General features: G+C 36.1%; 1 long non-coding RNA gene across 1 annotated transcript; it reads right to left on the bottom strand.

Moving 5' to 3' along the window:
• Positions 1-14,149: 14,149 nt before the first annotated feature.
• LOC141393097 (uncharacterized) lies at positions 14,150-69,423 on the bottom strand. Its single transcript, XR_012409996.1, has 2 exons — positions 69,092-69,423; positions 14,150-15,287 (listed from the first exon to the last, which is right to left on the bottom strand). It is a non-coding gene; the product is annotated as an uncharacterized lncRNA (long non-coding RNA).
• Between the last annotated feature and the right edge of the window lie 63,341 nt (positions 69,424-132,764).

The following is a 132,764-nucleotide window of genomic DNA, read 5'->3' as shown; positions in this document are numbered from 1 at the left end:
AAATTGTGTAGTCAGGGAGTTTCAGAACTTCGTTGTCTTTTTGGGTATAAAACTTAACGATTGTGAGAGTTGCGAATAAATGTTTATGTTGTGATCATAAATTTGACTTCGATAAGAGCGCAAAAGTTTTACTTTTGTGGAGAAGATACCTGCAAGAATGGTCCATTTTGGAAGTGGACCAAACTTTGGAAGTCATTCTTTGGATAGTTATCGTGTCAATCCGTCATTTTAGTTGGTCATGGTAAGATTTAGAGCTTTTGAACCGTTACGTCAGGAAGCATCGACTTACCCACGAAAAATAGAATATCGCTGTAAACAAGGCCGCAAGGACTAGCATTGGCAAACATGTCCAATGGATTCTTGAACAGCCCTTATATTGCACTTATTTTGAAATTTTGTGAAGGAAGTATCCGAATGATGTTGTCCCATATAGACTCTATTGGTACTTGATATACATGTGTACGTCCGGAAGTAATTTTAGGATGTTCAAAGTTTCGGTGAAATCGGATATTGAAATTTTGTATGGTAGGTAACGGAAAGAGTGAACCGATATAATCCATATTCGAACATAATCCATGTCTCGAAGAAATCGATTTGGACCTTCGACAAAGGTAGACTTGTGAGAAAAAAGGAGTGGACCGATATGACTTAAAGTTTGGTTGATCCGTTCGAAAGTTATTGTGCGCTCGAGCCAGACAGACGAAAGAATTGGGCTAAATCGACACCAAATTATTTGAAGCGGATTTTGTCGAAACATATGAGAAGTCAAAGGCCATTATTTCGATGAGGTATACTTTTATCGTTAGCCTAAAGCCCGAAATTACAGTAGATTTTAATACCATTTAACCAATGTTTGAGCATTAATTTTGTTTGGGGTTGTTTTCAGCTACAACTTTGTTAATGATAGGAAAAAATGCAGGTTGGTATGCTACTTATAGCAGATATTAGCACTTTATGACGAACAGTAAATTTTCTCTCCATTAAAATAAATAAAAATTAAGGTAGTAAAACTAATTTTAATTGGTTTTAGAGATATGCTCCACGGAAAACTCTTGATATATCGTACATTTGTCCAGTAAACATGTCATTTCATGCACTTCCAATACGCACAATACTAAACACGTAATTTTTTCAATACAGAATGAGTTTAAAGCCTCAAGACCTTTATATTTATTATAGAATTCCTGAGCCCTTTATTATTTGATAATGAATTACATGAGAAAAAGAAGTAATGCAGATTTCACTGGAAGTTTTCTCAAAAAGAGTATTCAAACAAAAAATTTTAAATATTTCTTAGACAACTTGTTCATAAATAGAGATGGGAAATGGGTAAATACCCAAATGGTAAATACCCATTAAAATGGGTAAATTGGGTACAAATGGGTAAATATCCAGGTATTTACCTAATATGTGGGTAAATATTACAGAAACTAAAATCATCCAATTGGACGCGAAAACGCAGTATTTTAACAAATTTTAGCTGACTATGAATAAAATTACCTTTTTCGGAAATGTGACTTGTTAATATTTTACCAGTTTTGGTCCATATTTTCGGTAAATCTCTCGTATATAGTTACAGCGTAATTTTTGACATATGAGGGCTTTTAGAACGGTTTGTTAAATCCCTTTCTTGCGGAAAAACGTAAATGCTGGACCGATATTCTAATTTTTTCATATATCTGATGGCTTAGCTTTTGATTTCAGCTGCTAATCTTGCGATTTTGGTCCTCTTCGACAAAGCTATATTTGCTGCGGTCTGCATTGATTTTCTTCCTACATACAACTCCAACGTTCGATTTTACATATAAAAAGTATAGTCCTCGAGGTTAAACAGCTTTTTTGTTTTCTTTTGATTTTCTGTCTGACAGAAAAACAAAATTTTCATTTCTAAATAAATTTTTAAATACCCAAATAAACACCCGAAAGAGGTATTTATCGGGAATTTACCAGGTATTTACCCAAGTTTTGGGTAAATACCGGGTAGAATCCCATCTATTATTCATAAAGTAAATTTTTAGTACATGACATTCAGAACAATCTAAGTTTTCATTAGAAAATTCCAAAAGTAAAAAATTATTTTAGTGAAAAAACGTAATAATTTCTAAAGTAGCTCAAAAAATTTTGGTCGACCAAACATTTCGGGTGGGGCCCGGGCCCCCAGGCGTTTTCGCGGTTTTAGTTCATTACATACTCGCATTCGTGATGGTTGATAATACTCCAAATACTCGCCCTTATAAGATTGATATTCTATAAAACTGTTTTTCATTTAATACGGTTTTTTGCTTCTCCTGTAAAGTTTTGCTTTTGTGGGTTACTTCTTTGGGCATTTAAAAATCCTCTAAAATAGAACAAATTTGAATCAAAATGCAATATAAAGCATACAGAACTGTTGCAGTTCATTGTTATTACACGTTTACAATGAAAAGAAGTATTTTTTAGTAGCAAATTTCGATGTTTCCAATTTCATGAGTAGACCCTATTATACTATGTTTATATTTACGAAATCTACTCGATTTCAACTGTCAATTCCATTGCTCAAACGTCAAATGGATCCAGTCGTTCTCAGATGAGTTTTCATTTGACGTATACGCAAAGGTATTGGCAGTTGAAATCGAGTGGAGTTCAACAAAAACCAGTTCAGTACTGTGAAATGTCAAAAATGTTTTCCAAAAATAAAGCGATTCACATAATTTTTGTCTACAAATTTTTTTAGGCAGATATTATTAAACGCATTATTACCAAATCCACCAAAAATTCACAATTTTTCGTTTAAATTTTTGTTTTTTAATTTTGTGTTTTCAATTACGCCAACTTTTTTGACAGCTTGCAGTACATCAGCTGGTCTGATGCGGGTACCTGTATGACTGTGCCATGATCAAACCTTAAAAAGTTACCAAACCAAAACGAATTTACAAAGTTACCAACCCTATAAAAAGTTACCAAATTTGGTAATATTCTACCAACTGTGGCAACCGTGATTGTCCAATAGACATTTAATGTCATATACTTTTAATCCGCACAATACTGTAATCGTTTTGAATTAGGTTTAAAGCCTCAAGACCTTTATATTCATTAAAGAATTCGAAAACCCTGGCATGAAGAAGGAATTCAGTTGTAATGGAAGTTTCTCTCAAAAAGAGTATTCAAAGAATAAATGTTTAAATATTTATTAAACAACTTATTAATAAAGTACATTTTCAGTACAGAACCTTCAGAACAATATAAGTTTTCATTTGAAATTTCAAAAACAAAAAATATATTAGAGAAAAAAACGCTGTAAAAAACTTAATAATTTGTTAAAGTAGCTCAAAAATTTTGTTGGAACAAATCATTTCGGGGAGGGGGGTGGTCCCTGCCTAGGAGATGTTAAACTTTTGTGGGGGAGGAAACCTAAGGTGAAGACCGATATGCACCATTTTTAAAGATAAATAAAGTTAAATAATTCGTAAAATTTTTGTGATTTTTTCGCACTTTTGAGTGGAAAGTACCGAAAGGAGTGGGCCGAGATGGCTCATCTTTAAACTTAAACTAAGTTTGGTCAAAATATTACGAAAACCAAATTTTGGACCCATTCGGCTGATCCGTTCGTGTGCTCCAGCCACTGGCATTGTTCCATAGGGATGTGTTACACCTTTCGGGCCACTTTCTGAGGAAGTATGGGCTTGCCCCTGAAAAAAACTTGTACCGTGTGACTTTTCCCTGAAAGAGCTTGTACCTTCTTTAAGAAGGCAGTGAATAGAAGTTGTTGCAAAACATGTTTAATTTATTTTTGTGGATGTATATGAGAAAAAGCTAAATGCGATGGATCAACAAACGTGGAAATTAAAGGCCATTAAAATCGTTGATAGGGGTAAATCATTCCCCTACATCGGCTCACTTAGGCTGCAAATATATCGCTATTTTTTCCCCCATCCCCTTAATTCTTTATCAAATGTTTCACACTGCACCATTTTTAAAGTTAAATAAAGTTAAATAATTCGTAAAATTTTTGTGATTTTTTCGCACTTTTGAGTGGAAAGTACCGAAAGGAGTGGGCCGAGATGGCTCATCTTTAAACTTAAACTAAGTTTGGTCAAAATATTACGAAAACCAAATTTTGGACCCATTCGGCTGATCCGTTCGTGCGCTGCAGCCACTGGCATTGTTCCATAGGGATGTGTTACACCTTTCGGGCCACTTTCTGAGGAAGTATGGGCTTGCCCCTGAAAAAAACTTGTACCGTGGACTTTTCCCTGAAAGAGCTTGTACCTTCTTTAAGAAGGCAGTGAATAGAAGTTGTTGCAAAACATGTTTAATTTATTTTTGTGGATGTATATGAGAAAAAGCTAAATGCGATGGTCAACAAACGTGGAAATTAAAGGCCATTCAAAATCGTTGATAGGGGTAAATCATTCCCCTACATCGGCTCACTTAGGCTGCAAATATATCGCTATTTTTTTTTCCATCCCCTTAATTCTTTATCAAATGTTTCACACTGGTATAACGGAAAAACTGTATTGACACATTTTAAACAAATTGGAAATAAAAAATAATAGAATTAAATTTCAGTGTTTTATTTGGGAGGTTCCATCATGAGGAAGAATCTACTTATTGAGGCTTAGCGACAAATTATTTTCTAGTTCTAAGTGCATTTATAAATAAAACACTGAAACTTATTTTTTTTAAATTATTTTGTTATTTTTAACTTTTTAGCAAATAAATTTTTTCACCACAGTCAATTTAGGCCGAAAATGTGGATAAAAACTTTAAATTGCCTGAAATCGAGTGGTACCGTTATATGAGAGCTTCACCAAAATCTGACCCATGTCCACAATTTATGGTGGGGTATTTTCTGTACAATTGGGAACTCCAAATGCCAAACTGTGTGAAGAGTACAATAATTTATAAAAATTGATTTTAATTATTAAATCGCGAAAATTGCTTCCAAGCCCACTGTGCAAAAAATGTTTCTAGTTTTTATTAGACAGCTTATAAAAACACAAAAAATACAAAAAGGCGCTATATCTCTGGAACAGTTAGTCAAAAATCTGAAAATATGCTAAAATGTTTCGCTGAGGAGCGGCATCAACACGACAAAAAATACGGAAAATCAAAAACCGCTTTTTGAAAAAGTGTCCGATTTCACTCAGAAATCCCCATATATATATGTACATGGCATGTATGGGTCACTAAAGTCAAGCTGAAGTGAGATAGGTCTCTTCTGCGCAGACTGCTATATAATGAATTCAAGTCCTCCTCATCGGTTTCGTATATGATCTTTTCGCAAAACGTCGTAATCATCGCAACGTTCAAGCTACATATCAGCACTGTTTCTGTATCGTGGCGACCATAATGTTTTTCTGACTCATAAAGCCTACAATTTCACTGTAGAATCAAGCTCAAGTAGATAGGTCTCTTCTGCGCAGACTGGTGTATAAGGAATTCAAGTCCTCCTCATCGATTTCGAATATGATCCTAAGGAATTCAAGTCCTCCTCATCGGCTTCGAATATGATCCTTTCGCAGAACGTCGTAACCATCGCAACATTTCAAGCTACATGTCAGCATTGTTTCTGGATCGTTGTGCCATAATGTTTTTCTGACTCATAAAGCCTACAATTTCACTGTCTTTGTTTCGGAGATCGTTGCAATTGAATTACAGGAACTATGTGTTCCCAGAACGTGTGAAGTGCTGCGTTTGTTGTCGTTGAGGAGACTGCGGCCGTCTCGTATTCCGACAACGCCGAAGTTAGAGACACGTTGGGAGATGTTCTGGAGCAGCAAGCAACAATATAACGTCTATCGTAGTAGTCCCATCTTCGGAAGCTCACATTCCGTACATACTATACATCTCAGTGATGTTGACATGCGGATGATGCGGATCTGGCGATCGGAACATATCCATGGCTCGGGGTTCTGTTCTAACCCGGCACGGACCAAAAGAGCTCGGACATTCCAGGATGTATTACCGTTCCTATGATGGAAATTTATTCGATTTGTAATTGGATAGTTTCTAGTTCTCGGTTGGAGACCAAAAGCACAATAGGAATGCCATGATGAAGCAGAGGGTATTTTGTGTTTTTCATATGCGGAAAATTCGGGTAGGGCAGACTACATGTTGCCAACACTATTTCAATATAACTTGGCTCAATTTTTTACAACATATATCGTCACATTTTCCAAATTTCTTCAAAATGTCTGTCCAATTTTGATTTGCGTGAATCAAATATATAAAAAAAAATAATTTAAAAAAAAAATTAGTTGCAGTGTTTTCTTTAAAAATGCACTTAAACCTAAAAAATAATTTTTCATGATGGAATCTCTCAAATAAAACGATTTCCTTTTAATATTGTCACAATTTTTAATTCAAATGCGTTTTATTTGAGAGATTCCATCATGAAAAATTATTTCTAGTTTTAAGTGCATTTATAAATAAAACACTGTAAGTTAATTATACCCTATACCACAATGTGGAAAAGGGTATTATAAGTTTGTTTTGGTAAAAATTCATGTAACACCGCGAAATATTCGTCGGAGACCCCCAATGTGGTATACCAATCTTCATATCTCGACGAGATAAAGCGATTTTGAGATATGTGTCCGTCCGTCTGTCCATTATAAATTGTAAACACGCTCCAGGCCGCAATTATGGACCGATCGTCACGAAATTTTGTATGGAGGTCGGGTTCAGATCAGAATAGATCCTTATTCTTATTGGTGATGATCGTGAAATATTTAGCGGGTGAAATGGACCGAAAACATAATATTTATCCAATTTTCTAGCGGCTCTGTAGGTCTCAATAATAGTCCGATCAACGCGTAATTTTAAATAAGGTAAGAGTATATCACATTGGAGAAGCTTGCAATTTGAGATGGCGATCGGATAATATTTAGAGGGTTAAATGGACCAAAACTTTTGTGTGAAAATTGTGAAAATTTTTAATATACAGCTTATATCTTAAGTCCTGGAAGTGACATTCCAGACAAGTGAGATATACTTGAAAGTGGAACGCTTGACCTTTCAATTGATGCCAATTACGTTGGTGTGCATGATCAGATAACAGAGTTACAGCCTAATATATTCCGTTATTTGTTTGTAGTGTAATAATAAACTCGCTAGATGTCGCAATTATACATCAATAGTCACGAAATTTTGCACCGGGTAAGAGTATAGGTCGAAAAAGATGCCTACAATTTTGAATGATGATTTGATATTATTTAGCGGGTGACATAGACCATTGCTTTTGTATGAAAAATATACAAATTTTATTTTTGGTCCATATTTTAATTCCTTGAGGACATACATATTTCGCAAAGTAGCCTATATATGGAAAAAAAACTACTGACCTTTCCTCTGATGTAAATTGCAATAAAGTGTTTGCTAGATAACGGGCCTACTGCCTAATATATAATGCGTTCTGTGTAGAGAACCACATTTTTATCCCATGCTACTTATAGTCTCTCCAAAAGTTTATGTAACACCACGAAATATTCGTCCTAGACCCCTTTTTTGGTATGCCGAAATTCATATCTCGACGAGATAAAGCGATTTAGCGATGTGTGTCCGTCCATTAAAAATTGTAAACAAGCTTAAGGCCGCAATTATGGGCCGATTGTAACGAATTTTTTAAGGAGGTTGGGTTCGGGCCAGAGTAGAAATGATTAGTTTTTGGTGATGATCGTGAAATGTTCAGGGGTTGAAATGGACCAAAAACAAAATTTTAACCAATTTTTTAGCGGCTCTGTAGGTCAAAATAATAACCCGCAAAATTTTAAACAAAGTTTGAGTTTATGATGAAGAAGAAGCGTACAAACCAATGTGAAGATCAGATAGTACTTAGCGGGTTAAATGGACTAAAACTTTTGTGTGAAATTGGTAAAAATTTCAATAACGTAGCGGTTAAACAACGGAAGTAGTAGTACAACATAAGTGGGTTTCATTACGTTTTACGTGAACCAAATTTTCCTTTCCTGCTACAAAAATGTCTTTGTCATGCTAGATAACTTTTTGGTCTTGGTCATAAGTATTATAAATTACATCTCTGATATTTGATAATTAAATTTTCACAATCATTGAAAAGAAGTTCCGTGGAAAACGATTGTCCAGGCTATACCAAAACCTTGACCTATGTCCAACATTTTTGGCGAGGAAGTTTCTGTACCATTGGGAACCCCAAATGACAAGTTACAGCCAATTCGGCCTAAAAATAAAGAGAAAATCCTTAAAATACTTTAAATCGGGTGGTACCGCTATATGGAGGCTATAAGAAAAAATGGGCCCATATTTGTTTTGGTTTCATATTCGTGTATTGTTATCCAATTCTGAAAAGTGTGCAAAGTTTTAGTTCGATTGGTCAACTGCAACTGTGTGGGAAATGAGTTACTAAATTTGAACTAAACGGACACCAAAGCAAGTTAAATAAAACACTGTAAAAATTAGGCTGAAATATATATTCAAGTCAAGGCGTTTTCAAGAAAAAAAGGCGAATTTATTTTTTGTGAAAATGGGATCGGATTTTGATATGGGGGTCCAAAATACCCAAAATCGGCCAAACATGGATATCTGAGCTGTATAAAATCCGATCCGTTTTTCACAAATTTTTGTAGAATTCTTTTTTTAGCCACAACAATGAACTGGTAAAGTTTTTTTCACCGATAATAATTGTCTGCCACGAATTTCGTCCAAACATACTTGGGGTCTAATAGAAAATGTTCGGCAAATTTGTGAGCACGATAACTCTTGAAAGGAGTGACCAACCATACTTTGCAAATCGTGATATTTCTACCAGATATAGATGAGATTCCAATATGAACTCAGCCCACTCCTTCCTTCCACACAACATTTCAAAAAAAAAGTTCAGTTTAGGACCTGCTCTCGAATCGCTTTGGTTTTTGTTGTAACAACTTGTATTCGCTGCCCCCACTACGACGGTACCAGTTTCATCAGGGGCAAGGCCATACCTCCTGAGAAAATAACCCGAAAGCGTACGATAACTCTCGAACGGATCTGCCGACAGGGTCCAAAAATTGACCATCGTAATATTTTGTTCGAACGTAGCTTAAGTCCGAAGATCAGTCATAGCAGTCCTTTCCTTTAGGTAGCTCCCTTACAAAAGGTCGAAGCTATTCATAAAAATATTGCACACGATAACTCTCGAGGGCAGTTACCGATGGTCATATTTCTACGAGACATAGATCAGGTTCGAATATGGACTATATATGTCAACTCTTTAATGTATGTACCTACCACACAAAATTTCGGAATAATGCACTTTAAGACCTGCTTACGAATCACTTTGTTCTTTGTTCTAACAGCATGTATCGCTTCCTGAGAAAATAGCTCGAAAGCTGTAAAAACCCCTATTGCATAATGGGGATGGAGCGCACTATAACCCTCGAACGGATGAGCCGCCCCGATCCAAATTTGTGCCTTCGAATATTTGTCCAAACTTTGTTTTAGTTTGAAGATGGGCACTGTCGGTGCGCACCTTCTGGTACATACCCACCAAAAGTTAAAAATGCCACTAAAATAGTACGAGCCAAATCTCTTGGTTGCTCCGTTCAACTTTGGATCTCTTAATAATTTGTCCGAAAGTTCAACATTTTTGTTTAAGTGCAGTTTACGATCTATTCGAAGAGCTCTTTGAAAATTATATCGATGCTACTCCTTGTTTAAACGACATGTTTTTCGTGGGCAAGTCCATGCTTCCTAACATAGTGATCCAAATCATCTATGTTATACGGCGACCAACTGAAATGACTGGTAGGCAAAATATCTATCGATAAGAATGACTCCCAAAGTAAGATCCACTTCTAAAGTGGACTATTTCGGTCCATTCCTTCAAGTACATCCTCTGCAACCCTTTTGACCTTCAAACCAAATATATTTTTTTATCGCCAAGTTCATACTTCCAAAAAGGGCCTCAAAATCTGCGAAGCCGGTATTAGAATCGCCAGTGTCAGTATATAAAAGTTTCAATTCACACAGCCTAAGGGTATATCTCTACTTTTTTACTTGTTCTTGCCTAAAAGACCCGTCGGGTGTTCGTTAGAGTCATGGTCTCACCACGAGTTCCTTGAGGGAGGCTTCCCGTTACCCAAGCACGGACTTTTCAGCTGAAATGTATACGCCCAGTGTGTTCTCTCATATTAAAATAATTATAAAATGTTTTGCATTTAATAAAATAGAGATTATGTCATATGAACGAACTTTTTCATCATCTGAACATTGGCAATCAGATGTGTGATAATGTCAACCAAAACCGAAATCAGCAACAACGACAACAACAGCAGTAAAAATCGCTTCAACTATCTGCTGCTGTATGGACTTATTAAAAGGCATTACAACATCAATTAAAAAACTCATCAATTTTAATTGAATTACAACCATAGAGACAACTCAAATTAACAAAATGATGAAGACAACAAAAACAACATCAGCGATAGTGATTGGTGGACGTAGGGAACAACAACAACATAAAACTTAATATGACAGAATATTACAATGTTTTATAATTTAAAATTTTATGGGATTTTTCGCAATGTTGTTTTTTTACTTTTTTTGTTGCAATCTGTGTTCACCGCATCATTCCACAGCTTGTCATAAAAAATTCAGATTTGTTGGAAAAAGCTGAACAAAATTGTTGGAGAAAAGCAGAAAAAACAGAACCATATCATCATCGATGTGAAATGATTATAATATTGATGAAACACAATTTAAATTGAATATATTGACAATATTTAGTATTGAACAAGTTAAAAAAGTGTTATGATTGGTGGGAGCGGATTTTTGATACCCTAAACCACTGTCGGTTATTGGTACGTTTCAAATAAGCTTCCGGCGACTTATATAGACTTACATATGTAGCTTATGAAAAATGTAGAAAATGTAATTTCCTGATTGTCCATAGCGAATGCAACAAAATTCCTAAAATTTTGAGTTAGCTTTCCTTCCGGACAGAAGTTGTCACGGTTTCTTAAGAAAACTCGGACAAGATCTACAATAATGTTTACTTAGAGACCAGAAGAGGAGTAATAAGGTATCAGGAGCTAATGATTTTCCAGCTAATTAGCAGGAGACAAGACTGTGTTTCTCCTCTCCATTGCCTATAAGATCGTATACGGTATACAGTGTGTACGACTAAAATCTATGACCAATGAAGCAATTGGGCCATATGAATGGGGCTTTATAACATCACCTTTTTTTCGAACGCTCCCACGCCTCATTAAGGGAGTCGAAGGAGGAGTATCCTTCTGTTTTTTTGGTTCTTTTTCAGAATTAGCCGAAAGTTCTCAACGTTAGTTGGGTGGAAACAACTAACGTTGAGAACTTTCGGCTAATTCTGAAAAAGAACCAAAAAAACAGAAGGATACTCCTCCTTCGACTCCCTTAATGTCCGCTATGCTACTGACCCTTACGAAGTCTCATATTTGAACTTTATTGGGTAGATTTAAATATCGAATGTATTTTTTCCTGCCCATGGACCTTCACAGTATATTTGATGTTATATGCAAGGTACCTAAAAATCATAAACTGTCATAATTACCACTTTTTTCCTGCGTAGAGTACATCAAACGAAATAAAAATCCCTGAGATTACAGCTGAATAAGCAAATAAAAAACAAAAATTACATACAAATGGGTATATGTGCATGTATGTGTTTGTGTGCACATGTGAGTGAGTGTTTTGCATTCATATATTGTATAAAAAGCTTAAAATAATTATAAACAATTATACTCTTTATAATGGCATTGACATGATTTAATTAATTATGACAACAAAATGCCACATACACACAGACACACGAACACACAACATTTGCACACAAAAAAAGGTTTTAATTGTCAGCTTTATCAGCAATAAAAATAAAGTGAATTCTTTTCGCTTTATTACTCCCTGTGCTCTGCAATCACAATTATTAATCTTTCTGTGCTATGCTTTTTTATTTTTTTGTATGTATTAATTTTAATATCATCAATTAACTGGAGTACACCTTAATCATTGATATTTTCGATGGGCAAATGTAAACTTGTATATGAGTTTTTATTGAACCAAATATATATGTTTGGTTCATTTCACTTGGGTGTTGCTAAAATTGCACTAGAAGTGGTACGTAGGTGGTAAATCCAGGATTAAATCAGATCTCTGAAATCTTTAATTGACATTTTCGCAGATAAACTTACCTAAAATCATCAAAGTATCTACGGTTTATGAGCATGACAATTTTTGGACATTAGAAACATAAAAATTCCTTGAAATAATTAAAATATCCCTGCTATTAATTTTCAAATCACTATTTAATATAACATTTGTAATTCGATTTGTTCAATTATATAAGCAGTCAGTAATAAGCAGTCTTGCTGTTATAAGACATAAGTTCACGCAGAAAAATATATGTTAGATATATGTTTGGATCCAAACAATATATGTTTGGGACTGGTTGCAAACAAATACATGTTTAGATCCAAATATATTATGTTTGGGCACACATATATATATATTTGCAACATTTTGTAACATATGTCGATTTTATTTGTTTGGGTACCAACATATTTTTTATGTTAGAACATATTTTTTATGGGTGGAGGGAAGATTTTTGTCAAAAAGGGTAACAACAGGGCTCTCGTTTGTTTCATAATAAAGAGCTGTGTGTGTGGTGAAATAGAAGGCGTAGAAGCGACGACGGGAGGGTGAAAAAGTTTGTTTTTGCTTTTGTGGTGTGAATGCGATATGCGGCCAAACACGTGTGTTTTGTTCTTTGTTATTGTTGTTGCGATTTTTCATCACGAGCAGTCATTCTTTCAGTAGCAGTTAAAAAAACCAAAACGAAGAGGAAAAGAAAAAAATTTATTAATTATTTTTGTTATTTTTGCGAGAAAGACATTTTTCTTCAGTTTCCCCAAGGTAATCGTTGAATAAAGACGGTAAATTACGAGAATAAATCAGTTGTTTGTGTTTTGTTAAAGAAACTGTGGTTTTTAGAAAATTAAATGCCCAATACATTTTATAATTGGACATTTTATAATTGAATCAAAAAGGTGAATGGAAATTTTTAATTGCACAAGGAAGAAATCGCATTTACAATTGATAATAACATTATTACATTTTTCATATACATGCATATACTTGAAGTATGCCGATTTCCCGTTGATGATTACAATTATTATTGCTTTTGAGTTTGTCATTTCTATACATTTCAATAAAAGAAAAACCACTACTAGTTATAAATGTGTGGATGTCAGAGTAAGGCAATGGGTATCCCGTGAGCGTAAATTTACTCTGGGTCACCACCAGTTAGAGTCTACACGCTCACGGGATACCCATTGGCTTATACTGATGTATATGTATGTTTTTGTAGATTTTGGGTTTGTACATATATTTCACCTACGTAAACAAATATTTGTTTGCAACCAAACAAATATTTGTTTTGCAGGACCCAAACATGTTTAGTTTGGGACTGTTGCAAGCATATATGGAGAATATTGCAAATTGTTTCATATTTTATTTTCAAAAAAAAATTGAATTTTTCTTTTCTCGCTACATCAACGATTTTTGATACAAAGGTTAAATTCCCCAGTACAAATCCGCTCGCGAGCAAATTTTTGGTTGTTGCGGAAAAAAGTTATCGCGGTTTTACTTCTGCTTTTAAGAAAAAATTCTTATAAAAATGATGTACATAATTTTTTGAAAAACCTGTTTGCGGAACGAAATTAGAAGAACATTTCAAAAAAAACGCTTAAAATCTGGCTTCAAAATGTCAGCATCATTTAATGGTACACAGATCAATTTTTAATAATTATACATTTGTGAGATGGTTTTTATCAGGGATGGAAAATTAGCTATTTCAAAAAGTACTAAAATGGTACTTTTTTATATGAAAAAGTACTTTTTTTATTCTATTTTTTAAGAATAGAATAGAGTAAATAGAGTAAATAAACAGTAAGAATAGAGTAAATAAACAGTACAGTTAATAAAACATATAGGTAAAAGTATAAATGTACAGCCCTGCTCAAAGAGAAAAAGATGTCATTAAGAGAAATTTGGAAAAAAAAAATAATTTTTGACGAATTTTCGATATTTTATTTATTACTGAACTAAAATTCCATATGATTCCATATGGGTGTTTTTTAAGCCCGATAGAACTTGAAATTGTAAAAAATAACACAAAAAATTAAATTGTAATCAAATTTTTTTTTTTATTCGAAAGATCAATACGTGACATTAACATTTGAAAATGATTTCGGGCATATGGGCACCGCGGCTGTTCTTGACGAAGTGCATTCTGGACGTCCAATTTTTGGCCACTTTTTCGAGCACTGCTGGCCGTATGTCACGAATAACACGAACAATGCTGGCCTCCAAGGCATCAATTGTTGCTCATTTATCAGCACAAACCAGTAACTTCACGTAGCCCCACAGGAAATAATCGAGAGGTGTCAAATCGCACGAAATCAACTTATCGCCAAATCAACTTATCGCCAAATTTTGATTTCAATAAGTCGATGGTTGCGTTCGACGTATGGCACGTAGCGCCATCCTGTTGAAACCTCTCCTCCTCCGGATCAATGTCATCCATATTTTCAAACAAAAAATTATTGATCATGGTGCGGTAACGATCTCCATTGACCGTAACGCGAGCTCCGGCCTCATTCTTGAAGAAATAAGGTCCGATGATGCCACCAGCGTAAAAACCGCACCATACGGTGCATTTTTCTGGATGTAATGGAGTCTGTAGGGTCTCTTGTGGATTGGTCTCACTCCATATGCGGCAATTTTGCTTATTAACAAACCCGTTAAGCCAAAAATGCGCCTCATCGCTGAACACAATTTTGCGATAAAACAACGGGTCATTTGCCAACTGCTCTAGAGCCCAATCGGCGAAAGAACGACGCATATAATGGTCTCGTGGCTTCAATTCCTGCACCAGCTGGATCTTATACGGGTGTAGGCCGAGATCTTTGCGCAAAATTTTCCACGTAGTGGACGGACAGAGCCCCAATTCCTGCGACCGACGACGAATCGATAAATTTGGATTTTCTTTCACCCTTTCGTTTACAGCGGCGATTTTGTCTTCAGTACGCACATTCCTTCGACGTGCTGGTGTTATTGCATCCTCTAGAGAGTATGTGGTACGAAATCTATCCACAGTTCGACGAATGGCTTGTTCAGATGGACGATTATGTACGCCATACAAATGACGAAGTCGTCTATAAGTTGCGCGAATCGACGACTGATTTTCAAAGTAAATTTGGATAATTTCGTAGCGTTGTTCAAGCGTGAGTCTATTCATGATGATTTGTCAGAGTATACTGAAACAAATAAAAAAAGTTTCATCAAAATTTAATTTTTTGTGTTACTTTTTACAATTTAAAGTTCTATCTAGCTTAAAAAAACACCCTTTATTAGATAACTAAAAAAACATAAATTTTAATACATAAATTTTGGTATCAACAAAAACTGAAAGAGGACTGAAGTCGGTAAAATGTACCGTTCTGAGCAGAGTTGTTTTAGGAATTTAAAATATGGCAATTTCATCACAATTTTATAAACTTTTGTACACTTCAAGTCATCAAAACTTAAATTTTTGAAAAGAAATGCAGATATTCTGTAGGGGCCGTCATATTCTACAGTGGTAAATATTCTCTAAAATGTATGGAAATGGCTTATGCGTAAAATATACGACTAAAGGAGACAGTTGGCTTCTAAAAATAAACTTGGAAGAAGAAAGCAAGCTTTGTTAGGCATTATTTAAAGAATTCTTGCCAAAGCAGGATATACGGGTGTATCCTTCATCAGGAGGGATATACTTTTACTGAATATTAATATTTCAATACGAGTATAGAGTGCATCGATATTCCAATACAATCTTTCTGTATTCCCAAGTTTTAAATGGGGGTTCTCTTCAAATGAGCCAACTTTTTTACTTCAATTTTTGACTTTATTTTGTTTCCTTGTATAATTCTTATACCCTAGACAGACGGCAGAGTTAATTTGCATTAAAAATTCCTTAATTTGAATTAACTTTTTACCCTGACAGACGATAGTTTCTGCATTTATGAAACAGCTGTTTGTGTTGTTTGTTTGTACCCAGCAGACCATTTCATAAAGTTTTACAAAAGTTCGCCAAAATATGCGAAACAAATATACTTTCTACCATTGACTTTTTCACCACGATAATGCAAAAATAAATTTAATTTATTCGCGATATTTTCGAGTCTTTTTAATATTAAAAAATGTCGCAAAACTCTAAAGGAACATTTGAAGAAGATATTATTTTTGATAGAATTGGTATACTGGGTAATGAAATGCTTGTGAAAATAACAATTTTAAAAATAGATTTGACAGAAGGCGCGAAAAACGATTAGCTGCTATTCTATTCGAGAAAGACCACTACTTATTTGAAAGAAACGCGAAAATTTCTGATTTGTTTTCCTTTTTATACCTTTAGGCTAAGGAAGGTATATGAGGAAAAGTCAAAATTTTTTAGTTTCCATGAAGCCAAGGTTTGCACTATTATAATACGCGAACTATTGTAGTTTACCAGTAACTATGACTATTGCTGGATTAATTTAGATGTTTTTGTACAAAGCTCAAAAATTTAGCAAAAAAAATTAATTTACGTGGTAGTTACGACCGCGTAAAGGAAAAAACATAGGTAAAAACACGTTGAAGCTAAACAGGTTTTTTTACATTGCTATTCGATTTCTGATTAAACCATTCAAATGACGGACATCTGTCCAAAGTAAAAGTAGGAGAATACAAAATGAAGATTACACTTCTAATGTATCACTTTCCAAAATTTCCACTGTATTCACCTTTTATGGATGCTGACATTTTGAAGCCGGATTTCAGGTGTTTTTTGTATTTTTTATGTAACTGGGACGCGCATTCGGATATTTCGAAAAACCAATTATATGATTAAAGAACTCGCGATTTCGCATAATCTGATATGTATATTGAGTATGTAGCCCACACAGCAGCAGAGTAATCTACTGCCAAAGGCCAAAATTTAGTGCGATATTTTTTCTAAAAATTCTATTTTTTGGGTACAGTATTTACAATATCGTTTTGAGTGTGCTGGTACCCCGCGATATTTTAGTTTTTCGACGATCCGGATCATATGAATCACAGATCGTAAAAATCCATCTACTAGAACGGCAGAAATGGCTACTGCAAAAATTGAAAAATTTGCGAAAAATGTTTTTCAAAATATCGCTGACTAATTCGCGTTTTATGTGGATCGTTTCCATTTCAATGAAGAAAGTGAATCATCACTCGCGTTTGTGCGAAAACAGCGGTTTGAAAAATTTAGTGGCATGGGAGCTGTATCCGATTTATCCCAAAAATATTGTGTGATGCTACATCCACGGTTCTTGATGGATTTTATTGAAATATGTTTAGATCGATGTATTTTTTCGCGGTTGATAGTGAAATCGGATGCGCATAAAAAGTGTATGCACTTTGTGCAAAATATAAGCGTTATACAGTTTGTTGCACACTAAACTGCAGACGAAGCTACATCTTAGCGGCCAAAGTAAATCCTGGCAAATGTGTACAAATTAAAAGAGAAGAATTCGCTGTGTTGGTAAACCGCATGCGCATCAAGTGATTTTGGTGATTTCGCGATTTACACGCATTTCAAAATGAACATTACCCGATACAGTTTTATTTCAAGAGTATACCCCATTTAAAGGAACCCAACATTTATTTGAAAGACACCCATATTTTCCGCTAGATGTTAGCGTGTATTCGAGAAGTGATTAGAATAAAAAATGTGATTCTTTGCGTGAAAATTAACTAAAATAGAAAAATAACTCTAACCTATTTTTCCTACATTTTCTTCAACTAACTCACAAAATAAATTTTAATAAATATTTTCTCTTACAAAAATTTTATAAATTTCCTCAATATATTTTTTTGTTTTTGCTATAATATGAAAACCACTAAACGGATTTGTATAGTTTTGGTTTCATTTGAATCTTCGCGATGTATAGATTACGTACATATTTTTTATATATTTTTCAGATGCATAAACAGTTTGAATTTTATTAAAACAAGTTGCAAAGTACCAATTTTTTTAACTCTTTCTCAATTTCCGCGAAAACTTAAAACTTTTTCTCTAATGTTATGGTGCCTCAGTAATCATATATTACGTAGGAAGCCCCTAATTAAGAGAGTTTCTCAAAATAATGATTAGAGTCTTTTAAAGATTTTTTTCTTTTTATCAGAATTGAAACCGCCATAACTTTTGCGCGCAACAACCAAAATTAGTATCTCGAACAGATTTAAGAATGGGATTTTTTTCCCAATCTATGTACCAAAAATCTTTCATGTAGCTTAAAAAAAATTTTTAATATTTTTTCTTCTTATGGAAAACTAAAAAATTTTGTCTTTTCTTCATATACACTTTGATACGATGAAAATGTGCCTCATCGAAATAATGGTTTTAGACCCCAAGTATGTTTGGACGAAATGTGTTTCAGGCAATTTGGAGTCGGTCTGTCTGTCCGTCTGTCTGTCTGTCCTGCTGGCTGGAGCGCACGATAACTCTCGAACGGATGAACCGATTCAGTTCAAATTTTGGCTTTCGTAATATTTTGCCCAAACTTAGTTTATGTTCGAAGATGAGCTACATCGGTCCACTCCTTCCGGTACCTCCCCCACAAAAGTTTGAAAATGTTCGGAAAGTTTGTGCGCACGATAACTCTCGAAGAAAGTAACCGATTTGGTCCATACTTAGCACGTCGTGAAAATTCTATCAGACTTAGATGAGGTTCCAATATGGACTCAATCGGTCCACTCTTTCGGGTACCTCCCACACAAAATTTCGGAAAAGTTCAGTTTAGGACCTGTTCACAAATCGCTTTGATTTTTGCTGTAGTAACTTCTATTCACTGTCCTCTATACGACAGTACAAGTTTCATCAGGGGCAAGTCCATACTTGCTGAGAAAATAGCCTGAAAGTTACGAAAAACTCCTATGACACCGTTTGTAGTGGTTGGAGCGCAAGATAACTCTTGAACGGATCTGCCGATTCGGTACAAAATTTGGCCTTCGTAATATTTTGTCCAAACTTAGTTTAAGTTCGAAGATAAGCCATATCAGTCTACTCCTTCAGGTACCTCACCCCCAAGAGTTCAAAAATGTTCGGAAAAATTCTGCGCATGATAACTCTTGATGGTAGAGATAGATTTGGTCCATGCTTTACTCACCCCAGTATATCTACAAAATATATATCAGGTTCGAATATGGACTACATTTGTCCACTCCATCCGGTACCTCCCACACAAAATTTCGGATAAGTTCACTTTAAGACCTGATATCGAATCACTTTAATTTTTGTTGAAGCAATTTGCATTCGCTGCCTCAATTACGATGGTAAAAGTTTCTTTAGGGGTAAGTCCATACTTCTTGAGCAAACCGCCCGAAGAGTGTAAAAACCCCCTATGGCACCATATGTTGTGGCTGGAGATCCACTTCCATAACGGTCAATGTCGATCCATTCCTTTTAGTATCTCCTCCGCAAAACTTTTGATATTTAATCCTAATCAACATTTTTGTCGGTTTAAACGCCCAAAATTTTTAAACCCACCTAAATACATACGTATTTTGGGAAAAAATTGTTTCAATATTCACAGGCTGAGGGTATAACTCTGTCGGCAAAGCCGACTGATACTTTTTTACTTGTTTATTTTCTTAAACATGGAAATTTGACAAAAGACAATTGATTTTCAATGCAAATTGTGTCTCAGAGCATGAATATGCTCTCTCTCCTACATGAATATGGGCTCTCTTTTACAGCATTGCCATATTGAAATACCTAAATTCAGTTCAAATTTCCTTTGATTTTGTGCATTAAGAATGTGGATAATGCACGAATTAATTTGAATTAAGGCAGTTAATGCAAATTAACACTGCCGTCTGTCTAGGGCAGCGACGACCACAGAAATACAGCCAAAGCGAAACATGTATGAACGTATGAGTGAAAAAAGCAACAACCACATTATGTTTTTGTTTGTTTTCATTCATTTACACTGTACGTGAGAAAGAGAAGCAAATGCAAAAACAACTCAGTGGGCGCCCTCACTATACGGTCTAAGCAAAGAAGCTCGACCCTGGTCTAGGGTATTATACACATTGGATTTTTATGCAAATGAATGACTAAGTTTACTCCAAACACATGAAGCAATATAATACAAAATATGAAAACAATTTTGCGGGGTGTTCTATTTGTACAAGTATATTCCAATTTTGGTCCATATCGGTTCAGTATATGTATATCTTTCACCGATTGTGTTATAATTCGGACAGTTATAATTAAATAGCCTTAAAATTAAATACACGATATTTTCTTAGGCCTCTGATCAATTTAACCGATTTCGAGAAAATTCGATTCAGATTTGGATATAGCCCCCATATATACATATTTTCGTTCGATTTCGTGAATTTGATGCACTAAACACGCAGTGTATGTCAAATATTGATAGAAATTTGGAAAATGTGGCAGAATTCTGATCAGAAATAAATTTGCAAAATTATATAGAAATCGGTTGAAATTTGAATATAGCTCCAATACATATATTTTCGCCCGATTTGAGGCAAAGTATGTCCAATTTGGATGCAATTTAGAATGTGAGACTGAATTCATTCTAAAAATAAAAAATAATATCGATATCGGTTCAGATTTGGATATAACTCTTATGTATGTATATATATTTCGCCGATTTTGCTATAATTCACGCAATTTTAATCCAATCGCTTTTAAAATTGGCTTGTAATGGATTCTCGGCTTGCTGATTTTCTGTGCTCATTGTGAAAGAATCGGTTGAGATTTATACTATACATTCCCAAGAAAAAACTTGACGGTGTTGCCATATTTTCGGGAAATGTCCCAATTCTAATAAAAAATGTCCAAAAATGTATCCAATTTTTGCGATCATCAGAATAGGTTTGAATCAAATAAAATTGAAAAATTGTACTACCCATGCAAATATTGCGCAATTTTTTGGTTTAGTTTAGTAAAATGGAACATTCTGATAAATCCTACAACAAATTTGACCCGCTTTATTAGGAACGTGGGTTCAATTCTTAACATGGAAAAGTTACCAAGAACTTTCAGATAAAATCTAGAAATATTCAAACAAAAATGTTTTATAAACTTGCTTTAAATGACTTTTTGATTTCGTTAGATCTCTTCTGAGCTTCGAAAATTGTCTGAAAGCAAATACCAAGCTCAGATTTAATTTTTAACTATCCTTGCAGTACAAATTTACGTATTATCATGCTTTAAATGACTTTTTGATTTCGTTAGATCTTCTCTGAGCTTCGAAAATTGTCTGAAAGCAAATACCAAGTGTTAGCCATATTATTAGGATGGATAAATTAGGAAGGTCATTGAAAATAGTTGGTATTTTAGCTCAAGTTTCATTTTTTAACTATCCTTGCAGTACAAATTTAAGTATTATCATGCTCACAAATCCACCCTAGTTGACCACATGTATCATAAATATTTGAAAATTGGTCTGGAAGAATGTCTCTTCGACGACAATAAAGTAGAAAATTGTAACTGAACCATTGTAACTGTGGTGGATTTGTGAGCATGATAATACTTAAATTTGTACTGCAAGGATAGTTAAAAAATGAAACTTGAGCTAAAATACCAACTATTTTCAATGACCTTCCTAATAATATGTCTAACACTTGGTATTTGCTTTCAGACAATTTTCGAAGCTCAGAGAAGATCTAACGAAATCAAAATGTCATTTAATGCAGGTTTATAAAACGGTTTTGTTGGAATATTTCTTGATTTTATCTGAAAGTTCTTGGTAACTTTTCCATGTTGAGAATTGAACCCACGTTCCTAATAAAGCGAGTCAAATTTGTTGTAGATTGCGCAATATTTGCATGGGTAGTACAATTTTTCAATTTTATTTGATTCAAACCTATTCTGATGATCGCAAAAATTGGACACTTTTTTCTAAATTTTTTGTTATAATTGGGATATTTTCCGAAAATATGGCAACACCGTCAAGTTTTTTCTTGGGAATGTTGGCATTGTATAGGACTCTCAAAAAGTAAATAGTATGTATCTGCAATACGAACACATCAGAAGAAACCTTAACATATAAAAAGAAAAAAATTCGAACCTATTCTGATGATCGCTAGTGTATATGGGGTCGGTGTGCGTATTTCACCGATATAGTTATAAATCATGCATTTTAATTTCAATCCCTGAATGAATTTGGCTGTCTGTGTGCATGAAATCTGCTAAGATTTGGATATAAGTTACACATGTTCACGAAAGTTTAAGAAACTCACACAACGAATGTTCTACCAATTGCGAAACACTAAACACGGAATGTATGTCAAATGTTGATAAAATTTAGAAAATGTTTTCCTCTAAAATAATTTTTAGTTTTGAAATTTTCAAATGAAAACGTATGTATATTTTTGTGAAATTCAGAATGTGAACCATATCAGGAGGTTTCATTTGTGATCTCTCTCTATTAAATGTATGTACCTTGTGTCAATATTGAATATACATAAAATCAACTAAAAAACCTTTAAAATAGCTTTACGTAACGATAAACAACATTTTTAATTTTCATGATTTTTGGTCATATGTAGTATCTGTTGGTATCTGTAGTATTTGAATAATATCTTTAGTACATCAGATACTTGAGAACAAAAAAACAAATAAAGTTCTCACTCATTCATATGGAACACAGAACTGTTTCTATCAGTCATGTTATTGTAAGTATACACAACCCAAACAATATCATAACTGTTACACTCATTGCCACGTTTATATCATATTATGTATATCTGTTATGTATATGATATATCTGTTTTGTGGATACAAACAGTTATAATATTGCACATGTATAATAAATACTACGGTGACCAACAAAAATGGTTAGCGGGCACACCGTAATATTTCTTTCAAATTTTAATTAAGTTTGAAGATAGACTATTTCAAAAATTTAAAATTTTCGCTAAAATGCAGTTTAAGGGCTGTTCGATGGTTGTTTTAAATTTAAGAGAGTTGATTCTGATTACAACGATATATTTCTGTCGCGTGAAAGTCCATGCTTTCGGTCACGCTCAAAAAAAAATCCCACAGCGACCAAATAAAATGGTTGATTGGCACGATAACGCCTAAAATTAGATCCATGACCGACTATTTCAGCTGCCTTTCTCCCAAATATTTAAACATCTTTTGAAGGCCCGTGGTCATAGGTTTAAATTTCTTCATATTTTTTAAACAGATTTGGCTCTCAGCAACAATAGCCAAGTATTGTATTTGTACTGTATTATATTTCTTTTCGAGAGAATTAGAGAATATTCTTTTCAAATATAACTTTTTTACTCTAATATAAACTTGTTAATTTCATTAGGAAATTCCCATTTCATGGCAACAATAAATAAATTCTTATCATTTTGTTAATCTATTGAAACTATTATATTCATAAATATCAAAAGTGCTCAGAATTATGCATAAATATTATTTTGCCATAAATATTGTATATTTCTTTGATATTATCCGTACGATAAGATGCCGGCGATTCATAACACTTGTCTTCGTGAACAAATGTTATGTTATTCCAAAATATTATCTCACGGAACAAGTTTCTCAGACACAATTAAGTTGACAGCGTAGTGTGATGATCCCATCCCATCATCACGCTCAATGTTCGTCTGCCAAATCAATAACAAATTTGCATAAAAAATTAGTCGCAAACTGCCAATAAATCGGCGTATTCACTAACCGAAAACTATAGGCGTTATTAATATTCGCTTTAAATCCAAATAAAAAGTGAAACAAAAGCAATTTAGAGTTATTTTTTATTGAAATTTATATGAGAAAATGTCACCAGAAAACTGCTACGATAAACATCTGATAAATTTAATTATAAATATTCTCACGATTAAAATCATGGTTTCAGGTTCATCGAGAAAAGAAATAATAAATAAATAAGCAATATGCAAAATAGCCCAAACCACAAGCAAAAAGAATGCTTACCGAAAAAGAAATCAATATGAACGCATGTTATTTGCTGGTGGACGTCAGAGTGATCTATGGACGGTAGTTGTTTTCCTCAAATATTCATAATTTTAAGATTCGATTATTTTGTTCCGTTACTTTTGACTTTTTTAGATGACATTTAACAAATGTTTTCGATAGAAAATAAATTTGCTGGGTACGCTATCAGTACTATGAGTATGTGGATACAAATACACGTTAAAAAACTTGATAAATTAAATGTGGGATTTATATAATGGAAATAGTAACACAAGAGACTTATCGGGTTCTCTGTTTCATTTTGTACTTTCCACCATAGTATGGAGGGTATACTAAGTTTGTTGTTTTTTTTTGTAACGCACTGAAATAATCATTTGCGACCCTATAAGGTATATATAGTCTTGATCACGGTAAAATTCTGAGTCGATCAATGTATGTCCGTCCGTATGTTGTGATCAGTCTAGCATCCATAAACGCTAAAATCTTGGAAAGATGTGTCTTTTGTTTGCAGGCAACTCAAATTCGATGATGGGCTATATCAGTCCATGTTTTGGAATAGCCTTCATATAACGGTACCGCCCGATTTCAAATTTATTGATGTTTTTAGTCAAGACCGAACTAGCTATAATTTGACATTTAGGCTCCTAGTGACTAAACAACGCATATTCCAAAAGTTTCGGACACACGTCCATGTTTCGGTATAGCCCCAATATAGATTTTCGGTATTTTAAGAATTTTAGCTACAATTTGGGTGCCACCGTGGTGGAATGGTATGCACGCAGAAGGTCGGGGGTTCGATTCCCCTGCCAAGCAACATCAACCATTTTTCAACGGTGGCAAAATACCCCTCAGTAATGTTGGCGACATTTCCTGAGTATTTCAGCTTTGATAAACTTCTCCACAAGTGGTGTCTTAAGACACGCCGTTCGGACTCGGCGATAAACAGTAGGTCCCATATCATTGAGCTAAATATGAATCGGGGTGCACTCATTGATATGAGAGAAGTCTCCCTTGTCCCGTATGGGATGTTGTGGAACAATGTTGTTTGTTGTTTTACAATTTTAAACCGAAAAGGCTTTAATTTGACATTTGCGGTTCTTCATTAAAATAGGTCCATGTTTTGGTATAGCCCCATATAACGGTATCAGAGTCTAGCTACTGCAGCTGTTGTTTGACGGAACTACCCGTAATTTAACATTTGAGGTTCGCAGAGGTTCAAAACTTTTCCAACAAAATTGTCAAGATAGGTCCATACTTTGATATAGGTCCCATATAAAGGAACCACCTTGTTGAACACATTTTTTAGATTAGATAATTTAGGCATTTGGGGCATCCGTGGTCGAAAAATTTTGCACTTAAAATTGTGAACAGGAAACTAATTATTCATGTTTAGTTAAGAATATTTTACATAGAAAAAATATTTCAAGAATTTTTACATATTTTCGTTCGTGATGTAGCTTTTTCATACTATACAGGTACCTCACATAAGATACATGTGCAGTTTCTTATATCCATACGAAAGCCACTATTTTTTCAAAAATATGTAAGATTTTCATGATATGCCAAATTACTTTCCTATTTTTCCCCTATATTCATATTATTTCCTCTCTTGTTTGGTAAATTCTCTAAACCAGAGCTAAGCAAAATCGAGAGAGAAGCAAATTTAAGGGAGAATTAATATTTAATTTTTCTTGATGTTTCATTACTTGTTTCAACATTTTTTAAACATTAATGTTGTCTAAAATCGTCCACAAAGCAAATTATTAAAAAATATGAATAAAAATTGCATTAACTTTTAATTGTTTATGGTTCACAAAAAACTTAGAGTACTTTTTCACAATTTGCCTGTGTCCTAGCACACAGGCGTGTTCACCCCTACTCTAAACTTTGTTCTCGTGTTGTTTTGAATGGTCTCACCATCACATTGACACTGTAACAACCCAGCAAACCAAATGTCGGATGTCCGACATATCGGAACAATTTCGGAATCAAAATCGTTCAGATTTCGTATCGATTTCTATACGATTTTTCGTAAGGGAATTCGTTCAGATTTCGTTACGATTTCGGAGAAAATGTCGGAAGTAAATTTCCCTTCGAATATGCCAAGGTTTTTCTTCCGATTTCGTTACGAATTCGGATCGATATGTCGGAAACAAATTTCCCTTCGCACAACAACCACCTTTTGTATATATCTAACAAGCAACATTTTAGTTTGTTGTCGAAAAAGAAAATGGTTGGTTATAAAATTCGCATATAAATTTTTTTAATATTTTAAATATAAATGCAACATATAATAATTCAAGCTAGTGCTGATAGACTCAACATATTCGTACACAAAGTTTACATTGTTCTACTATACAAAATGATAACAACAGTGAAAATCATTAGATGTCTTTGAAATTATAATCTTCCAATAAAAAACACAACAACAAAAAATTATCAATAAAAAAGAGGCATCAGAGAAATTTTTTTTCCTTCGATAATCATACGAAATTATTCCAAAATCCTTCAGAAATCTTTACGAAAGTTCGGAAGGTACGCCAGATTTTCATACGACATTATTCCGAAATCGTTCAGAAATCTGTACGAAAATTCGGAGGAAAAAAAATCGCATTCCGAATTTCCCAAGGATTTTCTTCCGATTTCGTTACGAATTCTGACCGAAATCGATCCGATTTCGCTCCGACATTTCGTTCCGAAATTATGTCAACCACTTCATACAACTTTCGTTAAGATATCGTTACGATTTCGGATCAGATATCGGACGTAACGTCCGAATTTTGTTCCGATTTCGTTACGATATCGGTACGATTGGTTTGCTGGGAAGAAACCACAACACACACAAACAACAACTACCACCTGGTAAAAATTAAAGGAACTTTATTTTTCATTATTCTTTGTTTTTTGTTTCTTTCATTTGTTGTCTTTGATTTTTATACTTTTTGTTTTCTTTTCTGATTTGTTATAATTTTTAATTATTCCTTATGTTGTAGTGGTTTATACTGGTTCTCGGGCATTTTCTTAATTTCACTTGGCTAAACCAGACATGTGTTGTGTTTGTCAATACTCACAATATTATACGTGCCATTTATAACAAAGTTATGTAGAATGTGTATATGAGAATTATAAGCAACCAAATCAAAAATTTTAGTAACAATCGCGTGATCAGGGTTCGGAAGAATAACATATTATTCGCCTGCTCTAACGATAGCGGAACATAATACAAATTCACGGAAAGATCGCCCAGAAGCATAGCAGAAGATTTGTCGTAGCGTTTGATTATAAACAATGATTTTTGAGAATTGTCTACGAATGGCAAATTATTCGCGTGGGTGAATTTTATCTAAAAATTCGCTAAACGATCGCTGGAAAGAAGCGCAGAAGAACAATCTGATCAAAAAATCGTCCAAAAAACCTCCAATGGTTTGCAGAAACTGTCGCAACAATTGTTGTTAGTTAGTTCTATCGCGAAAGAATAATTAGCGATTCTTCTGGAAGACCAATTAATTGCAGGCGAACTCGCCTACAAATCTACCGCGAATAACCAACCTAATGTAAGTGTTTATGGAAAGCGAATCGCGACCAAGATTCGCTAACGAATCTTACGGAAGATCTTAAGTAGAAGCAAATATAAAGAAAAAATTAAAGTAAATTTAATTTTCATTCTTCTTTGTTTTTTGTTTCTTTCATTTGTTGTCTTTTTTTAACCCCTTTTGTTTTCTTTTCCGATTCGTTATGAATTTTAATTATTCCTTATGTTGTAGTGGTTGCATACTGGTACTCATTCACTTTCTTCATTTCACATGGCAAAATCTGGACAAACAACTTCTAGTATGCATTTTTTGAAAGTACATACATATTTAGACTACAAAACCCCTAGTAGGGGTTTGTCCTGTCAGATCCAGTTCGGATTTTATGGCCTCATCTAAACCGGGCTAAATCTACACTTTTTTACATTTATCAGGCCTTTATCTCAGGAACGAATAGGAATTTGGCCTTGCTATCTTTAGCAATATTGTAGCCCTAAACTAGTAAAACTTATATTTTGAAAAAAACCACATAAGAAAAACTCCATCTAGGGCATCAAAATCTATAAAATATAGAAAATTTTACATAATTGCTGAAATTCTGGTCAGTATCGGCTAAACTATTGGGAGTTGAACCAAGTAACCTTTTGCAAAAATCTTCCAAATAAAGTTCTCAACAATTCTTTAGAACAGTCTGAAACTCTGAAATGCTTACTTCATGTTGTTTCAGCGGTATTTTGCATCATATCTTTTACAACACGTATTTCAAACACAGTTCACACCAACAGTTTATTCTCGCATTTCGGATTTCACTACATTATTGACATTTTTATTAAATCGTCTTTGAAAAATATACTGAAAACAACGGCATAGACATTTTACAACAATGACATGTTCTGAAGAGTTGTGTATTACATTCCAGGAAATATTTTTCGGTATTTTGAAGATTTGACATAAGTTTCTCGACAAAATTGGCTGAATTTTTGCATTGAGGGTTCCTAATTGACAAAAACATTTTCTGATATAAATTATGAACATAGGTCCACGTTTTAAGATAGCCCCCCATAGAAAGGTACCGCCCGATTTTCGGTGTTTTGAAGATTATAGCCACATTATCCAACCGAATTAGCTGATATTTGGTATTTACTCTTCGCCAGGGGTGCGAAATATTCCTACAGAGAATTGTGACTATTGTCCACATTTTTATATAGCCCCCATGGAACGGTACCTCCCGATTTTCGGTGTGGGTTTGTTAAGATCATGATTTCTTATAGGCAAGTGGGGGTATCTCCTTTCGGATGTGCTCTGATCTTATGTCCGATATTTCTCACAGTGTACACGTGTTGTTGTAGTGCAGTTTTTGTGAATCATTTGAAAATTTATTCATTTCAGGAAAAAAAATGATTTTTATCTTCTGTTTTTATCGTGAAATGACGTTTTGTACGATAAACAAATCAATAGCAATGGCTGGCCAAGTTTCTTCGTCATCATGTCTTGCAGTGGTCACACAGACACAATTCATTAACCATTTAGGTATTTTATGTCTGTCTGTCTGTCTTTACTCCAACGAAGATCTTACTGGACTAATAAAAACCAGAACTAACTACCAAAAGCAAAATAATGAATCAAAGATTTGAATTCGAATCGATTTGTGGTATTCAAATCGCATGACATGCAAATATTGTTGCATGTACAGCAAAAGTTTTCTGCAAATTTTTGTTCCACAGACATAGTTATTGGTCTGTCTGTGTGTCTCTCTATATGTCTGTTTGTTTTTTTAGTTAAGAATTTCGTTGTCTTTATTGGAGAGAAAAAAACTTGAACTTGAAAATATAATTCCAACATATTGCCTCTATGTGTTCACTCGCTTTTTGGCTTTGTAGGTTAAATGCATTACAATGGATTTACTCATAAGGTATGAATATGTCTACAAGAGATATGCCAATAAATCTGCCAACGTCCTTGCTGTTTTACATTTCCAACAATCGCTACTGTTGTGCAAGAGCTATGAAGAATTTAGAAAGTAGATCAAAACGGTGGGTTTAGAATTTTAAGCTGAACGTTTATTATACCCTCCACCATAGTATGGAGGGTATATTAAGTTTGTTTTTCCGTTTGTAACGCATTGAAATACTCATTTGCGACCCTATAAAGTATATATATTCTTGATCAGGGTAAAATTCTAAGTCGATCTGAGCACGTCCGTCCGTCCGTCCGTCCGTCCGTCCGTCCGTCTGTGGTAATCACTCTAGCATCCACAAAAATAGAGATAGGACGCTGAAATTTTGGGAAAATGCGTCTTTTGTTTGCAGGCAGGTCAAGTTCGATGATGGGCTATATCGGTCCACGTTTTGGTATAGCCCCCATATAACGGTACCCCCCGATTTACGCTATTTTGACGTTTTTAGCTACATTTTCAGACCGATTTGGCTATAATTTGACATTTATGGTTCTTAAGTGTCAACAAATATATATAACAAAACTTGTGGACATAGGTCCACGTTTTGGTATAGCCCCCATATAACGGTACCCCCCGATTTGCGGTATTTTGACGTTTTTAGCTACATTTTTAGACCGATTTAGCTATATTTTGAAATTTAGGGTTCTTAAGTATAAATAAACTTATATAACAAAAGTTGTGGACATAGGTCCACGTTTTGGTATAGCCCCCATATAACGGTACCCCCCGATATGCGGTATTTTGACGTTTTTAGCTACATTATCAGACCGATGTAGCTATAATTTGACATTAAGGGTTCTTAAGTGTTAATAAACTTATAAATTAGAAGTTGTGAACATAGGTCCACGTTTTGGTATAGCCCCCATATAACGGTACCCCCGATTTGCGGTATTTTGACGTTTTTAGCTACATTTTCAGACCGATGTAGCTATAATTTGACATTTGGGGTTCTTAAAAGTCAATAAACTTATATAACAAAAGTTGTGGACATAGGTCCACGTATTGGTATAGCCCCCATATAACGGTACCCCCCGATTTGCGGTATTTTGACGTTTTTAGCTACATTTTTAGACCGATTTAGCTATATTTTGAAATTTAGGGTTCTTAAGTATAAATAAACTTATATAACAAAAGTTGTGGACATAGGTCCACGTTTTGGTATAGCCCCCATATAACGGTACCCCCGATTTGCGGTATTTTGACGTTTTTAGCTACATTTTTAGACCGATTTAGCTATAATTTGAAATTTAGGGTTCTTAAGTATCAATAAACTTATATAACAAAAGTTGTGGACATAGGTCCACGTTTTGGTATAGCCCCCATATAACGGTACCCCCGATTTGCGGTATTTTGACGTTTTTAACTACATTTTCAGACCGATGTAGCCATAATTTGACATTTGGGGTTCTTAAAAGTCAATAAACTTATATAACAAAAGTTGTGGACATAGGTCCACGTATTGGTATAGCCCCCATATAACAGTACCCCCCGATTTACGGTATTTTGACGGGTTTAGCTACATTTTCAGACCGATTTAGCTATAATTTGACATTTAGGGTTCTTGAAAGTCAATAAACTTATATAACAAAAGTTGTGGACATAGGTCCACGTATTGGTATAGCCCCCATATAACGGTACCCCCCGATTTACGCTATTTTGACGGGTTTAGCTACATTTTCAGACCGATTTAGCTATAATTTGACATTTGAAGTTCTTAAATGTCAATAAACTTATGTGGCAAAACTTGTGGACATAGGTCCACGTTTTGGTATAGCCCCCATATAACGGTACCCCCGATTTACGGTATTTTGACGTTTTTAGCTATATTTTCAGACCGATATAGCTATAATTTGACATTTAGGGTTCTTAAGTGTAACTAAACTTATATAACAAAAGTTGTGCACCTAGGTCCAAGTTTTGGTATAGGCCCCATATAACGGTACCCCCGATTTACGGCATTTTGACCTTTTTATCTACATTTTCAGACCGATTTAGCTATTAATTGACATTTAGGGTTCTTAAATGTCAATAAACTTATATAACTAGTGGACATAGGTCCATGTTTTGGAATAGCCCCCATATAACGTTACCGCCCGATTTCAGGTATTTTGAGAATTTTACCAACAAGTTTTAACCGAATTATCTGTAATTTGAACATTTGACATTTGAAATTCTTAGTGGTCACCACACCTCTCCACCAAAAATTGTCAAGAAAGCCCCCATATAACGGTAACTCCCGATTTTCAGTAATTTGATGATTTAAGCTACAATATTAAACCGAACAAGCAGTAATTTGACATTTGAAGTTCTTAGTGGTCACAACACCTCTCCATCAAAAATTGTCAACATAGGTCCATGTTCGGATATAGCTCCCATCTAACGGTACCTCCCAATTTTCAGTAATTTAGCAATTTTAGCTACAATTTTTAACAGAACTAACTGTAATTTGACATTTGAAGGTTGTAGTGGTCACCACACATCTGCATCAACAATTTTCAACATAGCCCCAATATAACGATACTTCCCTATTTTCGGTACTTTGAGAGTTTTACTTAAAATGTTTAACCGAACGTAGGTCCATGTTTTTGTATAGCCCCAAAACAAACCTCCCGATTTTCCGTACCTTAGCTTTATTTTTTGGACGAAATTTCTGTAATTTGAAATTTAAAAGTCAACAAAAATTCTGCAACAAAAATTGTTCATTTAAGTTCATATTTTCGTATAGCCCAGATACCTCCGAACTAGCTGTTAATGACATTTGAAGTTCCCACGTTATGTACCGATTTTCGATATTTTAAGGATTCTAGCTAAATTTTTTAACCAAATTAGGAGTTATTTGACATTAGAGGCTCCCATCAAAAATTGTCAACATAGGCCCATGTTTTATTATAACCCCTATATAACAGTACCTCCCAATTTCTAGCCCACCGAAAATTGTCAACAGTTAGATATAGGCACCATAAAAAAGGGCCTCCCGAATGAAGCATTTTATGTACATTATCGACATTTTAACGTACTCACTTAAAGTTGGGGACAGGAATGAATATTTTATGGTGGAGGGTATGAAAAGTTCGGCCCGGCCGAACTTAATGCTTTTTTACTTGTTTTTATGTTCTCTTCGTAAAAAATGGATATGTCGCCAAATTTATTAACACCACGATAAAACAATGTAATAATGATGGTATTACATTCGAGGGGAACTAGAAAACTTTCTGGCCTATACAACACGCAGTGTCGCCAGGCGTCATTTGACATTTTTTTGGAAAGTTTGACTGTTTCACAACTTTCGACCTCGATAATCACCGCAAGAGTGCATTGATCAAATTAAACCTTTGTATGTCAATAAGGGGACATCCTATATTAATATGAAAAACTGGTTTAATGAATGCAATCGTGTCCGACATTCGCAAAAAACGAAGGTCGTGAGGGTCGCCCAAAATCCGCCCTTGTGCCAGAAAAAAATAAGCCGTGTGCGAACGGATACTGCAAGATCGCCATGTTATATACCGTGAGATAGGACATTTCTTCCACCAACTAACATTTGATATTGCATGAACACCGGGCCGCAAAACTGGATTTTTCTCGCTGGATCCAGCAAAATTGGTCAATCGCTCAAGAAGGTTCTTGTGGATTTGTGCAAAGAAATTGTGAATAAAAGCAACACGGTCCTTCAAACGACATTTATGAAATAGTCACAGACGACTCCTGGATCTATGCCTAGGAGCCCGAAACAAACCAGGAATCAATCGTGACAGTGTGGCGACTATACGGCTTGAGACATGTAGAATGGTTAATTGAAGTCTGCTGAAAAATTCGAAAACGAACAAGAGAAGACGAATCGTTCTGCATCATGACAATGCGAGCTCTCACACATCGATTCAAACCAGCGCACAGTGCGAAATTTGGGAAGTTTAGTGGAACTTTATGGGGTTTTTAAAGTACATGAAATTAATTAAACTTTTATTGAATTCGTTAGCTAAGTACTCCACTGCAAATGGTCCATACTCAGTTTGCCGATATACTCCACGAAACGACTTAAAAATGCACTTAAAGTTGCAGTTCTGTTTAATAATTTTTGTTTTTGTAAGAAATGTATTTTTGATTCATTAAAAACATGGAGTGGCGCGGACAAATGGTAAGTCAGTGTACCATGATTTATTTTCCTTAATATTTTACAAAACAATTATGATATTTTACACTTTAAAAAATGCAAAAAACCCTATTGTTTTCGTACAATTATAGTCGGAAAGAAGTGATTTTTTGAAGTTTTCAAAATTATAATTTTTTATTTTCGGTGGACATTTCAAAAATGAGTTATACCCCGTTTATATATAACCGGATTTAACAAACCGACTGGGTTTTAAATGTCAATTCCATTGCTTATATTTCAAACAAATCCTTATAAAGAAGGTTAACCCTGCAAAAAGCTCTAATATAAACAGCATATTACGTACATTCACGTGTTAAGATATATATAATATGAAAGATTGGATTCTCCTCTGTTCGCAAAGCTATAAAACTGCTGCGGTATCGCGCGCCGAAAATCCCTTACAAAACCCATGATTTTGGGAGGACTTTTTTTGCTGGGATTTGTCAATGGAAGTATTTGTTTGCACAACTTCTAATTTCGGAAATAAAACCCTTTCAACCCGATGAATTTTGTTTATTTTCGAAGTAATCAAAAAACAAAATTTGAAAACAAGTAACAGAGGGCTATAATTGGACGGGACGACCATGTGATACCCTACACCACTACCTCTGGCCACTAATGTTCCACTAAATTTCTTTTTATAACTGCGACATATTTAAGCCATTAGGTCATACATACATACATATAGACGGTTCACATACAGTAACAGCCAAAACAAAAGCACCTCCTCGTTTCGGGAAAAACACATTTTATGTTTCTATGCTACATACAAATCATAATGCATTTTTCCCTTCCAACACTCATATCTCAGTCACTTTTGTTCCGATCAATTTGAAAGTTTTACCACATATTCCATGCTAATTATTTTTTAAAATAGGCCAATAACAATTTTTTCGGTTTTATGATAGCAAATCGTTATTAATTATAATAATACAAAAAGTATCATTCAGAAAAAACTATTTCCCATAAAAACTTCTTCTTATCAATGGCACACACTAAAACACTAATAGAGGCGGTAAAATATTTGTTAATAGGTGTGGTATTTTGTTAGATTAAAAAATACGCTCTATTAAACATTTTCTGTTTTGATTTCAAAAACAAAGTATTGAAATAGCTACTCATTTTTTTCAATGAATTTCCCTGGACCCGAACCATTTTTGCAAGAATTCTACTTTCTGCGCGAAATTATATTTCAATCAAATGTAAAAAATATTAGTTTTTTTTAATTCCAATAATTTATAGACATTTCCTTGTTTTGGTTACATATACCGGTGACACTAACATTACAAACAAAAATTATTTTCTATGTGGTTGATGTTTAGTTGTATTTGTTGTAGCATTTACTTTACCTTATATTGTTCTGTCATGTGGTGTGGTATTTATACCCTACACCACAATGTGGTGTAACACCGCGAAATATTAGTCGTATGCCCTCAATGTGGCATACCAAAATTCATATCTCGACGAGATAAAGCGATTTTGATATGTGTGTCCGTCTGTCCGTCCGTCCAGTGAAAATTGTACGCACGCAATTAGGGACCAATCTCCACGAAATTTTATATGGAGGTCGGGTTCATACCACAATAGACCCCTATAGTTTTTGGCGATAATCATGAAAAATTTAGGGGGTGGAATGGACCAAAAATTAAATTTGTATCCAACTCGGAGCGAAATTTTATAAAGGTTATGGGTTTACGACTAAAAAGTAGCTTGAAATTTAACGTGATGGTCAGATAATATTCAGAAGGTTTGTGTAAAAATTGGTAAAGTTTTTAGTTTATCTTTATTCCTGGCAACTATGTTAAACCAATGTAAGTTATATTTAGAAGAGGAACGCTTGACCTTTCCATTGATGCTAATTATGTTGATTAACGTGGTCAGATAACAGAGTTGCATCCTAGTATTCACAGGGATCCCTCAGTTTTAATTGTGGGCAGTATAACCTTAATCACGCTAGAGATCGCAGTTATAGTTCAATACTGACACATGTTTGCACGAGGTAAAAGTTTTGGTAAAGGATAGTGCCAATTGTTGATAATGATCGGATAGTATACATATAGCATGTTAAAATTACCATAACTTTTGTGGGAAAAATATAAAAATTTAATTTTTAATCATTAATTTAAATTCTGAGGACATATTCGGACAACTTACGAAAACTAAACTTGAAAACTAACTCTAGACATCTCACTTGATGCAAATTATATCAATGTAGCAGGTAGATAAAGGAACTACTCTTTAACATCCCAGTGTGCTTTAACTAACTTTAAATGGAAGGCGATTACACCTGGATGCGGATTCTTAAACTACAATGTTTACTCTAAATTATTTGTTGAAAATTGGAATGAAAATCACCCCAATTTTTTTTTGATTTTTTAGGATGTGCATAATAATAAACAAATTATATTGCAATTTATGGAAATGCGTAATTTTAAACACAAACTATTGCAAAAATAGTAGTTTCAACAGAATACTGTTTAATTTCAAACATAAAGTGTTGCAAAAACTGTTATTCCAACAGAAAGTGCTTGAAATTAAACACAAACAATAGCAAATTCATTTTCGCACAACAAAAAAATGTTTATTATTCAAGCAGAAGAACAAAAACACGATTACTTTTCCAAATCGGGTAATAATACTGTAATACTGAATTTTTCATAATTTTCAAAATAAATATTGAACAAAACGAAAATTAGTATAAAGTAATTGTATTGGTATGAATCAACCACTATAACTTTGTTAACGGATTTGAAAAAAAGGTTATTCGAAAGATATTATTCAGCCATTTAAAAGGAAGCGCCCGTTAAGGTTTTTTCCTTCCATATAAATCGCCCCGCCCTAATGTATCTATATATGTATATAAAAAAGGATGATGTTAGTTACTACGCTTATAACTCAAGAACGGCTGAACAGATTTTGACAATTCGCACCAATTCGGAATGGTCTCATGGCAGAAAAGGATAAAACCTAAACAAAATCGCGAAAATTTGCGAAAAATTTGCAAATATATTTTTTCATGAAAGTTAGTTTTCCACAAATTTCTATCGAGATTCGCGTTTGGAGTATTCCTTGACACTTATTTGGACAGTTTTTTGTAAGCCTCTGTTTTGTCAATTTTCGAAAGTTGTATAGAATTTTTTATTTACAATCAAATCGATTTTCAGCGAAAAATTGTTAAAAGGAGAGGGCTTAGCTTAGAGTTTGTAAAGATTAGTAGTGGTTTCCACAGTTTTGAGGAAAAAAGTACAAATCCACAAAATTGGTGGGTTATTTGAAAAATCAAGAGCTCCGAGGTAATTTCATTGGAAGTGAGGTTGTGGCATATATTTATGTATACTTTTAAACTGTAAGTAAAAAGATCAACTTCCGATTTATGCGGTATAAAATTTACGCTGTACCAGATATATATTGATACTGTCATGATACTAAAAAATCATATCCGCACTGAAAAGGTGTATGAATTGAATCAGTTTAGTTCCCGCAGAGCTGGAAGGCAATTACAAATGACCAACTACATACATACTATGTACACTGGTACTGTTGATACACTGTATGTATGTACATCAAGGATGATATTCAAAATTGGAAAGAAAAAAAACAAGAAATCGGAGGTACTGGAGATTTTTTTGGTCGAATTATCTGACAAATATTCTTTATCGGGCGACATAAGTAGGTTAATACTTATTAAACGTTAATAAGTTAATTTGATATTATAAGTTAATGATATTAATTTGACTATGTTATTTACGTCGAAATTAAATATAGGGTGACCAAGTAATCGACAACAGTCACGAGTTATTGTGACAAGACTTCAAGCATCCGAAACACACAGAGAACGGCAACTAATAGAATAGCTCTGCTAACAAGGATCAATGTACCAAGTACTGGATAGTACAGTCTCAGTCAAAATTCAAGTACTGCATTTGTCCGTGTTACCAGAGCCATTGCATCTAATTCCGAACTTGCAATGCAAGCAGAATTCGGGAGATCACGTTAAACAGAGAAGTCAGAAAAAAGCTGACGAAGGTGGTTACCTGATAACGATCGGATCTTTCTGCTCAAAATAGGGTAATTGATTAAAACGCAAATTTAAATAAGCACTATATTCAGCATTAAATTCAAATTCCTACGATCGCATTCCTACCTACGAATTCAATTACTTGAGTGAAATATCGTGTTCGGTGGTGAAAACAAAAATTGTAGAAAACCATCGATTATCGAAGGAATAGGGGCGTTATGATATTATTTTGCTTCAACTATGCTACCGAATATTTTTATTTAAATCGCAAAATGTGTTATTTGCTTAAAAAAATATATCTTTGTCCCGATTTACAGTTGCTAATTTTCTCGCAGCTATTGTCAGTTTACGAGTATAGGAGAGAGAGTCGAAGAAAACAGAAACACTTTGCCTCTCAGTACCTTCTCTCTTCGTCAAACTGACAATTGTCGAAAGTACAATTATCTAATGTGCTTCAAAGATCATCCTAAACAGCTCAAAACAAAGAAATATTTGCCACTGAACAAGGTGATAGCAATAATAGTGTTATAGGTTTGAATCAAAGCCATCAAGTTCTGTACAAACTGCGAGACGAAGTTCGCCGGGTCTCCTAGTATGTAATAAAAATAATATATAACGTGTCGCAATTATACATACAAACATATATACCCACAACATCTACGAAGGAAGAAGAGAGACTTCACAATCATATAAATAAATTCCGCGGAAAGCTAGTGCCCAGGGGAAGTGTTTTTTTTTATTGCCCTAACATACATACATGTTTCTTCAAAAATTAAATTTGCTTTAAAAAATATCAACATACCCTTAGAAACAGTTTTCGGTGATTTTTACCGAATGTGCCAATGAAAAAAGGCCAATATTTCAAGGCATTACATTACTGTTGACCAAGTACCTCAATGTAATTTTAATCAATTTAAAAACTGGCAATTTCTCTATAATGATTTGAAAACTTTTCTATCATGATTGCGACATTTTGTAGCATAGAAGGTAAATGTAGTTCTTTCCAAAAAACCAACAAACTAAAGGAATCAACTTCTAACATATAAGTAGTTCCATTATCTTACTTCTGCACTGATGTAATTTGCACTTTACAAGAGTTGGTTTTCGTAATTTGCAGCAATATGTCTCAAAGAATTTAAAATATGGACCAAAAATTAAATTTGGAAATTTCTTCCACCAATGTTATGGTCAATCTCACCAGCTAACCAATAACCGATCATTTTTCAGAATTATTGGCATTTTCCTCGGCTAAACCTCTCAGCATTAAAATATAACTGTGACCTCTAGCTTGATTATGGTTAAACTACACACAATTAAAACTATGGGATCCCTGTATACATATATGTATGTACTAGAATGTAACAATGTTATCTGACCACCTACACCAACATAATTGACATCAATGGAAAGGCCAAGCGCTCTTCTTCTAAGTATAACACATCTTACAGGAATAAAGATATAGTTGTAGGAGTGTACTTTAGCTATAAATATACCTTAGCCAAAACGTACTTTACTGTTTACACATAAAAATAATACAGTATGCTTAGATTTTATAATACATATATGTTTCAAGAATACATATGAAAAATAAAGTCAATTCAAATGCAGTTTTTCAAATTATCGGTTGTGTGTTAATTCTATCGACCGACAAATCGGTGACCCTCGACGCTGAATAGTTTGTGCCTCAAATCAACAATCACAAAGAAATGCAATCTGTTAGTTCAATGTGGAAGGTTTGTTCAGGTGGAAGCGCAATTTGCTTGGAATGGAATTGATTCCGACCAGAAAAAGTATTACATAATAATTGCCGAATTGTATACAGAATAGCTGACTCATGTAAGTGACATCGTTTTGAATCCGCCTGCCGATGTATGTATATGCACAATTGAAAAAACGTTTGATAGAACATTTTTCCGTGTCTGAGGAAAAGCGCATTAAGCAAATTCTCAACAATTTGGAAATTGGCGATAAGTAACCAAGTATCCTGCTACGGGAAATGAAGAATCCCAGCAAACCAAATGTCGGATGTCCGACATATCGGAACAATTTCGGAAGCAAAATCGTTCAGATTTCGTATCGATTTCTATACGATTTTTCGTAGGGGAATTCGTACAGATTTCGTTCCGATTTCGGAGAAAATGTCGGAAGTAAATTTCCCTTCGAATTTGCTAATGTTTTTCTTCCGATTTCGTTACGAATTCGGATCGATATGTCGGAAACAAATTTCCCTTCGCACAACAACCACCTTTTGTATATATCTAACAAGCAACATTTTAGTTTGTTGTCGAAAAACAAAATGGTTGGTTATAAAATTCGTATATACATTTTTTAAATATTTTAAATATAAATGCAACATATAATAATTCAAGCTAGAACTGATATACTCAACATATTCGTATACAAAGTTTACATTGTTCTACTATAACTACAAAATGATAACAACAGTGAAAATCATTAGATATCTTTAAAATTATAATCTTCCAATAAAAAATATAACAAAGAAAATGTATCAATAAAAAAGAGGCATCAGAGAAAATTGTTTTCCTTCGATAATCATACGAAATTATTCCAAAATCGTACAGAAATCTTTACGAAAGATCGGAAGGTACCTCAGATTTTCATACGACATTATTCCGAAATCGTTCAGAAATCTGTTCGAAAATTCGGAGGAAAAAATTCGAATTCCGAATTTCCCAAGGATTTTCTTCCGATTTCGTTGCGAATTCTGACCGAAATCGATACGATATCGCTCCGACATTTCGTTCCGAAATTATGTCAACCACTTCATACAACTTTCGTTAAGATATCGTTACGATTTCGGATCAGATATCGGACGTAACGTCCGAAATTTGTTCCGATTTCGTTACGATATCGGTACGATTGGTTTGCTGGGATCTTGCAAATGGTGGTGTCAACGACGATTTCCTGCGTAGAATGTGGATGCAGCGACTACCAACATACACACAAGCAAGCCTGTCTACATCATCGGAATCTCTTGAAGCGATTGCAAAGATGGCAGACAAAATCGCAGACGTATCAACGCCTACCGGTATTTCAAGTGTTGCAGGCGGAAGCACATCGTTTTATCTCTCAGTGATGTCTAAACAGATTGAAACCCTTACTGCACCGGTCCAGCAGTTGCACGATACCCGTTCAAAACAAACTTCTGGAAGTAGGTCTCGAAGCAACAGACGTACCAACTTAAGCACTTCAGGTATATGTTATTATCACCGTCGTCCCGACGAATATTCTCTTTTTGATGCAAATGGTATAAAAACCTACGGAACAACGATATTTCCTGCACTGGGTTATCATTTTCATGGAAATTTGTGTACGCTCATGTGTCTCATCCTATTATCGGATCAGATTTTTTGACGCATTATGATTTACTCGTCGACATGAAACAATGCAAACTCATAGATCATGCAACTGGCTTCAATATTAAGGAAGAAGTGAAATCAATACCTGGCTACGTGGAAATTAAAACTATGGTAAATAAATGCAACTATAATGATTTACTATCTCAATTTCTAGACATAACGATCATATCGAGAAAAGTGAAAAAGGTTCCGCTTGGCGTATATCATTTCATCGGGACCAAAGGCGCTCCTGTTTTGACAAAGCCTCGTCGACTTTCTCCTGATAAACTAGGCCTTGCAAAGCAAGAATTCCAGTATATGATGGACTAAGGAATTTTCTACCCTTCAAACAGCTGCTGGGTAAGTCCGCTATATATGGCCCCAAAAAAGAATGACGGCCCTATGGCGACTACCGTATTTTGAACGCACAAACAGTCCCGGAAAATACCCTCTACCCCATATTCACGATTTTGCGCACGGTCTTCGAGAAAAGAACATATTTTAATTTCATATTTTACGCGATCTGGAGTTTTGCTTTCCATACCTCGATGACATTTTGGTTACATCCGAAGAACAGCATTTACTACACCTCAAACAATTATTCACTCGACTGGAAAAATACGGCCTTGTAATTAATCTGTCAAAGTGCAAGTTTGGTCAACAATCTGTTTCATTTCATGGACACCTTGTCGAACCAGAAGGTATACGTCCATTACCGGAAAAAGTTGAAGCAGTAGCCAACTATCCCCAGCAGAAAACCGGCAGAAAACTCCGTCGATTTGTTGCTATGGTAAACTTTTATGGTAGATTTATTCCTGGAGCTGCAGCCAATCAACTTCCACCAATAGCGTGCCAAAAGGGAAACAAGAAAAACGGCAAAACACCCATAGACTGGACCGAAGATATCAAAACCAGTTTTGAAAAATGTAAATCTTATATATCCAATGCTACAATTTTATCACATCCTTGTAAAGACTTGGCGATCTGCGTGATGGCCGACGCTTCTGATGTGGCCATTGGTGGAGTTCTGCAGCAGTAGAGAGCTAATGGCTGGATGCCTCTAAGTTTTTATTCAAAGAAACTTTCGGATGAGGAGAAGAAATACAGCACATAGTGTTAATTCTATCGACCGATATAGTCATTATACTGAAAATCACACAAAAGTTTTGGCTCATTTCATCCACTAAATAATATCTGATCATCGTGTTAAATTGCAAGATTTATCCTTGTTGTAAGCCCAAACCTAACTTAAAATTCCGATTCGATCCGATCATTATTGAGGCCTAGAGAGCCGCTACAAAAACGGATAAAAATTTATTTTTGGTCCATGTTAGTGGTGTTAGTGAAAATTATAGAGGGTGACTATATATTTCACGATCACCACCAAAAACTAATCGCTTCCATTATGGCGAAACCCCGACCTACATACAAAATGTCCATAATGGCGGTCTGGAGTTTCATTACAATGGACGGACGGACACAAATTTCCAAATCGCTTTATCTCGTCAAGATATGAATATTGGTATACCACATGAGGGGTCTACGACAAATATTTCGCAGTGTTACATGAATTTTCGGGAAAACAAACTTATAACAACCTTTCCACATTATGGTGTAGGGTATAATAAAAAGTATTATTTGGGAGAAAATTTAAAAAAAGTTTGAAAACTTCAATTAAATGCCGTGTTTGGAGCAAAATTTATCATTTTTGAAATATGGATTGAAGGAATGCCAAACAGTATTCAATCACAACTGTACACAAGGGTTCATCGGCAGCAGCAGTTTGGCAGTAAATGTATGGACCGCATTATGTAATAGGTTAGTAGGTTGATTTACAAGTAGTTACGAATACGAACATTTTGTTTATGCTATATCTTTTGGAACCGCCTCGTTTGGATAGGTGGCAATTGATCAATATATTGGAGTTACTTAATGTGACCTTGACAATAGATGATCTCATATATTTAGTACTATCCACTTCCGCACACTTTGACTTCATTCAAAAATATCTACATTTCTGTACTCATCTATTAGACATTTACTCAGGTGTATGACAAAACAGATCTCAGGAACTCACAGTGTCACAATACAAACACCAAAAACGAACAATACAGACAAAAAATCTATACGAGCGTGCAGTTTAGCAATAGCGACACCGGCAGCAGCAGCGACAACAGTAGTCAATGTCAATACGGGGTGATTTAGAATTGTCGAATTTTATTTAAATTGGATGCAAACATGCAAAACTTATTGTACAAAATCAATAAATAACAAAAATAAATAAATAACGCAACCGAACGTCAGGCTGGCAAGCAGGCAGCAAACAGCATTGGGTGACAGCAACACAGCTACAATGAACACCAACAACAAGAGAAAGAAATTCAGAGCAAATATAACGACAGTTTGCTAACTTGACCAACAGTTTGCCATCAATTCACCTTAATGCAAACGCATATGGTTATTCAAGATCCAGGAAAAATATAACCTACAAATCTTCTACTATTTGCACTCCCGCCTTAAAGGTAAATTCTCGCCTGCGATCAGCGAAACAGGCAGGCAGCAAACAAATACCACAATGACCAACAGATCACATTATGTTTATGGTGGTTGGTGCAGGGTATAATTTGCATGTGAATATTTGCCATGCTATATGGTGGTTTAGAGATGAGAGACAAAATGTAGCATTTTACGCAACATTTCGTTATAGAAATCAGGGTTGCTGATTTAAATTGAATTTCCTTAAAATCGACCAAAAGGTCAAAAGTCGACATTCTCAGGAAGTCAAATCATCATTGGTTGATAGTTTTACAAATATCAGAAACTAAGAGAAGAGATTTAGGAAATATATATGTACAAGTAAAATTGGCCCAGAAGATTTATAGATCGTGTTTCTTACAAGATAATAGGTAAAAAACTCTTAACAAGCTATCCCTCTATTTTAGACGCATGGTTCTTATTTTAACCCTTTTAAACCTGAAAAGTAGATCGTGAAAGTGGTAACTCTAAAACCTTTTCACATCAACATTAAAAAATTCTGTTGTTGGTGTTGTTATTATTTTTCTTGTGAGATTTCATTCATTCTCGAATAACTCAAACCTCCCTCTCGCATCCAGACTCAAAACCATAAATGACCAAACTTAAGTTAATCCATAGATATGGATTGTTGTTGTCTTCTACCTTTCATCCAGTGTCTGTCGTACTTTGTTCCAAACATTTGGCTTTGTGTCACACGGACAACAGTAACAGATTTTGCATCGGAAGTCTAGATTATTGACCGGCTGGTTGGATGAATGTTTTATATTTGCTGTTTTTGTTTTCAACTTGTCTTGTGTGATCGCGTGGTGGTTAAATGCCACCAACACGAAAAATGATAATAATTTTATTTTGCTCAATGTTGTTGATATGCCGTTGTCATTGTTGTTGCTTCAATGTTTATTAGTGCAGTCATTTTAGGATTTACTCCAATTTTGTTCGAGGTTTACACTCAAGGAAATGAGTTTTGGAAAGGGAGGATCTCTTTGGCCCCACAATCGGCAATATTTTGGAGTTGCGGGTATGAAAACATGAAAACCACACAACACACGTTTTCCGGCCAGTGGCTGATACCTCATTGTATATGTGTTTGCATTTTTAACGTTTTCTAGTGTTGGGAGCAGCATATCCCGGAATTTCTGTTCCGGATTCTTATGCTCCATGCCGGGTCGGAGGATACCTCAGGACCAATTTTGATGTGCGATTTGTCATATTTTGCTCTGGACTCGCCCATGTGAGGGAATACGATAGAGACTATGTTGCTGCATGCTGCTTGAATACAGCCCCAGTGATTCGTCGTGGCCATCAGAATACACACACAGCACTTAACACCAGCCATCGGGTAGCGGAGATGACGTTCCGAGAAATCATCACTGCTGCAGCCGCTCGCTATATGTCTGCTGCTCGAATTCCCAAAGTAAGACCAAATTTTCCCAGCAGAGGCGACAGGATTAGCAAATAAGCATGATGAGCTTCGTCGAGCCAACACCAGTGACTCAGAGTCAAGGAGCTAACACTAGAAGTTAAAGTCGGTGAGCATAAGCGGAACAAGTGGCTTGATCATCAAAAAAGTTCGTACATTGGAGCCGGATTTATTGAATTTTAAGTAAAGTCACCCTCGAAACCCTGGAAAGAAGGAAGAAAGGACCTCAGTCATGGTTGTCGACGTTACGCTGATCGGTCCGAAGAGCTGCGAAAGTTATTTCAATCGACAGTTTGTCGAGCAGTGTCATATTCGTCGACGTTTCGCTGACTGGTCCGAAGAGGTGCGCAAGTTATTTGAATTGACAGTTTGTCGAGCACCCCGGCAGTGACAGGTCGAAGAAAATAATACTAGGTAGCATTATATCTCTTCCTGTCGATGATGAACCACCACAATTCACAATGGACGATGTTGCAAATATCATCAGGAACGCTAAATCATCCAAAAGCTGGATGAGCCAGGAGTCGAGTATATCACCAAATTTCATGATCTGTCGCTAGGAGTCGAGTATCTCACCAAAGTTCACGACCTTTCGCTAGCCACCCACATCGTTCCAGAGGTCTGCAAATTTTTCAGCGTTGTCCTGCTACTAATGCCAAGCAAGGATCCCTGCAAAGATAAATTGTACAGAGCGTTTTCGCTTTTGTCGCTCGTTGCAAAGACTCTTGAGGCTTTACTCCTCCCCTGCGTCGGATATGGCTATCCAGTTGCCGATCGCACACAAGATTACCTTAAATATGTTGCACAGTGTTATTTACCGAAAGAGATAGATTCGGATACCAGGATTATTTTTACTTTTAATATTATGTTACAAAAGAAGCGTTATAATTTGTTTTCTTAATTGTACGGTTAGAAGTTTTTGGACTCGATGACAAACACTTTGATGGACTTAGTTCTATATAGTTTTGACAAATAACAATCGATCCTTATTGAACCCCACATAATTATTCACTAATAATTATTTGAGAGACACTCCTCTCGATAGTTACCGCGCCCATAAGCTTTTTAGTTGGCCACCGTAGTGTTTAGGGCTTTGTCAGGAAGCATAAACTTGTCCACGAAAAGTAGGATATCGCTGTAAACAAGACTACAAAATGTCCAAAGAATCATCGAACAGTCTTTAAACTGCAGTTATGTTAGACTTGTATAAGAGACCTGAAGATGTTGTCCAAACATATTCTCTTGGACCTTGATGTACTTTTGGAAGTAATCTTGCGAACCATATTAGGTTCGATTTTATACCGAATCGGTTAGTCCCTTCGACCATTTTAGTGAACATTTTTGAACTTTTATTTTTAAAACATTTTCTTACAAAACTTGTTAATGATGTACATTTTCTGTTCAGAAACTTAAGAAAATATAAGTTTTAATTTGAAATCTTCAAATATACAAATATTTTTATGAGAAAAAAAAATACAATAACTAGTTACAGTAGGTTAAAAAATTTTGTTCGACCAAACTATTTCGGAGGGGGGCGCGGAACCACCGTACCTGGGGGAAGGTTTTATACCCCCGGCGAAGACTAACTACCAAATTTCTGCCATTTCGGTGTGATAATGAGGCTAAAACCTTCAAAATACCGAAAATCGTGTGATACCGTTCTATATCAAAACATGTACCGATCGATATATCCCGTTTGCAACACCAAATATCCTAGGACTAATAGAAACTCCTATACCAAATTACAAAGCTATATCTTAAAAATTGCGAGCTGTATAGTGATTTCAACAGACGGACGGACAGACAAACATGGTTATATCGACTTAGAATTTTACCCTGATCAAGAATATATATGGGCAATATCTTTGAAAATTTAACATAGTTGAAGCCAAGGTTTAGCCTTTAATAACTCGCGAAATGTGGTTGAATATTATACAAATTAAATGCTTTCGGATAAAAGTAAATGTTTTTAGACTTGGCAAAAAATATTGGCCTTAAAAGTTAATTTGCGTGGAAGCTGTGGCTACATTTATGTTAAATAATAGGTAAGAATGGGTTGAAGCCAACGTGTCCTTTTTTTTTGTTTTCTCTCGATTTGCGATTAAACCACACTTTGCACGATAATATTGTCAAAGTAAATGTAGAAGCCAACTAAATAAGGATCTCACTTATTTATAACTTTTCAAAATTTGATCTGCGTCTACCATTAAATGATACTGATATTTTGAAGCCAGATTTTAAGTGTTTTTTGGAATTTTTTTCTAATTTCGTTCCGCAAACACGTTTTCCAATAAATCATAAATAGGATTGTAGAAATGGCGATTCTGAGTTATTTCATATATGTGTCGTGAATGTAGCCTACGTAGCTTCACAGAAATCTGCATCCAAATACGAAAATTTTGTGCGAACTTTTTTCTAAAAATCGTATTTTTCGGGCCTAATTTTTACAATAGTCATTCGATTGCAAATTTTTAGATTTTTACGTTGCGGATCTAATAAATCTTTACTCGTAAAATTCCATCTACTAAAACGCGAGATACGAGAAATTCCAAGGTAGGAAAATCACCCAAAATTGTTTTTGAAAATATCGCGCTTTTTATCGCGTATTCTGGGAGCCGTTTCCACTGCAATGAAAAAGCTAGTGCAGCATCTTCGTTTTTGCGGAAACAGAGATTTAAAAACTTCACTGGCAGGGAGGTACATTAATTTTATCCCAAAAAATAGTGTGTGATGCTACATCCACGGTTCCTGATTGATCACCTTGAAATATATATATGTATATCGATGTTGACTTTCGTAATGACACTGAAACCGGATGCCTAATAAAATTTGTTGTACTTTGCCCAAATTAAAGATGTTTTATAGGTTTTTTAAGGCTTAGATGCAGCCGATGCTACATCTAAGCGTCCAAATTATATTTCGAAAAATATATTCAAATTAAAAGATATGGTCTTGCTGTACATGAAAATCACATGCGGACAAAACAATTTTGATAATCACGCGATTTACACATATTTTAATAAAGCATATAAGTTAAACGGTTTATTTGAACTCTATTTCCGTTTAAAAAGTCTAATGATTTATTTCAACAACCCGATAACTTTCCTCAATGGTAAACCTTTTATGTGAATGTAGATAAAGCAAAATCCGCCCATTTTCTAGGAAGTTTCAAGAAAAATAAAAGAAGTACTCCTATAGATTTTTTCCAATATTTTCAACTCTAGAATGCATTTGAAAACTACACAGTGCTACAGTGAAAATTTGCAGTGGTTCTAATGCATAAATTCGGATTTATGGGAGTCCACAGAAGACGAAAATACCTTTGGTTTCTTTCGGTCACTTCGGTTTTTCAATTTATAACGGTAAATGTAGTGAAAAATGTGCTTTCTTGGATTTTCAACTTTAAACGGACATTACTTCTTTTTTCCACAACCGATTTGCACACACTGTTTTTCATTATAAAGGGGAGAGTAATGCCTTTCGAACAAGACATAGATTTTTAAAATTGGTTAACAAATGGCTAATTAATAGTGGTTTAAGTGTGACAAAAACACATTAAAAACCAGTAAAATGTTTTTCCTTGTGCTCTAGGCTGCATAAACGTCACCTAACGGTACAATTATTTACTGTTAGCAAGTAGGAAATTTAGTTGGCTTTCCAAAATGGGAAAAACTAACAAAATCCGTTGAAAAATGAATGCGTTATGGCATTTTTTGTGTTTCAACTTTTTCGTTTTTTTTCATATTTTCCTTTATAAAACATTGATACCTTGTGCGTAATTGTTAAGCACGATAATCACAATTAGAATCATACATGCTAAGATACCCATCTTTTATAAAGGAAAATATGAAAAAAACCAAAAAGCTGAAACACAAAAAATGCCATAACGCATTCATTTTTCAACCGATTTCGTTGGTTTTTCCCATTTTGGAAAGCCAACTAAATTTCCTACTTGCTAACAGTAAATAATTGTACCGTTAGGTGACGTTTATGCAGCCTAGAGCACAAGGAAAAACGTTTGACTGTTTTTTAATGCGTTTTTGTCACACTTAAACCATTATTACTTAGCCATTTGTTAACCGATTTTAAAAATCTATGGCTTGTTCGAAAGGCATTACTCTCCCCTTTATAATGAAAAACAGTGTGTGCAAATCGGTTATGGAAAAAAGAAGTAATGTCCGTTTAAATTTGAAAATCCAAGAAAGCCCATTTTTCACTACATTTACCGTTATAAAATCAAAACCCGAAGTGACCCAAAGAAACCAAAGGTATTTTTGTCTTCTATGAACTCCCACAAAACCGAATTTCTGCACCAGAAATCCTGCAAAAAAATTTTGTCCACTTTTGTATCACAGTGCTATTATTCCAAACCAAAATATGTTTTTGTAACACAAATATGTGCTTATTTTGGCTATAATATTTTAGCTAATATCCCGATGATTATAAGTTTGGTCTCATTTGATTCCCCGTGGTGTCTTGATTTAAATCTGTTTTTTTTTGTAATTTTTGAAGGGTAAATGGACCTATATTTTCAAAAAAATTCGGATTACATTTAAAATTTTGTAAATTTTTTGTAAATTCCGCGAATGCTGAGTAACATTTTACAAATATTATGCAATCTACTTAATGACGTCACTTCGTGATAACTTTTTAGTGACAATTGTGCTCAATAACATAATTAGCGTTTTTATAATATTTTTTTCTTAAAAGCAGAAGTAAAATCGCGATAACTTTTGTCCGCAACAACCAAAAATTTGCTCGCGAGCGGATTTGTACTGGGGGATTTTTTCTTAACCTATGTACCAAAAATCGTTGATGTAGCGCGAAAAGAAAAAATTCAATTTTTTGGAAATGGAATATGAAATAATTGGCAACATTTCCCATATACTTTATAGGGTCTCCGATGAATATTTCGATGTGTTACAAACGGAATGACAAATTTAATTGTTATGGTGGAGGGTATAATTACTAAATGGTACTCAGTTTGTCATTGAGTGTAGGAACAGAGGTGGCGTGTAACGTTGGTATATGGGGGTGGTTTAACAAATACGTACCATAAATTTAGGGGAAGTACTAAATCGGTCTAAATTTGGTATCGGGTGTAGGAACAGAGCTGGAGATCTAAAATTTATTGTTGATGTCTTTGGAAACGCATACTATGAAAAGTACTAGACTTTGGTACAGTTCTTTTATTCTGTAAAGGGGTTAGCAGGAATTTTGATATATTGGGAAGAGGTTTCGGAAATTCGTACTTATGTGTTTATATGTAAAGTACTATAATTGGTTTTTGGGGGAACTAATAGAGTTGGAAATGAGAATCGCGGCTGGTATATTGAGTTGATATTAGAAGGTAAGTTCAGAAGGTTATACCCAAGTCTACGTAAAATACTGAGTCTGCTACCACTTTTGTATTACATGAACAATAATATAAGGAGTTTTTTTTTTTTTTGAAATGATTCAAATTCTTAAATTTGGCATGAAGGTCAGTCACTGAGGGCTGAAAACGAATTGGAAGTACCCACTATAAAGGTACGGAAAAGTACTAAATGGTGCTAAAACTGGTCTTAGGTGTAATTGTTACAAGAATGTTACCATCTGAGGACAGAAATCCAATACCATCTGAGGACAGAAATAATTAAATAAAAATAAATATTAATTAAAATTGGTATTAGTACAACAAACTTTTTAGTGTTCACCACTTCCATATTAAATATTGTGAATTGGTTGTTATACCCTTACGCATACGAAGTAGCGGTAGTAGGCAATTTGCTAATAATCGTATAAGAATACAAATATATAAAAAAGCTGAACACTTGAATATTTAGTTTGAGGTCTGCGATTTAGTGTAATAAGTGAGTGATTCTTATTTTATTATTGCTACAAGTATCAAGTATATATCCTTAATATATTTCCGCCATTAGGGGCCGTTGTGGAGTCTTTATCATTTCTACGCATCCTACTCATATTTTCTGAGTGTAAATCATCGCATTGGTAGCGATGCTTCACTTATGCATAAATATTTTTATTTCATTAATTTTGCATTGCTACATATAAAAATGTTTTGTTCACCGAAGGTTGTTATTGTTGTTGGCTTTAGTATTCGTTTTTATTCATTTTTTTTTTGCTTCTTTCACATTTTTGTCGTACATTTGCCTGTGTGTAGTTCATTAAAATTTTCTTTTGGCCTAATATATATAAATTTTTGTGGATTTGGTCATTTCTTGTGGGTTCATGTTAATGCCAATTCCAACGTTTGTTGTTGTATTTTTTTTTGTGATTTTGTGAAGGGATACCCTTCAATAATGAAACATTTATACTCGTATAAATGTGCGACATTGATCGTATGCAGATAGGCGACTTTTGCTTCAGTTCCATTTAGTGTTGCGTTTGCTGTATTGTGTCCACCAATATTGATTTGGTTTCGAAAAAACCAACAAAATTTGGTACAAAACCAATTTTATCTGATTTTATTAAAGTTGAAATTTTCAAAAAAATTAATTTTAATTAAATGCTGAAAATAAAACAAGCCTCTCTTAAATGCATGTAGAGGTGGAGAAAGGAAGAGAGCAACAGAAACTGGATAACAATGTTCTTGGAAATATTCTTAGAAAATGAAATCATTAAAATTGTACATGTTACTGATTTCCCGATTTCAGGGAACGAATATCCTGGTTAATGATTGAGGCTGGCGGACAAGAATTTTGTTTTTAAATATGTATATTATTTTCAGTAAAAATAAAGCAAGCTAATATTTTATTAAGGATTGTGAAATGGTTTACTTTTCGACAGGGTTAAAAAAATTATTTCAAATAGAAAATGTATACGTTACAAGACAAATGTAGAATTTGATCATAAAATATGTTGGGAGGAGCCCTGATGTGAATGTAAACGGGATGTAAGTAAGGGGATATTAGGGTTCTTGATCAATTATAAAAAGGATACAATAAAAAGTTGTTGATTAGTAACAGAAGAGTGTAAAGGTACAAAATTTTGTATTATAAGAACTATTAGAGTTAATCTTTTGACATTTGTTATTAAGGTAATGATAAGGAGGCATTTTAAATGTACGAAAAAGTTTGTACTATTTGGAACATTTACATTTAAAGTGCCTCCTTATCAATACCTTAATAACAAATGTCAAAGGATTAACTCTAATAGTTCTCATAATACAAAATTTAGTACTTTTATACACATTTGTAAACATTTGATATTACAGGTCTACTAGAAATGTTTCCGGCCTAATATGAAAACGCGAATATTTATCATTTAACAAGGGATTTATGAAAAAAAATTGCGCAGAAACTGTGGACTCTTTAAGATAAAAAGAAAACTATTGAAAACGGTGTTAAAGCAAACACGTTTATGTTTGTTATTGTTCAATTATTGTTTGTTATTGTCCAATGCACATCTTAATACTCAACGAGGAAGTTAAATAATATACTTCAGCCATAAGGCTTTCAATGTAAAATGTTATGGAATTTTCACTTTCACCGCGTTAAAAGGATGCTAACATTTTGAAACAAAAAAGTTTTTTTTTTAATTTTTGCTCTAATCCGGATGCGCACCTAGATTTGTCTAAAAGCTGTTGTGTGATTGTAATACTCGCGATTTCGCATTTTTAGCATGTATAACTCGAGAATGTAACCTTCATAGGATTAGATTAGACATTATTGTGCGTAAATTTAAAAAAAAAAAAAAACTATTTTTTGGTTCAAATTCCGTGGAAACCCGCGTGAATTTAGTTTTTTTTTGCATTCTGAATCTAATAAGCCATGCAAATCCTTCAATTACGTCGGTGGATATGATACCCCTCAAATTTCGAAAATGTTCAAAAAATGTTTTTGAAATTGTCGCGTATTAAAACGCGTTTTGGATGTGTCATTTCACCTAAAATAAACAATACATCGGTTTTTGTCAGAGGTTAGGACGGCAAGTTCGAGACGGAACGCTTGCTCGAAGTCTTTAGTCGCCAAAACAAGGACTTGGACGTGAAGAGATGGGGGGTCTTCCGCAGGGAGGAGCAGGAGGACGGAACTCTCCTTGTGGTCGGAATTGACCATCTCACCATGGCTAGTCTGAAAAGGCTAAGGACAGGGCTTTCTACATCTTCAACGCTGTCCGCTTCCAAGCAGAAAAGGTGATAATCGGAGTAAACGAGGAAGCCAAACCAAACAGCGAAGAGATTTTACCTTCTAGCAAAGATTAAAAGGGAGTCGACGCTGTAACCACCGACTCTCAAGAAGCGCGTTCACTGGAGGACCAATGATTGAGGTCATTCAGATAAACCTCCATCGGAGCGATACGGCAACCATGGCCCTGATGGAGCAAATTAATTCAGGTAAAATCCGTATTGGCATGATCGAGGAACCTTGGACTATTCAGAAGAAGGTCTCTGGACTAAACCTTATTAACTACCAACTATTTTATGCAAATACGGGATCTCGACCGAGAACCTGTATAATATGCCACAAAAACTTATGTTTTCTGTTCTCTCTAGAATTGTCAACATCGGACGCAATTGTGCTGAAGCTGGGGAATGGCAATATATACCTTGCGTCAGTATATTTACCGTTCGACTCGCCGACACTACTACCTACGTGTAAAGCTGCAGTGGTTGGTGAGGATAGCAAAACAAACAGGTAACGAAGTACTAGTAGGGGGGTAGTACTAATACTAACAAAAGGGGGCAAGCCCTTTTAGATTTCTTGAATACGACCTAATGACCCTTAACATAGGAAATAAAGCCACCTTTGTTAACAAGATTAGGGAAGAGGTATTAGATATAACAATATGTTCTGAAAATCTTATAAACCAGGAGCAGAATTTGAGGGTCTCGGAAGAGCACTCCCTCTCGGATCATCGGCATATATGATTTGAACTAACACGCCCACCGCCGAAACTTATAAGTTTCCGAAATAAATCCAAAACCAACTGGACAAAATTTGGAAAACTAATAAAAGAAAGGCTAGAGCATGATAGTTATGAATGTCTAAGCGCGAAAGATATAGACAGAAACTTCAACATTATAACGGAGGCATTATTAAAGTCATTTGAAGAAAGTTGTCCCCTTCGAGAGAGGAAATCTGCCTACGAAAAACCCTGGATGACAGGAGAAATTCGTAACAAAGAAAAAGAGGTCCGAAGACTTTATAACAGAGCTTGACGTAAAAATTAGCTTATTCTGGGACAACTATCAGACAAAACTTAAAGAATACAACAAAATGACTAGAACAGCAAAGCGCAATTCCTGGAAACTCTTTTGTGAACAGGTAGACAGCGTTAATGATGTATCAAAAATAAAAAAGTTTCTATCGAAAACCCACACACAAACCGAGATTATAGTGAATGATATGGGAAATAAGATGGAAACAATCGAGGACACGCTGGGGCTTTTGATGAACACGCATTTCCCGCAGAGCACTGCGGTGCACATAGGGGTGCCGGTAGTTAGGGAATTCGTGTGTAACACGAAGCACTAAAAATTGATGAAGCGATGGTAAAGGATGCCATCAAGAGTTTAAAACCTTTCAAAGCAGATGTAGTTAGGGAAACCGCATTACATGAGGTTGTACACCACATCGAGAGCACGTTCGACAGGAAGATGTATACACTAGTGGTATGCATTGACATCGAGGGTGCTTTCAATAACGTCAGCACCGAAACCCTTATCCAATCCTTAGGGACTGGATAAGCCACATGCTAAGGAAAAGATGGATAAGCTGCGGGGATCTTATCCCCACTCTTATGGGTCAATAAGGATATGGGCGAGTTGATCAGAAAGGACCACGTAACATACCATCAAAACATTTTACGGGTCACAACGGGAGAGTCAATGGATAACATTGTATCGGACCGTATACCTGAAACAATTGTAGCTGCCTCATGCGAGGCATTAATTCCACACAGAGACTCGTGGATCGGCGGAACACTAGCACAAAGGCCGACTGGAAACTGCTGTTATACAGACCGCTCCATGCTAGGTGGGAGAACGGGACTGGGTCTTTTCATTGAAGAGCCCGAGACCGAAATATCTCTTCGTCTGCCGGATCACAATACGGTCCATCAAGCGGAGATCCGAGCGATTACAGAGTGTCTGAACTGGCTTAATGCCAACACGAGACCAACTACTTTAAACATCTTTACGGACAGTAAAACTGCAATCAAAGCAATAACATCCAAGACAGTAAAATCACAAACAGTCTTGGATTGTATAAATTCGATCAACAGCTATTCTCACCATGGCTCGGTGCGTATAATATGGGTACCGGGACATCCGGGGAATAGAGGTAATGATATAGCAAATTCTCTTGCAAAAAATGGAAAAGAATTAGCAACAGTAAACTTAGTGAACGCAAAGTCACTAAACGCGTCTCGTCTAGAGTTAAAAACTTAGGCAAAAAATGCCCACTTATCCCTATGGAATAGAGAGGAAATAGGGAAAACAACAAAAATCCTATGGGGAGACCCAAATGCCGCACCGACTGCGATTACTAAAGCCCTTTTGATATTTTTTCTATTTAAAAATTTAAATTTGCTTTGTTTGAATAATATCTATAGAAAACAAATACGATTCTCACTGGCAAAGTCACTGAAAACAGTCTGTAACTTTCGCGAATTCGTTGCAAATGATCACATATTCTCTTGTCCGATAGGTACAATAAATATAAACATAAAATTCGCGAGATTATAAAGAAAAACAACAAAATTTCAATATTGGCAAAGGTGCATGATATGCTCTGAAATATCGCGATTTGATAAGAAATTGGTCCAGAATGGTTTGATATTGATTTTTAATTAGATTAAAACTATTAATAAGTTATTACGAAAAGCTTATATGTCATTGTAACAAAAAATTAAATAATGCATTACAATGTGCAACATTTTTACGGTGATCTTGTGCAAACAATTCGAACTGAGGATTTTTTGAAAGTACAGACCCAAACGACAAGAAACCCTAGTTGGGTTTTGTTGTGTCAGATCCATCTCGGATTTTATGGCCCCATCTAAACATGCTTAAATATTGAGTTTTTAAAGAAATTCGGGGCTATATCTCTGAAACCAACGCGAATCTTCTTCTGACCTCTGAAGCAAATTTGTAGATAAGGACCAGAATAAAATATTTGGAGAAATAATGAACTCGAAAAACTACATTCATTGCCTCAAATTTCAAAATATATGCAAAAATTCCACAATTTTTATACATTTCGCACCGTATCTCCAAAACCGTTAATTTTTTCTGAATATTTTCTTTCGAAAAATATTCCCTGGAATGTAATACACAACTCTTCAGAACATGTCATTGTTGTAAATTGTCTTTATGCCGTTGTTTTCAGTACATTTTTCAACGACGTTTTAATAAAAATGTCAATAATGTAGTGAAATCCGAAATGCGGAATAAACTGTTGGTGTGAACTGTGTTTGAAATACGTGTTGTAAAAGATATTATGCAATATACCGCTGAAACAACATGAAGTAAGCATTTTAGAGCTTCAGAATGTTCTAAAGAATTGTTGAGAACTTTATTTGAAAGATTTTTGCAAAAAGTTACTTGGTTCAACTCGCAATAGTTTAGCCGATACTGACCAGAAATTCAGCAATTATGTAAAACTTTCTATATTTTATACATTTTGATGCCCTAGATGGAGTTTTTCTTATGTGTTTTTTTCAAAAGATAAGTTCAACTAGTTTAGGGCTACAATATTGCTAAAGACAGCCAAATTCCTATTCGTTTCTGAGATAAAGGCCTGATAAATGCAAAAAAGTGTAGATTTAGCCCGGTTTAGATGAAGCCATAAAATCCGAACTGGATCTGACAGGACAAAACCCTACTAGGGTTCTTGTAGTTTAAATATGTACTTTGCATTTTTAGTGTTGCATAGTGTTACTCAACTTCAATGCATTTGCTGCGGAGACTTTTTTGGCGATGGAGAACAATTTACACTGTATTTCATAGTGGCTTTTCACGCTCTACACGGCTATGCGGTGGTATGTTTGATATTTGCAAAAATTGCAAAAAAAGTTATATCCCTAATATGCACACGCAGAGAAAAAATATGTTTGATCCAACAATATTCCAAGAGCAAAATATGTATTGTTAACATATTGTTGGATTCCTTATGCAGTATTGTGAATCCAACAATTCTTTTTTGTGAAATCCCAAAATAGTTTGTATCAACTGAACAATATTTCTCTCTTTTCTTCGAAAAGTTTTTTCTCTTCTCTCACTATTCGATGCCTTGTTGAAAAAAAAATTTGGTGAGATGTGGTGGTGTTTGTATGACATGCTGCCTTTATCTTGTTTTTGTGTGTATGTATACCAACAATGAGACTCTTGTTTTTATTTGTTTCTGTTTTGTTTCATTCTTCTTCTTTATTTCATTCTTCTTTCCTTTTCATGTTTGTTATGGTGTTTAATTATTCCTTATGTTGTGGTGACTGCTTGTGGCTTTTTGTTTGTCTTTGTTGACAGCTAAAGTAGCAAACCATGTATTGCGTTCATCAATGCTCGTAATATTATACGCGATATTTATATCAAAGTTGTGTGGAAAGTGTATATGAGAAGTACATACACTCAAACCAAAAAATTTAGTATCTGGTTTTCAGGGCTGACAATATGTTTTGTAAAAAACTTAGATTATGGTTGTTCCTACAATCGGTATTTTTAACGATTTTTACAATATTGCGGAAATTCGAAAGTTGTTTTTGTTTTCTATGTTCGGAACAAAATATGGTATTTTTGGATTTGGATTACAATGTTTGTACAAAACAAACACATTTTTGGAACCAAAATAGATATTTTTGTTCCAACAAAACCGAAAAATATTTTTTCTCTGCGTGCAGGGCATGCGGAGAATATGACGAAACACTGGAGGATTTTCTCTGCCAATGTCCCGCTTTTGCAAACATCAGATCCCAGTTTTAAGGGAACGACACTATACTAGATCTTAATCAGGTAATTGTGAACGACCTAAAACAATTACGAGATTTTGTTAAGGGAACGGAGTTCCTTTAATAAAATACAGTAGAGTCCCCTTCTTCAAACAAACCTTGTCTAGAGCACATACCAGGTCTATCCCTGGCTTATGTGTATGTCCACCAGGGCATGTGGCGATTACTCGCCCCTCTTTTCAACCTAATCTAACCATAATCGACCTTCCTTCCCTATGATTGCGGTTTCAATAGATCTTTTATTTTCCCACATACGATATTTTTCACTTGAAGATTTCATTTTATGAAGCTTGCACCCTTACGTTCCTGTGATGCTTCTTTGTCATATATGTTCCCATCAAACGATAACATTTATTTGATGCTTAATTGAGAATAATATTTTCTAAAACGATTTGCATATGATTTATGCAAAATCAATACCACCCAGCAAAATTTGACGGAAGGGGTTCTTTGCGATGACGTGATTTCATGTCATCTTTTGCATTGGTTCAAAGGAAGTCGTGAAAGATCCGATCTTTTCATTAGGATTTGAACCAATGCAAAGGAAGTCGTGAAAGATCCGATCTTTTCATCAGCATTTGTACCCATTCCGTCGATCCAATAGAGATGATGTTTGTGTTTTTATTTACACACCTGTTTATTTTCATTTTGGTATGTTCCAGTACTGCAAGACTCTACTAATTTTTACTATTTTTTCCGATAACATAAAGGAAAAATTGTTATCGTAGTAAAAATAAGTAGATTCTTGCAGTTTCTGGAACAGACCAAAGTTGTTAGAACTGTCGTCGTGATGTTGTCTTACATTTCCTGCATATCAAACAACTAAAACTTCTAAACAATTGGTATTATATGAAGTCCAAACCATCGAGCTAAAAATAGAATCGGACTGCACACATTGCTATTTTAAAAGTTCCCTTGTCTGTTCTAAATCTGACATAGAATGAAATCAATCAAATCTCGCTTCTTGGAATTTGAAAAAAAAGTCCGAAACGAAAAGGAACAAGAATCTGAAAATAAAGAAGAAACTACTTTTGGAAAGAAACAATTAAAAATAAATTAATTATAAGCATAAATGGTATTTTCCATAAAAAGTCTCTCCTCCCCGTTCGTTACATTTTGTTTTTAGAGATCCCTAAAGCAAGCCGGGTTGTAGATCCCTACATATTTCCGTCACTAAACAAAAGAGTATAAATTACCAAAATGTTGTTATAAAATAACAAAATTATAAAATAAAAGTAATTTACGAAATAAAAATACTTAAAGGAGTGCATTTGGAGTCCATGTTGAAATCTGAACTGGTGATGGGAAGATAATTGAAAAAACCTTTTGTAAGATGAAAGAATATCAGTTGCGGAGAACGGAGGAAGCAATCTTTTGCGTTGCAGCGGTGGTGATTACATTGCAATTTTGGATGTAAACTTTTGAAAAACTAAACTGATAAATAATTTGTAGCTATTTCATGAATTCGTTTGAATTAATAAAGAGCTTTGTTTTTCATGAAAACCATATTTCAATACAGCATTTCCATTTTCCAAACAAGACATGAAAATTTCATGCCAAGGGGTTGGTGAAAATGACATGCCAAAGCATTGGTTAAAATAACATGTCAAAGCATGGGTGAAAATGACGTGTCAAAGCATTGGTGAAAATGACATGTCAAATCATTGGTGGAAATGACATGCCAAAGCATTGGTGGAAATGACATGTCAACGCATTGGTAAAAATGACATGCTTAGGATCCAGAAAAGAACGTCATCTTTTGGGGTCCACGCTCATATAAAATTCATCGATGAAGATGCTAAAAAGATGACATGCTAGATCACTTGCACCCATGATTGAATGTCATCTTTGGCATCGAACATTTTGCTGGGCAGCCGTTAAGACTGTCAGGAGACATGCACATATGTATGTGCATGCAAAAATCCATATACACTCTTACACACCCAAGTGTCTTAAAGGTACAAATCTTTGTGGTGTATCTTGAAATACATTTGTTTATGCTAAAATCGTCCAATTAGTAAGATTGTTATTTTCCCTGTTTTTGTTTCTGTGTCTCATTTTATGTTCTCATTCTGTTCCTTATTTTGTGATGCTATTCCACCACCGCCACCACCACAATGGTTAATATGCGCCTGAGGCTCTATTTAAAAACAGATATTGTTCTACAGATACCCGAACCGTACGACTTCTTTCCCGAACCGTTTCATATTCAATCTTTTCCAGCCATTCTTTTGTCCGTTCATTGTCGTCTGTCCTACTAAGGGTTTTCTTTAAGCTGCAGTCGTGTCGAATTATATATGAAATAGTTTTTCAATATGAATCTCTGTTTGTACTGCGAATGAATGGCTGGCCAGAAAAAAATGTTGCTTTAGCTACAGCTGCTGATCTTATAATGGGATGGTTGAGAAAGCAAATAGTTCCTTCCTACTAGGCTCATGATGTAGCTGTTGTTTATTCTTTGTGACCGTTCAGGCTGTTATAAAATATAAACTTCTAAAAACCCATTGTGTTATTTTGCATACGATGTTCGATTTATTTTTATATGTATAATTGACAATGGGATGGAGGGTATGGTTAGTTTACTATTCCATTTGTAACGTTACGAAATAATCAAATTTGCTGCAAAAAGATATATGTACATATATGTTTGGATAGAGGTAGATAAGGATTTCTCAAGATTGTACTTAAAAGACTATCAGGTCAAGAGAATAGCAGAGCGAGAATATATATCTATGCAAGAGGGATTTTGAGTTTCAATGTTATGTATTTTCTCCAGTTCATATCATGCAAGTCATTTGTAATCTTGTAATATATTTAAAAATGTAGCATACTTTTAGGCAGTATTGGGTAATATAGAGTTGTGCCAAATGGACTATATGTTCCACATACTTTGTATGCACAAATTGCGTATACGTAATATCACACATTAGATTTTGTGACGTTACTCATACATTTTGGAACTAGTACTGTGAACTAGGAACTAGATTACCCAACTCTAGGTAATACAAAGGTATTTTTAAAGTTTTCTTTTGCGATTTTGATTTGAAGTGAAATGTTTTGATTTTATATTATTGTTCTCTGCAACTTTGCCTCTGCTATTAAATATAAATTCAAAGTGTTCTTCAAAAAATGAGCCCCGAAGATAAGTATTTTTTCCCAAAAAAACTGGGATACTCGGACTTTTTTTGTCATTAACACGTAGTAGTGTCCACGTAAGGTTATTCGTGGAAGTCTAAAAAAAGTGTGATGATTAAAAATTATCCTAAAGTTCTAAAGGAGTAAAACGTAGTAGTCATGGTGATGGAGGGCATTAACGATTCGAATCGATTAAACTTAACATCCGTTTCAGTTCTTCTCCTTTCCCATGCTATTCAGCATTCCTTGGTCTGCCTGCCTAACTGCTCGTCGTCCTCTATAAATGTATTTATGCAAAATAAACAATATCAATTGTAATGATATTGTTGGGTTTCTTAACGTCGTTTTGTTGTTCAATGTCGTTAAGGATGTTTTAACAAATGAGAAATTTAGCAATGAACAAAAGTAAAAAAATATGTATGTATGCACGTATTTCTTTCTTGCACAGAAAAATTCACTCTCAGAATGTCGCAGGAGAAACAAGGTTGTGAAAAGGCTGTGGCGCAGCCTCCATGAACAAATATTTTCACTGATTTTTTAAGACTGATATGAAAATGGTTCCCACCATGTAAATGTTAAATTGAAATACATAGAGTATTTTGTTTTGTTGTTGTCTTTTTATCGACCAGTGTTAAAATGACATTTTTATGTGACTTTACAAATTGTTAAAGAGAACAATTGACAGAATTTTTGTAGGGAATTTTTCATTATATTTTATTAAAAAGCAGACCAAAGCAGTGTCGGAAAATGTAAATACACGTTTTTCATATGTTTTTATTAATCATTTCATATTATACACTGCGCTAAAAATTTTAGATTTTTAAATACAGACTATTTTTTTCTTGTTTAATTTTTAGATTTTATTAAATTAAATAGTCGAATTTCTGAAACATTTTCAAAAATTAATTTTATAACAGAAAAGTAGATTAAAAATCTATAAATGGACCTAATATACCACTTACTTACTTAGCTGGCCCATTACAGAACATTTGTTTTATAGGCCGAACTAAGAAAAGATCTCCATTTCTCTCTATTTGTTGCTTCGCACTCTGGAATACCGCGCCTTTTCATCTCTTCATCCACTTGTTTACGCCTTCTATTCTTTGACCTGCCAATTCTGCGGCCTTTTTAGCGGGTTCATCATCGCTCATTCTTATGATATGGCCGAGCCCACGCAATCGTTGCATCTCAATACGTTTAACTATATTGATGTCGTTGTGTAGCAGATACAGCTCGTGGTTCATGCGACGTCGATATTCACCGTCAACGCAGATTGGTCCGTAGATCTTTCGAAGAATTTTTCTCTCAAACACACCAAGCACTGCCTTATCTGCTTGCGCAAGTACCCAGGCTTCGGAACCATACATCAGCAGTATCAGTGTTTTGTAAAGCGTTATTTTTGTTTGATTGGATGTGGCTTTGTTTTTAAACTGCTAACTTAGGCCAAAGTAGCATCTGTTAGCCAATACAATTCTTCTTTTTATTTCACAACTGATGCTGTTTGTTGTGTTTACGGCCGAGGTATACGAAGTCTTTGACTACCTAAAAATTATAGGAACCAACTTCAACAGTTGGTCCGAGCTCAATGGACGCATTGTGCGTCGACACCATCAACTTAGTTTTCCCGCCGTTTACCGCCAGACCCACTTTAGCAGATTCTCCTTCTACCTTCATAAAGGTATCGGTTACTTATTTTACTGATCGTCCCATGATGTCTATATCATCAGCATAAGCAAGTAACATGTGGCTATTGGTGTAGATTGTGCCACTTCTTTTGAAGTTTGCCTCTCTAATAACCTTTTCCAGCAGGATGTTGAAGAGATCACACGAGAGGCTGTGTCCTTGCCTGAAACCTCTTTTGGTACAAAATTCTTCGGAGAGGTTCTTTCCTATTTTAACTGAGGATTTCGTGCCAGTTAAAGTCATTTTACAAATCCGAATGAGCTTTGCGGGGATACCAAATTCAGACATGGCTGGAATACCGTTGAACGTAGTGGGCTGTCGAAGGCAGCTTTATAAAAGGTGGTATCTGACGATCTACATCTCTTGGGTCTTCTCCAGGATTTGCTGCAGGGTAAATATCTGGTCAATGGTGACTTGCCAGGTCTAAAGCCGCATTGGTATGGCCCAATTATCTCGTTGACCATAGCCGTTTGCACAATATCCCCCTATAGTTAGAGCATACAGTCTTATCTCCTTTCTTATGGACGGGGCACAGGATACTCAGGTTCCAATCGCCGGGTACTCGTTCTTCCTGCCAGATGGTGCTAACTAGCTGATGAATACATTCTTCAGCCGGTTTATTGCTGTCGTTACCTCATCTTGGCTGGGCGGTATACATTCAATACCATCTTCTGGGATTGAATCTGTGGTATCTTCGTCATCTTCGCTGGACACCAACAGGTTTGAAAGGCTCTTTCCATATCCTGAGCACACTGTCTGTATAAGTTACAAAATTACCTTGCTGGTCTCTACAGGAGGAGGTGCCTGTACCAAAGCCATCAGTTTGATGCTTCACTCTTCGGTAGAATTTTCGGACTTCATTCTGGCTCCTGTACATCTCGATTTTTTCACACTCCCGCTTTTCCATCTCTCTCTTTTTCCTACGGAAAAGACGTTTCTCCTCTCTCCTTTTCTCCCGATATATCTCTCGTACGCGTTGCTACGGATTGTAAAGTAGCCCTATATGCCGCATTTTTCTCTTCGGTAGCAGCACGACACTCCAGGTCATACCATGGATTGCTTGGTGGAGGTCTCTGGTATCCAAGTATGGATTTTGCGGCTGTTTGCATGGAGTGGGCAATACTTTGCCATTGCGCTGATATATTATCGGGTTGATGAGTGCTTTGGTTAAGCAATTGGGCTAGTTGAGTGGAATATGCGTACCTTTGCTGCAACTAGGTAGTGGTCCGAGTCTATGTTTGCGCCTCGGAACGAGCGCACTTCCATTACGCTCGATGAATGCCTTCCATCTATCACAACGTGATCAATTTGATATTTTGTTTTCTGATCTGGACACAGCCAGGTGCTCTTATGGATGTCGAGATGTTTAAATCTGGAGCTGCTAACTACCATACTTTTTGCCGCTGCAAAGTCTATCAGCCTCATACCATTGTCAGATATTTTATTGTGAAGACTGAATTTTCCTACTTTTGGGCCAAAGATGTTTTCCTTTCCAATTTTGGCATTAAAATCGCATAGAATAATTTTAATGCCATGGGCAGGACAACGGTCATAAGTTTCTTCTAAGCGCTCATAAAATATATCTTTGGTCTGTTCGTCCTTGTCTTCAGTGGGAGCATGAGCGCAAATAAAGCGGATGTTGAAGAATTTTGCTTTTTTTCGAATTGTGTGAAGCTGGAGACCAGGTATTTTAACCTCCGACCAACTACAAATCCGCAACCATACTCATGCTTTATGTCACCTTAATGTGTTGCTGTGACGCCTTTCCCGTTCCATCGTATTTTCTGTATGGCAGTAATGTCGGCCTTGTACCTTTCAAGTACATCTGCCAATGCGTATACTGCACCATCTCTATAAAGTGTGAGAAAATTTCAGGTGCAGATTCGCAGGTCATGGTCCTTAAAACGTTTGCGGGGGTCGTCAACTTTAGAGGGATTTGGTTTTCTTTTCTTTTGTTTTTTTCATAGTAGGCTCCTTTTTCTAGGGGAGGGTTACTAACCCGGCGCCCAAACCCAAGGTTTTAACGTTCTTATGGATGAACGCGCGGCACATGTTAGTTCACTACCTTTAGCGGATGTTAAAGGCAGCTCCACAGGTGACACCACGGGGAGGTCAGTGTCCACTTGAGATGAGAGAGGGACCAAGATAAATCCTGGACTTTGTCATGTTAAAGCCGCTGAGGACCGTTCCTTGGTATCTCTCATCCCCTACGTCACTCAAATACCAGATACTACACTACATTAAATTTGAGCAAACTACAAAAAGGTATCTTAAGAAAGGCACATTTTTTAGTAAAAGTTCGCATTTTTTGTACTTTGTCCATTAAAGTCTCCAATAATTGATAACCTGGTTCAAAGTTGTCAAGCATAAGAAAAATAATCAGCAAAATTCCTAAAGTTTTCTACCGAAGACCTTAAGCAATGTGGGAATTGAACTAATAAGTTATACAGATGACGTTATAATAATTATGAAAATGACTCTAAACCTTTTATGCAGAAACTCTGAATCGGCCCTGGAAATTGCCTACAGCACAGATAGGCCAAATATAAAATGCAATATGTCTTTATATCGGCAGCCTTTTGGCTTACGAGGCTATATACACATTGATACGGACAAAAATGTTTTTGGACCCCAAGTATGTTTAGGCGAAATCCGTTTCAGACAATTTTGAATCCGTACGTCTGTCTGTTTGGAAGTCGTGCACGACAACTTTCGAGCGAATCAACCGATTTGGCGCAAACATTGCACTTCGTAATATTTTATCCAAAGTTAGATCTAGTTCGAAGTCATTTAGGAACACACCTTCCTGTGGCAGGTTCCTCTCTCCTCAACCATTTCGGGCCCTTGGCAAAAAGAAGCAGGCCACTTTGAAGGGTTTCACAAAAGACGGTGAGAGATTGAATCGTGCGTTCACCCATGATTCGAAGTTTTTTTCCATTAGGGTTGAGCAGTGACTCAGAGATGTTCCAATGTCCCTGTTTCCTCCTCGTTATCGCATAACCTACATTAGTCGATATCGAAAGAAATAGATCGTATATTCCAGTGACCCGTTATTATGCCTACCGCCAATTTCATGTAGGACTTCCTCAGCGAAAGCAGAGATGCCCTCGAGACCCTGGGACATCGAATACATCTAGTAAAGTTTCTACCGATTTGCCTTCAGTATAGACATATTGGGCAGGACTAATTGAGGTCTTCGTATATTGGTCCTAATTTCAAGGTCTAACAGTCGGGTTAGTAACCCTCTCCTAGAAAAAGCAGCCTACTATGAAAAAACGAAAGAAAAGGAAAAAACGCACTCTTTATAAAGAAGGTGCAGTTTACGCATTGACAGATATACTTGAAAAGTACAAGGCCGACATTATTACCATACAGGAAATACGATGGATTGGGAAAAGCGTCACAACAACACCTAAAGGTGACGCACTGTACTAAAGCTGCAATGACACAAAGCATGAGTTTGGCTGCGGATTTGTAGTTAGTCGGAAGTTAAAACATCTAGTCTCCAGCTTCACCCCAGTGAATGAAAGACTCGCTACAATTCGATTAAAATCAAAATTCTTCAACATCAGCTTTATTTGCGCTCATGCTCCCACGGAAGACAAGGACGAACAGACCAAAGATATATTTTACGAGCGCTTAGAAAAATCTTATGACCGTTGCCCTGCCCATGACATTAAAATTATTCTAGGCGATTTTAATGCCAAAATTGGAAAGGAGAATATCTTTGGCCCAACTGTCGGGAAATTCAGTCTTCACAGTGAAACATCTGACAATGGTATGAGGCTGATAGACTTTGCAGCTGCAAAATACATGGTAGTTAGCAGTACCAGATTTATGCATCTCGATATTCATAAGTGCACCTGACTGCCTCCAGATTAAAAAACAAGTAATCAAATTGATCATGTTATGATAGATGGAAGACATTCCTCGAGCGTGCTGGATATACGATTGTTCCAAGAAGCAAACATAGATTCGGACCACTACCTTGTTGCAGCAAAGGTACGTTGCAAATAAACCACGAACAGATACAACGCGGAAGTTCGACGTCGGTAGGCTGCAAACAACAGATAGCCACAGCATATTCCACTCAACTAGCCCAATTACTTATATATATCAGCACAATGATAAAATATTGCCCACTCCATGCAAACAGCCGCAAAATCAGTACTTGGGTACCAGAGACCTCCACCAAGGAATCCATGGTATGGCCAGGAGTGTCGTGCTGCTACCGAAGAGAAAAATGCGGCATATAGGGCTACTTTACAATCAGCAGCAATGCGTAGCGCACGAGAGATGTATCGGGAGAAAAGGAGAGAGAAGAAACGTCATTTCCGCAGGAAAAAGAGAGAGATGGAAAAGCGGGATTGTGAACAAATCGAGATGTACAGGGCTGTCCCCTGAAGTCCGAAAATTCTACCAAAGAGTGAAACATCAAATTGATGGCTTTGGCACTGACACATCCTCCTATAGAGACCAGCAAGGTCATTTGGTAACTGATACGGAAAGAGACTTTTTCCAAACTGTTGGTATCTAGTAGTAGTGAAGTCGACGAAGATACCACAGATCCAATCCCAGAAGATGGTATTGAATGTATACCACCCAACAAAGATGAGGTAAAGACAGCAATAAGCCGGCGGAAGAAAAATAAGGCAGCAGGAGCTGATGACCAGCCGAGCTGTTTAATACCGGAAGCGACACGCTGATAAGGTGTATGCATAAGCTAGTTAGCTCCATCTGGCATGAAAACGCGTACCCGACGATCTGTGTCCCGTCCATAAGAATGGAGATAAGACTTTATGCTCTATAGGAGCATACGTCTTCTCCCTATCGCCTACAAGATAGTGTCAGGAATATTGTGCGAACGACTAAAGCCCATGGTCTAACTGACACAAGATCTTCAGTTCAAATAGAAAAGAACCTCTCCGAAGAGTTTTGTTTCAGGCAAGGAGACAGCCATTCGTGTTATCCTTAAAACATCCTGCTGGAAAAGGTTATACGAGAGGCAAACGTCAAAAGAAGTGGCACAATCTACACCAATATCCACATGTTACTAGCTTATGCTAATGATATAAACACCATGGGACGATCAGTAAAAGAAGTAACCGATACCTTTATGAAGGTCGAAGGAGAATCTGCTAAAGTGGGTCTGGCGGTAAACGGCGAGAAGACCAAGTTGATGGTGTCGACGCGCAATGCGTCCATTGAGCTCGGACCAACTGTTGAAGTTGGTTCCTATAATTTTGAGGTAGTAAAAGACTTCGAATACCTCGGCACCGCCGTAAACACAACAAACGACATCAGTTATGAAATAAAAATATGAATTGTATTAGCCAACAGATGCTACTTTGGCTTAAGTAAGCATTTTAAAAACAAAGCCACAACTCGTCAAACAAAAATAACGCTTTACAAAACACTGATGCTACCCGTGCTGATGTATGGTTCCAAAGCATGGGTACTTGCGTATGCAGATAAAGCAGTGCTTGGTGTGTTTGAGCGAAAAATTCTTCGAAAGATCTACGGGCCAATCTGCGTTGACGGTGAATATCGACGTCATATGAACCACGAGCTGTATCCGCTATACAACGACATCAGTATAGATAAACGTATCGAGATGCAACAATTGTCTTGGCTAGGCCATATCATTATAATGAATGAACCTGCTAAAAAGGCGGTATTCCAAAAAGCGAAGCAACAAACAGAGAGAATTGGAGATCCTTTCTTACTTCGGGTAAGTAAGGAAAACCGAAGTTTTAGGGCCCCATTGTAGGCCCTATTTTGTCTTTAATGTACATACATCCTTCTGGACGACACTTCGTCGCTCTTTTTATTCTAATCATACCCTGTGGCTGAATGTGTTGGATCAGTTCTTCTAACGGTGGTAAGAGACAGCTACCCCATGTGGCGTCACGAATAATAGGTATATACGCTCTGCCAGCCTGAGTTCGATTAGATTTATAGATTTTGTAGATTCGATGTCAAAAAATATCATTCTGGAGTACTTTTATTAATGGAAAAGACAATGAAGGTATAGAATAAAAAAGTTTTCCAAAAGGAACTTTCCACCACAAGATATTGACCACAATTTGTGTCAGACCTAAAACCTGTACCACTTATCGATGTATATGCCACTTCATATTTTAGACAATTATTTTTTGTTCTACAAATTTTAACAGAAATTGTCATTAAACGGCCAAGGTTGAAGTTATTTCATAGATGTCGAGGTAACACTAAGGTCCCTCTATAATCGGCACAACGTATTTCAGCGGTTCTTTTTTTTTCTTCTTGTTTTGACATTTATTATTAAACAATTTATGATTTTATATTGATTCTTGGAGTTGAGTGAAGTTCTTACCTGAAGTAGACGTATGTTTTTTGCGGCTCCAAAAAGTTTCGCGCTCTCGGCTTTAATCGGGCAAAAATCTCAATAACTCGAGCGAAATAATAAAGTTGATGTGACCCCCCACACGGGGCCATAGTAGTACACACGGTTCACAGTCCTATTTCTCCGCAAAATTAGATTTAAAATTTTAATAAAACAAAATATTCGGCTGGAAAGTGTTCTGTTTATAAACTACTCAAAAGCGAAAAGAGCTGTGCCGATCAAAAACAAAAACACAGCTGTGTTTATTCAGTCTGACAAATAGTGGTTTGAGCAATGCTGCCAGACTCATCAATTCAGAGCGTTGTTACACAGATGCAGTCATTTCAATAAAAAAAGAAGAAGATTCGCCAAGAGCCTAAAGATATGCTAAACTTAAAAAATTAAACGCTTCACTTAAACTACGTTCACAACAAGATACTATTGCATTACTCTTTTTAAATAAAAATCGGGTTATCTTCTCTATATACACAATTTAACGAAAATAACTAAAATAATATTAAACTAAGGTGAAGTTTACAAGTTGTACGTAAAACTTACAATTCATTTTGAACATAACAATTATTGCCAACCAACAAAAAAAGACGTCCTTACAACGCTTGCGCCTAAAGTTATGTCAAGCTCACCAGCTAATTCGCCCTTTACAACGCCCAGCACAATGGGCACTGTAGAACAAAAAGTGAAACGAAAATTTCTGGAAACATCGCCTGATAATTCAGCCACGGTAGCGAATATGTCGACAATGGAGCTAATGAAGTTAATGCATGAGTCCATGTCAAACTTGTTAGATGAAAAACTTCAAAATCTACCAACAAAATCAGACATATTGGACATTAAAGGCAATATTGAGACGATGAAGGAAGATGTTAAAAGGCTGACGATCGAAAATGAGGAGCTCAAAGCTGAAATGAAAAGGATGAATGATGAGAAAGAAGAAACAAACAAGAGGCTACAAAGGATGGAGGATCAATTAAGCAGAAGCAAAGTCATTATGAGGGGATTACCGACACAAAAATCTGCTTATGGTGCCGTGAAGAGAGTCTTGTGTTACAATCTTAAATTAAATATTGAATCTAAAATTGAAAATGTCAAGAAAATACAGGAAACTAAGGATAAAATGACGGTTATAGTCGAATTCAGATCATCGAAAACTGTAGCTGATGTTCTAAAAGCTACAAAGTTGTTAGCAGGAACTCAGATTTTTATAGAACGCGACCTTAATGGACTACGCTTACAAAGAAAAAAGATTATGCTAGCGCTTAAGAAAGAATTGCAGAAAGTCAACAAAGAAATACGTGTTGGAGTAAGATGCGATCAACTTGTTACCGATGGTAGAACATTCCATTGGGATAATCAAAACAAGCTTATGTGTGGACAAAGCTGTGGAGTTGATGTGCTTGCTAACATATTTGGCGAAAATGTCCGAAGTCTAGAACTAAACTACAACAGTTTGGTTGAAAAACTGGTCTCAAAAAACTATTAAAGAAATTATATGCCACTAAAAATGAAAATATTTATAAAAATGGAAAGAAAACAAAAACTAAATGTGAAAGAAATTTTATGTTAAATATAGTAGCTTACAATATAAATGGACTGGGTAGCAAAAATCTTTACCATCGTTTCTTTCAATATTTAGATAAATTTGATATCTTTGTCCTCACGGAAACACATGTCGAAATGAAAAATCAAGACTATTTTATCAAAAAATTTGAACATTTTAAAATCTACTGGAAAGCGGCTACTAGGATCAATAATAGAGGGCGAGGTATTGGAGGACTGATATACGGAGTTCGTCATGATTTAGAAAGGCGTGGCTTTAAGCATAAATTTGAGCGTCGAGAGAACCAAGATGCTATTAAATGTGAGTTAAATTCAATAATTTTCGAAATTTTTCCTGTATACATAAGACCTGCAAATTGGAATACAGATTTTCAAACTTTGAAGGATGTTATTGAGGGATGCGAAGGCAGTAAGATCGTCATTGGTGATCACAATATTCGGACTAGCGATAAGGTTGTTAATGCTAATGGAAGAAAATACATTGAAACGTGTAACAATAATGGACTGGTAATACTAAATGGCCGATGTTCTGGAGATGCAGACGGAAGACTAACTTTCACGAACAGAAATGGCAGTTCAGTGATAGATCTATGCGCTGTGACAATAGATTTACTAAATTATGTTGACTCATTCCAAGTACAAGATCAGATCTGGTCCGATCACTTTCCCATTGTTCTCAGTCTTTCTCTACCTTACCGAAATGAGGAAATTTCAACCTCACCAAATCTCAACCCAAAGTTAATGTGGAAAGAAAGAAATAAAAATCTCTACCAGAATGCTCTCAACATAAATGTGAGAAATTTGTCTTCTAATCCGAGTCTTAATGAACTAACCAGAACAATATATATGTCGTATCCTGAGACCCCCAAAATACGAAAACAACGTTTTAAAAGTAAGTGGTTTGACATGGAATGTCTGTCAATTAGAAAAAAGACCATGAAATTTTTGAACAAATTCAGAAAGTCTGATAAATTATGCGACAAAAACGCTTATATTAAACAAAAGAAAATCTATGAAAATGTATGTAAAATGAAAAAATCCAACTACTACAATGATATAGCAAATAAATTGGACATCATCACAGACAGTAAGGCATGGTGGAAGATGGCGAAGGAACTGAGACAACTGGAAAATGATCCTAGTTGCTGTATATCCACAGATGATTTACATAATTATTTCAAGCATCTTCTCAACCCGGAATGTAGTACAGAACCGATATATTATGCCATGAACAATAGTATGGATTCACTTTTGGATAGAGCATTTACAATAGACGAAATTAAGAAACAACTCAATAATGTAAAAGTGAACAAAGCGCCAGGTGATGATCGTATTCCATATGAGTTCTTCATTAATGCCACGGACGGCTTCTTAAGTGCCCTGTGCAATGCCTTTACTTGTATTTTGAATGGCCACGAAGACCTTGAACCATTTCGCTCAGGTATAATTTTTCCAATCCATAAAAAAGGAAACGTAAACGACGTGAGTAACTACCGTGGGATTACCTTTATGAACTGTATTGGAAAAATAATGATTGGGATGATCAATAGCAGGATAACTCTGTGGGTAAATAGACACCGAATGTTAAATGAGTACCAGGCGGGCTTTAGAAAAGGATACTCTACAGTCGACAATGTATTTAGCCTTGTTTCTATAGTCAAGCTCAAGCTGAGTCAAAAAAAGAAAGTTTATGCATACTTCGTAGACTTTAAAGCCGCTTTTGATAGAGTTCCTAGAGACCTCCTAATCTTTAAACTTTACGCGCTTGGACTATCGTCGAGAATAATTAATTTTATCCACAACATATACAAAAACACAAAATCAGCAGTTTGTTCTGGCAACCAACTATCCGAGTATTTCGAAACTCGTACTGGTGTGAAGCAAGGTTGTTTACTGTCCCCAACATTATTCGCTTTATACTTAAACGACATGCATGATTATCTTGAAGAAGGACTGTATATCGATGAAATAAATATCCGCCTGCTAATGTATGCAGACGATATAGTGCTGCTAGCAGATAATCCCAAATCTCTCCAGAAAATGATAAATAATTTAGAGTCATATTGTACTAGATGGGGAATGGAAGTTAATCAGGCAAAATCGGAGATAATGGTATTCAGGAGAGGAGGAATTCTTTCCGCAGATGAAAAATGGACATTCAATGGAGAAAGTATAAGAATAGTCAACGAATACAAGTATTTAGGTATGTGGTTGACACCAAAATTGTCTTTCACAAAACATTTATTAAAGAAGGAAGAAGCTACAAAAATGGCCATAAATGCCACATGGAAAAACTTCGTTTCAAAACCATCAGTGCAACTGAAGTCTAAATGGAAAATGTTCTTAGCGGTTTGTCGATCTATTCACAGCTATGGTGCACAAGTATGGGGAAATGGGTATTTTAGTGATGTAGAAAAGCTTTATCGATACTTTATCAAAAAGATATTAAAACTCCCTGAGTCTACTCCGAATTATATTCTAGCCCTGGAAACCGGATACGAACCAGGATATATATACACTTACTCACTCCATTTATCGTACCTGATCAAAATTTTATTTGATTTTGAAAGCCACAGACTGCCGCATATACTTGCAATGAAACTCATGAACAAAAATGTTGGTTGTATTAATGATTTTATATCCCAGCTATCGGAAAGAAGTATTGACACTAGCAATGTTACGTTGGATAAGAAAAGATGGCTAGAAGCTACACAGTGTTTAATAGCATCAATTAAAACCAACGTCTTAAATGAACATATTCACAAATCACAACAGAGTACCCAGCGATTTTACAAAAACCTGGATTTTAGCATTAGCCAATTATATTGTAACGATCATTTTACCCAAGAGCAAATTACGCTAATAATGAGAGCGAGAGGTGATCTACTTTGGTTGAACGCCAATAAACATGGGGCACCTGAGGGTCAAAGGTGTTCCCTGTGTAATCTTGGAGAACCAGAAACCATTGTACATTTTATGGGTCGTTGCCCAATACTTAAATACTTACGAGCGAGTTTTTTTAATAAAATCATAATGTCCCAAAATGAAGTTATAAATATCCTTAATGGTGGTGAAGATTTTTGCTGGCTCAATTTATGCAAATTTTTAAAAGAAGCACTTAAATATAGAAAGCTTTTGATAGAAGAATTTAATTACTGATCAACATTATTATGAATTAATAACTACTCAACATTCCAGCAGACGGTTTGTTACAAACCAAGCTGTAATACTCTTTATTTTTTTTTAATACCATTATAAATGTATCAAAATGTAATTTTTATAACGTTTTTTAAAAAATAAAGAAAAATTGAATTGAATTGAAATATTGATTCTTGTTTAAGCAAAAAACAAAAAAAAAACAAAAAGTCGTCAAACCAAAAAAATATTTTCATCATATTTCTTAACTTGTTCCAAATCGGACCAAAACAATCGCTTGCAACACAAATCACAATTAGATGGTTTTTTTCTCTTTGTTTGCTGTGTATGCGATATCTGAAAAAGGAGCAGCAATATTGCTGCCTCTGCCTGCAATATTGTTACCAGCGCTTGAAGGCAAAACCCAATCGAACGGTTGGTGGCAACTAACAATAACCACTACGGACTACCATTACAATTGCAGCAAAATACCAAAATCATACACAATCTTTCTTTAAGTCTCATTTACCGAGATCTGAGATCTGTCCGAACGTGCGTCTGTGCTACAAAACACATAACCGAATGTAGACGTAATATACGATCTGAAATGATCGTAATGCGAATATGATAACATCAACATAGGTGGTGATCATAAATTGTCAATAAACAGCATAAAAGTGAGCAGACCAGAGTAATACTATCAGCACCACCGCCAACAAAGCGGAGGTATTTATTTTGAAATACCAAGTGCTGAGCACAGTGTTGCGTATATTTATTAAATGCTCTCCATTGAACACTTATATAGAAATCGAAGTAGAATTGACTTACGAGTACAGGGGAGCCGATCTTCTCACCTTGTTATCCAATTTGACGTCTCTTTGAAACAAATTACCGTCCGTAACATTTAATAGGAACGGTCCAAGGAACGGCCCCAAACGGGATCTTGGTACCTCTTTCATCTCAAGTGGACACTGACCTTCCCGTGGTGTCACCTGGGGAGTTGCCTTTAACACCCGTCAAAGGTAGCGAGCTAACATGTACCGGGCGTTCACCCATAAGAACGTTAAAAACTTGGGTTTGGGCGTCGGGTTAGTAACCGTCCCTACTATGAAAAAACCAAAAAAAAAAAGAAATACAAACCCCTCTAAAGTTTACGAACCCCGAAACGTTTTAAGAACCATGATCTGCTAATCTGCACCTGTAATGTTCGCACTCTTTATAGAGAAGGTGCAGTAAACGCATTGGCAGATGTACTGGAAAAATACAAGACCGAAATTACTGTCATACAGGAAATACGATGGATTGGATAAGACGTCACAACAACACTTAACGGCGACGCACTGTATTATAGCTGCCATGACACAAAGCATGAGTTTGGTTGCGGATTTGTAGTTGGTCGGACGTTAAAACATCTGGTCTCCAGGTTCACCCCAGTGAATGAAAGACTCGCATCAATTCGATTCAAATCAAAATTCTTCAATATCAGCTTTATTTGCGCTCATGCTCCCACTGAAGACAAGGACGAACAGACCAAAGATATATTTTACGAGCGCTTAGAAGAATCTTATGACCGTTGCCCTGCCCATGACATTAAAATTATTCTAGGCGATGTTAATGCCAAAATTGGAAAGGAGAATATCTATGGACAAACAGTCGGGAAATTCAGTCTACATAGTGAATCATCTGAGAATGGTACGAGACTGATAGACTTTGCAGCTGCAAAATACATGGTAGTTAGCAGTACCAGATTTATGCATCCCGATATTCATAAGTGCACCTGACTGCCTCCAGATTAAAGAACAAGTAATCAAATTGATCATGTTCGGACCACTACCTTGTTGCAGCAAAGGTACGTTGCAAATAAAGCACGAACAGATACAACGCGGAAGTTCGACATCGGTAGGCTGCAAACACAACAAATAGCCACAGCATATTTCACTCAACAAGCCCAATTTCTTAATGAAAGCACTCCTCTTCCCGATAACATATCAGCACAATGACAAAATATTGTCCATTCCATTCAAACAGCCGCAAAACCCATACTTGGGTACCAGAGACGTCCACCAAGGAATCCATGGTATGACCTGGAGTGTCGTGATGCTACCTTAGAGAAAAATGCGGCATTTAGGGCTACTCTACAATCAGTAGCAACGCCAGAGAGGTATCTTGAGAAAAGGAGAGAAGAGAAACGTCTTTTCCACACAAAAAGAGAGAAATGGAAAGACGGGAGTGTACAGGAGCCAGAATGAAGTCCGAAAGTTCTAGCAAAGACTGAAACATCAAACTGATGGCTTTGGTACAGGCACATCCTGCTGTAGAGACCAGCAAGGTAATTTGGTAACTGATACAGATAGTGTGCTCAGGATATGGAAAGAAGATTTTTCCAAACTGTTGGTATCCGATAGTAGCGAAGACGGCGAAGATACCACAGATCCAATCCCAGAAGATGGTATTGAATGTATACCACCCGGCCAAGATGAGGTAAAGACAGAAATAAACCGGCTGCAGAAGCCGACGGCTTACTAGCCGAGCTGTTCAAAACTGGAGGCGACACGGTGATATGTTGTATTCATCAGCTAGTTAGCACCATCTGGCAGGAAGAACGAGTGCCCGACGGAACTTAAGCATCCTGTGCCCTGTCCACTGTGTACTCTATCTATAGGGGCATAAGTCTTCTTCCTATTGCCTACACGATATTGTCAGGGATATTGTGCGAAGGCCTAAAGCCTATGGTCAATGAAATAATTGGACTTTATCAATGCAGGTTTAGACCTGGCAGACCACCATCGATCAGATATTTACCCAGCGGCAAATCCTGGAGAAGGCCGAAGAGATGCAGATCGACACCTACCACCTTTTTGTCGATTATAAACAGCCTTCGACAGCCCGCTACGTTCAAAGGTATTCCAAGCCATGTCTGAATGTGGTATCCCCGCAAAGCTCATTCGGCTTTGTAAAATTACTCTAACTGACACAAGTCCTTCAGTTAAAGTAGAAAAGAACCTCTTCGAAGAGTTTTGTTTCAGGCAAGGAGACAGCCATTCGTGTGGTCTTTTCAACATCCTGCTAGAAAAGGTTATACGAGAGGGAAACGTAAAAGAAGTGGCACAATCTACACCAATAGCACATGTTACTTGCTTATGCTGATGATATAAATATCATGGGACGATCAGTAAAAGAAGTAACCGATACCTAAACGGCGAGAAGACCAAATTGATGGTGTCCACGCGTAATGCGTCCATTGAGCTCGGACCAACTGTTGAAGTTGGTTCCTATAATTTTGATGTAGTAAAAGACTTCGTCTACCTCGGCACCGCCGTAAGCACAACAAACAACGTCAATTGTAAAATAAAAAGAAGAATTATATTGGCCAACAGATGCTACTTTGGCTTAAGTAAGCAGTATAAAAGCAAAGCCACATCTCGTCAAACAAAAACAACGCTTTACAAAACACTGATACTATCCGTGCTGATCTATGGTTCCGAAGCCTGGGTACTTGCGCAAGCAGACAAGGCAGTGCTTGGTGTATTTGAGAGAAAAATTCTTTGAAAGATCTATGGACCAATCTGCGTTGGCGGTGAATATCGACGTCGCACATTGGGGCAAGATTCCAAAAAACGGGTATTAATTCAGGGAAGCATTTGAGTGATCTAATGTTAATATTTTTCGAATGTTTACACTTCAATTAATATAACGGAACACAGTTTTGGTGCAAATTGAGGGATTGGAGAGGTATATTCGAAGCCCTCATAAATGGGTGCCATATAAACTATGACGTGTTTTTACGGTTTTGCCTACATTTCTTATTTGATGAATCTAAAATCTTCTAATATGATAAATTATTGGTTAAGCTAATATTTGGCAAAAAATTATTAAGTTAGATCAATATTTTAGTGTAGCTCCCATAGAAGGGTATCTCCCGATTTTATGTATTTCGAGGGTCTTGACCACATTTTTTAGTACATTTATCTGTAAATTAGGATTTATAGTTCTGAATGCCTAAGAATTCATAGTGTGCAAATTTGACAATATAGGTCAATGTTATGGTATAGGCCCCATATAGAGGTACAGTCAAATTTGGGGGTTTTCAAATATTTTATGCATATATTGCAACTAAACTAGCTCAAATTGTGAATTGTGCATTTTGAAGGGATTTAAAATATTTCTATCTAACATCATCTCTATATATTCTCGTTTTGAAATAACCTCCATATAAAATATTCCGCTACTTTTTTAACTTTAAATACTTTTAAAAAAATAGGGAAAAATGGATACATTTTAAATTAATTTTAAATATACTCCTACTTCTTTTGCCATAAATATATTTTTTTAAGACTCCGATTTCTAACTGAAGTTGACGATTCCATTCTAAAAAGGGCAAAAATATTACTTTTTATATACCAACAAAATTTATTTTTTTATGGTGCTCTTTAAATTATTTAAAATTCTTTAGCTTTATCACAGTGTAACTATAGATGTAAACAATATATGATCTTGACATTTTGGTTAAAGACTTAGAATTTTGTACCATATTACCATGTAACGACATTCATACCAAAACCGAATTTAGTTTTTTTTAATTAATCTCCATTTTTTGCGATTTCACCCCTTGTGCATCGTCATCATTTCATATAAATCATTATATATAGTAACTACAACATAATGGTGGACCTGCACACATTGTCTTATGTAGGGTGACCACAGACATTAAACCAAAACACGACATACTGTACAACAATAATAGGGAAAAATGAAGACAAAAACCCCAAAATGCAAAAATTTGACCCACAGCTATTTCCACAATTTTTGACATAACTCAAAATGCGCAAGCAAGACGCAAGTTTTGTTTGCGCAGTATCAAAGACAACAATTAAGAAAAAAATACAAAAAAAATTCTCACGACCTTCTCGACACTCTTTTTTGTTATACTCCAATACATTTCAAAATTATGCAAAATCTTGGCACATTTTGACGAATTTTTTAAACACATTTCTACAAGACTTTTTCAGTACAATTTTTTCCTAAAATATTAAGAATTACCTCTGTTTGAAATATCCATTTTGAAAATGCCAAGTTTATGTAGCAAAAACTACGTTATGGCGATTTAAAAGCAGCAAAATTTAATAATTTTCACCTGTTTCTTAAATTTTAAAAATGTGTTCAACTTTAACACTGTGCTACACGAAAAGTAAACAACATACGACTTTGCTATTTAGGCTAGTGAGGTAGAATTTTGTACTCGTTAACCCTGTCAAGACAGATTATCAAAAATTTGTGTTTCAATTTTTCAATTAAGACCCGTTTTTTTCAATCTAGTTCCAACGTGCGTCGTATGAACCACGAGCTGTATCTGCTATACAACGACATAAAATATAGATAAACGTATCGATATGCAACGATTGCGTTGGCTAGGCCATATCGTAAGAATCAGCGATGATGAACCCGCTTAAAAGGCGTATAAATACGTGCCACGTGGCGATCGGACCCATTTTTTCGAATCTTTCTTATTTTTTTCCAAATGAGCTGTTTTGTGTTAAGTGTGTTATATTCGATCTCAAATAGAGAAACCCCTTTACCTCATCGGAATACTGTGCTAATATGACAACTGGACACCAGCAGCAATATTGAAAGGTTATTTTTGTTGTTATTAGCTGGTTCAATGGGGGGCTGCTGTTGTTGTATTTCATCCACACATTTACAATCATCACAACCTTCAGGGTTGCTGCTGTTTCTGCAGTTGTCGTTGCTAAGTAATGTTGCATTATGATTTGAGACGTTCTTCTCTTCATTTTTATTCTCTTTCTGTGTCAATGTTGTTTGTTGCACGGCCAGGGAATAAGCTCGTGTTGCATTGTCAAAGTTGCCATAAATATCATCTTTTTGTTGTTTTGTAAAGTTTTAATATGTTTTTGTTTTTTTTTCTTGAGATTTCGTTTTAGTTTTTAGTGACTACAAATAGCCTGGCCAGAACTCATGCAGTGTCAGCGTGTGGAGATTTGTAATAGGAGCACATGGAAAGAATGCCGCCACCATCGTACAGGGGTGTCGCGGTTGAAAGTTTATGGAATATAGAAAGTTAAGCAATTTGTATTTTGAAGTAATTTTCAATAATATTTTATAAAGTTTCAAAACTTCGGCTATATAATATAACCTGCATTGGACGAAAAAAAAATCCAATTAACAACTCTTATGGACAAAGATGTTTCCAAAGCAAAAAATGTACATCACGAATATTTCAAAACTGACAGCAATGTAAACTTTTCGATTACATATTTAGCACAATGCAAATGATATTCTTCTGGACGAAATTTTAAAAGAAACAATGATGTGTTTATTTACAACCGATGTTATGTGATCCTCTTGTCAAAGATTGAATTTCCATCATGGTGGCGCCCAATTAAAGAGTTTCAATAAAAAATTACAATTTTTTCATTCATCAGCTGAACACCAATAATTCTCATTTCCTATTTATAAACTAAAAACCACTGTCCATCTTAACATTTGTTATTGTTGTTCACATAAAGACCCCGGTGACAGTGAAGCACCTACTGTTGTTTTTGTTGCTGTTGCAGTTGACTGTTTATATTCTTTATTGCATTATTGTGATTTGCAACAAATGTGCAAAGTCTCGGTGGCTGTTATTTGTTTTTGTTGTTGATTTTGTGATTAATTAAACCGACGGGGACGCATGATTTATAATGATGAATTTATTTGTGGCCCAGTATTACCACTAGCCGAGCCACAAAGGCAATGCTGCTGGAAGACTAACAACAACAATAACGACGACAACAAGAACAAACAGCCCCAGCGACAGTGCCACCAAATGTGGATATGAACTAAAAATCAAAGCTCCGCTTTTGTGGAGCATTTTATTGACTTTGACCGAGCGCACTGTGTGCGTTCATGGAATGTGTGTCGTTAATGTCAATTGGCTGGTACGGTCGGATCGCTTTCAGTGACCATTTTTGGAACAAAGTCATAAAACATAATTCACTATTTATTTATCTTTTTGTTTGTATCGGCGAACACCACTTGAGTGGTGGAGTAGGATAAATAGTCAAAATGGATATTAGTTGATTTTTTGTGGATAAATGTATGGGGTTTTATTGAAGACGATTTGACTCAAGGGATTAAACTTTTTTTGGGCACTTCTAAAAATGATTTAAATTGTAATTTATGGAAATTGTGGAATTATGTGGATTATTTACAAGGAGATCTGATTCCATAGACAGACAAGAGTCTTAATTTATTTTCAAACGCAACACTAGTTCGGTAAAAAATTAGTTAAAATCTTCAAAGTACCTAAAATCGGATAGTCCACTATTTGGGGGACCATACCAACAAAACACACTTATGTTGAAAATTTTTGGTGAAGAAGTTTTGCGACTGTAGGGAACCTCAAATATCAAATTTCGGGTAGTTAGTTCAGTCAAAAAATATGACAAAAACCATCAAAATACCGAAAATCGGGAGGTGCCATTATATGAAGGCTATACCAAAACATGTTGACAATTTTTGTTGGAGGTGTTTTGTGACCACTGGGAAGGAACCTCAAATATAAAATAACAGGTAGTTCGGTCCTAAAATTTAGTTAAAACCCTCAATAAACCGCAAAAAGAGACGTACCATTATAGGACTGCTATACCAAAACATGAACCATTGTTGATAATTTTTGATGGAGAAGTTTTGTGACCACTGGTCCTCAAATGTCAAATTACGGACATTCAGTCAAAAATGTTACTCAAACCCCCGGGGGCATTCCTTAAAAAAGGATGACGAGCATAACGGTCCCTCGGACCCCACGTTACTGATCATGGGCAGTATAACCCGCTGTATGCAAGAAATGTCATGCAGCACCTGGAACTTGAATAGCTTGAATAGTCATGATGATGCGTAGCGTCTCATGTAAGTAGATTGAAACAGGTGAAGAAAGTCACTGATCTAAGGTCCCAAATATTCCTATCACATGGGTGTGTGTTTTAACGCATAGATAGCAGACCTATCCACCACACTTTTTTGAAATTTTCTTGCCACCGAATCGCTAATCAAAAATTGCAGACCTTTGGATATCGTATAAGGACTATGATTGGGTTCTGGAATGTGAGAACGCTTAGAGACAGCGATGATGATGACGTGACAAATATGACTTCCAAGTTTCTCCAAGTCGAACGGGAAATGTTAAGATATGGGATCTTCATACTGGCTCTCAGTGAAGTACGTTGGAACAGTTCAGGTGAATATGCCTGGCCCAACGGTTACACCAAAACCCTATATTGTGGGAAACCTATTGGCAGTAGCCATGAGGGGCTGCTATTAACATTGGATTCTCCAAAAAGTCTAATGTCAAGGACACCGGTTTCAAACCGAATTATGACCGCCCACTTTGAATCTAAAGTGAGAAACGTTACCATCCTTTAAAGATATGCTCCAACCCAGAGCGTCTCCTAAGAAGCGAAGGAACCCATCAACAGTCAACTAAATGCAGTATATGATAAAATTCCTCGTGGATATTAATATGCATCATGTGTGATTTAAATGCAAAGTTTGGCTCCGACAATACCGCACTACACAATGCAATGGCCAAACACGGCTTGGAAACTCGAAATGATAACGATGAACGGTTCGTGGGCTTTTAAAACGCACGAAGAATGGGCCTACTTGGACCTGTATGATCGGTATAATATTGCCAATCCGATAGATCATTTTGCCATTAGCCGACGTTTCCAGAAATGCTTATTGGATGTATGAAATAAGCGTGGTGCCGATATTGGTCAATCAAGGGACCACTTTCTGGTAGAAGATAAATTGCGCCACCGAACCCCTGCTATACAGAATGATGACCAGTAGAAACGTCCGTAGAAGCTTGTAGTGCACCGAATAAACATTAACTGGGTAAAAAACAATTTTATTTTCAATCCGCGGGAAGTGAAACCAGAGACATATTTATGAAATACGCAAAAGATACTGTGGGTCCTCTGACAAAAGGCAGACAAATATGTATGACGGACGAAACATGGAACATCATTCAATATCGATTGGGAGCTAAAGGAGAAAATCCAGTCGGGGGAAAACGTGAGTCCCGCAATATAGATCCCTGCATAAAGTAGTGCAGCGCTAAGTCAGAAGAAACAAACGCAGTCATATTGATAAATTGACAAACGAAGCTGAAAAGCAGCAAACATTGGTGACTCCCGTACAGTATTTACGATCACTAAAGAAACGGCAATATATTTCTTCAACACCCCATAAAAGATGAGGCAGGAAATTTTCTCAACGCCTACGAAGAGCAACTCTCTCGCTGGACGCAACACTTTTTAAAACTTTTGAATGTGGAAATTTTATTTTGAACAACATCATATCGGTTTTGATCACACCATCTATGATATAAATTCAAAGATAAGGAGCAACAACGCCAAGCTTAAGTGAAGTCTCCGCTGTCTTCAAGCAACTACCTAATGGAAAAGCCGCCGGTATTGATACAAAGCCGATATAAATCTTAGTGCTGAAACCCTCCTCCCTTTGATATCTGAAGTCTGGGAGCAAGAGACCTTTCCGACCTTGCTAAAAGGGAATGCGGAATGTGTGCTACCGACAGTAGCGAAAATACCCTATCAAAGATCACTTGGAGGATTTCATAAACTCAGCCTAATTAGGATTCCGAAGTGCGTGCTCATGTGCGGTCTATATAAATACCATGCGACTAATTATGGAGCAAAGTGTTGAATTTAATTCAGAGCTGCATTTGCTTTTCATCGATTTTGAAAAGTCTTTCGACGGCATTAACCGTGCCTGCATTTGGAATTCACTGAAGAACAGAGTGGACGTATTCCGCCTAAGCTTATAAACCTCATAAAAGAAAGCTAAAATGGTGCAAACTGCTACGTTTTGCGTAAAGGAAAATTCTGTCGCACCCCTCAAGTTTTGAGTGGAGTCAGACAAGATTTTATTCTCCCTCCTATCTTATTTCTGATTGTCATTGAGGACGTATTATCTCCAACTTCGTTTGATCGGAAAGGTATACAATGGGGAATTGATGGCACATTTTTAAATTATTTGGCCTATGCAGACGACATTTGCCTGGGCCTGTACCTCTCAGGTTATCTTGGAAGCTTGTGACAGATTGTGTTAGGTCTCTGGCTAACACAACCAGAGACCTAACACAATCTGTCACAAGCTTCCAAGATAACCTGAGAGGTACAGGCCTACAGATAAATTCAACAAAAACCAAATATATGAGCATTAAGAGCGACACCGAACAAGTGTTACACTCAGAAGGCCATGGCTCAGCAGACCAATTCTGTTGTTTGGGAAACTTGGTGGACCCGAATGATGGCACAGAAGTGGATCTAGAAGCAAAAATTAGCAAAGCTAAAACAGCATTAGGAATGCTGGCACCAATTTGTCAAAAAACAGCTTAAGCAATGTTAAATCTGTCTTGTTGTATGGATCTACATCCTGAAATGTCACGAACGACGTTACAAAACGACTACAAGTTTTCATTAATTACTGCCTTCGCCTGAAAGCAGTCAGCCATCAACATGGATTCAGGAAAGCTTACAGCAACGGTAGTTGCGTTGCTCAATGACATTGTTACGAGCATAGTGGAGGGCTTCAACCAGGCACGCCCTGCCACTCGCACAGTAATGGTAGAATCGTTTTTTCTTCTTGGTCAACGGAAATAAATTGACTTTCTGAACATCATTGTCGACGGAAGGACAATACCAACTGTCCAGAATAGGAGTAGTAATCGACAACTACCCTTCCTTTGCTAAACAGGCCGCCTAAGATAAATCGCTAGTCCAAAAATATATAGGGAGTTTAAGGTCTAATGGGTACCGATTGCAATCCTGCAATTACTAGTAGACAAAACAGTGCGCTTCGGATCGCTAGCTGATGTATCTTGATGACGAAAGTGGACCATCTACATGATTAGACGAGGTTTCTGTCTGTCAGGCAACATAATGTAGCTCACCCCACAGTACCTCCTGACATGCCTTCACATGAGCAAAATTTCATCGATATTGGACATAGACAGTATGTTTCGTGCATCAAATGCATGAAAACGGCCGTAAACATATATGGGAGTTATATCCAAATCTAAACCGATTTCGATATAATTTAGCACATTTATTTCTATACCAAATTCCGTCACACACTGCAAATGTCAATGAAAGCGGACATATATAACGTGTTTGGAGCACTAAATACATGAACTCGGACGAATCTGAACCGATTTTCACCAAAAGCAATAGCGTTCTTCATATGGCTAACTTGATCTTCCTCAATTTTTGGCCTCTCCTTCACGCTGCCAAACAAAGGAATCCTTAATATCGAGCAAATGGTTATTTCAGATAAAGCATCGAAGGCAGAAATTCTGCCAGTCCATACGCAGAATATTCGCCAGGCCCTGCTACATTGGATACGTCGTTTCGCGACCAGACCTGCTATGATGGATCTCTATTGGAGGACACCGGGCCTGTTGATCCAGACATGCTCGAATCGGCCATATCATGGCGAGCTCCGAAGAAGTCTTACGGTACTGACAAAGATCCGTGCATCGCAGACAGCAGGAGAAATCATAGTTCTTTTTCTTAAAACTCTATTTAACCATTGCCTCAATATCAGCTACTTCCGGGAAGCTTGGAAGAAAGCATTAGTGGTAACAATATCGAAATCTGAAGCAGGTGATATAGTGAAATTTTGCTATTGCTACTTAGCGGTTTAGAAGATATGAGCCTGACAAAATGATAACATAACCTCAAATGTCAGAATATGCTTAATAAACCATGACTCAAAAATTACATACAGTGTAACTCAAAAACCGTTGAACAGATCTTCCTGAAATTGTTTGTGAATATTACATAATTATTTGAAAGTAACATAGGTTATATACATTTTTGAAATTCCGCGTTGATGTGGAGATATAGCATCAGAATTGAAGGTACTTCCAAAAAATGAAAAATTTGTATGCGAATACTATTGAATTGCAACAGATATTGTGCCCAAATTTTGTTAAAATAGCACAAATGCGGGTAGGCAATGGTGGGGAAGTAACCCCATAGGATCAAACTACAAAATTTAATATTTCTGCTTTATTATTACATTACAAATCGTCAAATTAAGCACTATAATAGTTTATAATGTCGCTACGTGGTAGAATAAGCGGCTCATCACATGGAGAAGGCCGCCTAATCGATACTAATACTAAACAAGTTAGAAAGGCATTAAGTTCAGTCAGGCCGAACTTTTTATACCCTCCACCACAAACTGTATTGAACTAAATAAGAACAATTAATTCCCTTCCGTTTATGAAAGTACTAAGCTCTTCCTCTTATTGCAGGAGTAGTATATCCCAATCCCTTTAAAATAATCCCTATGGAGCTCCATCGTAGTTCTTTCCATTACAATTTTCCGAATTGAGAATCTGAACCTCTTGGCAACACATAATATTAAATTACGGATATCTCGGTTCGAAAATTCGACAAAAAATACCCTCGGAATACATTAAATTGGACAATACTGGATAGACTTAAACCAAGATATATATGGACAATTTGTTTGCAACACAAAAATTCTGTAGAAAAATGTGACCAAAATCTTCAAAAAGTAAACGTTAAATGATGGCTACGCTTATATGGGGCCTATATGTTTTGTGCCTGTACGAGTATAAATGTATTGTACCTTTAGCGAAGACTAAATACCAAATTTCAGTTATTCCGTTTGAATAATGTGGCTAAAACTTTTAAAACACCGAAAATCGGAGGGCACCGTTCTACGGGGGCTATAAGTAGTCGTGGACCTATACCGGCAAATTTCTGGTGGAAAGTTATATGCCCCCAACGAAGACTAAATACCAAATTTAAACCATTTCAGTGGGATATCTTCAAAATACTGAACATTTGGAGGGGGGCTATATAAAGACGGGGAGCAGTGTCCAAAAATTTTATTTGGAATCTTATATACCTCCAACGAAAACTTAGTACTTAATTTCAGTCGTTTGAGTGGGATATTGAGGCCACAATACATACCGAAAATCGGGAGGTACCGTTCTTTGGGTCTATATGAAGATGAGGACCTCTACTAACAAAAATCAGGTGGAAAATGTTATGCTCCAAAAGAAGACTAAATAAAATATTTTAGACATTTCAGTGGATATTTAGGCCATAACCTTCAAAATACCGAAAATCCGGAGGGGCTATATGACGGCGTGGTGCTATACCGACAAAGTTCAGGTCGAAAGTTTTGTACCCCCAACGAAGACTACCTACCAAATTTCAGATATTGAGTTATTGAGGCTAAAACGTTGAAAATAGCAAAAATCGGGTGGTACTGTTCTATAGGAACCATATCAAAACGTGGATATAGCTCATTTTAATACCAAACATCCTAGGAGTAATAGAAACTTTTATACCAAATTAAAAAGCTCTGTCTTTAAAATTGCAAGGTGTATTGATTGCAACAGACGGACATCGTTAAATCGACTTAGAATTTTATGCTGATCAAAAATATATATAATTTATAGGGCCTTCGACCAATATTTCGATGTGATACAAACGGAATGACAAATTTAATTTTACCCTCCATATTATGGCTAGATAATGTGTCGAAAGTTAAAAATGTAAATGAGGAATGGAGATTTAATTCATATAGACGGTGCTATGTCCACCATCACAAACGCATAAATTTGTCCTTAAATTAAATTTCAAATCTGGTCTTGAATAGTTTTCAACATTTGTATCACTTGTTGGCCTTATGTTATTGTTTTTTTTTTCAATCTGTTTTATTTCTCAAGATAGGAGCCGCGAAGGTACATAAAACCCCCATATAGTGTTCTAAAGGCCCTTAAAGATCAGAACATTTTTTTAATAAATGAAGGAATTTTATACATTTAGTCAGTGTACGAGCCATTCGTGGGACATTGAGGACCTAACTGTTGGTACACATTTTTTTGTTTTAATTTAGCCAATAATTGCAGCATGTCCTAGAGACTCATCTACCAGCGTTAAAAGTGAGGAACACCTGACACTTTTACAGACTAGTCTTAACAAGCATTAATGATTAAATAATAATCTAAATTAAGTCCATATAAATACCATAATATGTTACATATTTGATGTTATTTAAATGTAATTTGTTACGCCTAAACGTAGGCACGTGTATTTGTATATTTTTTTATTTATAATTTTTATTTGTGCACGAGCGTCATGTTAAAACTAATTATTTTTATAGTTTATTTAACAGCAGCAGCAGACGGAGGCAGTTAGGGGGGTTGCTTGTCGCACCATGCATTTTAGTCTACGTTTACCAGCCACGAACCACAATGTTACCACAATTTTTGGTCTAGTTTGTTCGAACAATAAAACTAAAGTGAAAAAGTCAATTGGAAACAAGTGAAGGGTTTACTACGAACAACTGAAAACACGCGATATTTTTTCCACAGAAAAAAATATAAAAAGGAAAATGTAAGTCATCAATACCTACTGCCTGCCTAATAACACTAAGGATATTTAAATAAACCATAAATGCTTTGGTGGCAAATGAAATCTATGCATTTTTTATTGTTTCACGTAAAACTTGTTCAAACTACCGAGTATCCTTATGGTAAACATATGCTACCCTTCTTGTAGCCATAACTTTTATTTACACTTCTAATTTGGGTAGATGGAAGGGGGACTCCTGAAAATTATCCACTTTACCATTTATGCTTGGATGACTTGGCTGATTTGACTAGAGGTTATGTAATATAGTGAACCTGTCCGCAAAGATAATTAAGTTTATGGCATTAAACACGACACCCATACCAGCCACTTGGCCATCATAAACCGAAGGTAATTTTAGTTTTAACTTTTCCAAATAAAAAGGACTTGGAAATAAAAAAAATGTAATGACGAGAGAAAATTTAGTTAAAAATAAAATGCCTGTTCCAGAACCTGCAATAGTCTACACATTTTTACTACACGCAGAAAAATATATGTTGAAAATATTCTTGGATCCAAACATAATTTGTTTGTGTCCAAACAAATATATGTTTGCAACATTTTGTAACATATCTCAATTTAACATGTTTGGGTACCAACATATTTTTTATGTTAGAACATATTTTTTATGGGTGGAGACGATTTTTGTCAAAGAGAGTAACAACAGGGCTCTCGCAGCTGCGGAATGCTGTTTTATAATAAAGAGATGTGTGCATGGTGTAATGCGTAAAACACGTATGTTTCGTGCTTTGTTGTTGAAGGTTTTAGGTACAATTTTAACCAAATAGCTGTAAGTTGACTTTTGAGGTTCCCAGTTGTCATAAAATATCTCTACAAAAAACTGTTAACATAGGTCCACATTTTGGTATAGCCCCCATATAACGGTACCTCCCGATTTACGATATTTTGAGGATTTTAGCTAAATTTTTTGATCCAACTACCTGAAATTTGAGTTTATCAGTGATCATGAAACTTTTTCACTAAAAATCGTCAACATAGGAACAGGTTTTAGTATAGCCCCTATATAACGATACCTCCCGATTTCGGCATTTTGAGGATTTTATCTACATTTTTTGAACGAACTACCTGTAGATTGACGTTTGAGGTTCCCAGTGGTCACAAAACGTCTCCAGTAAAAACTGTCAGCCTAGGTCCAAGTTTTGGTACAACCCCCATATTACGGTAACTCCCGATGACCGATATTTTGAGAATTGTAGCTACATTTTTGGAACGAACATTTCCACCAAAAATTGTCAACATAGGTCCACACTTTGACCTAGCCCCATTTAAAGGTGCCGAGCGATTGAGGACATTTTTATATACATTTTTTACCGTATTTGGTCACAAAGTATCTCCGCCTAAAATTGTGGACATGAAAGATAATAATTATTCCGGTTCAGTTCAGAATATTTAATGGTGGAGGGCATAAAAAGTTCGACCCGGTCGAACTTAATGCTTTTTTACTCATTTATTCATAATTTTGTTTTTTAGTTCTTGCTTTCACATTTTTGACATCTATCTTCCTATTCCCTGAAGAACACATAGGTTTTCATAGTTCGATTACCGATTACTCTCGAAACATTCGATCAAATCTCGTCATGCCGCTTTTTTATCGTGTCGAAATATTTTTCACGAGCAAATAAATAATCGATCGAATCGAATCACGTAATTAGGCCCCTTTAAAGAAATTTTCGACTGTAGTGTCTGTAACATGGTATTTCAGATTCTCAATAGTTAGGAAATAGAGTTTGGGAATTCCCGACTTTTTTCATTCCAGGGAAATCGGGAATGAAAATATCTCATTCCCGGGAACCAGGGAATTCCCGGGACTGTGGTAAATCGTGGGGCATAGACGTGAGAGAGAGTATGCAAACATTATGTGTAGTTGTGTCATTAGTTATCTCTTTGGAACACTATTAAGGGTAAAATAGCAATAGGGTCAAAAAGCAATAGCAAACATCTCAAACGACGTCTGTATGTATGTATGCGGTCAAAATCCAATTATTCGTGACTAATTAGCGGAGGTTATATAAAATATATTTTTCTAACTACCATCCTAGTAAAGCTTCCTTGATATCAAAGAGTGCTGTCCGATAATATTTTTAAAATCAACGATATCGTATGTTCTTCTTATGGTTCGAAATGCGTGTTGATCACATAACAAATCCGTTTATAAAGAATTTGTACACGGCTGACCTTTTGTGTACACGGTGGCACCAATGATATAGAGTCGTTATATGAACATACATACCATTGTTATTACTGGTTTCCAATCCTAATATGCTCTATTTGCCACTTACACATTAGGGCATCAAAATCTATAAAATATAGAAAATTTTACATAATTGATGAAATTCTGGTCAGTATAGGCTAAACTATTGGGAGTTGAACCAAGTAACCTTTTGCAAAAATCTTCCAAATAAAGTTCTCAACAATTCTTTAGAACATTCTGAAACTCTAAAATGCTTACTTCATGTTGTTTCAGCGGTATTTTGCATCATATCTTTTACAACACGTATTTCATACACAGTTCACACCAACACTTTATTCTCGCATTTCGGATTTCACTACATTATTGACATTTTTATTAAATCGTCGTTGAAAAATATACTGAAAACAACGATATAGAGGCATTTTACAACAATAACATGTTCTGAAGAGTTGTGTATTACATTTCGGGGAATATTTTTCCAAAAGAAAATATAAATAAATACTTAACCGTGTTTAGATGGGGCCATAAAATCCGAGCTGGATCTGACACAACAAAACCCAACTAGGGTTTCTTGTCGTTTAGGTCTGTACTTTCAAAAAATCCTCAGTTCGAATTGTTTGCACAAGATCACCTTTAAAATGTTGCACAGTGTAATATATGACTTATACATGAAAATACAAATACCCGTATTCCCGGGAATTTCAAAAAATTTTCCCGGGAAATTCATTTCGAAAAATTTCGGGAATTCCCGGGAAATCCCGGGCCGGGAATTCCCGACCAGAAACTCTATTAGGAAACCTTCACCCAGAAAATTAAGTTATCTCCAGATTTTACACATTTTGAAGGTCCTCCCATCGTATAAATGGAATGACTGTTACATGTTATTTCTGAATATGTATTAAAATATCGATGTGTCATTTGTATTCAACTTTGTTTAAATGAAGTAAGTATTGACGTGGTATAGAGGGTATAAATAGTTCGGCCCGGCCGACAATAACGCCTTTCTTAATTGTTCACCTTTTGATGGAGTAGGTGGTACAGTATTCTAAAGATAATAAAGGAAAACTGCCAGTAATAGATGCCTTTAACAGCAGAGACGCTCTACAAAACACTGATACTACGTGTGGTAATGCATGGTTCCGAAGCATGGATACGTGCACAAACAGAAATAGCAATACTCGTTGAACCACGAGCTATACCTGATATCCAATAACATCAACATAGTTAACCGTATAGAGTTACAACTATTGCGTTGGCTAGGTATCTCATGACGGTAAACGAAGAACGGGTAGACCAAGACTTCGATGGAAGGTGCACGTAGAAGAAGATATTCTTGAAAGAAATGCTTTGTAACCCAAAATTGGGTAACGGGCTTATGGGACAAATGTTCTGTGCGCCAGCAGAATCAACTAAGGAAGTAAGTAAGTCAAGTTTTTGTGACTAACTTACTGTTCTACGAGAACAAAATTAATTCCACATTGGGTAATCCTCAACTTATTATGAAACAGTGTTCTAAATAAGATTTTTTTACATGACGTAAATTTACCATGAAGAATTAAAAAGTCATGGAGTTTTGGAAAAGTGTCTTAATTGCGGTTTCTTTATTATATCTTTTATGCACTGTATACGGCTCTCCTGTAAATTTTTCTATGGTACTTATTTAATCGTCTCAACACAATTTCAAAATAAATTTACATGTAACATCTTTTTGTATTTTATTACAAAGTTAAATAACTTTTTTAATACTTTTCTTTAGTTTTCAACTACAAAACTTTTTACGAAACTTTTCTTATTTGTTACGATTGATATGAAATCGCTTCTACAACAAAACATAGCCTATTAACTAAAATAGTCTGGTTAGCGGTTGTCATAAGTGGCCAACCACTGACTGCACTTCAAAGTTATACAAATCATCCGTTTAACGAATAGTAAAAAAACACAGCACGCTATGTTTTGTGGTGGGCACAAGGTTCCAGGAACCTGTCAAATTTCATCCCTTACAAAACCGCCAGTGTTGTTATTTTGTTTGTTATTAAAACTCAATGTTTGCGTGTTTTGATTTGTGGTATTTTGTCTTCTCCCTAAAGATTTGGGGGAGATGGAGGTGGTGGTGGTCACAATAATTGGGCCATTTCATTGAACCATCGCCTAACTTCGCCCGGTGTTCAACAATCACGACACGATACACTACCTTCTGTCTTCCTTTTTGGCACTGAAGCGGAAAACATCTTTGACTTTGATTTTCACTGTTCGCTCGACATCAGGTGCTGCGAAAGTTATAAAAACAGATCCTTTTTGGTTGTACAAATTTAAATTTCTTGTCTGAACTTCTTGCTGCTGGCGTATTTGTTTTTTATATTGGCCACATGTATGCTAATTCAAGTGGAATTAATTGTTTCCGGTATTTAAGTCAATTTTTCCTTTTCAGAGGAATGATTTTCTTTAAATGCTATTTCCCAAAGTTTATCCCCCACCGGTTAGTGTGGGTCTTGGTCTTCAGCCATTGTTTGTTGTGGTTTTTAAGCATTTTTTGTTCCTTTTAAAACTTTGAAAATCAACTTTCATTGGTTGTATTGAATATTCTTGGTTTTCTTAGGATCCTTTCAGTCCTTTATGAAGAAAAAGTTTATATTTTTAAGATGAGGCTTTTTTGTCTAAAGTTAATGTTTCTTAGTGTAAGATGTTGTTGCTGTTGGTTGGTGTTGCGGCTTAGGTCTTAACAGAAATGTAAATTAATGAGGTTAGTTGTGTGGAATCAATTACTTGCTGGCATTCTATGAATTCATCTTAATTGATGTAATGCTTGATTGTCCATACCGGAGGACATCATCAAATGAGATTAGGATGAATTGAAAATGATTATAACAAGAGATTAAATTAATGAATTTACCTATGTCTTAGCAAATACTTCGCTTCTAATGCATTCAATAAATTCTATTATAAGGTCAATATTAGCTGTTGTTACAGATAACTAATTTAAATATGTATTGTAATTAAGGAGTATATTTATATCTGTAAATTTATTGTGGTTTACAACTTACAATGATAGATTTTGTTTTTATACCTTACACCACAATGTGGTATTATAGATTTGTTTTGCCCAAAAGTCATGTTACACATCGTAATATTGTTTTTAGATCCACCGTTTGCTTTACGGATCTCCATACCTCGACGAGATAAAATATAGCGTGTTTCGTGCATCAAATACCTCTAATCTGCATAAAATATATATGAGAGCTATATCCAAATCTGAACCGATTTCTATATAATTTGGCACACTTATTTCTAGACTAAATACCGTCGCACAATCCAAATTTAATTGAAATCGGACATATAGAGCCCGTTTCGTGCATCAAATACCTAAAACCGGCCGAGAATATATATGGGGGCTATATCCAAATCTGAACCGATTTCTATATAATTTGGCACACTTATTTCTAGACTAAATTATATCGCACATTCCAAATTTCATTGAAATCGGACATATATAGCGTGTTTCGTGCACCAAATGCCTTAAATCGGGCGAAGATATATATGGGTGCTATATCCAAATCTGAACCGATTTTTACCAAAATAAATAGCGTTCGTCCTTTGGCCAAAAAACTATCTTCCCCAATTTTCATGCGAATCGGACAATAAATGTGACCTGTACTTTGTTTACAAATATACATGGACAGACGGACAGACAGACGGACATGCGTAAATCGTCTCATAAAGTAATGCTATGCATATCCCTAAAAGCAACTATGGGTCTATCTCGTTTCCTAATGCACAAAGACATAATACCCTTTACCACAAGGTGGTGTAGGGTATAAAATGTTCTCTGCCTTTCTTAACCACCAAACAGAACAAAACATTTTTTTCTTTTCCTCTTCCCTCTGCGTTTGCAAGCAAAAACGATCGCGGTAGTGGCTTAGGCGTGTCACCCAGGCAATGAAAACAGTCGCGGAAATCACCCGGAAGTGATCTCCGTTGTGAAGAAATGAACGACGCCGGTGTGTCGTCTTGGAAGTCACTCCAGCGACACTTCTAAAACATCATTTCCGCGATAATTCTTGGAATTAAACAAAAAACTATTTTTTTATTTGTTTTTATTCTATTTTTATATTTATTTATTTTTTTGTATTTTAGAGAAATTATTCTTCGGAATTTCTGCCTACATTAGTTTTGTCATTTTAAAAATGTGATGTTTTGTTGCCTGACTTGGGAAGGGAACCCGGACCTTCAGAGTGCAAAGCGATAAAAAAAAATGTCATATTGCCGAAATCCGAAAAAATTATTTGATCACAAGGTAAAAATAAAACGGATATAATATCTCACATATTGACTAAAATCTTTATCGATTTTTTTATATTGAACTGATCAAATATTTCACATTTCACAAAATATTCCAAATTTTGTATCAGCATTAAGTAGTTGTTAGAATAGCTGCCAATAAACATTATGGTTATAACTTTTTTGCAATTTTTGCAAATATCAAAAATACCACCGCATAGCGAAAAAAGTTTCCGCACCAAATGGATTGAAGTTCAGTAATGCACTATTTAATTTTATTTGTTAAATTGACTTATACGCTTTCCGTACCGTATCAATATCGAACCATTCTCCATCAATTTGGCTTTTGAGTTTGTATTTAACAAAAACAACAAAATAACTGTAAATATGAACATTTTTTATCGATTGAAAAAAAAATGAATTCAACAATTTTCACATCAGGAAAATATTTTGTTTTTATCAAGCACAATGTGGAATATTTTGATAAATATTTTTGTCAATATGTGAAATATTTTATCAGTTGTATTTTTACTTTGTGATCAAATAATTTTATCAAATTTTTTTCAGTATGACAATTTTTTTTGCTTTGATGTGTATATTTGTATACCGGGCTGTTTCGGTTTTTTTCATGACCGGAAAATCGATAAATTTTTGATTGAATCTTTGAATTTTTTTATCAAATGGCTAAAAAAATGTTCTGAGTATGCCGTAAACAAAATTGTTCTCTCCATGCGACATACGTGGAAAGTCATTTTAACAACAGAAATTTATTAATATCCATAAACAAATATATAATTTAGAATAATACTATAAATGTACGCAAAGTTATAAAGGGTAATAAAACAATAAGCATTTTAGAAGTGCTTAGAAGTACTAAACATTGTATCACTGATATTGAATGAACTGATAATTCCAGCGCTCTGAAATTTGTTATGAGGACCACTGTTGGGACTAGATAAGGTACTAGGTTTGAAAAATTGTATTAAATATTGTACCATTGCACTATAGGTAATTTGGCCTGTTTTTGAGGCAAAAATTAATAGCGTTGGACTTATGGGCTTTTCATACATTTTTAATGCTTTATATGCAAAAGTGAGATAAAACAAAGAATTACACAGCAAAATTCGGATATTAAGAACATCGGTTATAAGAAACTACGTTTATAGCGAACAAAGTTTTGTGTTTCCAAAGAATTTCTCTTAATATTTTTACACATATTATAACGAACAAAAATTGTTAACCCGCGACTAGAATTTTTACAATCTGTTAGGATTTACAGGCCCGCTTTTAAGCGGATAGTGACGAATTTAAGCACTGTTTCAAATATTTTTAATATAATATATTTAATAATATATTTAATATTTTAATAAAATTTTTACAGATGAACACGTTTATACCGAACGCCGGATATAACGAACAATTTTCTTTTTCCTACACCTATTCTCATTTTACCTATTTTATTCGTTCCAATCCAATGAATGCGGTTAAAACAAAAGAAAAACGGTTATAATGAACTAATATACTGATCCTCCAAATGATTTTCATAAACATTGATATGTTTAAAATATTGCTTCGCGAAGAGATCTTTATAAATATAATTTTTTAAAAGGACCAACTAAATAACGCGATCATGATCCCTAGTTATGTTGACCACAACACATCTGTAAATTTTTAGAAAATCTGTACATCTTTAAAGAAAATGCCTTTTAGTCCAAATAGGATGTTTTTTTCTGTTTAATACTTCCTTCGCCAAACAAAAAATTAAAAAAAAAATATTTTTTTCTGCACCTTAAAAATTGATATAACTCAAAAAACGCACCTTGGTAATTATGTAGTTGATTCAGAACCCTTTGCTGAAGATATTCCTGTTGGCAGAATTTCAGACAAAGTTGGACAATTTTGTAAAAGTCTATACTATAAAACTATAATTTTGTAAAAAAATACTTCTAAAATTGTATCCCATATGACTATTTTTCTGCGGTAACAAAGATTTTGAAGAAAATTATTTCTTAAAATATATTTTTGAAAACAAATTGCACATCCATAGAATTTGACATGTTCTTTCTTCCAATCAAATTAGAAAACCCGCGTTATTAAAAGTGCAAAAATAGACTTTTTGCATAAAAATCTGTCCAAATTACCTATAGTGCATTGGTTTTGTGTGAACGCCAGGGCGGTTTCGTCTCGCTCTCAACCAAATTGATTTTTTATTCTGAATGTTTTAGTAAGTTCATTAGGAAACGTAGATCTATGCGACAATTTTTAACAAGAATGCGTGTACCCCTAAATTGAAATATATCAAAAAAAAAAAAAAATGTCGATTTTCCCTACATATCAATAGCGACCAGTACCAATAAGAACAGTATTTAAATGAAATTAACTATCAATTAAAATAGGTATTATTACAACAACATTTTCAGTGTTCACCATTTCCATACTTCAGATGAAAGAACTACACTAAGTCAGCTATGTAGACATTCAACTTATCACATATGCCGTCGACGATAGGACCCGACGCCATTATCAGAGAATCATCCACATATATTACGATATCAATGTTGTCTGATTAGAGTGGAATTTCAGAGAGGCAGAGGTCTAACAGATCCGGAGATATCACCCCGCCTTGGGAACTCCCTGTTTCAATTTACGGGCTGTCTTCTCGGCTGGAGGAAAGTCATCTTGGTCGAATTATATGTGTGGATATGGCGAGTAATGTTTTTGTGGTACTGTGAATCTGCAATCTATGCTGATTGTGGGCAACTACTGGCATCCTTGCCTGGCTTCAGTAGCGGGACCACCCTGCCAACTTTCCAGGCATCTGGTACAATATCGGTGGCTAACGACAGGTTGAGGACACTTGTTAAATACTCAACTCCAGGTTTATCCAGTTGCTTAAGACTTATTATTGAGATTCCGAGTGGGTCAAACGCTTTGGATGATTTCGGATGACGTCTGCAGCATCGCTCATTACCGATTAAAATATCACGCGCACCATTTCGGATATATCAGTGTCACGCTGATTAAAGCAGGGTTTCGGAGTCTACGAGTCGGAGTCGAGCAATTTTGCTGGAGTCGGAGTCGGAGTCTGAGTCGGAAAAAATAACTCGACTCCGACTCCGGGCAAAATTTTTTCCACGTTAGAGAAACATAAGATTAAATTTGGAACAAGAAATTTTTTTTAAAATCATTATTTATTTTAAAAGAAACTTATAAAAAACATATATGCAAACGGTATTTTATACTAATTTAAAGGACAATTCACAGGATATTTACTATCCTCTGAAGTGTAGTGTATTCATCCCTATTTTGTTGATCTAATAGATTCTTTACATTTTTGCAAACAAAAGTAAAGTTATATGACAATAAAATTAAGATTGGACCTTTAACCTCTTTCGTCAGAAGTCTTACTGGCCTTCTCACAAAGGTCTATTGGTATTCTCATCCTGTTTTTTATGAGAAATCATCCTTGTCTTCTATTAAAGACAATGTGGTCTCTATGTATTTCGGTAAATTTCGCATAATCTATTAACTTTATATGAAATTCAGATTAAATTCGGTGTTTGTCAACGACAGATTCATCCCGCCATAACTCAGAAGTCTGACAAACGGCGAATCTTTCTTCTAGGATTCTTTATGTACTCAATGAGGGCATTAGATGTAAACATTCAAATAACCGGATCTGTCCGCCAGGAACAGACATAGTTCATGTGTATCCGAGTTTTCTACACAATCAATAGCATATACGAAATTCAATGAAATACATAACCATAGAGTTTTCATGAGAAAGGATCGGGTAAAAGTCATAAAGGACAATGAAACATGACAATATCGATTTCTTGTCTTAGTGGACCGACCCTACATAAAATTTTCTTAGCAACATTGTCCGTTGTCCGTAATATACATAATTCTGTAACAATGGTACATTACTCAAATGGTGTAGCCACTTTTTCCACCTGTTGACTTCAATTTTAATGCTATGGCTCTTCGGTATTCAGGGTTCGTACGACGAAGCTCATATATGTATGTAGCGAGCGGCTGAAGCAGTGATAATCTCCTGGAAAATTCCCTCGGCTACCGGATTATTTGAGTGAATGGGCAGTTCTCTAAAGCAGTGTTTGGTAAATTCTTTGAACTCTTGCTAATCAGCTTTTCGATGGTTCAGAAAATTACAGCGGTCAGAGGTTATTTAGTTAGTTTGTTTAACGGAGACAATGATCGGAAGTTGGTCTAAGCTAAGGGAAATAACCGGATTTCACAATGATTATGTCTGGCAAGCTGTGGCCATCTCCTCTTATCCTCTTCATTCACAGTGAAAAATGTGCAACTATGATGTTTTCCTGCTCATAAAGTCAACGATTTGAGGAGAGCGTGGCAATTGAATAGTAGGAAGGATGCAAAGTCTTTTTGACTGTAACTGTTCGATCGCATGACCAGTTCCGGTTCAGTCCTCAACCGATATGTGTGGATATGGCGCGTAATGTTGCTGTGGTAGTGTGAAAGCGGTATCTATGTTGATATTGGGCAACTCAGAAACTGTTTGTCGTCAAGGTGAGCAGTAGCGCCTCACGAATCTTCGCTACTGGCTGGATCCCCCTCTGCTGAGAGATTATGAGTTGGCCCAACACTTTGGATGATTTCAGATAATGTCTGCAACATCGCTCGGCCTCATCGGCTGAGAAGGCTCTTATACGGCGTAGCACACTCCTTTTCGCTCTATAGCTCTCGGGGTACTCTATAAATTGCCAGTTAAAATAACACGCGCACATCTTCGGATCTGTCAATGTAACGCCGCTGAAAGTAAAGGCCCCTTATTTTCCTGATTCGCGAGTGATTTTACAGTTGTCCACTATTTACTTAATCCTGTACCAAAATTGCTTTGCTTCAGATGGACTACCCACTTTTTCCGCTCATGCTCTAACGCATCGCCTCTGCTGGGAAATTTGTTCTGATGTTGGGTAACCGACGAGTACCTATTTAGAGGGCTGCTTTGATAATGTCCCGGAAAATTCTATCAGCTACCCGATTGTCTGAGGGAATGGACAGTTCTTCGAAGCGGTGTTTTGTAATATCTGTAAACACTTGCCAATCCGATTTTGCATGGTTCAGAAAAGTATTTAGTCCGGTAGTCTTTTATCAGAAACAATGATCTGAAGATGGTCTAAGTTAAGGGAAATAACGGATTGCCATGACGCGTCATTTATCAGATCGGGTGCCACAATGGTGATGTATGGCCAGCTGTGACAATATACTATTGTCCTAATATTAACGTTTTCGTTCAGCATGCAAAATGTGGGGCTATCAATTTGCTCGGCCTGCACTGTACACCTCTTGTCATTGCCTAAGACGGAATTGCAAAGCTCATGATGAGCATTGAACTCCCTAACACCAGACTGTTAATACCACTAAACGCGAAATAATGTCGGGCAAATTACGCAAGCAGTCTCACACTTTATATTTACCCCCATGTATTCCGTGTATGGTTCACTAGATTCTAGCTCAAGCGAGATAGGTCCGTACTGGACATACTGGTAAATAAGGAAGCAAAGTCCTTATCAGCCGCTTTTTATAAGATCCTTTCGCAAAACGTTGTAACCATTGCAAATTTGGAAGCTACCTGTGACGGTGGGCTGTGCTTCCTGAATCCCGGCGACCCTGATGTTCCTCAGACTCATAAAGTCTACGATTTACCTGCCTTTGTTGCGGAGACGTTGCAATTGAAATGCAGGAATGGTGCATTTTCGGGCGCTGAACAACAACATGTGATGTTAGATACTGCGTTTTTTGTTGCTGGGAATTAATGAAATTTTTAGCTTATAATTTCAACGCTCACCATTGACAAACAAGTTTTATGAAAACAAGAGTGAACAAACTTTTATTAGTAACAAGGCACGTTAAATTCTTAGTGGCATCGACATATTTGGAACATGTTATGTCAAAAATGTTCTTTATGTTGTTGCGAAATTACAAGTATAATAATTTTTTATTTGAAAATTTTAATTAATTAATTTAATTTAAATTTGGAATTGAGCTTAATGATCGTTTATTTTTGCAAGTAAAAAGGGAAATAATTTTTACCAATAAAGCTAGTGTCCAGGGGTAATATTGAAGGATATCATATGGTCGGCTCCGTCCGACTATAGCACCTTGCTTCGTTTTCTTTACATTTTGGAACTCTATGTAAAAGTAATTTTAATACGATACTGCGGCCAATTCATGTGTGGAGTAAGTGAAATTTGAATGGATACTCAATGCAAGAGATCGTCCTTCCTAACTTCTTGACCTGGGTAGAATGAAAGACCGAAGAAGAATATAACCTGATTTGACCTGCAAGAGCAACTGCAACATTTTTAGAATAATTTGGTCATGTAAAATTTCTCTTTGGCAAATACATAAGAGTCATTTGACGGTATAAGTCCTAAAGGTATCTAAAATGGATAAATAAGTGATAAAAAGTAGTTATTGAGATAAAAATAATAGTCTTGTAGTCTTCTTTTTGTTGGAGTTGTGTATTTTAAACAAATAAATGTTAAATTAAAGCAGAACATCATCCCATCATCCTTATCCAATTACGACTATATCATCAACCCTTAATACTTTCTTTTTCTTCCTCGTCATTTGAAATTCACATTAAAATTGCAATTTCATGCTGCAAAAATTAAACGCAGAAGCAAAAATGCCGTTTTTTTTTTGCAACGCCCTTTCAATATCTTTAAATGACAACCTATCAACAAATTCAATTACGGCATTATGTCGTCGTAGCAGTCTTTCAGCCCACCCTCTATATGGGTTAACTAAATGCCTTATTATGGCCTTTTAACCAACAAGCCCGTTATGGTGGCAGGCACACGACTACAACTCTTAAGGCATAAAAAGAAGTCGAGGACTACGACATACATACAAACATACATATGTACATGAATATGCCTTCCGGGCTCAGGTGTTGTGTCATTCAATTATAATTTTCAACGACTCTCACTATCTTGCCACGAAATTGAATTGACTTGACTTGAGTTTCATTGATTTGATATGAAATGATTTTCATTTATTTGCCATTTATTGTTTTTGTTGTATTCAAGTTGGTTTGACATTTTTGTTCAATTGCAAGTTCGCTGTTGTCGCGAAGGCAGCAGTAGTACTGTTTGTGTCATTTGTCTGTTGAGCAAAAAAAAGACCTTTAGTAAGTCACATTTGCAAGGCGGTGGTGTTGACTTTTTAGCTAATGTGTTCACGTGTAGTATTTTTTATATTTTCTGTAATGACTTTATTAAAAAATTGATGGGTGTATCTGGCTTTGAAATATGTGTATGAAATGTCAAATAGAAACATATTACCTCCAGAAATTTGTGGTCTATCCGTTCCACTGAGAAGGCCGAATTATTGACCATGTATGTGCAAATAGTGTCCATTCTTATGTTACGGTTTTGGCCACCACAATCATCGCGATACATTATTAACTTTTTACATTCTACATTGACGCCAGGGCGTAAGTCAACTTTATTACATAACAGAGAAGTGCGCAAGTAGCTGATGTTGACACTCATAAGCCACATGCTAAAAAACAAGCGCATGTGCGGCTTGCTACTCTAAAAAATAAATGCAAGTGTTAATTGCCATTCTCAAAATATGTACGAGTGTGGCTAGCCACTCAAAAAATAAGTTATTTAAAAATGGATATTTTTTAGAGTTGGGTCATCTAGTTCCTAGTTCCTGGTACTAGTTCCAAAGCGTATGAGTAACATCATTAAATATAACGTGTGATAGTAAGTATACGCAGTTTGTTCAAAGAAAAAAGGTGGGCCATTGGAACTGCGAAGTGAACGAGATAGTTCCATATAGTTCCTTTGGCACAACTCTAATATTTTTGACACTTGCGTATGCTTTGTCAAGTAGTTTTAAATACGCAATAACATTTTCTGTCTTACTTTCTTGCTCATTGCACATCAAGTATTGTTTTCAACCCTTGTAATTCAACCGATTGTCTCGTGCTCTCCGAGAAAGTGAGAGCTAAGATAATTTTCTAACACTGATTTTCAAATGTTAAAAGAACATGCAAAAGCACACATAACATTCCAAGCAAATAAAGAAAAACATAAACGAAACAACAAATAAAATTACAATTTTTTTTGTGTTGTGTGTGTGCTTCTACTTGATAAGCCATTTAGCAAACTATCTACGATTGCGAGTTTTGTATACAGTGCAAAATATGATGGACACTTGTTTTACTTATTACGCACAAGCAACGGTCTTGATGCGTCGTAAGTATTTTTTGTGGTGGTGGAAAAAAAACCGAGTGCAAGAAAACACATGCGTTAAAAAAGCAAAAGGCCCAACAAACTTGTGCGTGCTCAATTGGCTTACGGGGGCAAGTAACTCATTGATGATCTCTGTTACATAACCTTTAGTTTTTACTTACAAATACTTCTCGAAAATTTATTTTTATATTATTTTTCAAATATACTCCTGACTAAAACGTAACATGCGTTTTTGGCCTAACCCACACGCATTTTTTTATTTCCAGTATTCGATTTTGCCTATGTGGCTTAGGCCATTTTGGCGTCCACACTTTTTCAAACTTTCAGTAAAGGAAAAACAGTTTACGGCATGTAGAATAACATAGGGTTAACCTATGCAATTGGGGATTTTTTTTAGTATATATTACAAAAGGTTCCGCTTCGTCCAGCATAGTCAGTTTGATTTTTTTGAAAATGTGGGTTAGGCTGAGCGCCTCCTATATGGTCTGTATTATTATACTCTGCAGAAACATGGACAATAAAATCGGTAGATGAAGGAAGACTTCACTCATTTGAAATGTGGATAATTAAATCTAAAAGGCGACTTTTATCATTCAATATATGATTAATTTGATATAAGCATTGGTCGAAAATCAAATCACTGAACGGTTCCATTTCAGCAGTGTTAACTGATGGCACATAATCTAATCTATTATCACCAGAGACCCAAACAGTATTGGGCAGATTCAAATCGCCCATGCACTTTAAAACATTATTACTAGGAAGAGAAGACAAGACTGTTTTGATACCCTACACCATAATATGGAACGTATAATTAAATTTCCGTTTGTAACACATCGAAATATTCATCCGCAACCATATAAAGTATGTATATTGCCATATAAAGTATGTATTGATCAGGGTAAAATTCTAAGTCGATATAACCATGTCCGTCTGTCCTTCCGTTCGTCTGTTGAAATCAAGATGCAGCTCGCAATTTTTAAGATAGAGCCTTGTAATTTGGTGTAGAAGTTTATATTACTCCTAGGATGTTTGATATTGCAAATGGGCTATATCGGTACACGTTTTGATATAGCCCCCATAGAACGCTACCACCCGATTTTCGGTATTTTGAAGATTTAAGCTTGATTATCACACCGAAATTTGGTACTTAGTCTTCGTTGGGGGTATACAATATACACGCCTTCATACAGCGCCTATAGAATGGTACCTCCCGATTTTCGGTATTTTGAAGGCCTCAATAATCCATCAACATGGCTGAAAATTTGTATTTAGTCTTCGTTGGGAGTATTCAACTCCCCCCTCTAAATTTGTCGGTATAGGTCTACACCTTCATATAGACCCATAGAACGGTACATCCTCATTTTCGACATTTTGAAGGTTGTGGCCTCAAAATTCCACCGAAATGGCTGAAATTTGGTATTTAGTCCTCGTTGGGGATACAAAACTTTCCATCTCAAATTTTTAGGTATAGGTTCACGCCCTCATATTGCCCTTAAAGAACGGTACATCCCGATTTTCGGTATTTTGCAGCCACGGAAATGGCTGAAATTTGGTAATACCGTTGGAGGTAAAAACCGGTAGACGTAGGGGATGGAAGATACCAAGGAATGGTCCTGACATGACATGGCAAAGCCCAGAATTTATCTTGGTCCCTCTTTCATCTCAAGTGGACACTGACCTCCCCGTGGTGTCACCTGGGGAACTGCCTTTAAGTTTGGGTCCAAACAAATATATGTTCGCAACATTTTGTAACATATATATATATATATATATATATATATATATATATATATATATATATATATATATATATATATATATATATATATTTTTTTTTTTTTATAATAAAGAGTTGTGTGTATTGTATAATAGAAGACGTAGAAGCGAAGAAGGGGGCTTTGGTGCTTTGTTGGCGTGTATGCGTCAAACTCGTGTGTTTCTTGTTTTGTTGTTATTAACCAACGTAGCAGGCGAAGAGGATAAGAAGAAATGGTATGAATTATTTTGTTTTTTCTTTCTTCAGTGTTTTAGTTGCCAGCGTAGCGTCAAGACGGTAAAGAGAGTGAATAAATCTGTGTTTTGTGTTTTCTTAAAGAAATTGTGCTTTTTAGTAAATTAAATGTCCAATACATTTTATAATTGAATCGGAAAGTTGAATGGAATTATTTTATTGGACAAGGAAGAAATCGCATTTAATATTGGTAATTATGTATGTAATGTATATTTGAAATATGGCATAGCGTTCAACTACGTTTCTATATATTTTTCTCTTTAAAAGTGTGACTACTTACAAATCATTTCAATCAGTTTTTCTTTTATTAAAGTGCGTTATGTATTTCTTTGTAATTTTGTATGTACCTATGTGTCTGTTGTTGTTGTGCATTTCAATAAACAAAAACACTATCATTTGTGTGTATATTATAGATATATCAAGTGAGCTCTTACTGAGAGCAAGAGCATACATTTCAAAGTGTTTTACATTGACATTTACGCTCCCTTGCTCTCAGTAATCGCCCTCTGGTGCATGTGTTTGTTTTTTTGTGGCTTTTGGGTTTGTATTTGTTTGCACCCAAACATTTAAATTGTTTGCACCCAAACATTTAAATTGTTTGCACCCAAACATATAAATTATTTGCACCCAAACATAAATTTGTTTGCACCCAAATATATAATTTGTTTGCACCCAAACATATATTAGTTTGCAGGACCCAAACATATGTTATGTTTGGGACTGTTGCAAACATATATTTGTTTGCTGCAAAATATGTTTGGGACATATGTTAGAGAAGCCGTTTTTTTCTGCGTGCAGCTTCATCACAGTGAATGAAAGACTCGCTACAATTCAATTAAAAGCAAAATTCTTCGACATCACCTTTATTTGCGCTCATGCTCCCAATGAAGACAAGGACGAACAGACCAAAGATATATTTTACGAGCGCTTAGAAGAAACATATGACCGTTGCCCTGCCCATGACATTAAAATTATACTAGGCGATTTTAATGCCAAAATTGGAAAGGAGAATATCTTTGGCCCAACAGTCGGGAAATTCAGTGTCCACAGTGAAACATCTGACAATGGTATGAGGCTGATAGACTTTGCAGCTGCAAGAAACATGGTAGTTAGCAGTACCAGATTTAAGCATCTCGATATTCATAAGGGCACCTGGCTGTCGCCAGATCAAAGAACAAGAAATCAAATTGATCACGTTGTGATAGATGGAAGACATGCATCAAGCGTGTTGGATGTACGATCGTTCCGAGGTGCAAACATAGACTCTGACCACTACCTTCTTGCAGCAAATGTACGTACCAGATTAAACGTTGCAAAAAAGTGCGAACAGACACAACACGGAACACGGACATCGGTAAGCGCAATCACAACAGATAGCCACAGCATATTCCACTCAATTGGCCCAGCTGCTAATTCAAAGCACTCCTCGTCCCGATAACATATCAGGACAATGGCAAAACATTGCCTACTCCATGCAAACAGCCGCAAAATCAGTACTTGGATACCAGAGACCTCCACCAAGGAATCCAGCAACTCGTAGCGCACGAGAGAGGTATCGGGAGAAAAGGAGAGAGGAGAAACGTCTTTTCCGCAGGAAAAAGAGAGAGATGGAAAGGCGGGAGTGTGAACAAATCGAGATGTACAGGAGACAGTGAAACATCAAAATGATGGCTTTGGAACTGGCACATCCTCCTGTAGAGACCAGCAAGGTAATGTGGTAACTAATACAGATAGTGTGCTAAGGATATGGAAAGAGAACTTTTCCAAACTGTTGGTATCCAATAATAGCGAAGTCGACGAAGATACCACAGATCCAATCCCAGAAGATGGTATTGAATGTATACCATCCGGCCAAGATGAGGTAAAGACAGCAATAAACCGGCTGAAGTATGCATCAGCTAGTTAGCTCCATCTGGCAGAAAGAAAGCGTACCCGACGATTGGAACCTGAGCATACTGTGTCTCGTCCATAAGAAAGGAGATAAGGCTTTATGCTCCAACTATAGGGGCATAAGTCTTCTCCCTATCGCCTACAAGATAGTGTCAGGCATAGCCTACAAGATAGACCTGGCAAGTCCACCATTGACCACATATTTACCCTGCGGCAAGTCCTGGAGAAGACCCAAGAGATGCAGATCGACACCTACCACCTTTTTGTCGATTATAAAGCAGCCTTCGACAGCCAGCTACGTTCAAAGGTATTTCAAGCAATTTCTGAATTTGGTATCCCCGCAAAGCTCATTCGGCTTTGTAAAATGACTCTAACTGACACAAGATCTTCAGTTAAACTAGGAAAGAACCTCTCCGAAGAGTTTTGTACCAAAAGAGGCAAGGAGACAGCCTTTCGTGTGATCTTTTCAACATCCTGCTAGAAAAGGTTATACGAGAGGCAAACGTCAAAAGAAGTGGCACAATCTACACCAATAGACACATCTTACTTTCTTATGTGGATGATATAGACATCATGGGAGATCAGTAAAAGAAGTAACCGATACCTTAATAAAGGTCGAAGTAGAATCTACTTTAGCAGGTCTGGCGATAAACGGTGAGAAGACCAAGCTGATGGTGTCTACGCGCAATGCGTCCATTGAGATCGGACCAACTGTTGAAGTTGGTTCCTGTAATTTTGAGGAAGTAAAAGACTTCGTATACCTCGGCACCTCCGTAAACACAACAAACGACATCAGTTGTGAAATAAAAAGAAGAATTGTATTGGCCAAGTAAGCTTAAGTAAGCACTTTAAAAACAAAGCCACAACTCGTCAAAAAAATAACGCTTTACAAAACACTTATACTACCCGTGCTGATGTATGGTTCCGAAGCCTGGGTACTTGCGCAAACAGATAAGCCAGTGCTTGGCGTGTTTGAGAGAAAAATTCTCGGTGAATATCGACGTCGTATGAACCACGAGCTGTATCTGCTATACAACGACATCAATATAGTTAAACGTATCGAGATGCAGCGATTGCGTTGGCTGGGCCATATAATAAGAATGAGCGATGATGAACCCGCTAAAAAGGCGTATAAATTCGAGCCACATGCAGAATTGGCAGGCCAAACAAACAAGTGGATGAAGAGATGACAAAGTGCGGTATACCAAAAAGCGAAGCACTAAACGGAGAGAATTGGAGATCTTTTCTTAGTTCGGTCTAGGGAAAAAATGTTCTGTAATGAGCCAGCTAAGTAAGTAAGTATATCTTGAAAACGCCACTCTTTTCAAAACATTATTTTTCCAAAACTACTGAACCCAATTTTCGGAAAATGTTCAGTGGTCCAAAATGGTATATATTTGTAGACGAATTTCGGGGCTTATTGTTTTATAATCGCTATATTTGCTAAAATTATGAGTGCACCCGGTTGCAAATTAATTTTCGAGACAACGGTGGTTGCGCCCCCGATCAAGGAAAACTATATATTCACAAATTTCCTTACATGGTGAGGTTCAGCGGTCCATCAACGCGGACCGGCGTCTGCGAGTTCCTACATAAAACAACAATACAATTGTTAACAAATGCAACGTTTTATTATTATTATTATTATTTTTTTTAAATAACATATTTTGCACAGTGGTATGTAGGAAAAACTTTATTGACCAATTTTTAAAAATTCCGAAAAAATTGTAATTATTCGAATCCCGCTACCAAATAGGACTTTAAATTTGTGTAAATAATAATAGAAGAGTAAAATCATTGATAAAAAGTGATTTTAAATTCTTTCCTATTTTTTATTAGATAGCTGATCAAAAAATACAAAACAAGATTTTTCCAATTTGGACCGATATTAAAGAAGTTATGAGTATTTCTTCGCATATGGTTTTTAAAAAATCTGAAAATATACTAAAATGTCTTGCTGACGAGCAGCATACCCACAGCAAAAAATAAAGGAAATAAAAAACGCCGAAATCCTCATATAAATGTTCCTCTTAAACCAAAAGAAATAAAACCATTGCTGAGCATACCTATACAACATATAATAAATACCACCAGCATCCCGACCAACACAAACAAATTACGGTTGAATTTAATTAGCTTTTACTGGGTAATTGACCATTATTTCCAGACAGAAATTCGATATCTTCCTCTCATAGGATGAAATAAAGAAGCGAAGAAGAAAAAACAAAATGCCATAATCCCCAGGACGAAAAATCTCAATGTCTTTCTCAGTGGCAAAGAACAAAAAAAAAATAATTGAACAATTATGTACAAATGTCCGAATGCCACTCATTATGATTAAGACAAAGGCAACTAGGAAAAATAGCAAAAAAAAAATGCGATTAAGTCAAACAAAGGTAACACCCCTCGTCCTACAACTCCTCATCCAAACACACACAAATCAAAATGGTATAAGGAGACACTTTTATAATTACCTTGGGGCAATTGGGGGTTAAGTATAGCGTGATTTTCCTTTCCTTACTACTACCGCTACTGTGGGTCAGTCATAGTTGGGGTAAATTACCAAAGTACGGGAGGGTGATATTAAATAATTGGAGAATAAAATTTTCCACAAAGTTGATAACAAAAAACAAGACCAAGGGGATGATTTAACCACACAAACAGTCAGGGAATTTTTTTCCAGAAATGTCACACTTTTCAGATATGCTTCAGTTCACCGCCATTGTCATGAATTATTTTTGTCCGTTTAATTTTCCAACTCTCAACGCTGTTGCTTATCTTTGCTCGACAATGAGGAATCTAAGGAAAATGTTTTTCTGCCATAAGAATATGTAGAAAACAAAAAAAGAAACTTAAACATTGTCCTCACAGAAGTAAAAGTATGTATTGAGGGTGTAATAGTCCCTTGTAGGCAGGATATTAGCTGGAATTATGATAGTGTACTCCCTTTTAGGTCCATAATTCAACAGGGTCCCGGCCCCCCATAAAATGGTTTGGTCTGATAAATTGTTTTGAGCTATTTTAACAAATTGTTACGTTTTTTCTCTTAAATTATTTTTATTTTTGGAAATTTCAAATGAAAACTTTTATTCTTTTGAAGGTTGTGTACTGAAAATGTACTTTATTAACAAGTTATCTAAGAAAAATTATTTTTTTGTTTGAAAACACTTTTACAGAGAAACTTTCAGTAAAATCTGAACAACTTCTTTCTGTCATGTCATTTCATTATCAAATAATAAAGTGTCGCGGAATTCTATAATGAATATAAACGTCTTGCGGCATTAAACTCATTCGGTATTCAGAAAAATTAGGAGTTCAGTATTGTGCGGATTAGAAGTGCATGAAATCACATTCTATTGGTCAAAATGTACGTAGAGTATATCTTGAAAACCAATTAGAAGTTTGTTTTATGCCTTAATTAAAATTGTGCATTCCTATTTCAGTAGTGGGATTCTCTAACGCATTTTTTGATTACCGACACAAAACGGTGAAATTGCAATGCTTATAATTTCGGTACTTAACGGTATTTTTCTGTAAGTTAGCAACCAAAATAAAGTTGTCGATAAGTCCTACCGATAGCAACAGTTTTGCCAACTTTTATTCATACTTTTCATTCATAATATTGAGTTTTAATTTTACCGACATTTGGCGGTAGCCAAAAAATGCGTTAGGAATCCCACTACAGATATATTTGTTTCTAAATAGTAGGAGACAAATTTATTGTTGTGCTCACCTGAAATGTTTCCCATCATTAACAAAGTTGTAGTGGCATAACAAAAAAAATCGCTTTCCGAGCTAGCAATTTATATTTTTTCTACGATTTCTTCCTTATCCTGTGACAAATTTGTATGTTAATTAGGGTTATGACTTTTTGACTTTTTTTCACAAAAATGATTTCCTGTAGTGAGAATGAATGAACTTTTGCCTATTAATACCCAAAATAACATTCATTCCATTTTAATTTAGAACAAGTGAGCAAAGGCTAAAGTCGGGACGGGCCGACCATGTGATACCCTACACCACTACCCATGTGCACTGTTTTTTTTTTTCACTGGTAAACATTTCTTTTAAGGAATATAATCCGACTACCACCAAACATAATATGCCTCTTTCTCTCTGGGACCCCCATAAGCAACCAACATTTCGTGACCATCCGATCAAAATTACGTGATTGGAAAAAATGGAAGACTTGGATGCATTAACAATTGCTTACAGTGACTTCAAAAAATTTTAAAAACTTCTGAAAAATAAAAACTTTAAAAGCTGTTTGTTCGGAAGCTTTTTTTATCGAATCACTTCATAATTAAGATTTTATGTAATCTTATGTAGAAACTCATTACGCTATGATGCAGGGATATGAGGTTGTAAGAAAGTCATAACTAGGGTTTCGGAGTCGGAGTCGAGCAATTTAACTGGAGTCGGAGTCTGAGTCGGAAAAAATAACTCGACTCCGACTCCGGGCAAAATTTTTTCCACGTTATAGAAACATAAGATTAAATTTGGAAAAAGAACATTTTTTTAAATCATTATTTATTTTAAAAGAAAATTATAAGAAAACATATATCCAACGGTATTTTATACTAATTTTAAGGACAATTCACAGGATATTTACTATCCTCTGAAGTGTAATCTATTCATCCCTATTTTGTTGATCCAAATTATTCTTTACATTTTTGCAAACAAAAGTAAAGTTTTACGACAATAAAATTATGATTGGACCTTTAACCTCTTTCGTCAGAAGTCTTACTGGTCTTCTCGCAAAGGTCTATTGGTATTCTCATCCTGTTTTTTATGAGAAATCATCCTTGTCCTCTATTAAAGACAGTGTGGTCTCTATGTATTTCGGTAATTCAGATTAAATTCGTTGTTTGTCAATGACAGATTCATCCCGCCATAACTCAGAAGTCTGACAAACGGCGAATCTTTCTTCTAAGATTCTTTATATACTCAATGAGGGCATTAGATGTGGACATTCCGCCAGGAACAGACATGATTCATGTATATCCGAGTTTTCTACACAATCAATAGCATATACGAAATTTAATGAAATACATAACCATAGAGTTTTCATGAGAAAGGATCGGGTAAAGTGATAAAGGACAATGGAAACATGACAATATCGATTTCTTGTCTCAATTTTTCTCTTCCTGAAAACATCTGTCTGCGTACGTGATGGGTTGTATACACAATATATCTCAAATATTTCAATAAAATTATCCAATCCACACCAAAGTTCAAAATGTGAGCGCTGAATTTTAGTATAAATAGCATAGCATAGAATATGTGGTCAAATTTTTAAGTAGATCGTAACAATATTGCCATAGTATGAGCGTTGGATGGGAACAATTTTTTTAATTTTGTATGCAGCAAATAAACTGTGTTTTTCTCGAAATCGGCCACCAAAATATATGAATTGTTTTATCAGTTTTCGAGGTAGAGTTGGTTGGCACCGCAAAATGATTTAATAAAACAGGGTCTCGTAGACGGTATCAAAACTTCGTAATATTTTTCGCTTTCAGATGAAGAAAAAAATCTCGCAAAAAGTTACGTAGTTTTCTCGGAAAAAATCATGAAAACACGGCTTTTATTGAGCTCTACAACTGGGGGTCTCCTTTTAAGGCTAAGCATACTAAACTGTTGGGTTACATCCAGTTTGAATTGCTTATCGTTTTTATTGCATGATTTGTATCGCCCCTTCATTTTCACATATTTTGAAAGCTTAAAGATTTTCTCACGCGGAAGAATTCCGTCCAGAATATACTCGTGCAAAAAAAGGAAAACCGACAAAAACTTTCGAGTCGTCGGCTTTCCTTTTTCAGATGCATTATTGATCATTAACCTCGTTTTCCAACGAGAAGTTAATTAAAAATTAATACTAAAAATGATCTTCGCCTAAAAAGGCGAAATTTTCAAAAAAAAACTTTCTAAATTTGCTATTTTCAATGTAGGATTCGGCAGAAAAAATATTGATATGTTCGAATTATTCGAACGAATGCCCTTTCTAATGAATATGTAAGGAAAAACTAACACATTATTCTATTTTTCGTGGGTAAGTCTATGCTCTAAATCTAACGATGACCAACTAAAATAACGGCTTGGCAAAACATTTGCACTTTTATCGAAGTCAAATTTATGATATTACATTTATTCGCAATGCCACAATCGTGGTGTTATATACCATATATGAGGCGCTCAGCGCCAAAACGGCCTAACCCACATGTCCAGAAAAAATTAAACTGTCTTTAAAGGTTTAACCAGAACCTTTTTTAGCAGGTAGTGCAAACTAGTGTTATGCAATGCAATATGGCATTTTATTAGTATTTATTTTAAAAGGTTCCGGTTAGATCTTTGATTTTTTTTTTTTGGACATGTGGGTTAGGCCGTTTTGACGCTGAGCGTCTCATATGTTTCAATATTTTTGTCGGAAAGTTTATACGTCCAAAAAAGGCCACGGAATTCTGAAATACATGACTACATAATTTTTAGGAAAAAGATTTTCGTTATGTAACCCGCGTTCGATATTTTTATACCCTTAGCCTTTAGGCTAGAAAGGGTATATACACTTTGATACGACCAAAAATGTGCCTCATCGAAATATCGATTTTAGACCCCAAGTATGTTTGGACGAAATTCGTTTCAGACAATTCGGAGTCGATTTAGCCATGTCCGTCGGTCTGTCTGTCTGGCTGGATCGCACGATAACTCTCGAACGGATCAACCGATCATCTCTAAAATTTGGCTTTCGTAGTATTTTTCCCAAACTTAGTTTAAGTTCGAAGATGTGTTATATCGGTCCATTCCTTCCGGTACCTCCCCCACAAAAGTTCAAAATTTTCCTGTAAAATGGTGTGGACGATAACTCTCAACGGGATCAATTGATTTTGTCCAAACTTTACACATTGTATTATTCCTTCCAGATATAGATCGGTTTCGAATGTGGACTCTCTCGGTCCACTCCTTCGGGTACCTCCCACACAAAACTCGGATAAAGTGAAGTTTAAGAGCTCCTCTCGGATAGTTTTGATTTTTTTTCAGTAGGTTCTCTTTACGGCTCCCTTCAAAGCGATATAATTTTTTTTGCGCAAATCCATACTTACTGAGATATTGACCTAAAAGCTCCAAGAAACCCTGACGGCACCAACCAAAATGGCAAATCCGCAAGATAATTCTCGCAGGGAGTTTCTGATTGGTGCAGACTTTGCACATCGTATAATTTCATCCAGTCATGTATGAGGTTGGAATATGGACTAAATCGGTCCACTCTTTCGGTTACCTCCCACACAAAATTCGGAAAAAGTGAAGTTTGAGAGCTCATCTCGCATCGTTTTGATTCTTTTTCAGTAGGTTGTTCTAGCGGCCTCATTTACAACGGTAAAATTTGTTTCGGGAGTAAATAAATATTAATAGGAGATATTGGCCCAAAAGCTCCAAACCCCGGCGACACATACTAAAATGGCTATTGGGCAAGATAACTCTAAAACTTATTTAATATTTCGAGTTCTTTATTAAGAAGTTTGGTTACTAATAATGTTTGGAATATGTTAGTGATTTGGTATACTCGTAGCTCCATATTATGGTACCTACAGATTTTAAAGCAAATCGATGTATGTATTTTATATACGCCATAATTATTGTGTTTGGTTTTGTTCTTTTTTATCAGTGCACAGTGGATCCACTTGTATGGAGAAAGTGGCCAAAAATATTTCCCGTCTAAATATCAAGCTAATGCGCTGGTTACAGCTTTGTGCTGCTGCTAAGATTGTTTTAAGAAACCAGGAGCGTAACATTCTCCCCCCTTTCCCCTCTGGAGGGGGTATACGGTAAGAATTGTTTTATGCTATTAATACAAAATGACGTGAACAAAGGTCCCGATTATCTTATGATGCACAAATAGGCTTGGGGAAACAAAACAATCTCCAAAACATCATAAAATCCCACCAATTTAGCGGATTAAAAATATCAACATTTTTGCCTGAAAATTGGTAAAATTTTTAATATAGATCTTATAGCGTTCTTCCTGGAAGGCACGTACCGCTAACGTAAGACACATTTGTAAGAAGATTTCTTCATCCTGCCACTGATACCAATTATGTTAATGTACGTGGTCATATAACAGAGTTATAAGCTATTATATCCATAGAAACCCTATTCTAGGCAGCTTTAGTCAGGGGCCCACCATTTATAGTCTGGCACTAGATGGCAGCTGATTTTAATAATGAATAATCTTAAACCCATGAGCTACTTTGGAAAATTATTCCCGAGGTGGGCACTGGTGGGCATCATGACTAAAACTTTAGGTCAAATTTAAGTATATGATCGAATTGGCATTACAAAATACACTAAGACAATATGCAGCTAACTAGAATTCGACAACACGCTAAAACACTATTTATTAATGAAAACTAAGCTATTACCTCCCCCTTCAAAATCCACTATAATATTTTGCTATACGTATTAGTTTCGCGATATTTTGAATATATTTACTTGCACTTAAAATATAGTTTGTACTCATAACAAAAAATATCAACCAAATGTTCCGACTTTTGAAGCTATTCTTCAGAAGATCGCGGGCGAATGAAACAAAAACTAATGTATTTTTAAAAAGGTCCATGTCATAGCTGTCAGAATTGCCAGATGTTGTACCAAAATGTTGACATTCATTTTTTTATTTTTGGCCAATGGGTGGATCCACTGTGCAGTGGCTGAGGGTATTTCTCCGTCAGCACAGCTGACTGATACTTTCTTACTCGTTTTACTTGTTTTCCATAAAACAAAAGTTATGAAATTTCATAAGTTTGCCTCCGCTGTGCCGACAGAAGTTTATCTTTGGACATAGTCCTTGAAATGTTTTTAATGTCATCGAGCCCATAAAAATTCACTCGTATAATTAAGATAGAAATAAGCCGGAACAACAACTATTGGGGTATCAAATAGAGTTTTTTTTTTCTACTTTACTATTTTGGTCAGGACTTAGCTAAAAATTTTCCGAGCTCTTCTCAGAGATATTTTTTCGACCATGTTATTGCAAATCCCAAATATGGGTTTCGCAGTCTTAAACAGTACTGCGAGTAGGATTCGGAATCTATGAGTCGTAGTTGGTATCGCCCGAATTCTGACTAACATATTTTCTTTTCTTCTTACTGCAATTTTCTGAATTTTTGAGATGGCTTACTCACTTTGTCACTTCTGGTAAAATAGTAAAATTTTGGTGTTTTTATAATATTAAAGAGTATATTTTTTTACAATAGCTTGATATACAACCAGTTTTGAAACAAGCAGTCGTAGACAATTTTTGATTGGAAATATTCGATACATGTCTAATCTGCACTGAAGTTATTGTGTGTGGTTATGTACTCTAAAGAAGAAGAAAATGCGTTATATTCGGACCGAACTGTTTATATCATCCACCACATTAAAACACTGTATATATCTATTGGACGTATTCGGTAATCCAATACCTGTATTCAAACGTGGATCTATTTTGACCACTTTCTGCATGGAGGTTCTCCCAACAAAAGGTTTCCAGACTACATATTAACACAATTTGAAATATTTTTAAGTTATTGCGTAAATTCTGTTGGAGAATTTGTTTAAAATCTTCAAAATATCGGGCAGAACTTTTGCTCTGTCGAACGTGGTCTAATATGGTAAATTTTCAATTCTAAACATTCAAGAACTGATATACTCTGTTCCAAATTTCAAACTTGTATATAAAATATTGTGAACTCTCTATAGTGATATTATATAGAATCAACTAAAACTCTTTTACGTCAATATGCACCTATTTCAAATAGATTCTTCAACAACCGCGGATGTGCCTCCACATTATATTTTGAGTAAAAAACCCATATTACTCGCGTATCTCTGTAATTTAAGAAACGCGTTTTCGCAAATATTATAATCGCGTATAACGGATTCCATTTATGTAAACACTTTTAAGGATTTTTCAAAATATATTTTCCTATTTTCAAGGTATCCATATCCGCGGTTTTAGCAATTGATTTCGTTCGCGAGAAGGCTCCTTAGATCCGTCGCGTAAAAAAACTAAATTCACGCGGGGTGCAAAGAAAATTGAATGACAGTTGTAAATTGTACACGCAAAAAATAGGTTTTGTAAGAAAATTCACGCATCAAATGTTGGCCTTTAGACTCCAATTACTAGGATACGGTAAGGAGCACACTCATGAGATATACATTAAACGACGTAAAATCACGAGTTTTATAATCCTGTTATAATTTTGGAATATTATCTTGTTGCGAGTCCGGATTATTAAAAAATCAAAAAAACCCCGAAATTCCGACTTCAAAATGTCACCATAAATTTTAGGAGGATGCAGCGGATATATCGAAAAATCATACACTAGGATCTTGTTGCCCATTCTGTGATTCTTTCTTTGGGGATACATCTATAAAATGTAAGGTTAAGCCAGAAATCGGAAGAGAACAAAGAAAAACTTGTTGGCTTGAACCCATTTTTACCTATTTTTCTACATTGATGCCAACACAGCTTCCACGAAAATTAATTTTAATGGTCGACATTATGGGATCCCTCCTAAAACACTTCATTTTAAGGAATTTCAGTCATATTATATAGAATATATTAACAGTTCTCGAATTCTGAATGGGTGAAACTCGGATTCATCGATTGCAAAACATTTTTGGTTTTTACCATATACACATTTTCTTTTATTCAGAATGTCAGAATATAGTATAGGGTAACTTCAGACGTTGAGGTAAAATTTAGAGTTTTGATGTATTCTAGGACCAAGATTTGTGTAAAAAGGGACAAAAAGGACCCCTTTTTGACTCGCACGAGGATTAGTTTTTTAAGAAAATATTCCTCGCATTCTTGTCAGTAAAGTTGCCAAGGACACCATATACTTAAAGTGCGAGGATTCCAAGTAATCTTAACTCAAATATTTCCAAAACTGTAGAAATGGTAGAAGCTTGCGCCACTATTTTAGTTTCTTGGTTTTTTTTTGCAACATTGATACCGATATTTCCTTAGTATGTAATGCAAATAGAGATTTAATTTCCTTGGTGACTTATAGTGAAATTTAGCGGAAAACAGTTGTGTTTTTGACGCCGTTCTTCTAAAGTGATGTTTTGTATTACAATTTGCCAAAACTCACATGAAGTACGACCTTAACCCTAAAATGTGTTTTTAATTTTGCATATTTCTAGAGTTTAGGTAAGATGTAGCGTTTCGGACCTCTGAGGGGTTAAAAATATGAAAAATGATAGCTGTTGATAAGCTGTTGGTTACCAAATTTCTTTGCTCGTATCTACAGGAGTCCTATAAGCGTATTCTGCTCTTCGGTAGTAGCAGAACACTCATGCCATAGGTTCCTTGGTGGATGTCGCTGGTATCCAAGTATGGATTTTGCGGCTGTTTTCATGGGGTGACTTTGCCACTGCGCCGAAACGTTGTCGGAACGAGCACTTCTTTCATTAAGCAATTGGGCGAGTTAAGTGGAATGTGCGGTGGTTATCTGTTGTAATTACAGCTTATGCCGCCTTCAGACCATCTGCTTTTTCACATGTATGACATCAGCTGTTCTGTATATTAGTATACACAGAGTGACAACATACATGTGAAATAGCAGATGGTCTGATGGCCGCCTTACCGATGTCCAACGTCAGTGTTGTGTATGTTCGTCGTTCATTTGCTACGTTTAATCGTGTACGTTACATTTACTGCAACAAAGTGGTGATCTGCGTCGATTTTTGCTCCTCGGAACGATTGTACATCCAACACGCTCGATGAATGTTTTCCTTATATTACAACGTAATCAATTAGATTTTTTGTTTTTTCGTCTGGAGACAGCCAGGTGCCCGTATGAATATCAAGATGCTTAAATCGGGTAGTGCTAACTACCATGTTTGTCCCTGCGAAGTCTATCAGCCTCATTTCATTGTCAGAGTTTGACTGTGGAGACTGAATTTCCCTACAGTTGGACCAAAGATATTCTCCTTTCCAATATTGGCATTAAAATCGCCCAGAGTAATTTAAATTTCATCGGCAGGACAATGATCACATGTTTCTTCTAAGCTCTCGTAAAATGTATAGTTGATCATGGTCTTAAAACGTTTGTGGGGTCGCACAGTGCTGCCGCTTCCATACAAAAGTGGACAAAATAGAAGAATAGAAGTTGATGAATTTTTGCACAAGTACCTATAAGGGCATAGGAATGAAAAATTTCAACTTTGGTCCATGATTTGGTTCAGATTTGGATATAGCCCCCATATATATCTTTCCCCGATTTTGCTATAACTCGATAAATTTTGATCGAATATCATTCAAATTTAATATGTAATATTTTCTGGATATAGCCCCCATATATATCTTTCCCCGATTTTGCTATAACTCGATCAATTTTGATCGAATAGCATTCAAATTTAATATGAGTAGCTCTACCAATTTTCACAAAAATCGGTTCAGATTTGGATATAGCCCCCATATATGTATATTTTCCCCGATTTTGCTATAACTCGGTCAATTTTAATCGAATAGCATTCAAATTTTATTTGTGATATTTTCATATGACACTGAGTAAATTCACCGATTTTCGTAAAAATCGGTTCGGATTTGGATATAGCTCCCATATATGTATATCTTTCCCCGATTTTGCTATAAATCGCTCAATTTTTGATGAATAGCCTTCAAATTTAAAGAACAAGTTGTAGCAAAATCGGGGCTATATTAAATCTGAAACGATACATCTCAGAAGGTTGCAGGGATGGGCAGAATATTTTTACACATTTCGCTTCGGAAAAGATGTCCAATTAACGGAAATTAAGAGCCAAGGTGGCAATCAAAAGATATACTCTACCAAATATTAAGAATTTATATTTTTTTATCAAATTTAAATTTTTAATTCTTGATAACGGTACTTTGCCCATGTGCAGTTACATATGTCAACTTTTTATACTAAACTTTTATATTTACAGCCCACCCATCAAATCCCCATCCAAAACCTTTAATATTATCAACAAACTTTTCAGAAAATGTTATTTTAAATGTCGTCTAATTTTCATATGATTATCGCTTTAGATTACCTGGGAAATATTTTTCATATTTAAAGAGCAATAACTTCCTTATTGGCGCACATATCGACAAAATTCTTTCAGATTTGTTGTATCGGATGTATTTACTGTAAGAAAAAACATAAACATATGTAAAAGTTAACATCACATTTTTTGATTTTTGTCCACGCGGCAACACTGTGGGTCGTCAACTTTAGATGGGTTTGTTTTTATTTTACTATCCCATCGCCAAACCCAAGATATTATCGTTCATATGGGTGAACGCACGGCACATGTTAGCTCACTGATTTTAACGGATTTTAAAGCCAGCTCCCCAGGTGACAACACGAGGAGGTCAGTGTCCACTTGAAATGAAAGAGGGAACAAGATAAGTGCAGAACTTTATTTGGGCCGTCGCTTGGTACCTTTCATCCTCTACTTAAAGATTTAATATGTACATTAGGGTTATGTACATTAGCGGGAATGAATTAACTTTTGCTTATTAATGACTTAATAACGTTTATTCTATTTAAGTATAAAAAAATGTCACGCGCAAAAAAATTTGTGAAAAAATACTATGAAATGAAAAAAGAAATGTTTTTCTCTAAATATTATTTCCTGTTGCAAAAATGAATGAGCTTTTGCATATTATTGTTTATAATAAATTTAATTCCGTTTAAATATTGAAAAAAGTCCCGCACGAATCATTTATATATTTAAATGATATGATATATGAAATAAAATTATATATGATATATTATTTATTTATTGAAAAACCTACACAACAATATCAATAGGTTTATAGTTACAGTACAGGCTCCAATATATAATAATATATGTATGTGTAATGATATTATGATAAATTTAGTGAGAAACAAAGGATACAATTTTATCTAATCTTAGGTAAAAACTCGTAAAAATATGATACAGGAATATGAGGTTTTAAAAAAGTCATAACCCTAATGTACATACCTTAGCAAAACTTCAGCATAAAAAATATTTTGAATATTTAAAGAAGGACAAACGTATGGTCAAATCTACCATTCCATAATTCCTTCATTCTTTCGATATTACTCTTTCCATATTCCCATCGCTCCTCATTTCTTTCTTTTCATTTCTTAAAGCATATCCACGCTATTGTGGACATTTGCTGGTACTTTTCAGTTAATTTCTTGTTTTTCTCATCTTCTTACTTGAAAATTATAGCCTTTGTGATAATGCTGACTAAGCAGAAATTAAGAAATTATAAAAATGTTTTCTTTTCACTTGAACTCCATTCCTTCTTAACTTCTCCCTTGAACTCCCCTTTCCACTCATTACACTTAAAATGGATTTTTTTCGCAAAAGATAAGAAAAGGCGGAGTTGGGATTTTAACAAATCTTTTGTAATTTCATTGAGATAATGTGAGTCGCATTCGTAATGCGTTCTTACACTCTAATTCTTTTGTGTCTACGAATGGTAATTAATTCATAAATTACGAAAATGTCTAAATGACAATGGAGGAAAACAAAAAAAACCAAAAAAATCTCAAGTATGAACGAAGTTAAAGGAAGAAAGTTTTAAATATAAAAGCAAGACAATTACAAGGACAAAACCAAGGAACGGTTATGACTATGGCAATGTCTTATATCATTTAAGATATATAAAATAATTTGATTCCAGTCATATACATAAGTAATACTTACGATTTATAACGGAAATTTATCCACTTATTATGTGATCCCCAACAATATGACGAAAAAATCGTGGAAATATTCCACCATCCTTTAAGTCAATAATTTAAAATTTTTTCTGACATCTCAAAGGAAACAAGTGAATATGCATCTGTAATAATGTCGAACTGAAAGGTATCAATGCGCTGTGATTGTGGTAAACATTTCAACATTACATTTTTTATTGTTGTTGTTAAAAAATAACAGAGAAAAAATGAAATGTACACTCACACAAGAAAATTAATTGGAATTTTAATTAATGAACTTTTTTTTTGCAAAAAAATAACCAAAAAATGAATGTAAATATTCTTTATATCATTCGCTCATGTACATACATACATACTCTTATGTACATATGTTTGTGTTATACGATTAATACCGAATTCTTACATATCCACCACATTGGTATTGGCAGTTGGGTATGATGAAACAAAATTGAACACTCGAATTCATCATTATACAATAACAGTCGAATTGAGAAATTGATCGGTGCATAAGTGACAATCGAAGTAATTGGAAAAATGAATTAAGTTGAAATGGTTCAAAGTTTTTCCAAAACATATTCTAAGATATTGCAGGCAAAGATGGATGAAGTACCAAAGAAGGATTCAATTCAAAAATTCTAATTGGCTTTAATATATCAATTCTGAAAACTAACCCCTCAGTGTTTTCACCAAGGACTACTACATCAAACTCCAATAGCACGGCAGCGAGTTTTAGCCTGATTGGCCGAACCGCACAACACACCTAGCTTTTGCTAATTCTGTCTATATATGTAAATAGTACCCAGTGATTACATAAGGTGTTGCAATTTTGCATTCGGAACGAGTAAATTGTAGACAACGGAATTCAAACGATCCCTGGAAATAAAGAATATAGAACTTTCTGCAGATTTGGTTATGTCAACTCATTTTAAACAACAATTTGTAGAGCACCATAAAAGTGACAGCGCGAAGAAACCATAAATCGTCCAAAGCGTTGGACCCAGACAAAAGCTTCACGTTAACGCCGAAAAAGTTGGATGTGCCCAGTGTTGAGTACATTTCTAAAGTCCCCAATTTGTCGATAGCCACCCTCATCGTTTTTATGTCTTTACAGCAAGCAACATAGCAGAGGAAAACACTGCCCCCCGCTCCACAAATATCAGTCAAGCATTTAACAGGACAGGACGTGCTATAAAACAAAGTTTACTGATCCTGACTTATCAATAACCGGCAACGACACCAATATGTTCGAGGACATCGAGCAGACATGCCTCTGGCCAAGTTTGAACCATGGGATTATTAATTATATGTGTGTGAAGGTCAATAGTACGATGAAATCAGGAACAATAAGCCAAAGCTCCTTAGGGTGAAACAGGAAGTTCCCTAAGGTGCGGTGATATCTACGGAACTATTTAATATGTAGCTTTCATGTATTCCATCGCCTCTAGGTTAAAGGTTAATATCATACGTAGTTGTTGTTGTTGTAACAGTGTTTTTGTTATGTTTATTTGTTCGTTCCTCTGTTCAATCTGGCTCTGGGTCTATCTCCAGTTCAAGAAAAGTGGCTGCTTCGATGGGATGTAACCATAGATCCACTGGAGTTAGATGGGTAGGTTTGGCGGGGCAGTTAAAAAGGTGTTGTGTGTCGTGCGGGCCCATGCCGCATACTGGGCAGATGTCTTGCACGGCGCGATCGATTTCCGCCCAATAAGAATTTAGGCGACTGCAATATCCCGAACGTAGTTGAGCCAAAACTACTCTAGTTTGTCGTGGCAGCTGACGCTCCTCAGCTGCGATAGATGGAGGATGTACTCCGAGTACTTTATTCACACTATAATTGCTTAAGGCCTTGGCAACTGCGTCCGTGTGAATGCTATTCAATCCTGCTTGATATGCTTGTTGATCTAGGGGTTCTCTCCTGTATCGTTGAACCTCTCCCTCTAGAACATGGATATCCTTCCTGATCTCCCTGAATGGGCCGGGCCTACCCACAAGATGGTGATTGGGATGGCTCACACGATAACATCCAAGCAGGTACTGCAACGAAAGCATCTCATTGTGTTGCTTTACAGGAAGAATTTTTGCCTCCTCATGTAGATGGTCCACTGAAGATTTGAGAAGGCACCCTGTCGCTGTTCTCAGGGCTGCATTCTGGCAAGTTTGAATCTTTTTCCAGTTCGAATCACACAATCTCGGGGACCAGACTGGAGCCGCATAGCTTGCCACAGACCGACCTATCGCGTTATATGTGGTCAACAAGGTTTCGTTATCTGCACCCCAAGTGCTGCCGGCCAGGGACTTGAGGACCTTGTTCCTACTTTTCAACTTGTCGCAGATAGCTGTGGCGTGTGCGCACGACGTGAATGTAGTGTCGAATGTGACCCCTAAAATTTTAGGGCAGTTTGTGGTCGGAATTCTGCTACCGTCGACCACGACATTCAACTCACGTCCAAACTGCGCTGTCCATGTGGTGAACAGAGTGGCTGTAGATTTTGTGGGGGAAATCAGCATATTCCTCGAATGGAAAAAGGTGGTAAGATCAGTTAAATAGTTGTTCAGTCTCTCACAGATGTCATCAGGATAGGTACCCGACGCCAAGATCGTGCAATCATCCGCATACGTCACGATCTCAATGCCGTCTGGAGGGGGTGGAATACAGGAGAGGTAGAGGTTAAACAGTTCCGGAGATATCACCCCACCTTGGGGAACTCCCTGTTTCACTCTACGGGGTTTGGACTTCTTATTCCTGAATTCCACGTACGACTGGCGTCCACACATATATTTGACTATCCAACGTTTCAAGCTTGGCCGGAGGGTTGTCTGCTCAATGTCCTCAAACAGCGTGGAGTGCCTGACTGTATCAAAGGCTTTTGATAAGTCAAGAGCCACCATCACTGTTCTATCGCACGGCCGTCTCTGGTTGAGTCCTTTACAGATATATGTGGTAATGGCGTGCAGCGCTGTTGTCGTGCTGTGCTGCTTACGGAATCCATGTTGATGATCGGCAACTTGATAGCTATTTCTGATACTGGGGAGGATCAAGGCCACAAGTGTCTTTGCTACGGGCGACAAAAGCGAAATCGGTATGTACGATTCACTTTTGCTGGCATCCTTGCCTGGCTTCCGTAGTGGGACCACCCTGCCCATTTTCCAGACTTCGGGAACAACGAGGGTGGCTAGCGACAAGTTGAAGACTTTGGTGAGATACTCGACTCCCGGCTCATCCAGCTGCTTCAACATTACCATGGAGATTCCATCAGGGCCCAACGCTTTGGATGATTTAGCGTTCCTGATGGCATCGACAAACAGTCGATTGAAATTACTTGCGCACCTCTTCGGGTCAGTCAACATAACGTCGCCAAACGTGACTGAGGTCCTATCTTCCCTTCTTCCAGGGTTCGAGAGTGACTTAACCGTTGCCCACAATTCACCTATACCGGCTCCAATGTTGCAGCTCTTCAGATGACTTAACCATTTGTTCCGCTTATGCTCGCCGACCAGCCTGTTAACTTCCAGTGTCAGCTCCCTGACTCTGGGGTCATTGGGGTTGATACGACGAAGCTCATCACGCTCGTTTGCTAATCCCGTCGCCTCTGCTGGGAAATTTGGTCTTACTTCGGGTATTCGACCAGCAGGGATATGGCGAGCGGCTGCAGCAGTGATGATGTCCCGGAACGTCCTTTCCGCTACCCGAACATCAGAAGGATTGGGCAATTCTCTGAAGCGGTGATTGGTGAACTCTCTGAAACTCGTCCAATCAGCTTTTCTATGATTGACGAACGTGCGGCGTTCAGAGGTGATGAAGTCGGGTGGTCTGCTAATGGAGACAATTATGGGGAGATGGTCTGATCCAAGGGAAATGACGGGTTGCCAGGTAACGTCATTTGTCAGACCAGGTGACACGATGGTTATATCGGGCGAACTGTGACACTCTCCTCTAATTCTGGTAGGGGCGTCCTCATTGACCGTGCAAAACGTAGAGCTATCAATCTGCTCAGCCAGCGCTGTACCTCTCTGGTCGTTTCCGAGGCCCGAATGCCACATCTCATGATGCGCATTAAAATCCCCCAGGACCAGACGATTATGACCTTGCAAGAGCGGGCTAATGACAGGCCTATAATCAGGGATACAGCTATTTCTCGGCGGGATGTATACATTCAGCAACTCTATCTCGGCAGCTCCACACCTGACTGCTACCCCCATACATTCCATGTATGGGTCATTAGAGACAGGCTCAAGCGAGATAGGTCTGTATTGGACAGACTGGTGCAATAGGAAAGCCAATCCCCCACCTCCACTTCTGGTGCGATCTTTCCTCAGAACATTTTAACCATCGCAATGCTCTAAGCTGTGGTTGTTGTTCAGCTTGGTTTCCTGCACCGCCGCGACCTTGATGTTCTTCCGACTCATAAAATCTACTATCTCCTCGATCTTACCTCGGAGTCCATTGCAATTCAATTGCAAAAAGGCTGCATTTTCGGGGATTGGGACAACAACGGATGGTGTTAAAGGCTGCGTGTGCGGTTGTTGTCGAGGGGACTGCGGGGGAGTTTCGTAATCAGACGACGAGGGAGTCTCGTAATCCGACGATGACTCACTGGGGACTGTGTTCACGCAGCATGCAGCAACATAGTCCCTGTCGTAGTCCCTCACGTGGACGAGTTCAGAGCAACCCCTTAGATGAACCCACTCCTGACATCTGTTGCATCTCACCGAAGGTTGGATGTGGGTGAAGATGCGAATGTGACAAACTGAGCACAGATATATTGGTCCTGGGTTTTCCTCCGTCCCGGCTCGGACCAATAGAATTCGGAGCAGGCATTCCGGGATATGCTGCTCCCAACACAGAAAAACGAAACAAATACGAACATGTACACACTGAGGTGGCAGCCGCTGGCCGGAACATTGGTTTTGTGTTGTTCCGGGTCAATCCGGTACGAAAGAACCCGCTGCCGTGGGATTGATCATACGTAGTAGACCTTACCGCTTTATTCTGTGCCAAAAATATACGCCACTAAATCTAGTAACAGGTGAAATCTGAATGTTCAAGTGGACGAAATAAAAAATCCAATTACGAAGTACCCTAACATACTTCGGTCACATTACATGACACGATTAAGTAGAAAGAGGTCCGCAAGTCCCTAACCTGCAGCTTGGGTTTAAGACAAGACAACCTATATAAATGTTATAACGCAATATCCAGATGCAATAACATAGTACCCAGGGAACTCCAGCGGACAACATTGTGGACAGGCTGGTCGTACACTTAATGATTGATATTCCTCGAGTGGAAACAGGTTTTAAGATCGGTATAGGTTGTTCTTGTTCAAACTAGTCCGGGCGGTGCTCTGCTCGATGTCCTCAAACAGCTTGAAGTGCATGACAGTATCAAAGACATTTTATATGTCGAGCGCCACCAACACTGTTCTTTCACACGGCTTGTTTTGACTGAGTCCTCGACTAATATGAGTGGAGATGGCGTGCAGCGTTGTTGTAGTGCTGTGCTGCTTACGGAATCCATGCTGATAATCGGCTGCGGAGGTCCTCTACGGCAGGAAGATTTCCAATGCGACGTAGTACTTAATCTTCTTTTTGCCCTGTCATTCCGGGGTGCTCGACAAATTGTCTGTTAAAATAACTTGAGCAGCTCTTCGGATCAGTCAGCTTAAAGCTCGCCAAACGTAACTTGTGTACTATCATCTTTTTTCCCGTGTTCGAGAGTGGCTTAACGTTGTCCAAAATTCACTTATTCCGGATCCAGGACCAACCTGTTAACTTCAACGAAGCTCATCACGCCCATTCAATAGCCCCGTCGCCCCTGCTAAAAAATTTATTCTCACTTCGGCAGAAAAATTGTGCGCGACTGCAGTTGTAATGATGCCCCTGTCCTTTCTGTCAGCTATCTAAGCCTGTGGTCGTCAGGATGGGCTCAACAAAGCTCATTTGCTAGTCCCGACGTCCCTCCTGAAAATTGAATAACACTTCGGCAGGTATAAATCGAGAGACTGCAGCAGCGATGATGCCTTGAAACTCGGCCAATTAGCTTTCCCATGAGTAAAAGTGCGGCGTTCGCAGGTTGAATGTGTGCTGTTCGCAGGTGATAAAATCGGATGGTCTGCTGGTGGAGACAATTATGGTCTGATTCAAGAGAAACGACGAAACCTAATCCAGGTGACACGATGGTTATGTCTGGCGAACAGTGAACTATCCATTAATTCTGGTAGGGCCGTCCTCATTAGCCATGCAAAACGCAGAGCTCTCAATATACTCTGCCATCACTATACCCGTCGTCGTTTCAGAGGACAGAATGCCGCAACTCTTGATGAGCATATAAGTCCCCCAAACCAGACGGTTATGACTTTAGACAAGTGGGCTAATGTTGGCCCTATGAGTCCGATATAAACAAAGCTTTACAACAGTGATCAAAACGATTGTCCTACTATCGATAGTTTGCCAGCTCTACCTATAACCTGGTGTACATCTTCTAGTATGTTTAGCAACTCTATATTCAATGTACGGGTAAGTGGAAACAGGCTCCGTATTGAACAGACTGGCGCAATAGAAAAGCTAATCACCCACCTCCATGTACGGGTAAGTAGAAACAGGCTCCGTATTGAACAGGCTGGTGCAATAGAAGAGCTAATCACCCACCTCCCCTTCTGGGACGATTTTTTCTCAGTACGTTGTAACCATCACTACGCTGTAAGCTGCACGCCACGACTATGGTATTCTTTCGACTCATGATACACACCATTTCCTCGATCTTACCTCGGAGTTTATTGCAATTAAATTTCGGATGTGACAAACTGAACTAAATTAATAGGTCCTGGATCCAAATACACACATGGGTACACTGATGTAGCAGCCACTGGACAGAACAAGGTTGGTTTGTGGTTCCAGTTCATTCAGTTCGAAGAACCCGCCGCATTAAAAACCTGTTTACTTTCGCCGCTATAACAAATGTACATTTCACGATTTTCCGATACAGCAAATATCAGAATACAGATCTGAAGTCTTTTAAACACAAGTAAGAACGGCGTCAAGTTTGGCCGCGCCGAACTTGATATCCCTCCACCATGAGCTGTATTAAAGTAAAATGGAACAATAAGTTTCCTTTTGTTTGTGAAGAAGACTAAATACTAAATTCCAGCAATTTCGTTAAAACAATGTGTCTAACTTTCAAAATACCGAAGTTCGGGAATCGACCTGTACGGACAAATTTCAGGGGGAAAGTTTTATATCACCAACAAGGACTAAATAGAACATTTCAGTCATTTCGGAGGAATATTGAGGCCACAATCTTCAAAATACTGAAAATCTGGTGGTATTGTTTTATGGGGGCTATATGAAGGCGTGGACCTATACCGACAAATTTCATGTATGCCACAAATGAAGACTAAATAGCAAATTTCAGTCATTTCCAGGGTTTCGGAGACGGAGTCTACGAGTCGGAATCAAGCAATTTTGCTGGAGTCGGAGTCTTAGTCGAAAAAAATACCTCGACTCCGGGCAATTTTTTCTACAATATTAAAAGCATAACAATAAATTCGGGACACCACTTAAGCAACCGGTATACTATACAAATTTGGAGAAATATTCATAGGCTATTTACTGGCCTTTGAAGTCTACACGCAGAAAAATATATGTTAGAAATATGTTTGGATCCAAACAAATATTTGTTTGGGAGTGATTGCAAACAAATATATGTTTGGATCCAAACATAATTTGTTTGTGTCCAAACAAAAATGTGTTTGCAACATTTTGTAATATATCTCAATTTAATATGTTTGGGTACTAACATATTTTTATGTTAGAACATATTTTTTATGGGTGGAGAGGATTTTCGTCAAAGAGAGTAACAACAGAGCTGTCGCAGCTGCGGAATGTTGGTTTATAATAAAGAGCTGTGTGCATGGTGTAATAGGAGACGCAGTTTTGTGATGCGTATGCGTAAAACACGTGTGTTTCGTGATTTGTTGTTGTTAACCAACGTAGCAAGCGAAGAGGAAATGTTCTAGAGAACATCGCTGAGTAAAGACGGTAAAGTGAGTGAATAAATCAGTGTTTTGTCTTTTCTTAAAGAAATTGTGTTTTTAGTAAATTAAATGTCCAATACATTTTATAATTGAATCAAAAAGGTGAATGGAAATATTTTATTGGACAAGGAAGAAATCGCATTTAATATTCATAATTACATCAATACATTTTTCATATACATACATACATACATATGTATATTTGGAATATGAATGTACCTATTTATTACATTATATAATCATTTGATTCCAGATGCCGATTTCCCGCTGATGATTTCAACTTTGAAGAAAATGTGTTTTATTTCACAACTAAGAAGAAGCGTTCAACGATGTTTCTATATAATTTTTTTTTGTTTTTAAAAGTGCGAATTTTTATAATTTATTCCATTCACTTTTCTTTTATTAAAGTGTGTTATGTATTTCCTTGTAATTTTGTATGTACCTATCTGTCTTTGTTGCTTTGCTTTTTTCTATGCCCTTTAATAAAAAACACACCCATTTATAAATGTGTTTACATGTTAGAAATAGCCAGGGAGCGCTTGGTGAGAGCAAGTGACCAAACATTTCAATGTGCTTCACATTGACATTTACGCTCCCTTGCTCTCAGAAAGCGCCCACTGGTGCATGTGTTTGTTTTTTTTTTTTTTTTTTGTTTGTTTTGTGGCTTTTGGGTTTGTATTTGTTTGCGCCCAAACATATATTTGTTTGCAGGACCCAAGCATATGTTATGTTTGGGACTGCTTGCAAACAAATATATGTTTGCTGCAAAATATGTTTGGGGCATGTGTTAGAGAGACCTTCTTTTTCTGTGTGTAGTCTTTTCAACTCTACTTTGATTACAAATTACATGTCCAGAATATTTTTGTTCCTGTTGATCCTTTATTTTCGTTGCAAGCAAAAATAATGTTCTATGACATTCGAATTATAATTGGACATTTAACTTATTTTATATAAGCCCTACAAGTCTTTTCTCAGAAGATCTGCTGGTCTTCTCACAAAAATCTGCTGATCTCCTCACATTGTCTTTTGTGAGATGTCATCCTTATCTTCTATTAAAGGACCTGTTGGACTCCTATGAAGGACATTGTGGTCGCTTTGCGAAATTTTAAGGATTACACTGTGACATAAAATGGAAGTCAAGGTCTGGGGATAGAAAATTCATGTTGGGAATGAAAGTCCCTATTGAATATTTTAAACTCCAAAGGGCCCATAGCAGAAGTTTCTGAGTAATGACGTAAATATTTTTTATTGGTCCCCAATAATGCTTAAGTAAGTAGCTTTATATCTTTGTTTGGCGATATTGTTTCATCATTTTGAGATTAAATGTTTTCAGATAAATAAAATGAAGAATCCTTTTGTAGATTATTTTGCATTCTGGCTCAGTTCCTTCCATGTCCTATTTAGTCTTGAACTGAAAAATAAACACAAGATCAGATTTTCTACATAAAAAAAATCTACTGAAATGTTCCTCAGAAAATTTTGATAAGGACATCAAAATAATTCATCGATCGATTTTAAGGGGTTATGTCTACTTACAAAATTTTACAAAATCGAAAATGTTTTTATTTGTTTATTTTGCCACCGTGGTGCAATGGTATGCATACCCGCCTTGCACGCAGAAGGTCAGTGGTTCGATTCCCCGGCCAGGCAACATCAAACATTTTTCAACGGTGGCAAAATACCACTCAGTAATGTTGGCGACATTTCCTGAGTATATCAGCCTTGAAAAACTTCTCTACAAGTGGTGTCTTAAGGCACGCCGTTCGGACTCGGCGATAAACAGTAGGTCCCATATCATTGAGCTAATATGAATCGGGGTGCACTCATTGATATGAGAGAAGTCTCCCTTGTCCCGTATGGGATGTTGTGGAACAATGTTTGTTTTTTGTGTTATTTTAAAATATGTTGAAAGAATTTCGAGTCGATCGGACAAAAATTAGCTGAGATATGAGCGTTAAAATGGAAAATTCATTCTGATTTGTATGTAACATCGAAGTTTGAAACGCAGTTTTCTCAAAATGACATTTTGGATGCGGTGCCCACTGTAGCTCGAAAACGGATGATCCGATCTTCAAATGTTTTTGTGGGAATCTTATACATATAAAAAGCTTGTCCGTAAGCTAGAGACTTTAAAAAAATTTTGACGGATTTAGGACGTAAAAACTATCCATTTTTTAGTTAAAATCGAATTGTTGACCTTGACAGTTCACAATTTTTCAAAAATGGACATTTTTTAATTCCGTTTGGCTTAAGTACAAGCTTATTAGGTTCTTAATGATCCCACTTAAACACATGCTGATTGGTTTATTCGTTTTCCAGCTACAGTGGGCACCGCAAACTGCTTTAGTAAAAACAGTGTTTCGTAGGCGGCGATATGCCAGAACACTGAGCAATAGCTTTCAACAAACAAAATCCGAAAGTAGCTGAAGGTATGATCTATCAGAAGAAAACAAAATTTTCTAAAAACATTAATTATAAAATTTTTTGTCCGTTTTATAACAAAAACGTATTTTTTTAAAGCCAAAATTGAAATGTTGTCATTTTCTGTCCACCATTTCCGTAAAATCTAATATAGTTGTCCTTGTTAAGCCCACACAAAATATATGACAATCGGATTATTAGTTCCCGAGCTAGAGTTGGCACCGCAATTTTTTGAAAGCAAATATTGAGACTGTAAGAACACTAGTTTTGTTTTGTCCTGTCAGATCCAGATTGGATTTTACGACCTCATCTAAACAGGGCTAAACCAACATGTTTTTGCATTTATCGAGCCTTTATCTCATAAACGAATAGGAACTTGGCCTTGCTGTCTTTAGCAGTACTGTAACCCTAAACTAGTAGAACTCATCTCTTAAACAGACCACATAAGAAAAACTGCATCTAGGATATCAGCATCCATAAAAAATAGAAAATTTTATATAATTTCTGGAATTCTGGTCCGCATAATCTAAACTATTGGGAGTTTAACCAAGTAATCTTTTGCAAAAACTCTAAATGATCTTAAATGCTTATTTCATGTTGTTTCGGCGGTATTTTGTATCACATTTTTTATAACACGTTTTTCAAATAATT

The sequence above is a fragment of the Musca autumnalis genome, unplaced genomic scaffold (assembly GCF_047663935.1).
Source record: "Musca autumnalis isolate F117 unplaced genomic scaffold, ASM4766393v1 scaffold_2, whole genome shotgun sequence".
Taxonomy (NCBI): domain Eukaryota; kingdom Metazoa; phylum Arthropoda; class Insecta; order Diptera; family Muscidae; genus Musca; species Musca autumnalis.
Note: the sequence above shows the minus strand (reverse complement) of the source record. Positions and strands in the feature narration are given on the sequence as shown.